Genomic DNA, 144,179 nt, shown 5'->3' with positions numbered 1-144,179 from the left:
ATTTGTAAAAATTTTTGCTATTGATTTTTAAGTTTTTGATTCTTAATTTCATAATTTTACTCAATTTTAGGTATTTTTCTATATTAAAAGAAAATTTTTATTAATATATTAAAAAAATACTTTTAAATAGTTGCGATTTGTCACAAAAGTTGCCACACAACCTAATTTATTTAGGATGAAAAGCAAAAGGTTTGCCTTATTAAATTTATATTTTTGAGTTAAACTCTGATTTTTGAATATTTCTTAAATTATTAGGACACTAAGAGATTTATATGATTTATTGCTTAAGTTTCAGTTTAGTGCATCAAGTAAGTAAGTTGACGTCCTTCAATTTTTGTGTCCCAAAAAGTCGACCTTAAATCATTTCATATTAAATATGCTATGAATGCTATTTTGTCATTTATTTTGTTAAATCAGGCATGAAAGTATATATATTTGTCTAGGTTATGGAAATTATCTTAGTAAATAATTATGCCTATCTCCATATTATGATTTTATCATGTAATTTACTTTTGCAAGGACTATATATATGCTTTTAATTTTGAAAACATTGTTGGAGTTATGAAAATGAAATTATTGTTCATATTAGGTAATCAAATATTCTTTGTTTTAAAGTGTCTTCTAGTACACTATGTTTTGACCCATTTAATGGAGGTTAAATGTTAACCATGTTGACATGTATTCTGTGATTAGAAATTGATTTCAAACTATGATATAGGTTGAGAATAATGGATTTTGTTCACTGTACCATCAGTAATATACTTCTATCTTATTACACTAAAGGGTTATTGTGATTTTTGTTTTGTCTTATTGCACTAATTGGTTAATTATGATTGTTCAGTGCAATTAGCTGGTTGCTTCTGATATACTTCTGTCTTATTGCACTAAAAGGTTAATCATAAATTTAGTTCTAATTTAGGCTTATACCATTGCAGTTAAAGGTGGCCATAGCTTGTAAAATGAGATAGATTTATAAAACTAAAATTTGTAATTTTTTTTAGTTTGTTAGTCTAGCATATGATTTTAGAACCAGCTATTTTGTAAATGCATGATTACTTTAAAATTTAAAATTAGTCTTTAATTCTTTTATTTTGGTCTAAATGTTTTAACCATGCTTAACCTAACTGAAAGGATGTTGATTGCTTACTAAGTAGTTGTACTCATTCATTTCTTTAACATTTTATGGGTTTTGATTTTGATTATGCACATAGGAATCACGAGGAATGATGTTTCAAAACTTTAGTGGCTGTTCCAAGACTTTTAGTGTTGTCTTAGATATTTAGACATTGACACTTTTATAAATTAGCTATTTATGACTTTAAATGAATATTTTGGATTTCATAAATTTCTAAGTTTTTCATCTTTATGTCAATAGATATTAAAAGCTATGAACTTTTCATTTTCAAGCACGCTTGTCTCATTTAGATTTTTTTAAAAGTCATTGTATGAATCTTACCTTGTATATCTGTAGGATCATATTTTGCAGGTGTATGGCATTTGTTATGCCTAGGTTCGGGGTATCACAGATTTAGTGATATAAGAGCCTAGGTTTTTTTTTTTTTTTTTTTTTTTTTTTTTTTTTATCTTAGTTTTGCATAAGTAATAATTTTAACGGTTTAGACATATTTGTGAATAATAAGTGTGGGATAGAAAACTTAAGTTTAGGACATTTCCTTTTTCTTAGTTCTTTTGTTAGGATTGTTTTATTTTTGGTTGGTGAAAATACATTTTTGTAATATGTTTGCTATTGTGATTAAATTAGTATGCCTTCTCTTCATCACAATCTTGAACTTAATCTTACTGAGATCGTAGCTAACACTAAGGTTGGTGGTTCTTAGAGTTATCATCCTGAAGACACTATAGTTCACAGGGTTAAAACCAAGATTAGGGTGATGCTGTTGCACCAAATGCTTAAGGAGGTGCTGGCATTAGCTAGTTTCCTATTAATCAGACTGTGAAAGCCCAAAGTGCTATGGCTGGGTATAATGATAGGGTCTTGGATTTGATTGAAAAGGTTGTCAGTTTAGTAAGGGATTAATGGCAACACTAGTCGTTGATACAACATAATGATAATTCTGTAAAGTGAAAAGCTTTGGGCGAGTTTAAGAAGATAGAACCTCTTACTTTTAAGGGTTATACAATCCCTGATGATGTTGAGTTATGAATTGAACAAATGGAAAAAGCTTTTTGATGCTATGCTTACCCAGAAGCAAGATAAGATTAGATTTATTGCCTACTTGCTGTAAGGTAGTGCAAATAATTGGTGGAAAGATGTTACTTGCACACATGAGAGAGATCATAAATTCATCACTTGGAATAACTTTCAGATTGCTTTTTATACAAAGTATTTTTCTTGAAGTAAGATGTTGTAATTGGAAAGAGTTTGTTTTAATCTAGTTCAGGGCAATATGACTATGGGTGACTATGAGACTAAGTTTGATTGATTATTAAAGTTCACTACTTCTCTTGTTATTGATGATGAGAGTAGAGCTAAAAGGTTTGAAAATAGCCCACATTAGAACTAGCCTTGCTCCATTGCATTTAACTAGCTATAATAAAGTGATTGGTAAAAAAAAGTTCCTTAATTTGATTTGGAAAGCGACTCATGAGGTGACGAAAGATTTTTCAAAAATAAGTAGTAGAGATTCAAATTTTAATAGTAAGAGGGCTTTTAGTGGTCCTTCCAATTTTTAAGTCATTCAAAGGTTACAAGCTTCTTTTACCTCTAAAGGTAAGTTTCTTTTAAGAGGAATTCAATCTAACCATGGTAAGGTGTATCAACAAAGGCCTAAGCGTTTAGTTTGTGGTGGTGGACATCAAGCTACTAAGTGTAGGCAAATAAATGGTACATGCTTTGATGTGACTAACAGGGTCATCGTATTGCTAATTGCCCTTTGAATCCTCAAAAGTTATAATCAGTACAGAAGTTTCAAAACTTTTGAACTTTTAACCCACCTATAGTCCATGAGATACCTCCAAATTAGGCTACTCAGATTGCATAAGCATCCTTTATTGGATCGTTGAGAAAGGGTGACCTCATGCTCAAGGTTGTGTTTATGTTTTAACTAAATAGGATGTAGAAGCATCAAATACTATTATATCATATATTCCACCAATTGCTTCGATTTATGCTAATGTATTATTTAATATTAGTGTTTTGTATTTTTTGTTTCATTTTTTTTGTTTAAAAGTCTATCATGTGTAGTGTGCTTGGAATATGATTTATGTTTAAATATTTTTGTTAAGGAACAATTTCTATATGATCAAATTTGTAAAATGTGCTTAGTAAAAATTAAGGGTAGAGACTTATTTGCCAATTTGCATGTTTTAGACATGCATGATTTTGATGTGATTTTTCGAATGGATTAGTTGTCTATTCATTATGATAAAGTCGATTGTCAGGAGAAGATGGTAGTTTTTTAAATTTTCAGTGAACCACTTTTCAGTTTTCGTAGTAGTGTCCACTCATTATGCTAAAGTCGATCAACTTCTAGAATGCATTTATGCTCTTTTATCGGTTATTTCTGCTTTGCAAGCTAAACGATTAATCAGAAGTGGTTATAAGGGGTATTTAGCAACTGTGATTGATACTAAAACTGAAAAGTTAGCATTAAAGGACTTTCTTATTGTAAGGAAATTTTTAGATGTCTTTCTTAATGATCTTTTAAAGTTGCCTCTTGATCAAGAAATTGACTTTTCTATTAATTTCATTTCGAGTACTCATTATACTAAAGTCGATTGTCAGGAAAGAAAGGTAGATTTTTACTGGTGAATCACTTTTTAATTTTCATAGTAGTGTCTAGTTGTTATGCTGAAGTCAATCAACTTTTGGAGTGGATTTATGCTTCTTTGTGGGTTATTTCTACTTTACAAGCTAAACGATCAATCAGAAGTGGTTGTAAGGGGTATCTAACAACAACGATTGATACTAGAACTGTAGAGTTGGCATTAAAAAACATTTTTATTGTAAAAGACCTTCTAAATGTCTTTCTTAATGATCTTTTTGGGTTGCCTCTTGATTGAGAAATAAACTTTTCTATTGCTTTGGTTCGAGTACTGGTCCTATTTCCAAGACTCCTTATAGAATGGCTCTTGTAAAGTTAAAAGAATTAAAAGAACAGTTACAAGAGCTTTTTAATAATGGTTTCATTAGACCTAGTGTATCTTCGTGGAGAGCCTATTGTTATTTGTAAAGAAGAAATATGGTAGTATGATGTTGTGTATTGATTATCACGAGTTAAACATGGTGACCGTGAAAAATCAGTATCATTTTCCCCATATTATGACTTATTTGATTGATTAAATGGTGCTCTAGTATTCTTTAAAATAGATCTTCGATCTATGTATGATCAATTAAAGGTCAAAACTAAAAATGTGCCTAGACATTTCTAATGGTATGTGTGGCATTTCATTTGGTTGACTAATTTAGGAGAATTGAATGTTAGAAGTTTATGATTTTTGAGTTTTTGACAATTATAAACACCCAACTTTGGATTGTCGAAACTCCCTATTCTAGTAGCTAATTTAGTCAAATTTTAGATGCTTTTGATAGTACAAAATGTGATCATTCTAGTGGTATAATTGGTTTGTTCAGATGATCTATAGGCTAAGAGAATCAATACCCCAAAATAGGCTTCATGAATATGGAATTAAAAAAAAATCTAAGTTGTTTTGATAGTACAAGAACTACTTGATGTCTCTTCAGTTTTTATGTCCTTAAAAGTCAATCTTAAATCATTTCATATTAAGTATGCTATGAATGCTATTTTATACCTTATTTTGTTAAATTAGGTTAAACATGAAAGTATATATCTTTGTCTAAGTTATGGAAATTATCTTGGAAAATAATTATGCTTATCTCTATATAATGATTTTGTCATGTAATTTAGTTTTGCAAGAACTATATATATATATATATATATATATATATGTCTTTGATTTTGAAAGCCTTGTTGGAGTTATGAAAATGAAATTATTGTTCATGTTGGGTAATCAAAGATTTTTTGTTTTAAATTGTTTCCTGATACACTATGTTTTGACCCTGTTAATGGGGGATAAATGTTGGTCATATCGATATATATTCTATGATTAAAAATTAGTTTTGAATTGTACCATTGATTGAAAATAGTAAATTTTTGTTCATTGTACCATTGGTGATATACTTATGTACTATTGCACTAAAAGGTTACTATAATTTTTATTCTGACCCATTTCACTAATGGGTTAATTATAATTGTTTAGTGCAACCACCCGATTATTTCTGATATACTGCTGTCCCATTGCACTAAAAGGTTAATCATGATTGTGGTTCTCATTTTGACCTATGCTGTCAAGGTTAAAGGTGGCCATAGCTTATGAAGAGAGATAGATTTATAAAACTAAAATTTGTAATATTTGTTGAGTTTTATTATTCTGGCATATGATTTTGGAACAAGCTATTTTGTAAATGCATTATTAGTCAAAAATTTGAAATTGATCTTTAATTCTTTTGTTTTGGCCTGAATGTTTTAACCATGGTTAACATAGTTAAGCAGATATCTATTGCTTATTGAGTGATTGTACTCATTCTTTTTTTTTTAATGTTTTATAGGTTTTTTTTTTATCATGAATGTAGGAATCTTAAGGAGTGATGTTTTGAAATTTTAGTGGCGATTTCAAGACTTTTAGAATTGTCTTAGACACTTAGACATTCAAGTTTTTATAAATTAACTATTTATGACTTTAAATGAATATTTCAGGTTTCATGAATTTTTAAGTATTTCATCTTTGTGTTAATAGATATTAAAAACTATGAACTTTTGTTTTTAGACAATCTTGTCTTATTTAGATTTTGTTTATATGTCTTAGTATGAATCTTGCCTTAGGTGATGAACTGCTTCACGTGTGTTATGTGATTGTAATATGTATTTCAGGTTTCATGAAATTTTAAGTATTTCATCTTTGTGTTAATAGTTATTAAAAACTATGAACTTTTGTTTTAGACAATCTTGTCTCATTTAGATTTTTTTTATATGTCTTAGTATGAATCTTGCCTTAGGTGACGAAATGCTTCAAGTGTGTTATGTGATTGTAATATGCCTTTAAAGTTAAAGGCTAAGTTGTAAAAAAACAACTGTAAGGCTTGTGTTGTTAAATAGAACTAAGTCTTGGGCTGTTGAGAAATAGCATAAGAATAGAATTAATGTAATTGAGATGAAGAAGCTTAGATGGATGTGTGGTAAGATTAGAAGAGATAAAATAAATAATAAAGAGATTGAAGGAAAATTAGGGTAGTTCGAAATCAGGAAAAAATGAGAAAAAGTTGTTTAAGATGGTTTGAACATGTAAAATATAGGTCTATCGTGCACCAATTAGGATTTGTGCACCAGTTAAAAGAAATGAGCTTTTAGATTTATTAGAGATAAAAAATCTAGAAGTTAGACCACGAAAAATCTGGATACAATTAATAAGAAATGATATAAGATTTAATGAAGTAAATGAAAATGTTATTTTTGATAAAAATAAGTGACATAAGAAAATTTAAAACTATGAGCTAACATGATTTTTTTTTTTGTCGTTTCATACAGTTGATCTCAGAGTTATGGGATATAAGACTTAATTTGTTGTTGTTGGTGTCGATAGGATATAAGATTTTAGTTTGTTGTTATTGCAGTATGAATATTTCCTTGTATATCTATTTGTAAGATCATATCTTGCAAGTGTCCAACATTTGTTATCTTTGGTTTAGGGCATGACCCATACCTAACTTGCAAAATATTAATCATTTTGACTCAAAAGTTTCATGATTTTGTCACTTAAAATCATCTCAAAAATATAGATTTAGATCTCTAAATATATCATAACATATCCTTATAATCTCTCAATGTAGGATTGGGGTATCACAAAAACAACATACCAGAACTCATTCTTTTTTGTTTTCAGTGGATTCTAATATAATTAATTCCTAACTCTTGTCATGTGAGCAAATCTTGGTAGCTTTTATGATTGAAATTGGCATATGTATAGACAACAAAGACTTTCTATAACCTAGCTGCTAGTTAAATGTGAAAACTTTTGGTAAAACAGTGTCTTATGAGTTTATTCATCCATATGTTTACAATTCAGCTCCAAAGATGCTATTAATAATGAACAGTTCTCGGAGAATCGGGATGATGAAGCAAGTGGCTCCGAGGAAGAGATATACGATTCTAACGGTAAGTGATTTTTTAATAAATATCAGCATTCATTTGGGGGTTCAGGTTTCCTTCTGCAAAGGGACAAAGAAACAGAAGGCAATACAAAACTTTTTGGTTACCTTACTCGTTTAATCTCTTAAATTTCCAGATGGATTTGAGGTTACGAAGAGCATATACAGATCCAAATTTTCAAAAAAAAAAAAAGGGATAAATGAGAAGATTGAGTTCCTGCAGCGTGCAGAAGAGAACTTTTATCTTAACAAAGCTCCTGATAAACAGTTTTGATCGGCGTGCATTATGTCCATTCGTATGAACAATCAATATGGTTTTGGTTAGAAACTTAACTGCACCTTCGTTGAGCATGCATGAATCTATATATATTCATTGACTTCAATTGAGGCCATGTCCTTGCAAATCAAAATTTGAGACTGAATTACATAATTTGATTCTTAAAGATGTTTGATTTTTTTTGTGCCTGGTAGGTTTTGAAATTAACTAACTTGGAATTCCTTTTCCCTCAACGTCTTCACTCTGAACAAGCCAATAAACCTGTCAAAAATGCCATATCTGGAACACTGAGAGAATCAAGCCAACCAAGATTATTAGATGCCTTGAAGCATATTCATCATCAGCTTGGTGATTTAAAGTATGCAAGGATTTAAATTGCGGTTGTAACATTTTTTTGTCATATAATATTCATCAAGATTGCAGAAGATCATAAACGTAAAAAATTAAATAACAGTTGTAACAATAGTCAAGATTATGATTTTTCTGTTTGCACATTTTATTATAAAATTAATAATTATAATTATACAAATTTTTATTTATAAATTTAAAATAGTATATGATATTTTAATTCATTTACTTATATAATTAAATAGATTATTCACATTTTTGTAAAAAAAAAAAAAACCTCTATATAGTTAAATGTGCATATTTAAAAATTATTCATTAACATATGAATGAATTGATATAGTTATAAATATTATAAGTATTATGATGATAAATTTTATTTGTTAGTTAAAAAAAATTCAACTAGCAACCTAATTATAATTAAACATAGACAAAAACAACATATTAATAACTTCAAAATATTAATCATTGACATTAATTACTTTCTAAATAATAATACATAAAAAACACTCACACACACCTCTCATTCCCTCTCAAATTTTCATCAAAAGATTTTAATTTATAAAACATTCTCAACCTTTTTCAAACAACCATTCACTTTCCCTCTCAATTTTTTATCTAAAAATAAATAAATAATAATATTTAACTTCAAAGCATACATGACATAATCACTTTACCCATCCACCCACCCATCCACCAATCGTGTGGCCTTTCTCTTGTTTTTCATCTCTGCTCTACTCTTCCAAACCTCTGTTCTTTTCCTCCCCCATCCCACAACAGACCGCCTCTCTTCATCTCTCTGCTCATGGCTCAACTCTCAAGAATTTGTTAATTCTCCAATCTCATCTCATCTCTATCATGACCAGGGAGAAGAGAAACCCTAGTGCATCACGACACCAAGCTAAAACTCAAATTTTGAAGAAAAAATGGGTAATGCTTATGCCAATACTTGTTACTTACTTCGTATTAAAGTTCAAAACTTTGATTAATTCATTCTTTTGGCTTGATTGAGGCTTTAATTTGTTGAATTGGTTTAGACATAAGATTCTCGGTTCTGGAATTTGGAAAGGTTATATTGCATGATATAATGCTTTCTTTCTTTCCTTTTTTTTTTGTAAAAACGGAAACAATAGGGAGCAATAGCGACTATAACGTTCTGCTCAACCCGTTATTTCCCGCAATTACGTTATTTTGTGGATGCAACAGACCCCTGAGTATGTGAATGAAATTCACATCCCATTTACAGTGGATATCAGTGTCATGAAGAGCGGAAACCGCAAAATAGCGACCATTACGCCACATAGCAGTCGCCATTTAAATTCCCAGCAGTATGTGTTACGTTTTTACTTAAATCTGAGATTTTCCTTTAAGGGTCTAAAACACAATGTAGCAAATAATACTAGTTGAGATTCTCTTAGAATCGCCACTTCTTCTTTAGAAGGAAATCAACATGGGAAATGCTGATAAGTCTCGTACTTGAATTCTCCTTTGCAGGGTTGATTTTGAAGCATCATCCACTTTCAACGAGAGCTTTAAGAAAAACGGGAAGAGTGGGAAATCATTTTATTATTTACAAGTGGCAAGCACTGTGATGTGGCTATCAACAACAAGCTCTGCTGAGATAACAAATCGAATTAGTATCATTACCACTTCCCCTTCGGAGAACATTACATGAAAGGAAGAAGCTCCTCTACCAGGGTCAACCATGTTCCATCAGAAAGAAGAAGAAATTATTGGTGAAGAACATTGTGGCAACATTGAGTCAGAAACTTCAATAAGCGCTTTGCCTCAGCAAAGTGCTTCCCAGGCGCTATGCTGCCCCCAATTACTTCTTTCTCACAGTTTGTCAACAGCAGTGAGTCGAAAGAGACTCAACCAAATGCATCCGAGGAACATTCACACAAAAAACTTGAGGAAAATATGAAGAAGAGAATGAGGTTGCAGTTGGTTGAGCGACCACGAACGTGTGTTACTTTGATTTCATTTTGTTCACTGTGGATACTATTGCAAGCCCCACATTGCCAATGCTTCTTGAATGGAGGGCAGCGTAAAAGGTTTCAAGCCCACAGGCTATGGTGATCATGTTGTTTAAGAATTATGATCGTAGGTGGCACATCTGCTCATCTGCTCACCTGCTTCTGCTTAAGGTTAATTTAGATGAAGTTAGTGCAAAGGTACGGAGGAAACTAGGCCGTATGCCTTCCACAACATACCGGATGTGGACCCTAAAACCATAAAAAGAGCTGGACCCGACTGCAGACATAAGGACTTGAAAAGAACATAGGAAGCTTTCCTTCCACTTCCTTGTATACTCATTAATCTCCTGTTTCTTTCAGGTAGGTTGGTATGAATTAAAAAGAATTAAATTCATCCAGTCATAGGGATTTGAAAAATTCACACCATAGATTTCGTCCCCTAACCATTTTCATTTTCTCCTCTTTGCATTGTTCACAGAAGAAAACCACAAAAATTAGAACATTTTCATCAGAGTTTCTACTCGATTTAACATTGTTGAACGGATAAAAATGCATGTGAAATTAAAATTGGGAGATTATATTGTTAACTAAAATACAATCATTGAAGGAAAAACCACAATCTCTCCAATTTTTTTCTTCTCTTTAGCACTAAAACAGCTGCTTATAGGTTTAATACCACAAATTTTTTCACAAATATTCACAAATCTCAACGCTAAGATCAATCCGAAAACAAAGAAGAAAGAGAATTAACAGTAGTAGTATCTAATATATCTATGAGATGCACCTCATGGAGTAGATGGAGACAGAAGGAGAATCAAGGGCAGGTGCACCGTAGACCCTTGGCTGATCACTCTCCAAACCATAGTCCATCATCGGACGGTACTCCAAATCTTCATCATGATCATATACAAAATCAGGAATCTCAATCTCGTTCCTTCTCACGTGCTCCCATAGATAATCCAGCCTGTTCACATATCTCAATTTCCCGTACAACCTACCACACACAGGCTCACGTTAGCAGCCCAAACGCTAAACAGACATACGTAGAAATCAATATAACTGTTTGGTTTTGTTTTGTTTTACCCTCCGCTGAAGACAAGGCGTCCAAAGGTAGCCAGAAAGAGCCGAGCCTGGAGGCCAGGGTGCATAAAGTAAACGGCTTGGAGATTATCCTTGACGTTGATTGGGATCGCCTCGTAGATTGATCGTAGGGCTGAGATACCTGGAAAGTTCTCGCTCCTTTGAACCCCGGTGTGCACGTACAACACCGAAAACGGCTTCTTTCCTAGCCTTGGAAATATGTACTCGTCCAAATACTTGTTCAAAACGTCGACGCTCAAAAACCGAGCTGATCAAAGTCGAAAACATCAGAAACCCAAATCTTTAAACAGCAAAAAGATCAAGAAAAAGAGAAAAAAAAAGGCGGTGGGGTGGGATTAATCAATTACCAGGGAAGAATTTTCCGATGATGCGAAGAATCTTGTGGCCGCGTTTATCTTTTCCTTGGATCTTGAAAATGTTGAGTTTGTGTAGGAGTTCTTCTTGATCAGACTCGGAAATCTGTGATGACATCATCGCTTGTTCTTTTTGTAAAAACTTCGAAGAAACGTAAAAAAATAAAAATGCGAGGAAAACGAAATTCGGATGGAAGGAGTTTTGGTATAGGATGAGAAGAAAAGAGTGGAGCTACATAAAGGGCAGGAATTAATACACGCCAAGACAAAATGTATCTATTTGGATGGGATTGAGTTTTGAGGAACCTGAAAGGAGATAAAATAGAAGAAGTCATTGCATTATGTGGAAAACGGGGGGAAAAATAAAGGATATTCCAAAGCATCTTCCATGGTAGAGGGCAGGGGAATTGAAGTGACTCCTCAACCCCTGATTTTCTTATCATGCCTGCTGGGTCCCTCTTTGATGTTTGGTGCCATTTTTGTTTTATGATGGATGATCAACCGTTCACTTGTTTCTTTTCGGAAGGCAAGAAGATCTAGACCGTTCATTTTAAACCATTCTTCTCATGCTGAGTTGGATGAGTTGTTTTTCTTTTTTGGGGGAAGTTCATTTTTGCGTTTCTATTTTTGGTTAAAAAAGGAAGATTAGATTCGTAAAAAGGTCTAAACTAAAGCTTTAACGTTCGAGGAAAAAGAGAGAAAGAGATTCTACTCTTACTCTTACACAGTTACAAAAGATTTAGATTTGTATTGTTAGTTTATTTAATCACGATTAAAATATTAAAATTATTATATAATAATTCGTATTTATATATTAAATAAAAATATAAAATATTTTTATTTTTATTAAAATTATATATTATTTTTTTTGAAAAATTTATTAAAACTTTAAATTATATTTTTTATTTTTAATATTATATTACTCGTATTTAAAGATATAATAACTAATTAGATTGAACCAAAGTCTATCGCGAATCTATGAAACAAGGCGACAAATTTTTGCAGCGGAGCTTGCAAGAAAAATTCCAGATATATTTAAAATATAAATAAAAAATAATCGATTATTGTTTTATTTCTTTTCTTTTTTTTTGGTAAAAGAAATTCTTTAAAAAATGTATATGAGTGTCTTTTCGAATATGGATTTAGCGTTAAGACGGTGAGTTTTTTCTCATACCGAGGCTCTTATAAATCTTTATTCCCAATATATCCCGAAACAAAATATTTTTACTAAAAATTGTCATTGCATCAGTATTCAATCATCTCGTTCTTCCATCTTCCTCTTTTATTTCTTTTTTCTCATATGAAATTTCAACAAAATCTCATTCATAAATCATTTCAAAAAAATTGAAATTAAAAAAAAAAATCATTAATTGGTAAATCATTTCAAAAAACATTGAAGACTACAATCAAAAAACAAATCAACCTTGAGAAAAAATAATCCAAAAATAAATCAATCCTAAGAAAAAAGAACTTGAGCAACATTTTTCAAAAAAAAATAAATGAAAGAAAAATAAATATTTTTTTATAAAACCCTCATTGAAATTCAAAAGAGTTACAATTTACCGAGTTTTTTAAAGGGAGTACAATCCATTTCCAAGATTTGAATAAAACTAAAAGGAGGATAACAAAATTTGTTAAAAATTAAAGAATTTATTTTTGCACACTTTGCAATGAGGGTAAACCTTTTGAGAGCTATTTGTTGAAGATATGAAATAAAATGTGAAAAAGGAATTTGAAGAAAGCTGAGTTGAGTGGCTAACTTTACTGATTGAATTGTTTGTGGCTTGTTTGCTTTCCTCTTTCACGGACATTGGTGGAAGACTAGCAGAAGATTTGTTTGCCAGCTATGAGTTATTACTTGTGATCCATCTTCGAGATTACGGAGAAAAAGGCTCACTTCCTCCATGAATCTCACCAAAAGTAAACCTAAATTGTAGATGGGATGATGGATCAAATGTTATCGGGAAAAAGAGAAAGCATAAAATAAAAATAAAATGAAATGTAGATGCAAATCTGACAAGTTTTGTCCATCTAGATGATGACATGGCTTTAAAATACTCCTGTTTGAGAATAAAAATTTTAATTTACCGTATCTTACGAAAAAAAAAAAAAAAAAAAAACTCCAAAAGACGATTTCATTGATTTTTTAATATTAAAATATAATTTATAAGATATTTTAAGGAGAATTTTATGGATTCTTATCTCATATTAGTAGTATTTTTACTATGTGGGATAAGGTATTTTTGTTTAATTCATTTCAGTCCTGATTTTAATAATCCTTGGTTTGGCATTTTGATATTTTTTGTTTAAGCGCTTCCAAGCTAGGCGGGATTTTCCTTATTAACGTGGATGTATGAGGCACCCCGATAAGATTTTTTAAACCTAATAATTTGTGCATCGTGTTTATTTTATAAAAATTTATTTAATACACTATTAAAAGAGATTCAGAGTATGTTACAAGTTTTTTTTTTAATTATTTTTTAATTTTTTTAATATACCCTAAAAAAATATGTAACCATATTAATCTAGGAATTAAAAAAATACATTAATAATATATTTGATAATTTTTTATTTTATTATATAAAATACAAATTATTGTATCACAGTTTATATTAACATCCAAAATATAAATATATGTTTTTTTTATTTTTAACAAGCCCATATAAAATTTTTATCAATTTTAAATTATATCATTTTTATATATTTTTATTATATCCACAATTACCATGTCTTAAATTTTCCTCCTTCCTGCCTATGAGTCCGCGTACACTCGAGACATCTTAAATTGGCGAGCCCATATTGACGAAATATGCATTAAATAAAAGGCCCACATCCATATCAGCTACCTTAGTAAATGCCTGGTGGTTTACATGTCCCATAATAAATAAATAAAAGATATCCCAGCCACTATAATACCAAGACCCAAATTGGTTTAATTTAAACATTAATGCTATGTGAGAAAAACGGCTTATGGTAACTCCCAATAACATTCTAGCAGTTATCCTTGAGCTTGAGCCTTGGTTTTCCGCCCAGGCCACAAAGAATTTCGTGGGGAGCTCCTTTCATAGTTCAAAGTTTTTCATACATGATTTTTAAGGAGGGGCAAACACCTACTATCATATTTTTTGTGCCTCCAAAATTTGTCATAAAGTTCTACAGATATATTAGCGTCTAATAGAATGAATTTAAAGTTCTTAGTCTCACATAGAACCTCTCATTTGTTCTGTGAGAAACAAACTTCAAAATCTTAGCCAGGGCAAATCTTCTGTAAGCTGTACAAGTGCCAGTTTCACCCCAATATATAGTCCACCTATTCATTGAAATTGAACCCCGATAACTTTGCAAGTTCTTTCAATTCTACCTCTCCACTCAAAACCTGGGAAAAGGTACACCTTAGGTGCTTATATAAGAACAAAGACAATCTATGAAAGATGAGATATTATGGTACTTGCACAAAAGATTACGGTCCACTACATGATAGGCGCACCGGTTAAGTCTTATGACGGATTAGATATAATAGAGATAAGGAAACCACTTAAATTTTTTTGGAATGAAAATATACCCATATTTAGAAAATATAAGGTCTAAAGAGGAGTAGATTTACAAAAGGGAAAGGTGTCCTCACCTCACCATTAATAACCCAGGTTGGGAATCCTTCTAATTTTGCATCTGCACATGCCTTGAACATTTTAGTTCCTGTCTTAAATCCATCAGGAAAGCATTCCACATAGTCCAACAACTTTGATGCCTCACGCCCAAACATCTGCATCAAATAAGGATCAAAGCTGATGAAGCTCATACTTACAACGGATTCAAGGCACAAGTGTTTAATTAAAATAAGTAAAAGGAAAAGATGATCAGTTCAAAAATCAGGTGATTATATATCTAACACTCCTGTTCTTCAAGAAAAGAAGCATTAGATTTGTCTTTCTAATAAATTCTAATATGAGAAGCCAAGTATTGCAGAAAGACCAATACTAGGCTGCAGCCAGCTAAGCATACTAATTCTAGATGCTGCAAAAGAGTAACTTTATTCCAGGGGGGTTGACGAAGCCAGGTGAACTGATTATACATAAATCAGATCTAAATACACCATAATTGTTCAGCTATTGACTGAAAAAAAAATTGTATTAAAAAACAAACATTATGGAATTGGACAAGGATTTCAAAGATACTCAATGACATCACATTGCTTAATACATTTAAGGAGAGACCACTTTCTATTTTTGAAGTCACAACACAAACACTATATATTACTCAAACCCGGGATTATCACACAAGCAAATCCAATGGTCCTTTTCTTTTGGGTCAAATCCTTATTAACTCTAGAAATAACAATAATAATCAGTGAATGTATCTTGAAAAGTGCATTATTTCTTCACTATTCATTGTGAGAATCAACTCAAGGCTCAACAAACAACAATCACTTGCATGAAAACTTTATTAAGTACATCCTATTTTCATTGGCAAATTTGAAAGCAGTACCTTACAGTTACAATACAACTGCTAAGAGAGAATTAAATGCAAGAAGCACCTGTTTTTGTTCTAAACAGTGAGAACACCAAAAAGCCCCATACATCTTAGCTCCTATTGAGTGTAGATGCCTTGCAAGTGAAAGAGCAAAGGGACTTGATTTTGTTGTTATCTCAGTTGTAAAATATGGAAGATCAACATTAGCCAGGCTGTCAAGCGAAAATAAAATGGAGATATAAATATAGTGACGATATCTACAGAGAGATGATATATAGAAGGCAGCTAAAAATAGATATCTATCCAAATCATAAAAGAGATGCCTTGAGCCAAGCACATAATCACCTTGAAGGAACAGATGATGAGGTGCTATATGAGGCACTTAGTGTGGCAATCACCAAGCTTGCTATGCAAACCTGTAGACCCACCACTTTCTGTATCTCCTGCAACCCAACATCCTACAATGGAAACGCAGAAGACACCTAGTTATTATCATAAATCCAGCAAAAGCGATATCATGTAACCAATAAATACTGGCAACTCAAAAAAGAATATATAAAGCAGACCTTTATGCTGATGAAAAATAAACTAAATGATAACAGAGCTGACATCAGACAGTACGAGCAAGATGTTCCTGCAAATTTTGTGCTCAGTATGTACAAAAAATATGCACTAGCAGCAGCCATGGAGGTGGTGCTCCCAAGCAATAGCAAACGGCCATTTGTTTCACTGATCCCGAAAGGTAAGCTCTTTGCACTCAACTGCAAGCTGAGAGTCGTAACAATACCATACGCAACCAATCCAACTAAAGGAAGAGGAACACCTGAAAAATGCAAAAGCACTATCATTTCTAAAGCCATATATGTGGTTTTCCCAGTCAAATTGAAATTTTATTTGTAGGATAATATTATGACATTACCACGAACAAAAAATGGCAAAGCATGTAATACCACAAATGAAATTTTTGGTACCCCATTGAATGTTTCTTTTGAATTTGATCAAACTATGAATAAACCACTAAAGATATATAATTTTCCACATTCTTTAACCTAAAAAAAAAGCATGAAGCCAACCAATTTACATATAGATAAATGACAAATCTTGAAAAAACAATGAAATACCAAAAACTACGGCGTAATCACTGTTGAGAACATCTCCGCAACCGCCACCACCAAGAGGGCAAAAGGCATCGGAATCGGATAGCTTGAGGTAAGTCAAGTAGGCAGTTTCAACAAGCCCAATGGCACTAAGACCCGCACGCCAATTATTCGAGGAATTGCTCGAAGCCAATGAAATAGAAGAAGAAGAAGAAGAAGGGGACGATGGCGTTTCAGCTTCTGACTCGTTGTCTGGACTCGGCCCAGAAGATAAACACTTAAGAGGAAGCACAAGCAGTCTCCAAACCGGCGCTTGCCCCTTCAATAAAGAAAAACCAAATAAGCGATGATAGAGTGAAGGAGATAGAAAGAGAGAGATAGGGGAAGTAGCAGTGTACCCGGAAATGAGCTGAATACGAAATGAAGGCTGGAGGAGAGCAGCGATACAAGATTTGACTTTGAGAAGCTGATAAACCAAGGAAACTGGCCATTTCTTTTCCACAAGAGAAACAAAAGGGTCAAGGGTTCATCCGTTATAAGAACTGAAAAGCCTTCTGAGTCGTGGTGCTAATTGCTTGAACCTCAAATGTTGACGACCCAGACCCAGAAGAGAAAAGGGAGAGAACCTTGAATTAAAAAAAGAAATCAAAGCCCACCCCCAATCACTGTATTGATAGATTGGGTCATTTGGCTTTTTGAGATTAGAGAATGGATTTTCCCAATCAACCCTCACTGACATCTGTTTTTCTTCCACCTAGGAGTCCCAATTCCTGTTTGGGCCAACCCTATTGTAACTCTTATACGAAAATTGTATTAGGAATTTTTAGCTTACAAAGGAAAAGAAAAAAATAAACTAATGAGTTCTTTTTAGGGAAAGTTTGGGAAAGTGACGAGAGGGAGGTTCGGATTAGAATTGGGAATGGATTCTGATAGGGCCCCTGTCCCTGGGGTCTGACCCGTTCACTCTGTCCACCATTTGTGTGAGCCTAAGAGATTGAAAATCGGTTATGGAATTTGGGTTCGTTTCCCACGTGTACAAGGGAGTTGCCAGACATTAAGAAGTGTGCAGATATGATAAGAAAACCACCTCTGCCAGTTTCAAAGGTTCAAACTTATCCATGCAAATGTCAGTGAGCCAGTGCCAACATGTCAACCTCTTCTGATTCCTTTGTGTTTATCTAAACCTTTCAACTGATCACTCAACCTGTTCAGCTTGCGTGGCGTTGATGCTCCTCTTCTACGACAATTTTCATTACATAATCACCTTTAACTACTCATAACCATCATCACTATACAAAGCAAATACCTCTTCTACAGACTGGAACATCTTCGTTCTTGAAAATTAATCTTTCAAAAAGTTTTAACTACACCAAAAAATATGGAAGCAGCATCGCTTCTTTCTTCTTCTTGCTTCACTGCCTCTTCCCTTCCTTCATCTCTTTGTCCTCAAAATCTCCACCACAGGTCAGCTGATACTGATCACTTCCCAATTCTGTTCTTTCTCTGTTTTCGTTCTTTTTTCCTTCTAAACTTCTTATAGAGTCCAAATTCAACAGTGCTTTCTTTTTCTTTTCTCAGGGACCTGTTTCCATTAACTGTAAATCCTCAGAGATGTCGAATAGCTGTTGTCTGTAAAAAGTTGAGCTTCTGGTACGGACGCTCAAAGAAACTAGTATATGTTTGTTCTTTCCTTACTTTTTTGGCAACTAATTGAATATTTTGGTTATATATCTGAAGCACAAAGGCAGCAGTTAGAGGAAATGTGCAGTCAACAGGAGTTCCAACTTCTGTTCCAGTAAGAGTAGCACATGAGCTTCATCAAGCTGGGCATCGATATTTGGATGTTAGGTATTCTTTCTGTTTTACTTGAATGTTAAAAACTCCAATTATTAGAAAGCAAGGGCTTCAAGGAGCAACATTTGAATGTTTGTAAGAAGTTGTGTTCTTTTCTTTCTTTCTTCGTGATTGTTTCGCTTCTGTGCAAATTTGTGTAGGACTCCTGAAGAGTTCAATGCAGGGCATGCCCCTGGGGCTATTAACATCCCTTACATGTACAAAGTTGGATCAGGTTACTACCTTCTTTTCTTTTTCAGCTGATTTATCTCTCAAGTTTAGACTCGGCTATTCTTATATCCTCTATTTCCTGTGTAACACTAATAAAACAGGATTGTGAAAATTGCTATGTCACACTAAATAAAAAATATATTTTTTTTCAAAACTCATGTACTGTTTTTGTTAAAAATTTGAATCAAGTTATTTTGATGTCTTTCTTTTATATTATTTTCGTATGATATTATAGTATTATGTTTAAAATAAATTACGAGATCTACTCTAGTTACTTTCTTTCTAGCAAATGAGGACATCGACCGATTCCTGGGGTCTCAAATAGTGGCTTTACTTATAGTCTAAGGTTGGTTGCTGTTCGGTAGGCACTTGCTTATTGCGGTGGCAAGCATGACTGGATGAATTGTCTTTTCCTGCAACTGAATTAGCAATTTTCAAGTTGCTCTCTCGCCATGTTTTTTATTTTAAAATTTTGTTTCTGCTTGCAGGAATGATAAAGAACCCCAATTTTCTGACGGAAGTATCATCACATTTTGGAAAATATGATGAAATTATTGTTGTAGGTTCCTGTTCCTAGTATCCGATTTCCAATTGAACTTGAACCTTTTCTTTTAGAACACCCCACTACCTTCCCCTCCCTCTTTTTCTATGCTCCATTTTAATGTTAGTTAAAATTGCCTGGTTATGCAGGGGTGTCAGCTTGGGAAAAGGTCTCTAATGGCAGCCAGCGATCTTTTAGCTGATGTAAGCACATCAATTTATCATCCTTCAATCTTTCTGACTGAGTTTTAAATCAACCATCATTTCTATATATTGAAGTAGAAAACAAGAATGTTGGTTTGGTCGGGCATCACATTTTAGGAACTAAATTTTGAATCTTTGCACATATAGGCTAATATTTGAGTTACAAAAGTAATGGTTCATATTTAATTTCTCTAGAGTTAAAACTAGTTGGAGATTTTCCTTTTCCGGGCCTTTAACCTTTATAATAACGAACTTGGTTTCAAACTTATTCACTCTTCTCCGGTGAAAAGATTTAGATGAAGTTTTTTTTATGTGAAGTTCATGAAATTTTTTATTAAAAATGATTAAACAAAAATTAAAATTAAAAATTAGAATTTATAAATTAAAATATCTCGTACATAAATCATGTATAAAATTTAAAAAATTTTAAAAAATTATTTGATACAATTATTTTTAATAAAAGTATTAAAAAAATTTTACCGTTAAATAAATATTGATCAAATTAAATTGAAAATAATATTTTTAATAATTTTTTAACATATTATTGATTTTTATATTAAATTTTGTTAATTTATTGGTTTGAATTTTTTATTAAATCATTTTCGATAAAAAAAATTTACAAACTTCACTTAATAAACTTTACGTAAGTTTTGTCCCGTCTCCAGGACCGTCAACAAATTAATTTTGCTACTTATAGCCTTGGTTAATCGACATGTTCAAGACTGATAAAGTTAATTACAACTTCATCATTAATTCTTTCCAGGGCTTCACCGCCGTTACGGACATTGCTGGAGGGTATGCGGCCTGGACTCAGAATGGGCTTCCAACAGAATGATGATGCAGCAGGCTTGCGGAGAATGGGTTGCTGATAGACACAATAAAGTTGGCAGACAAAAACTATATGCCAAGTAAGGAAAAGATCTCACAAAGTACTGTAGTAGCCACTGAATAACCAGAAAGCAGTAAATATTACATTTACCGAATGTATGTGAACGTGAATGTCTGGAGAAAATCGTTCCTGTTGTTCTGTACGGAAAGGAAACAAACAAAGAATAGACGATTGGAACTTGTGGACTTTGTACATGTAAACCTCTACTTTTTCTCTTGATATAAATATCGCTTCTTGCCTACATGAATTGCATAATGATTGCTAAGGCAAGCACGTCCACGTTTAATAGATTGTTTTGAACCTAGGATTAGAGGATTCTTGCTTTCAATGTCACTGTTGGAGTTATTTGCCTCCCTGTCACAGATTCTAGCTCGTTTTATTTAGTTAGAAAAAAATGAGATGTCGTCAATGTCAAATTATCAATATCACTCGTGTTATTGTAACAAAATAAAATGAGCATTCGAAATTTTCATTATAGATGTTCTCATTTATTATATGTATTAGATCATTTTTTACATTTTTTTATTGAATATTTTTAATAAAAAAATTCACAGTTTGAAAATAAAATAAAAAATTATAAATATTAAAATTTAAATTCGAATTTATTGAACGTTACTTTTATATTAAAAGATGACAGAAAAGCTAAGAGAAACATGCTAACTTTGATTTGAGTAGGCAAAAGCTTGCACCTCAGCATTTAGAAGACAACCATAGCACAGGAACCATTGAAATTAGGTAGCAGCAAGTAAATTAATACTATTAATTAACAAGAAAGACGCGTTTGGAACTCTTAATTGACCATCTGTTTAATATAACTTAACACAAGAAAAATAAAATAGAATTCGCATTTTGAATTCCTTCTCAACCGGGGAATTGAAACTAAAAGTTGGTTGGGCTATAGACGCGTGGTAGAATAGAATGCTTCAAAGCTACACAGACTGGTGGGCATAGATATTCATCCCACCACGTTCTTATTCTGACAAGCATTATGCAAGAAAAAATTATGGAAAACTATATATACTCTTCTAAAAAAAATTGGTGCGCACAGCACGACTCCTTCCTTTAAAGCGACCTCTTCCTGCAGTGAAGATCAGGACATTAAATCAGATAGGAAACCTAGCTCAAGCAAGAAAGAAAAACGACAGACTTGGAAAGATGGGCACTGCTAGAAACTGGTTCAACACAGTCCGAAAGAAGTTTATCAAGTCATCTCAAAGAGATATCACCATTCTCCACAGCGGAAATCTCAGTGACCACTCAATGATTAGAGAAGCTAGAGACTTCCCCAACATCTCAGTTTCATCAACATCATTTCAAAGAGAACATTTAACCAGAGAAGACCTTGCAGCAATTAAAATCCAATCAATTTTCAGGGGTCATCTCGTAATTACGTCTTAACTGGGTCACATTTCTTTTTCAAAGATTTTTTTCTCAGAGTTGAGTTAAACTACTAATACTTTCGTTTGCTGGTTTTGATAATTGAAAATTATAATGGTAACAATTTTAAACAGGCAAGACGAGCATATGGAGCTTTGAGAAGCCTAGTTAAGCTGCAAGCAGTGGCCCGCGGGGCGTATGTCAGGAAACAAGCACAAATAGCACTGCAGTGCATGCATGCACTTGTCCGTTTACAGGTCAGGGTTCGAGCCCGGCAACTCCTTGGCATGTATAATGATCACTAGTGATGCAAGGTGCCTAATTCTCATTTACAAGCCATCGGGCATTGGCCATCCTTTTTGGTCATAAATTTCAGCTCAAAGTTTCCGATACACAATAAATCCTATATTCTCTCGTCTCAAAATTTCAAGTAACATGAGAAACATGTCAGAGGAGGGAATGAGATTCTGATGAATTAATTACTCAGATTTTGTTTAATCCTCATCCTTAGTCTGTTATTTATTCATTTTGCTTTGCCTTTCCTGCCTATGTTTTCTCTTCTTTGTCGGGGGGCAAAATTCTTTATCTAATTACTAAATGGTTGACCAGACCAAACTGTAGACAATAGGAAAAAGCATAGACGAGCAGGTGAGGGTTCTTTTCACCAATCATCCACTTCCTGCTCTTTACATATCAAGCCCATAAGAAGTTCTTACTGCTGTTTTCAGATTACACACGGTAGATATTGCAAAAAGACAAAAATGAAAAGGCAAGTATTAGTGTTTTACGTAACAGCTAAGATAGGAAAGAAAAATATGAAACAGAGAGCAATTGTAACTTAAACCGCCAAAAACTGAATCGCTGCCATCATGCACACCTCTGTACGGCATAGCTCATCATGCATAATGGTAGACAATGGAAAAAGCATATGATAAGATACAGAACATGCAGTCAAGTAATACCTTTGGTTTACAGCATCCTCTTTTGTCTTGGGTTAAATGGTGTCCCCTTATCATAGCTGAGAAAAAACCGCCATATGATTTGTTCTTGCGGGCGATCTTCCCCTTCATCTGCAACATGTTTCAAAATTACCATGCTTAGAATTGTTTAATACGACAGAAGGAAAGTTCTATGGATACTCACCTCTTTAGCTATTTGTTGAAGGATATCTATAATTTCAGAGAAGTTAGGTCTTTGAGTTGGGTCCTGCTCAAGCAGTTGTCCTAGTCTTGGGTGAGAATGCTTTGGATTGTAAGGCGTGGGCGTAAAGGATCCATATAAACAAAATATCCTCATTAGCACAAAATGAAAAATTCATAGTTTCATATTTATACTAAAAAACAAGTACCTTTTGCACCACACTTACTGCTGCTTGTAATGGAGTTCAGAGAGCATATGGGTGCTGGCATTTTGAATGTAAGAATAAATCAGTTGTAAAGATGTATAATCTCAAACTACCATACTTGTAGATGAAAGAAAGTTTGCCATAGACAAGCATGCACGATCAAAACCATACTTTGTCCTTTCAAAACAGTGTCTTCTCCTGTCAGCAGCTCCCAGAGAACTATTCCAAAGCTAAAAGCATCTGCCTTGTGTGATCATATGTTTTTTGCTCAACAACCTACATTAATTAAAGATTGGTGAAAGAAATATTAGAGTGTAAGCATTTTCTAGACATGTTTGAAGTGTAAAGCACAAGGTGGATCAAATGACTGGAAATTAGAAATGATTCTTTAGTCTTGATATGGAAGGAAATTAGAGAGACTGAACACCATAATCACATGTTTCGTTGACCATGAAGCAACATGAAAAACAAAAGTATAATGCAAGATTATCTGAGTAGCTAATTACTATCATGTAAAGAATGCAAAAGAGAAAACATACTGTCCAAGAAAAATGAATACCTCAGGAGCCATCCAGCGCTATGTTCCAGTTTCAGCTGTCACTCTAAAATCTCCAAAATCAGCAACTTTAACAACCTGTCGAGGATGGACCAACAATTTTAGGACAAATATCAGCAATTAATATGTTATAGTATTTACAGCATACTATAATTCGAAAACAACCATACATATCCAATTCCAATGTAAAGTCAAATCTCCATCTACTAACAAAATCATCTTACTTGATTTTCATCCATCAGAAGATTGGCAGTTTTCAGGTGCCTGTGGATGATGTTATTTTGATGCAAATAATTCATTCCCTTGGAAATATCAATGGTTGTTTTGAGTAGAGATGGCAACTTAAAAATGCCCCTTTACTTATGCAGATAGTCATATAAGCTACCTCAGGCCATGAACTCTGATAAAGAACAAATATCACTGTCAAATCTGACTATCTGTAAAAGGAAACAAAATGTGTCTGTTTTTTAATAAAGCCACAGAGTTTATCATCAAAGATTTAAAAGGGATGAAAAAGCATATGCATCCGAAAATTTAAATTTTGGTATACAAATAGGAATTCACAGACTATAAATTCGTAATGGTAGGTTTTCTGTCAATCTCTCAGTTTGGACTCCAAAGCCAGAATTGTTCCCTTCTAGCAACATAATTATAGACTATATCCGGTAAAGATGAAAAACAGCAACTCTTAACAGCACCATTGTTGAAGAAAAGTTTCAAAATTTTATGCATCACAGAAGAAATTATAAAGCATATTAAAGCATAGCTGGAAAATTTCGTTAGATTATACCAGTTACAATGCACAGGTTTGGAGCTCTTGTATATGCACCCATGAATTGAAAAAGATTCTTATGCCGAACTTTCCTGCAAAGAGGAAAAGAAAAAGGTTGATATTCCACTGCATGTGAGTCGGCCTTGAAGATAAGTACCAAGCAGTCTTACCCTCCAGGAACCAACTCTATGATTAGCACATTAATACATTCAATAACTTGGGAAGTTCTTAAATTCAACTATAATTTGTGAGAAACAGTGAGATGTCTGGATGAACCCTGCCACAATTTTCTGGTAATATTCACACCCAACATATATACAGACTGACAAATGGCATCATTTTTAGTTCTATAGAAGGCTATTAGGAAAATGATGGAATTCAGACTTCATTAGAACTGACTAGTAATACAACAAAAAATAGAATAAATGGAAAGTGTTTTTTGAGGGAACTGAAATGGCAACGTGCACCGAAAATAGATATCCTGCGACTGCAAGCTAAATATAGCCTATTTAAGAGCTCTGTCCTTCCGAAACATTCCAACCTCCTTTTAGTGCTAACTGTCCAATATTTAAGAATAAAGCAGCAGCAACAGTTATCCCTTTTCGGTTTTTTAGTACCAGACACCCAATTTTTGCCAGCATTTTATTCATTTGAAAATTAACCATATGCTTAGAACTTGAAGCAACTACTATTTCAGACCAACTACAGAGGGATAGGAAGAGAATGGGTGGAGAATGTGTGTTTTGCGAGGCATGTGAAGAATGGAGGGAAACATTCAAGAAAGCAAAATTGTGCCCAATAAATTGGATGGCCATGGAAATAAACATGACATTTGAATGATCTCATCTTACAAGAGAAACTATGAATGGAAGACTATACCCTCCAGGAAGCCAAACATTGCCTCAACATCCTTGGATATGACAATGGAAGGTGAATAAATTAATATTCTCCCCTTGAAAATGTCAAGAACTCAAAATAAAGCCTCTTGTAAAGAATTTGAATTTGAATAATAGCCCCAATAACTCATAGGAGACTTCAAGATGATGATTTCCTTCTTCCCTAATCATAACTTCAAATCTACTCAGGTGTCTATTATAACACTAAACATCAGTGCCAGCCAGTCAATCAAAATTTGGTCAAGATTGAACTACACATATTTATCCTACAAATTAAAAGATCCCTCAGAAGAAAAATTCAAGACATAATCCTGTAAACTTAAACTTAGAGAAAGAATAATCCCTTTTTATTTAATAAGAAACATCTAATTACAGGAAAATTAATAAAATCCAAGAGTGTAGAGAATGCTTATCAGAGATGTGACAGGTTCTCTTCGCAACAATTAACATATACTTGTACTTCAACAAACCTCATATTATAAACTTCTTGAGAAAACTCTCTCAGCATTTCTCCTGTAACCCACTTGAGGACTTTAATAGCCACTTCTTGACTGCAATGGACTTTAATAGCTGCTTCTTGACAACAATATGTGCCTCTGTATCTGAAGATGTTAAATGAGATGATGAGTTAGAACTTGTAATCTCCCAAAACAAAAAGAGAAAGAAGAAGGCTTGTAACTGACGAAACTTACATATCACCATATGACCCAGATGTGATCTTGGTTTCAATTTTGAGCTGCCTGGCATCAATTACACATACATCAGTTCCATCGGTAGGGATTTCAACATAATTGAGTAAGGAAATTACCCCGTCTTTGATATGCTCAGTAATAGCACATATTGAACTCTTTCTAGAATAAGATTGCTCCTGTAGCTAATTATAAACCATCAGAAAAATAGGTTGGCTCTAACAATCCATAAAAAAAAATGATTGTTAGTATGATTTTACAAGTCAAGAAGTACAGGAAGTTAGGTTGATCTACTAAAAAGCAGTCGGTATGCATCTGTTTGAAGGACAATTGCTAAAAAGCTAAGAACCTTATAGCTGAAAAGTGAAAATCGAAATTAACCTTTTCACCTTCTGATAAGTTATATTTAGCATTTAACCTTTCGAATTAAAAAGAGGAGTTAAAGCTTCAATTTAATATCCTTGAGCATTAACTTTTTCAACCGCATGGCTCATAAATACAGAAATGATATATAAAAAAAAAAAAATTCAGTTCCAAGATTAATAGCCATATTTGGCTCATATGGCTTGACTCAGCACTAATAGCAAAAGATATATGTGATGCCATTCATGAGCATCAAAAAGAATTAGTGAATTGTGAATAACGTGGCAGAAAAGGTACCTTAAACTTTAAAATTTCCTTCTGCAATGCATTTTTGAGCTCCTTGATTTCCTAAAATATTAATGAGTGAATCATTGCTCTCCAGCCTTAGCATTAGGCATTTCATCCAATTATTAGAATGAAGATATATAGGAGCATACCTCAAAAGGCCAACCATCAACAACAAAAACATCCAAAGAATACCCATCGGCAGTGGAAAAATGAGCTTCTTGAATGTTCAATCCAATCTCTGCAAGTAAAGAAGTCAACTGCAAAAATAATCATCAATATCAATCATTCATTGCAAGAGAAAGTTCATCAAAAACATTCCAGATGGGATCTTCCCGGAACAAGAACATAGTCAACTATAAATACCAAATAAAGTGTTCAAATTCTTTTCTTTTTATATGAAATTCAGCGATTAACATTACCAAGACAGCTTTATTGAATAAGCAATCAAATTACACCATTTGTCATGTTAAGAAACAATAAAAGTACACCAATATCTGTCTGAAATTTGCTATAACACATAATGCTGCACTTCAACAAGGCAAGAGAAGAGAAAGCATTAAACTACTTAAGGACTTTTGGCTGGTCAACTGTTGAAAAGGTAATCTCGTGCACAGGCCTACAAGATTCCACATTACAGAATAATATTTATATCAAATTTCATTGTGCAACTATTAGCAAAATGCAATGGATTAGACTTTGTTTAAATGAAAAAAGCAAGCAAAATAGAAATTGAATAGGCTCATGAGCTTCAAAGCCACATAATATGCAGATGAGAAAGGAGAAAGCCAATTTGCACCATAAGACTAAGAAGAGATAGTGATCAACTCATCAAAATCCTTACTGCAAAAGTCGTGATGTTGAATTCACAGCACTTTCTCCATCTTCAACATGATATCTACTTGCTTGAAGAGCAAGAGCTTCAAGATTAGGCAATGAACCAAACGTAGGCGGAGGGTGGATGCCGAAGAAAGACAGAAACAGCACAGCATGAATCCCCAAAAAGAAAACCACGGTTAAGTTTGGATCTAGAAGTAACAGAGAAGAAGACCCGAAAGTTAATCCATGTAGATACAACTTTAACCATGATTAGCCTTAACCCTATCTATTTGAATGATAAGCACTTTATGCATCTTCTTTCATAGAAGAAACAGAACAAACAGGGTCAATAGAATGCGCGGAGGCGACAGGAAAGACCTACAGAAGATTCCAGAATCACACAAAATTGCAACTTGACAGACATCAGTCACTAATCATGTCAAAGCTAAATAACATTGATCTCCAGGATATCATGATGCTAATAAGGTATTCCACATTAAAATTGAAGTCGTAAATAGAAATCCCTTCTTACTAAGTTACAAAGAATAGAATTGGAAGACATGCAGAGATGTTTAGCTGCACAATTCGAACTTCAAAACAGGACAATTAGCAGGGTCCTCAGCCAAATAAACTAATCTTTTATGTGTTAGCACATCTTCTGCCCACTTCACATTCACATCCAATGCATATCTATCAACAGTAACAGAAATCTCAAAACATCAAGGGAGAAAAACTCATAGTTCAGTTTAAGCTCAAGTATTAAATATTTCAAAAAAAGAAATAATACCAATAACTTCGAACTTCATTAACTAGACTAATGTGAAGGATAATGAAAAAGATGGGAAAAGACAAACAAAAGTCTCACCTTTACACGACTTTTTTGCTGGTTTAATTTGGGCTTTTTTTTTTTGTTAAACGACAAAATGATTTTTTTTTTTTGAAGGGGAGGATAACTATGAATCTTGCACCAATTGTAAGATTCATGAATCTTATCTCAAACTTTTCATTTCAATCATTAGCAGTCAAACCCTAATCAATACCAATTCCAAACATAAATATTTGTGATGGACAAAGCAAAAAACTTGCATTATGAAATAATAAAATCCGAATATCCTCATGTCTCTACTTTAACCGACGTAAAATCTTTATTCAAATATCCTACGAAGAAAGATTGCCACCAACTATAAAAAATAGAAGACATAGACCATCCTCAACATTTATTATTCCAATACCAAGAAGGATGAAACATGTGGAATAAAACCAAGTGTGATGAACTTGATGGAAAAGAGCAATAGCGGCATGAGTAAGACTATGGCAGAAGATGGCTATGTCAATTATTAATATATTGGGGTTGGGGTCAGTTATTACTCTATTGGCTAGTAATACTATGCAAATTTGTATTTTTTACAGTTTGCACCACAGTTCCACAATAGCTTTATTTAAATAATTTATGGCTATAACTGATTTTCAGGAATGGAAAGATAATTTCTCCTCTGAATCCCTCTCTATTCTCTTCTTCGTCTCCTCAATCATTCTCTGTTCTCTCTTTAGTCTTTTCAATTCTCCTCTATTCTCTTCTTAATCTCTAAACCCCTAACCAAGTCACAACTGAGTCATGACAAATTGGTATCAGTGCCTTTTGCGATCTCATATCAATGTTGGGAAAGAGTAGGAAACAACTCTCCATGGTTGAAGGCACTCGGTTGAATAGCTTACATGAACAAGTCCAAAGTATCTTGACGAAATTGAAGGACATAAAGGTAACATAGACCTCCATGTCAAAACTATGGGAAGATAAAAAAAAGGAGTCCGAAATCAAGATGGCTAAGAATCACAATAGTTTGACCAAGATGTTAGAATCTTTACTGTAGAAAAAGGAATCTACATCTACAACCCAGCCAAATCTAGGAGGAAAGGAGCATGTTGGTAGTTCTCATTTGGCTTCGTTGGTGCAAACCAAAAAGAAGGGTAAGAATAGATAACTGTTATTGATGAATATAATAAGTTTAGCTATAAGCCTGATGATTAGGCTTACTACCAAAACTTCAGCAGGATAGTAACCTTAATAATATACACAATAACGTGATGGCAGGCAAACATATTGAAGCTTCATCTGGGACCAACTACCCTTTAAGCTTAAATGCTTTTACCCTTGGCCAAAAATCGAACTTCCATTATTCAAAGGTGAGAATCCTAAAGTATGGTTAAGAAAATGTTAGAGGTATTTTACCATTTTTGGAGTGTCAGATCATCAGAAAATAGAGATAGCTGCCATGTATTTAGCTGGTAGAGTAAAAATCTGGTTTGATGGATACTTGATGCAAAAACCAAGATTTACATGGTAGGAATTTTCTAATGATCTCTGCTAGAGATTTTGTGACAAGACCTGTTCAAATGTGATTAAGGAGTTCAACAAGCTAACTCAAAGAGCACAATGGAAGAATATCAAGAGCAATTTGAAGAGCTCAAGCCATTCATGCTTCAGAATAACCCCATTTGGATGAGTTATATTGCGTACCCAGTTTTATAAGTGGCCTAAAGGAAGATCTCAAAACAAGAGTTAAGGCTAGCGAGCCTCGGACTTTGGCAGCAGCCTATAGGCAAGCTAAGTTACATTAGCTAGCTTTGGAAGTTGAATAAAAAAGAAACAAATCTCCTACTAAACCCAGTTCCACCAATAACACCTATACCCCTTTCAAGAACCCTTATAACCCCTGGTCCCAACCATATAAAGTCAACCCCAACACAATATCAACTGCACAAAAGCAAACTCTCTTGAAGCAAAGAAGATTGCAGAACCTATGCTTTAGATGTGGTGAAAAATTCTTTCCAAGCCACATTTGCAAGAACAAACAGTTGAACTCCATCATGGTGGAGGAATTTTTAGAAAAAAAAGAAGGATGATACGGAACTAGTTGACAATAGTTAGGATATCCACAATGAAGTAGACCAAGCGGATGGTAATTTGGAAATCTCTATTAATGCTCTAACAGGTCACATTGGATACAACACGCTAAGAATACAAGGGAATGTGAAGGGGAAACCTTTGAATACACTTATCGATAGTTGAAGTACTCACAATTTTGTGACTCCTAGATTGGCTAAGGATGGGGTGGAGTTAACGTGTACTAATCCTTTGGCTATAACTGTAGCTAATGGTGAGAGGTTGTATAGTACAGCCAAATGTAAACAGCTTGAATGGATAATGCAAGGGCATAAATTTACTCATAATCTAAGAGTTTTGGTGCTTGGAGTTGATTGGATGAGGAAATATAGTCCTCTTGTATTTGATTTCAATGACATGTCAATGAGTTTCAAAAAAGAACAAAAAGTTACATTAAAAGGTGATCCAATAAAGCTAGCCTGAAGCTTATTTCTGGAGATAAATTGCAGAAGCTAGCCTACAAGGATCCTGAGATGAGGGGGAAATGTTCATAATTAATGGGGAATGTGATCATGTGGAAAAATCAATTGTGCTTGAGCCAATAATAGCTTCCTATGAGGACATATTCAGGGAGCCTACAGGATTACCACCAGAGAGAGTGCAAGATCATAGCATACCCTTGAAACCATGCTCTTAACCTGTTAACCTAAGACCCTATAGATTCAACCATTATTAGAAGAATGAGATTGAAAGGCAAATAGTAGAAATCTTGTCTTCCTCTCTCACACAAACCAGCAAAAGCCCCTTTGTTTCTCCTTGTTTGTTAGTTAAGAACAAGGATGGCACTTGGAGGATGTGTATTGACTACAGACAATTAAATGCAATGATAGTGAAAAATAAATTATGTATACAGAGGGTGAATTAGATCACTCTAAATTTTTTTCCAATAATAGATTTCAATATAATTGAATGAAAATTAAAATCAGTATCAAAATATGATGCAAATAACAATAAATTGATGAACTATAAGCAAATATAAACTATAATTAAAATAAAGAGATAAGGATAAAGAAATCAAACACAAGGATTTATAGAGGTTCAATCCTTCTCCATAAGGCACCTACGTCCTCTCTCTTGGTTGTCCACACCAAGACCTCAATCCACTAATTGAAAAAAAGCTCTTAAAAGATACAAACCTATCTTATACTAAATCTCTCTCTTTTTCTTAAAGCTTAGATAGCAACCTCTACCTTTACAATATCAAAAGGATACCTCACCTCTTACTTACAAGATAACCCAAATGATTTTTGCAAACAAAAAATACCTCTCAAGGTTGAGTGTTTGCCCAATGAAGGACAAAGAAATTTGATGAATGAACAACAACAATGATTTTGATACAACAAATACAAAAGATATGAATTTTAAGCTCTAACTCTTAATTCTTTGAGAAAATGAAAATATAACTTGTTGGCTCTTGCTCTCTTGGTTCATCAATCTTCTTGGTGTGTTGGAGTGCCCAATTTATAGAGGAATTGAATAACTAGCCATTGGGGATGATATGTTATTAGGTATAATTATTTACCTTTCTGTTTAAATAACAATAATATTGTTTTTACTATAGATAAAGAATCTATAGAAATACCTTTAGTAAAAAATCATTAACATATATGTGATTCTAATTTTTGACCTAAAACCAATAAAATTAAAATTAAATCAATTAGTGAAACACATTGGTTATATAAAATTTTCTTTGACAATTTTAGTGAGGAAGCATTAAAATTATGCTCTACAAGTCTTCATTTTTGTAGTCTAAAAGTTATTGATTCAAAGAAAATAATTAGAGTAAAACCAATGATCTACACTAAACAAGATAGAGATGAATTTGATATACAAATCAATGAACTTTTACAAAAAGGACTTATAGAACCCACTACTAGTCCACATTCAAGTCTAGCATTTATGATTAGAAATTATGCTGAACAAAAAGGAGAAAAAGCCAAAATGGTAATCAACTATAAAAGGCTTAATCAAAATTTAATATTTGATGGATATTTTATTCCTAGAAAAGATGTGTTAATAAACTTAGCAAAAAATCCTAAATATTTTAGTAAATTTGATTGTAAATTAGGATTTTGGCAAATAATGCTAACTAAAGAGTCAAACCCATTGACAGCCTTCAATGCACTAAAAGGCCATTATCAGTGGACAGTCATGCCCTTTGGACTTTGTAATGCTCCACAAATTTTTCAAAGATGGACAACACCATTTTTGGGAAATATAAAGATTTTTTTATGGTATATATTAATGATATACTTATATTTTCTGAAATATTAAATAAGCACAGGAAACACCTAAATCTTATAGTTCAAGAATTTATAAAACATGGTATAATATTAAGCCCTAAAAAGATAGAGCTTGTAAAAACTAATATAGAATTTCTAGGATTAAATTTATCTTCATATGCTCTTACTTTACAAAATCATATTATAGTAAAAATCAAAGAATTTCCAAAACAATTGGAAGATAAAAAACAACTTCAAAGTTTTCTAGGTTTTCTCAATTATGGAAAACAATTCATTAAAACTCTCTCTAATAAAGAGAGAGTTTTACAAGAGAAACTAAGAAATGATATACCTTTTTCTTGGACAAAAGACGATTCTGATATTATTAAACAAATAAACTCAGATCTTAAATTTATACCTAAAGTATATCTTCTTAAACCAAAAGAATTACTCATTCTTGAAACAGATGCTTCAGAGGATGTGTAATTAAATCAAAAGTATATACTCAAGAATTAATTTGTAGATATAATTCAAGAAAATTTAAACCTAATGAGATAAAATATATTATTTTTGCAAAAGAGTTGCTAGTAATAAAAAATGCAATAACAAGATTTCATATTTGTTTAGCACCTAAAAATTTTATTATTAGAACTGATAATCAAGTAGTTAAAGACTTCTAAAAAAATAAAAAATTAGAAACTAATACTAGAAGGATTAGATTGTTAATTTTTTATGCCAATATAATTTTTCTATTGAATTTATTAAAGGATCTAATAATGTTCCTGCTGATTTTTTAAGTAGACCAGATAGATAGCAACAAAAAACCTCTTAAGCAACAAGGACAATGGATCATCATTCAAAAGAAGCAATCTAAACAAAAGATTTCTTCTCAAAATCCTAATCCAGGATTATCGTATCCTACTCCTTTTAGACCACCTATCCCTTATCCTAATCCAAAATATCTTTAGTCTCCTCAAACATATTTTTCTTTCTCACAACTTTCATTACAATCAGTAATGGAACCTATTCAAGTTGCCAACAATTCTCAATTTTCGCAGGATCCAAACCAATGGACACCTATTTTGTATTCTGAAATTCTTCAAAGAACTAAGAAATTACTTAAGCCAATGCAACCTCCTCTTGAAATAAAAGATTTTTATAATCCAGACTTACCCCCTGAATTATATAATCTACTTAATAATGTATGAAACCCCTGTATATCTAAAAGCAAAACTAATTTTAGAAGAAATATGACAAAATTAGCACAAGTTTTAGCTAATCAAGTTGAACAACAAGCTTGATTTCAAAAAATTGTATTCAAAACAATGTATACAAGTAACTTGCTAAAGGAGCAAGATCCAGAATTTTTTGCTATTGATGAAAATTAATACTCCCTTGAAGAGATAAACAATCTCATAGAACTGTGTGAATTTTTTGAAAAACAAAAATTTTCTTCTAAAATATTAAAATTAAAGAAAATTTTAATGTTTGAAAAAGCTGCAATTTTCTTACCCAAAGAGATATTTCAAAGAATAAATATCACTATTCTTCTTGAAATAGAAAAACTATTACAAGAACAATTTGCAGATTATAATTTTCAAAAAGACAAATTCTATGATATATCTTGAAAATACTGGAATAGGAAAGCCCTTTTCAAAAAATAAAATTTAGACTCATCCATATTGATAGATAGAACTTCTATTTATTTGCTGAATAGACAGATCGACCGAAAAAATCATAACTATACTTAACAATAAAATATTGGGAAAAGCCCACATACGACGAAGATTTTTTGTTGCCGTCGGAAAAAGTAGGAGTCCCATTCCTATTAAAATAGGAATTGGAAGTGGCACAAAAGGTATGATCCATGAATATTGATATGTATGCTCCATAAAAACTTTTTTCTTATTCTTTCTTAATTAATCGTTTCTGATTCACCGGCTCTTATCTCTTTTGATGGAAAGGGAGCAATAATACAATCAAGATATTACAAAGTTAACTGGAATTTTCTATTATTAATCTTTTAATCTTTCTCAAATATTTCAAAAATATTCAAATTTCGAAGTTAGAAGTAATCAAATGATATCACCGAGTTACTAATGGAAAAAAAAAAATATTCTTTTTTTCATGAACCATTCGATATAACAAGCATCAAAATTGGATTAGGAGGCCAAATAATTGTACAAAATTTTTCTTTCCACTTGATAAAACAATTCCCTGCTTTTATTAAATCAAAATTTATTGATTTCATAAAAAATGATAAATATATTTCCTATATTCATTTCAGCATTACCAGCCTACCAGGGATTTGTCAAAAAGAAAGGTTTATCCTACCCTATCAAAAATGGAAAATTTCAAAATTGAAGGAAGGACCTCTTCTTGAAAAAATCAATGAGAATTATGAACAGCTTAATCAAGCTTTAAGGAAGTTCTCATCATCTAATCAATACCAATTCCAAACAAAAATATCTATGATGGAAAGCAAAATACTTGTATTGTGTAATAATAAAATCTCAATATCCTCAGATCTCTGTTTCAACCGACGGCCGTAAAATCTTTATTCAAAGATCCTACAACGAAAAAAGACTACTACCAACTGAACCACAAGTAGTGTATCTTTTGAAACATTTATAAAAAATGGAAGACATAGACCATCCTCAACATTTATTATTTCAATACGAAGAAGGATAGAACATCTAGAATAAAATCAAGACCAGTTCTCCACAATCATTCAACCCGAATGATGAAAAATTAATAAATCTTGATATTATCCAAGAAGTATAGAATAGCCTGTAAAATTAGCATCAACAAGATGAATAAAGAAAACAATAAGTTAACAATTGCTCTTAAAAATGTAAATATATTCATTATAGTATAAATTATTGTAATCTTTTGTAAAGTCAAAAGTTGCTTTTATTATTATTAAAAATAGGTATTGACAGTTAGTTACATACTCTATAGATATTAATAATTTGTTACCTACTCTAATTAATAAGAGGAAACATTTGTATTATAAAGACTGAGGGGATAAGAAGGAAAGATAAAGACTCCCTTCTCCACTTTTCTTCTTCTTCTATCAACTTTTTGTTGATTAAGTTCCATAGGTGTAAGCTTAGTATCTATTTCTTCATCTACTTCTTCAAAGGGTGAATATTCTATACCACTAGTTTTATCTTTTACTACTGGATTAGTAGTTAAAATTTGATCTTTTCCTTTATCTTTTTCATCTAACCTATTTTCATCACTAGTATTATAATTAAGCATAAAATGATAAATAAACTTTTTAAAAAGTTCTATGTGTTTTTCATATAGTTCTTCTATCATATTCAAATAATCAATCCTCTCTTTTGGATCAATGGTTTTTTTCATTTTATACTTAAGGTGTTCTATAAAACTCTTATAAGATTTAAAGTTTAATTTTTCTGCTTTAGAAAAATCACGTGGTTGAAAAAATGATGGTTTATCATCATTGAGAGTAAGAATAACATTACCATAATATAAGGGTCCAAAGTCATTTGACTTTTATCAGTTTCTAATAATTCTAATTTTTTATTAATATTTATTAATAACTGTTTAAAATCTAAATTAGTCACTTGTCCTAAATTCTCTATTTTTGATTCTGATATATCAACTTTATTAAACAATTTTTTAAAAAAAGTAGTAGATAAATCTACTAATCATTATGGCTAATTATCAATATATGATTTTCTAATTAAGAATCCACATACAAACTATGATTATAAGGTTTTTTTGAACAAACACAGTTTTAAATATCTTGCTCCACGTTCTCGGTACCTAAGATCATTTGTATACCTTTCAAAGATCTCTAAAGGTAGATTTAAAGGCCACAACGAAGCCACAACACCAGCACAGAGATAGTAAATAGATATATGGGTTTTAAAACATAAAGCTTAAAATTAAAAGCTATGAAAGTAAAAAAATACTTACAATGATAACTGGGATTTGGAGATCTCAAATAGAAAGTATATATATCTAAATACTGATTTGTACAGTCTATGATATGCAAGAGTCTTTACAAACTTTTTTACAGGGCTTTGATACCAATTACAAATGAGAGATAATTTATGGGTGAGAAAGGTGAGAGAAAGATGTATAGGAGAGAAAGAAAGAGTAGAAAAAGAAGAAAAGTGGAGAAATGAGTCCCTATCTTTCCTTTTTATCCCCTCGACCTTTATACTACAAATGTTTCCCTCATTAGTTAGAGTAGGTAACAAATTATTAATACTTATAGAGTAAGTAACTAATTGTTAATACCTATTTTTAACAATAATGAAAGTAACTTTTGACTTTTACAAAAAGATGACAATAATTTATACTGAAATGAATATATCTACCTTTTTAGCAGTAATTGTTGACTTGTTGTTTTCTTTATTGTTGATGCTGATTTTGCAAGCTGTCCTATCTTTCTTGGATATTATCAAGATTTATTAATTCATCATCATCCGAGTTAAATGATTGTGGAGAATTGGTCCTGATTTTATTCCAGATGTTCCATTCTTCTTTGTTAACCTTGAATTGATTTTTATTTTAAAATGATAAAACATTAAGCTAAATAAGCTTGATCAAGATTTCGAAAAAGATTTATTTAATACATTTTCTTAATATTAATAATTTGGTACTAAATAAATAATATGATTTTTAAAGTTTAAACAAACATTTCTTTATCTTTTCTTATTTCTCAAATCAAAAGTATCTTTAAACATTTTTTTATTTGAGCTTAAATGAATGTCCAATTGTTATCTTTAAAGTGAACAAAGTTTTCCAACATTGAACTTGTTTTATTTTTCTGTACTAATTCACAAAGCTTTAATATTTGAATTTTATAGGATTTGAAAGCTCTTTGAGTCTACTTTCTAATGGATTAAACAAAATCAATATCTAAATTTTTTAAAAAACGATTTTGAATTTTTACTATACACTTTGCAGTTGTTTAAAAATTGCACAAGGGATGATTTTGAAAATTCACTATATTTCATACACAATGAATTAAGTGATGAATTTTATATGGATAGAAAACCCTTTAAATCTAGTTTCTAAATCTTTAAACGGTTTTTGATTTGGATTTCTATAACTCAAGATATGATCAAATTTGTAAGTAGAGTACAAAACAGGAGACAACCACCCAGTTTTGACAGGATCGATCCTCTCAAAGAAAGGATCGATTGATTTTTTACCTAGAATGCATCTTTGTGCTCCAGGTTGAAGAAGGGATCAATCACCTTATGTAGGGGATCGATCACCCTATGTAGGGGGTCGATCACCCCTTTGACAGGATCGATCCCTTACATAAAGGGATCGATCAGGCCATATATTTTCAAACGTGAAATGGCTTCCAAAACATGAACCAATTGATCCCCTTAGAGAAGGGATCGATTGAGTCGTGTTTTTCAAGTAGAAAATGGCATCAAAACTTGAACCAATCGATCCCCTCATAGATGGGATCGATTGGGTAGGCCCTGAAACAACTCCAACGGCTAGTTTATCAAGCTCCAACGGCTAGTTTATCAAGCTTCAACGGCTATTTTCCTCTCCCAAGCATTTACAACAGCTATTTCCCCAATTTCTCTATATATTAAGCATTCTAACACACCAAGAAGATTGATGACTCAAAAGAGCAAGAACCAACAAGCTATATTTTCATTCTCTCAAAGAAATCAAAAGTTTTAGAGCTTTAAAGTCTATATCTTTGTATTTATTGTATCCAAATCATATTTGTTGTTCATTCATCATTTTCTTGTACTTAAACTTAGCAAACACTTAGCCTCAGAGAGGTTGTTCTATTGTTTGCAAAATTACCTTTCATATACAAGGTTGGAAGAGAATAAGAGGTGAGGTATCCTCTTGAGAGCTATGCAATGAGATTGGGTAAAATACTCTAGAAAGTAGAGGTTTCTATCTTAAGCCTTAGAAAGAAAAAGATAGGATTGTATTTTCAATTCAAGATTAGTGAATTGAAGTCTTGGTGTGGACAACCAAGAAGAGAAGACCTAGGTACCTTATGGAGAAAGACCGAACCTTTATAAATTTTTGTGTTTGATTTCTCTATCCCTATCTCTTTATTTTCATTGTTGATTATATATACTCCTAGATATATCAATTTATTGTTATTTGCATCATATTTTGATATTGGTTTTAATTTCCATTCAATTATTTTGAAATTATTGTTTGGAAAAAATTTGGAAAAATCCAATTCACCCACCCTCTTGGATTACCATCTCACCTAAAAAGCTAACATTCTCGGTATTGGAATAATTTTTATAATATTTTTATAATCCAGGCTTACTCTTGAATTATATAATCTACTTAATAATGTATGAAAGCCCATATATCTAAAAGCAAAACTAATTTTAGAAGAAACATAACAAAATTAGCACAAGTTTTAGCTAATCAAGCTGAATAACAAGCTCGATTTCAAGAACTTATATTCAAAACACTATGTACAAGTAACTTGCTAAAAGAATAAGATCCAAACTTTTTTGCTATTGATGAAAATCAATTCTCCCTTAAAGAGATAAACAATCTCTTAGAACTTTGTGAATTCTTTGAGAAGCAAAATTTTTCTTCTAAAATATTAAAATTAAAGAAAATTTTAAAGTTTGAAAAAGCTGCAATTCTCTTACCCAAAGAGATATTTCAAAGAATAAATAGCACTATTCTTCTTGAAAAATAAAAACTACTACAAGAAAATTTTGTAAATTATAATTTTCAAGAAGACAATTATATGATATATCTTGAAAATACTAGAATAGAAGAACCATTTTCAAAAATAAAATTCAGATTTGATCATGAACCATTCGATATAACAAGTATGAAAATTGGATTAGTAGGCCAAATAGTTGTACAAAATTTTTTTCCACTTCATAAAATAATTCCCTGCTTCTATTAAATTAAAATTTATTGATTTTATAAAAAAAAATCAATATTTTTACTATATTCATTTTAGTATTAGCAGTTTATTAGGGATTTATTAAAGAGAAAGATTTATCTAAATATGAGAAATTCAAAAATTGATGGGTGAACCTCTTCTTGAAAAAATAAATGAAAATTTTGAACAGCTTAATAAAAAGTTTTCATCCCCTAATTAATATCAATTTCAAATAGGAATATGGACAAAACAAAAATCTTACATTATGAAATAATAAAATCTCAATATCTTCATATCTCTACTTCAACCGACCGACAGTTGTAGAATCTTTATTCAAAGATCCTACAACGAAGAAATCAGAAATAAAGTGTTAGAGTTAGTACCGAGCAGGTAGTCGATTGAAATGAAGCCAGAGCTGATCATCAAAGCCAGGCAGATTAGCTTCCTCATAATTAGATCCTGGATACGCTTAAGCACCTCGTTGTAAGCGTCCAGCTTTTGCCTGTGATGCCGAGGATTTACATGGGCCAGCAAGTCCACAGCTCTACTCCTGCAGTTCTCAGTGTCCTCTTAAATCGCCATGGGAGTCTCACAGCAACCACTCTCACTAACCAAAACAGGTTAACAGAGAAATCGAGGAATTATAGATTCATCGAAGAAATTCGAAAAACAAAATGAAAACGAAACGGAGAAGGTTGTTATTATATTTGATCGAATTGAGAAAATTTGGAGAGGAAAAGGAAGAGAGAGTTGAGATGAGGCAAAAGCTCCAACTAGAAAAGCCAGAGAGAGAGAGAGATGCCGTGGTGTTGATGTGTGTTACTGCGGGAGGGTACTGAACGTATTCTGTGATCATACATAGTTCTCCACGTCAGCATTGGGACCACCAGCTGGTGCGTCAAAGATTGCCCGCTTATATTATACGTTTATTGCTTGGACAATTTTAATTTTTTTATAATTTTATAATTCTTGGGTTGGGTTGGGCCTATCAAATAACTGGGTTAGCAACTCTTCATTTAACATTGCTTAATAATTTTTATCCTTTTTTTTTTTTTTTAAATGCTCAGTCCACCCTTCGTGCTCTGGGCTCCCACTCGGAGAGAGCATATTTAGATTACAATGAAAAAATTGGATCCTAACCGATTTAACTAGATAAAATCAGTTTAATTATTTCAATTTTGATTTAAATTTCGTTTATATTTTGATTTAAACGGATTATTCGATTAGTTGTCGGTACGTGTAAATGATAATCAATTTGAATAAGAAAATCGATAAAAATTAAATATTTAAAATAATTCATATATCTTAATGATTTTTAATCTTAAGTTATACGCACTCTTTTTTTACCACGTTAAAACCCTAACCCCCCAAATTTTTTTTTCTTCCTTTCCTCATTGCTTCTAGTACCTCTCATCTTTTTTCTTCAATTTCTAATTTGCGATTGATTCTACCCTTCTTCTCTTGTTTCTTCATGAATCCCTTTTAATTTCTTCTCTACTACAATCCCATAGAAACAAAGATAGAATATGAAAAATCTTAAAAGGTAAGTGAAGAAAAAGAGCGTCTTTCTGAAGGTGTGGCATTCAATTGAGAACAAAAGTTATGAGCAGCTTGGGAGGAAGCCATGTCATTGAGACCCAAGGTTTCATAAAGGATTAAAGGGCGGCCGGGGGGGGGGGGAGTTCGGACTGGGAGTCATGGAGCCACTGGTGGCAATGACATCTTCATTGCTTTTTTTTTTTTAATTTTTATGGGAGGTCAAGCAATGGTCTTGCGACTCTCTTCATTTCCTGCATCAGTTCCAGTAGAATCTTGTTATTTGGTATCCCGAAGCAACTCTGACATAATTGAAAAAACTAATAATTAATTAAATTAAATGATTTGATTAATTTCAATTACTTATATCTTGATTGGTAAATTTTACTATTCTCAAATTAAATCAATTAAATTAATTTTTAAAAATTAATTGATTGAAAAAAATTGACTAGACTGTATGATCAGCTCTAGCTTTTTTTTTTTTTTGGGGGGGGGGGGTTTAATTAACTTTTCATAAATTTAAAAAATTTTAATTTTTATCATTTCCCTAAAAATAATGAATTCTAACTCCTTATTTTTATTAAAACAAAAAAATATAAGTGCATGAAATCAGACTAATTAAAATTTTAATAAAATCCCAAAATAAAAAGTCCGTAGAAGCATGCATTCAACATAGATTACTTTTGTTGTGAATAAATCATGACTATAGGTAATTGATGTGATGAAGTGTGAAAATTAATAAGCATGATTTATAGTGTAATAATAATAAAATACACATCCAAGGACAGTGAACCCGTACCACATACTATCTGATTAAATATTCAAATGATTGGGTCAGAGACTAAAGACAAAGGAAAGGAGTTATCCCCGCTAATAGCCCAGGCCAAGGCTCAATATAAATGAATCGATAAAAGCATGATATAAAAGTAGGTGTAGATATTGGGTTTTAAATCAAATATGTCATTTCAACAAAATTAAATGTAAATGGATCGATAAAAGCATAATAAATTATTAGTTTAATTAATTATATTTTTTTATATATATAAAATTTTAGATTCGAATCTTATCAATAATTATTTGTTAGAGTTATATCGAATGTGTGATCTGTAATCATCTGTCTTAAATTATTAGATATGACATATTTTACTTTGATTTAAAAAATTATATAATTTATCTATTTAAAAAAAAAAGATAAAAGCATAAGAGAGAAGTAGCTACTGTCATAGATCGAGACTTAAGCTCTGACTCGTGCGGCTCTAGAACCTAAACATCCACTCATCCGACGTCTCATATCAACCTACCTATCACAATTCATACCCTTGTGAGGTATTGTCCGCTCTGACTTCCTGGTCTCAAGATTTTGTCCTACAAAAGGTGACTCACAAAAAAAAAATGGTGTAAATCATTTTATACCTCAATGACCCTCTTTTTATATTCGATGTGAGATTCATGACTCATCCTTAAGTCTGTGACAATTACACTTAAGATTAGCTATAAATATGAGTTTTTAAATATAGTTTAGGTAGTTGGAAAATGAAGTTTGGGGTAAAAATTTTAAATTTTAAGTTTGAACCCTTTGCATCCTCTTCTTCGATGGATGAATTTATTACAGATGATGCAATTTTGTATGTGGTCTCCTTCGTACATACAAGTTCAAAAATATATAAGTTTTAGAATTTACCGGTAAGTATCTATCGCTCTGCGTTGCGAAAAATTTCAAGAAGAACTAAAATTTTATTTTTTTTGTCTTTTGTAATTTAATAAAATTTAATAATTAAATTATTTAATCATTTGAATACTAAATATATATATCAAATCTATGTCACTTACAAATTTTTTGTTAAATATTATAATATATGTAACTCATTCTAAGATTTAAATTTAAAATTTTTAATTAAAAATCAATTGATTGACAGCATACTTATATCCTATCCAAAAAAAAATTTTAATTATTTGAAATCATAATTTTTTAAATATAAGAAAATTGAAAAGTGTTCTCTTAAAAAAAAATTGAATGCCACTCTGAATTTTCTTGAAATTCATTTTACATTTTATTTTGACATAAATAAAAAGAATGTGAGAAGTTTTGTGAGTTAAAAAAAAAAAAAAAAAAAGAAGAATTCTTATTTTATTTTAATTTTTATATTTATCCATTATTACTTTTCACTTGAAAATTTATGCAAAAATTGTCATTTTTAATCAAAATTTCATCATTGGAATTTTAAATTGTACATTTTTAATCTATTTTTTATGAATGTAATTTTTCATAAAATACTTAAATAAGTTAATGAAACAATAAAATAAAAATACATAATTAAAGAACGCAAAAAATGGAAGTAAATATACTTAAAAAAATTAAAAATTCTTTTTCTTAGTTGAATTTGAGCTTGGTCTTGGACTTATTGTTTTTAGTTAAATAACACCCAAATTGGAAGCAAGAAGGCTCACTTCCCTTTTCTTTTCTTTTTTTAATTTTCTTTCCTTAAAATACATGTTTTTGGTTCTATTTAAATTTTAAAAAAATCCTAATTTTTTTTAGTTAGTTAGATTAAAGGGGGATAAGGGATGGCAAGGTTAAAACCCACACCCACTTATGTTCCTTAAGATTTCTTCATTTACTCCTCTTATTTTCTCTATTAGATGATCATACCATCAACTTGTCAACTACCATCATCGATCGTCATTGCCGATGTTTTTCCTTTTTTTTGTTGTTATTTGTCTATTTGTCTTTTTTTTTTTTTAAGAAATCTCTCTTATTTCTAGATATTATTCTCTCTCACAATTGTCTTCCTTCCACCGTCACCATTATTGCCACCAGAAATGACTTTCTTTATTCTCTTAAAAGTATGAAACTCCCTTATTCATTTGTTCCATTTTTTTATTTTTCACTTTTATTGAATTTTTCTTAAGAAATTTTTTTTTTTTAACTTTTATGGTTTATTTAAGTTTTTTTGTGATTTTGTAGTTTTTTGGGTTTTTTAATTGATTTTTTTTTTTTTGTGATTTTGGAATTGTGTTTGATGGTTTGAAAATGTTGGTTATGCTTAGAATTTGTAAATGATGTTTGTGTTGATAATGGCTGCTTGTGTGGATTTTATAGATTTTTTTATTATGCTCTTATACAAATTTAATTTGTTTTTAGTAAAATTTTTAAATTCCTACTTGGTGGATAATTTAATATGATATAGACCTAGCTTTGTGTTTTTTAGGTTATAAAGGTTGTTTTTTCCTTCAAGTATTTTTCATCCAAATATATTTGAATTTATTTTTTTATGTTTTTTTTAGTTTTAATTTTCTTGTTATTTTTGAATAAATTTTGTAATTTTATTTTATTTTATCTTTTAATTTAAAAGAATTGAAAATATGAATTTCAAATACAAAAAAAAATCATGAAAAAAGATAAAAATATCATCAACAAACAAAAAAGCCATTTATGTCCATTTTAATAGGTGTTTACGCAAATATAAGCTAGACATAGATCTAACAAATTAAAACATGACATGACATAGTGACACGACATAAAATGATGCAAAAAAAGACACGAAACTAATATGGTTTAACATTTTAGCAAAAATTATTTATGGATTTAACAAAACCAAAAATGTATTTCATGTTTTCATGTTGACAAAAATTATAACACATAATTTTTGTGTAAAACATAGTAGAATAAATGAATTGTTAATATTTTATATGACACGAGTACACTAATTGCCTAGTCTAGCCAAACAATAATATATATGTAAGATTGTAGTTTCTATTGCACTTTTCTTTGCATGTACGAGTGAGGTTTATAAGCCCAAACCTTATTGTAACTCTAGGATGACGTGAATTAAATTTTTTATCCCATTTTGCACCATATTATGCATTTAGGTGACAAGATATTAGTGCATTTACATCCATTAATACGAGAAGTTGAATAAAAATAAGCTTTAGTGGAGATCGCCCTCTCACCATACCTTTTTTTCCATTTTTGATTTCACATTCTTTTTTGACTTTCACTACAAGAAAATAGAGAATCAATAACATTTTTAATGATCCATTTTTTTATCGCTAATAACTTCTAATAGAGATAAATTTTGTGAAAAAAAAAAGCTTTTATTGATGAAATTACCAACAAATTTCCATTAATGAAAGCCAAATTTAGCAACAAAAATTGAATCCATCACTATTCTTTGGTGCCAAAAAGTCTGATAAACCCATCAAATTTAGGAACAAAATTAGCAATGGAATTTCATCATTAAATGTCACAATACCAATGAAATTTGTAAAGAAAAAATTTTATCGTTAAACATTAAATTTCCCAAAAAAATTATTTTTAATTAAAAAATTAATTTTATAATTTTATAATTAATTTTATTTAATTATTCTATTTTTTGAATTAATTGGAATTAACAACAAAATTTCATCGCTAGTGGCTTGCAGTTAAAGTCCCTTAAATAATAAAACCCCTCACTTTCTTCTCTTTCATACCTCATCTCTTTTTTTTTGTTTCTTCTCTCTCCTCCCTCTTTTCTTTTTTCTATATCTTTTTTTCCCGACCCTCTTTCCCTCTAATGAACCAACAATGCCCCAACCAACTCCAACAATGGCCCAAGCCTCCAACTGCTAAAAAGCTTCCTTGTCACCCCCATGCCAGATCCTACTAGTAGTTGTAACTGTTAATGTCCTTTGCCATAAATTTTTCCCTTAAAAAAACTTTCTTTTCTCCTCTCTTTTTAGCGAAACCATTAGCCCCACTGCCAATCTCTTTCACTAGAATATTTTCTTTCAACCTTCTCTAGCTATTTATAACTCCTAAACACTAGTATAACCCATAATGTGCTTGATACGTATATGTGAATTGTTTAAATTTAGGGATTTAGGTTAGATTTTTTGTTTTATTTTAGCTAATTTTTTTTCTAGATTTTTTAAAAATTAATATTTTATTTTAAATTTTGGAGGTTAATGTTTGTAAAAGATATTGGTTTCGGTTCAACATCACTTAGGTAACAATTTTTTCTATTAAATTTTAAATTTTTAAAAATAGTAGGGTTTAGGGTTTATAGGGTAATTTTTTAATATTATGAAATTGATGTGAAATTATTATGAAAATTATGAAATCAGTGCTAAATTTGTGAAATTGGTGCAAAATTGTAGAATTTTTTAAATTGATACCGATTTTGTGAAATTGATACTAAATTTTTGAAATTGGTATGTGGCTTTATTATGGATATTGTGTGATTATGTTGAATTTGAGGAATTGTGGAACTTGTGAATTTATGAAATTATTATAAAAATTAGGAAATTATTATGAAAATTGAAAATTTGTTGTATTTAGTTGAATTTATGGAATTTTAAGAATTAATGTTTAATTTAATTAGGTTATATATTTAATTATGTGCTTATGAACTTTTTGAAATTCAATTAGATTTAAAAGTGGATAAGGATAGAAGTTAGATGTATAATTGGTTAGCTACAAATGAGTTTTTACTACTAAGATCTTGGAATGAGTTGAAGAGTTTATTAATTTTGCATTTTCTCAAATGAATTTTGTTAGTAGAAATAAAATTCAGTGACCTTGTAACAAATGTCAAACTAAACGTTCTAGTGAGTAGATGATGTGCATAAGGACCTTTATTGGTTACACGAATTGGTACCTTAACGGAGAAGTTGAACATTAATTATCAAGAAGTAGAGATTAAGAATTTGATTTAATGTCTCAAGTAGAAATAGAAAATCCATATGCTAGAATGGTTATAGAAGCTCACCTAGATGTTTAGTGCTTATTCCTTTCTTAGAGCCAATCTTCTAGAGTCGAACCTTTGGGATAATATAGATAGGGAGGTAGTCCTTAGTGACATTAACTTTTATTGTTGGATGTTATTATTTAAGGATGATGGATTTATTTGGATGATACTGAATTTATTGTTGAATGTTTATGAATCTCATAGATATTTATGGAGCATTATAATAAATTTGATGCAAACTATGAATTTCTTATTTGTGTATATAGGCATTATTAGTAGATTTTATCAAAATGAATTAAATATTGAATTATGGTATAATATAGGTGTATTTTGATCTATATGGATGATTTCAATAAGTTTTGAAATGTAAAATTAGGCCAAAAACCTTGAAGGATTGATCATTTAGAGGGAATGATCGATCATTTATGATAGGTTTTGTCTTTTGAAATAGGGCTTAATGTGGAAATTATTAAATTTTGCCTTTTAGCAATAAAATTTGCATCATTAAAAGTCTTTAGCGATAGAAATTTATCTAAAATTTTCTACTAAAATTTATTAAAAAATAATTAACAATGAAAAATTCTGTCATGAAAAAGTTTTAGCGACACAATTTAAAAATATAAAATTAAAAAAACCTTAGCAAAGTAAAATTCATTGCTAATGCCTTTTATTGACAAAATATACAAATTATTACTGACAAAGAATTTGTCATTAATACCCATTATCGACAGAATATTTTTATTTTTTGAAAATAAAAAAAATAATTTTGTTGCAAATAAAATTTTAGCGACAAAACTTTTCATCATTAAAAATAATAGTATTATTGTATTAGGGACAAAATACTATCAACAATTACAAACCTTTTTATCATTTTTAATGATGGATATTTTGTCTTAAAAATATTTCATCGCTAATACCACTATTAGCGATGTAAAGTTTCATCACTAATAGTGTTATTTCTTGTAGATTTTAGCATTATAATAGGGATGAAAATGTTTATGAAACTTAACTTTAGTTTCTTTTTATTTTGATTTTGATTTTAAAATTAAATATAATAAATAAATTTGTATAATTATATAATTAATTAATTAATTAATAACTAAAAATTAAATAAATACATATGAAAATTATTTATTTGATATATTAGTAAATAACATGATTGAATCGCGTCTCTCTTTGTACATTTTTTGTGAAACAGAAATTGCGCAAAGACGTAGACACCCATTCAAGACTCAACTCGACCTTTTTTTTTCATTTTTTTGTGTTTAAAATTTGATCAAAACTCTTATAAGCAGAGGCTCAACAACTTTGAAAAACATAAACAAATGCTCCTCTAATCAGAGGCTCAACGACTTTGAAAGATAAATAAAGCTCCTCTAATCAGAGGCTCAACGACTTTGAAAAGATAAAAAAAGCTCCTCTAATCGAATGCTCAACGACTTTGGAAATATAAACAAAGCTCCTCTAATCAAAGGCTCAACGACTTTGAAAAGCTAAACAAAGCTCCTCTAATCAGAAGCTCAACGACTTTGAAAGATAAACGGCTCCTCTAATCAGAGGCTCAACGACTTTGAAAAATAAACGATTCCTTTAATCAAAGGCTCAACGACTTTGAAAAATAAACAGCTCCTCTAATCAGAGGATCAATGACTTTGAAAAATAAACAAAGCTCATCTAATTAGAGGCTCAACGACTTTGGAAAAATAAATAAGACTCTTCTAATCAGAGGCTCAACGACTTTGAAAAATAAACAAGGCTCATCTAATCAGAAGCTCGATGACTTTTGAAAAATAAATGGCTCCTCTAATCAGAGGCTCAACGACTTTAAAAAATAAACAACGCTCCTCTAATCAGAGGCTCAACGACTTTGGAAAAATAAACAAAGCTTCTCTAATCAGAGGCTCAATGACTTTGAAAAATAAACAAGGCTCCTCTAATCAAAGGCTCAACGACTTTGAAAAGTAAATGACTCCTTGACAATCATGTCCAAAGGAGTGGAAAATCGGGTTTGAAGGAATTTTAGGGGATTATGCCCAAAGGTCTTATAAATCAACCCTGATGCCGAGAGACATCATATTTCAAGGATTAGAAACTCACCTGACAGGCTTTTTCTCAAATTTGAAAATGTCTTCACATCTGTCTTCTCTATGTGAGATTTTGGAATACTCCTGCTTCTTGAATTTATATAGTATATGCTATGCAATGCATATGAAATTCAATGTATGTTATGCAAATGTCGGCTAATTAACTCCTATTCAATTGTGGTACTCAAGTTTCTCAAACTCTTTTCCTGGGCATCAAACCCTTTAATTCTTTAAAAACTAGATTATGTTGCTCTTCTAAGATCGAGCCAGTGTAGCTCTTAATTGTCTCTTCCACTCACATTCTTTCTGTAAGAAATCTCTTTCCAAATTCAATATCCTTATCTAGAACTGAACATCTCGATTATGCCTTTATCACTCTTGACTTATTCAATGTAATGCAAAAATCTTTCATGCTGTTATTCATTTATCAATCATTATTTCAAACTCAAAAAGTAATAATGCATTTGTACATTTCTTTCATTGTAGGGTATTAGGAAGAAAAGAATATGAATGGTTGAGAAATAGTCACAAAAAAAAAGACATAAAGAGTGAAATAAAATATATTTTATTAGCAAAATGCTAGCAAACTTTGGCCAAGAAAGAATTACAAGGATAAGTGTAGGGACAAAGCCCAAAAATAACCAATTGGATAATAATGATAACATATCTCAAGGTTTTTCTGAAAACCCAACCCTCTGATATATTTAACAACTTGGAGCTCTTCCGAATTTGCTAGTCTCCATGCCAATGAATTTTTAAATTTGATGCTATATTCTCTTTATCTAAGCTGCCTTTTCAGATTTTCAACTTAGACAAATCTCCTATGACTCAAACCGCCCTTTTAGGGTTTTTGCCTTGAGTCCTCCTTTTTCATTCACTTTTTTTTCTTTTTTTCTTTTTTTTCTTTTCATTTTTTCATTTTTTTATTTCAAGCATAGTATTTTTTCACAGCATTAGAATTTATAGGATGTGGTAAATTATTTTCATCCATCTTAGTCAGTATTAGCGCTTCACCCGAAAAAGTCTGTCTCACTACATACGGTCCTTCTCAATTCGGAGTCTATTTTTCTCTACTATCGTCCTGAATTGAAAGGATTCTCTTCAAGACCAACTCTTCTTCTCGAAAGCAACGGGATCGAATCTTCTTATCATGAGCCCTCATCATTCTTTTTTGATATAACTGACCATGGCATAGTGCAATCAATCTCTTTTTTTATATGAAATTTAACTGTTCATAGCGTTCTCAAATCCATTTAGCTTTTTCCAACTCAACTTCTTTTAAAACCTTTAAAGAGGGGATCTCCACTTCCACTGGTAGTACAGCTTCTATCCCATAAACTAAAAAAAATAAGGTTGCTCTAGTAGAGGTGCGCATTGATGTTCGATATGCATACAGTGCAAATGGTAACTTCTCATGCCAATCTTTATAAGTCTTGGTCATCTTCTTCAGAATCTTTTTTATGTTCTTGTTGGCTGCCTCAATTGCCCCATTTATTTTCGGACGGTATAGTGTCAAGTTATGATACTTGATCTTATATTGAGCACATATTTTTTGCATCATTTTACTATTTAGATTCTTGGTATTGTCTGAAATAATTCTCTCCAAAAGTTCATATCTATAGATGATCTCTCTCTCTTTATGAACTTGTAAATCATAACTCGTGTTACACTTGCATACGATGCTGCCTCTACCCATTTTATGAAGTAATCTATCATCACAAAAATGAATATGTGCCCATTAGAAGCTTTTGGGTTGATATAACCAATGACATCCATGTCTCACATTGAGAATGGTCAGGGTGGTACCATAACATGTAAAACAGATGGTGGAGCATGGATCTTATCAGCATATATCTAGCATTTACGAGCATAATCAATACAATCACTCTTCATTGTCAACTAGTAATACCTTGCTCTCATGATCTATCTCACCATCATATGTTCACTGGTATGTGCCCCACATATTCCATCATGCACCTCTTCAATGATTTTTTTTGCTTCAGCTTTACTTACACACCTTAGTAATACTTGATCCTGACTTCTTTTGTACAAAACATTCCCATTCAAAAAAAAGCTCATAACTAATCTTTGGATGACCCTTTTTTTCATTTTTTGTTACTTAAACTGGATACTACTAATCTTTAATATACTATAGGATATCATAATACCAAGGTTTTCCATTTTTTTTCTCTTCTACATTAGAGCAATAAGCTGGCATATCTTTAACATCTAGCTTGATGGGTTGAATGTCAGTATTGTCATTAATTCAAATCATTACAGCTAAAGTAGCCAATGCATCAGCAATCAGATTCTTTTCTCGAGGTAAATGATCAAACTGGACATCTTTAAATTATTTTATCAATTATAAAATATACTTATGATATAGAATGAGTTTTGAATCTCTCGTCTCCCATTCCCCTTTCAATTGATAAATAACTAGAGCTGAGTCTCCGAACACTTTTAATGCTCTCACTCTTCTATCTATAGCAGCTTGCAAGCCCATGACACATGCCTCATATTCAACAATGTTATTTGTGCAATTGAAATTTAACATTGCTGTTACAGGGCAATATTATTCTTTTGAAGAAATCAGAATTACCTCAATTCCATGCCTCAAGGCATTGATAGCTCCATCAAAGTACATTCTTCAACATTTTTCTCCATGCTCCTCTTTCTCCAGTTGAAAAATAGTCATTAGGTCTTTATCAGGGAATTTTCACTTCATTCGCTCATATTTTTCAGTAGCACGATCTGCAAGAAACTCCGTTATAGCGCCTCCTTTTATTACTTTTTGGCTCACGTATATAATATCATATTTCGAGAGCATTACTTACCATCTAGCAATTCTTTCAGACAAAAAAGGCTTCTCGAAGATATATTTAATTGGATCCAATTTTGCTATGAGCCATGTGGTATGATAGAGCATGTATTGTCTGAGTGTTTTGACAGCCCACGCTAATGCATAATAAATTTTTTCCAATGAAGAATACTTGGATTCGTACTCTATGAACTTTTTACTCAGATAGTAAATAGCTCTCTCTTTTCAGCTAAACTCATCTTGTTACCCCAGCACACATCTCATTAAATTTTCACATACTGTTAAGTATAGAATTAAAGGTTTCCCTAGAATAAGTGGCATCAACACTGGAGGGTTCGACAAGTATTGCTTAATTTTATCAAACGCCTCTTGACATTCTTCATTCCATTTTCCAAGATTATTCTCGTGAAGAAGCTTAAATATAGGATCACATTTATAAGTAAGCTGCGAGATAAATCGAGAAATATATTTCAATCTCCTTAGAAAACCTCGAACTTTCTTTGGTGTGCTAGGAGGTGACAAATTTTGAATGGCCCGTATCTTATCTGGATCGACTTCAATTCCTCTTTCACTGACCGTAAAGCCTAGTAACTTCCCTGACTTTATCTCAAATGTGCACTTGGCTGGGTTTAATTTGAGCTGAAATATTCTCAATCTCTCAAATAACTTTATGAGGCTGGTGACATGAACTTCATCCTCACACAATTTTACAATCATATCATCTACATATATCTCGATCTCTTTGTGCATTATATCATGGAAGAGTGTTACCATGGCCCTTTGATATGTTACCCTAGCATTCTTTAACCTAAAAGGTATGACCTTGTAGCAAAAAGTTTCCTACATAGTCACGAAAATAGTCTTTTTCATATCATCTGCAGCCATTTTTATTTGATTATACCCTGAAAAACCATCCATAAAGGAGAAAAATTGAATGCCTAGCCATATTATCTACCAGTGTGTCGATATGAGGTAAAAAAAGTTATCATTTGGACTAGCCTTATTCAAATCACGATAGTCTACACACATTCATACCTTTCCATCTTTCTTACAAACGGGTACTATATTGGCTACCCACTCTGGATACTTGACCACTTATAGAAAACCTACATCAAATTATTTTTTCACCTCTTCTTTGATCTTTAGTAGCATTTCAGGCTTCATTCGTCTCAGCTTCTATTGAACTGACTTACATTCCAGCTTTAAGGGCAATCTGTGCTCCACTATCTCCGTGCTCAGCCCTGACATATTCTGGTAAGACCAAGCAAATACATTTACGAATTTTAGAAGTAGGTCTGCCAAACGTTGTCTATCTTCTGATGAAAGTGAAATGTCAATTCTGACATCCTTCTTATTCTCTTCATTTCCTAGATTCACTAAGTTAACTATCTCCTGATGAGGTTCAATTGGCTTGTTTTCTTGTTCAATCAATCTCATTAGGTCCGGAGACATAACATATTCCTCAGAATTCTCTTCATTGTCAAGTTCATCAGTGTTAATTGAATTTTCAAAACTAACCTTTTGATTGTTATCATAATTATCTTCATGTTCATTTAAAGACCTGAAATTGAATGAAATGAGATATGTTGGCAAGATGTGTTTGGAAAGATGAAAATAATGAAGACATAAGAAGAAATGAATGAAAATGCATCTTTCTTAATTTTTATTAAAAATAATAAAAGATAAATGGCCCAAACAAAAAAGATCACCCCAATGCCTTGGGCAATAGCTATTGGGATATTATAATTACATTGTATTAGTTTCAAAAGTCATAAGTATCTCGATTGCACTCTAATTATTCAGCTCATAATCTAGAGGACAAAGGCAAACCCATCATTCTTGATTAATCTCTCATTCATCTTCAATAGCATCAATAGTTAACTGGGCAAAAATGTTTTCCATATTTTTTCTTGTATCTGGATACATGAATCTTTCAGGTCTAAAAGTCTCATACAAGTGTAGGATAACCATTAGTCTTATTGTCTTTCCTGCTGGCCTTCTCTTGATCTCCCATTCTACCATCTCATAGCTTAGGCCTAACCTGTCGCTATTGTCTATCATCGTTGGGGGTTCCTTTATTCCCTGCAAGTTCTTGCCCAGCCTTAATCCTGGATGCCAGCCCTTGTTGATGACTTGGCTCACACTATCCTTAAAAAGGTTGATTTTTAAATATTTTACCTATAAAATTAACCAATTCAAAAGATCGATAGGAGCATTCTAATGCTTCTTCGGTAGCCTCTATATATGGAGTATTCAATGATCGGGTCACTAGCATGTCTTCCTTTCCAACTACCACCACTAATTGGCCTTCTACATTAAACTTGATCTTTTGGTGCAAAGTAGAGGGCACAGCTCCTGTCATGTGAATCCATGACCTTTTCAATAGACAACTATAGGATGAAAAAAATATCCATCACTTAAAATTTCACATTAAAAGTGCATGGCCCAATTTCTAAAGGCATCTTAATATTCTTCAGAACTTCTCTTCTGGTCCTATTAAAAGCTCTCACAATAATCTGACTGTCCTTCATATAAGAGTAATCAATGGGTAGCCTCACCAAAGTTGACATAGGCATGACATTGATAGTAGAGCCATTATTGATAAGGATCTTAGCTATGATATGGTTCTTGCATTTAATCGTGATATGCAGAGCCTTGGCATTTCTCTTTTCCTCTAAGAGAATTTCATCATCGCTGAACGAAATATGATTCAGCATAACTAGATTTCCAGCCAAGTGATTTACATATTCAACAGATACATTATGTGCCTCGTATGCCTGATTCAACACTTTCAGCAGGACGTTTTGGTGTGGCTCTGAGTTTAATAGCAGTGATAGTAATGAGATTTGAGCTGGCATTTTATTCAACTATTTAACAACTAAATACTCACTATGTTTTACCAGCTTCAGGAATTCACAAACCTTTCTTTCTGACACCGACTTCGAGTGATTTTTTTTAGGCTCTACTTTAGGGTTATTCCACCATTCTCCTTTTTTTATCTTCTCTCTTTGAGTCTTCTACAATATTTTTAAAGTACAGCACCTTCCACTTCAAGTAATACCTTCTACACCAGTTATATTAGAAGCGTCAGCTTTAAAAACATCCCCTTCTTACCCCTGAACTACTGTATCACAACCATATCTCTAGGAGACAATTTTATCATCTTTGTATAGAAAAAGAGTCAGAACTTTAAAAGTTATTGGCCTGGGAATGAGTTTGTCTATGATTGACTTTGGCTTGTTCCCACAATGGATTGTCACCGACTTTGGAAACAGCTTTACAAGCTTATCAGTCATGGACACCTCAACACTTCTTAAGTCTTATCTTCTTTCATAGACCTCCATCTGGTATAAATCTAAGAGTTTTTGTACCTCTTGGTGAAACTGCTCACAGGTTTCAATAGAGTGACTTATTGCCCCACTATGATATTTACAACTAGTGCTGGCTACATATACCCCATGATAACTGTGTGGACTCACTAGTTGTATCATGTCAGCTTTTTATAAAATATCAAACATCTGACTAAAAGACGTCTTAATCTCTGCCACTTCTTTCTTCATATGGCACTCATATTCTTCACTTATAGCATTCACATTATGATTCGACAAGGGATTGCTACTAACATTCGGTGCAGTCACCCCTCCCGTATCAAAGTAAATCATTCCATCATTGATCAACCATTGCACTTTGTGTTTCAAGGTAGTGTAATTTTTGGTAGAGTGACCAGTAATCCCATAATAATAGTCACAATGGTCTGTGAGATCGTACCATTTGGGGTAAAGTGGCTTGAGGGATTCTAACTTACTAGGAGCAATCAAATGACTATTGTAAAGCTTCCTATATAGTTCTGTATAAGTCATTAGAATTGGGTTAAATACAGATTTTTCACGGGTAGTTCGTTGCTCCTGTGAACCACCCATGAGGTTAGTTGGGTGATTTTGAGGTCTTGGGGTAGGCTGAGTGTTAGGATTGTATATAGTATTTTGAGGCCTAGGAGGAGTTTGATATGTTTAGGGGTAAGATGACTGTACAAATGGTTGGTATTGGTAAGAGAAAGTGTTGTTTATAGTAGGGTAATATGGCAGGTATTCTGGTGGTGAGTAGGGTTGATAACCCTCAAATTACTGTCTATCAAAGCTCACAGCCTGAGCTTCAGCCTTTTTCTTCTTTGGGACCCTCTTGCTAGATGCTTCACGTTCTTTCAGCTTGCCATTCTTGATGGCACTCTCGATAATTTCTCTCGAAATTATCATATCAGTAAAATTTTTTGTGGCATTCCCTATCATCTTTTCATAATAGGGAGGTTTCAAAGTGCTAACAAATGGCACTGTAGTCTCTTTCTCGATCAGAGAAGGTTGTACTTGAGAAGCTACATCCCTCAATCTCTGGGCATATTCTTTAAAAGACTCATTTACCTTTTTCTTTAGGTTCTGCAAAGACAAACGATCAGGAGCCAAATCGATAATATGTCGATATTTTCTGATTAAGTCATGAGCCATATCGCTCCAAGAGCGAATGCGGGTTCTATCCAGCTAAACATATCACCTAGCAGTTGAGCTTGTAAAGCTATCCTGAAAGACATGCATCAAGAGTTTTTTATCATGAGCATGGGCTGCCATCTTCCGGCAATACATGGTGATGTGGGTTTTGGGGCATTTCGTACCATCATATTTTTCAAATTCTGCTACTTTGAACTTAGGAGGAATGACCACATCGGGGACTAAGCAAAGTCCAGTAGCATCAACTGAACCATAGAAACCAATTTTTTTCACAGATCGTAGCCTTTGTTCCAATATACTAATCTTTAAATCTCCCTGAGACTCTACCACTTTTGCTTTTTCTTTCTCTTTTTCTTTCAAATCATCTAGATCAAGAATCGATTCTACTATTATTTCAGTAAAGATAAGATTTACATAACTATGGCAATGTCTTGGGTTGGAGGCTGATGGCATTCCAGGATATGTTGGATATGTGAAATGTTGTGGTAGAACCTCTTGTGCAGACTGAGCTTGAGGTGGGCCAAAACCTGAAGGATACAAAAGGTCAGCCACTTCTTGCAATAGGGAAACTTGTTGGCTTGTATTTTTTTCAACTCTTTTTTCCTTATTCAGCTTATTGATAGCATTCAAAATCTTGCTCAACTCATTTTCAATCTTTTCTTGTGCTTTTTCTCGCTTTTCAAATCTGTGAGAATTTTTTTGCTCTATTTGTCTGGCCCTGGATCTGGTGTTGTATCGATGGACAGGGTTTTCACTAGATGGAGCTATCATTGAACCTTGAGTACCACAATTATGATTAAAAGTGCTATGCTATGCTTTATGCATGATACGTTGATAGACGAATTAAATGTACTTTTTCATGAATGAAATCTAATATGAAATGGATGCAAATGATAATGTTAAAACATGATCATGAAAATAATACAGATGCATAAAATCAGACAAACAACATAGTTAGTTTCACAAATGAACTGAAAGTGATACCGATGCATAATGTTACATATGATAATGAAAATGATGCATAAAGTCAGACTATCAAAATGACTAGATAAACACCCTTTTTGTGCCCTAGTTTCAAGGTATACCTATCATTGGGTAAAAATGGCTCTATCTTAGGTTTAGATATTTCTAAGGTTCACTATATGTGGTTCAAGGTTAAAGTCTAAAGGTTTCCAAATTGCTCCTTACATCATTGTCCATCACAGACTAGTAAGGCACCCTAATCCTCACCCATTACAGGCTACAAGCGAAAAATATTCAATTTGAATGTGAGTATTTCGCTAGCCACTGCAGAGACATTAAATCTCATGAAAGCAATATGTACTTTACTCCCTCTTAGAAGGACGAAGCTCGGGTATAGAGCTCATGTTATGCATATGCATATGAATGACATAATTAATAAAGTAAATAAACATGAATGAATAAAAAATCTATACAAAAATGTTTAATTTTATTAGGCTTTTGGATAACACAAATTTATTTGCTGGCCTGACTCTCAGAGGTCCCCAGTGGAGTCGTCAAGCTATCATAACGTCTAAATCCGGGGATCTATCGCTAGACATTGACTTAAGGAGTCGCCACCAATCTTTTTTATCTAGGTGCGATTGGCCACCTAAGGAATCTATCTTTTTCGGAAACATCTAAGTTTAAAGGTTCCTAAAATAATAGGTTTGGGTCTACTAACTAAAACAGGGTTCGAGAGTTCGATTACGTGTGAGAAAGGTTATAGCACCCTCACAACACCCATCAAAAGATGGTACCAGCTTAATTTTATGTTATCCAATAAGCCTTAAAAATTTACCAACTAATTAACTATTGAAAATTATTCTCAATTGACTTTAATACTTTTAGCAAAAAATTGAGAAAATTTTCTCACCTCAAGAGTATGCAAAAAAACTATTGTTTCACTTGCAGAGGCTCCATCGTCGGATTATTTAACATTAAAGAAAATCCAAAGAAATAAAAAAAAAAAGAAAAATGATTGCTTTTGTACAGAAAAAATTGATACTTTCAACTTCTCCCCAAAATATTTTTTAGAAACTTTAATTTCGAGAAAAATTGATACTTTTAACTTTTTCTCAAATCTCTTTTTTAAAAATTTATTTTTAAGAAAAATTGATACTTTCAACTTTTCCTCAAAACTTTTTTTTTTGAAAATTTATTTTTAAGAAAAATTGATACTTTCAACTTTTCCTCAAAAATATTTTTTTTGAATTTTATTTAAAGAAAATAAAATAATAAAATAAAAATAAAAATAAAAATATTAAACAATCCTAATAATAATAATAATAATAAATAAAATAAAAAGAAAAAAAACTTGAGAACGGCTCGGCTAACGGCTAAGCTTGGCTCGACTTGAGAAAGAAAAACGGCTCGGAGGCACGGCTCAGGGGTGTCAGCTTGGCTCGACTAACGGCTCGGAGACGCGGGTCGTACATGGGTCGAAAGCGGGTCGACATTCGGGTCGAGTCGGATCTTGACAAAATACGCAGATCTTTTGAATTACTTAATGCAGAAACGATGTTATTTTGGGAGGGTATATAAAGCTGATTCCTTTGATTTTTTAGCAGAATCCTCTTTCCCTCTCTCTCTCTTCCTTTCTCTTTTCTCCCTTCCTTCTAAAAACTCGAAGAACTCCGGTTGAATGCCCGTCGAATTCTGAAAATTTTCGTCGAAATCTGGGTTTTTCGTCAGAAGTTCGTCGAAAAATTGATTAGTTTCTGGAAATGGTTATCGAAAACTGGAAAGTTGACCGAAAAATTCAAACTTGACCGAAATAGTCACCGAAAAATTCAATCTTCGTCGAAAAATTCAACTGGAATCTAAAAATTTTCCAAAAATTTCTAAAAAAAAAATTTTTAAAAGTTGTCCAAAAATTCTTATCGATTCTTAAAGCTATTCTAAACGCATCAAAACCCTTTTAACTTTTAAATCTTCTCTATGTCTGCCTTTTCTCTCAACCAATAACTCTTTTTCTCTATCTTTTTCCTTTGATCCGTAGGTCGTTTTATAGGGATTGATAAGAAGAGTTTCTGATCAATCTCAACTCCTCTTTGGATTGGGATTCAATCATTGAATCCAATATGGACTCTGATTAAATCCCAATTCACGGTGGGATTCCTCCAAAACCAATCTAATTTTCAACCAAAAAAAATCAAAAAAATAAAAATCAAATAAAAAATATTAATAGATAGTTAAATGAAAATAATCAGATAAACCAAAAAATTAACAGATAAATTAAAAATAATAATAGATAAATTATAATATATAAATAGATAAATAATAATAAATATATAACTAGATAAATAAATATATATATATAAATATTAATAGAAAAGAAAGAAAAAGAAAAGAAGAAAAAAAGTAATAAAGATATATATATATTAATAAATAGTAATAATAAATAAATAATAAATACATAAGATACAAAGGAAAATATATATATATAATATAAAATAAAAATAAAGATAAAAAAATATAAAATACAAAATACAAAATAAAAGCAAAATTGGGCCTACCCATTTAGACCAAGCCTAATTGATCCGGACCTGGATCAAATTAGGTGTCTACATAACAAATAATTTAAAATTTTTTATCATATACAAATTTTAATTTATGTGTTTAATGATCATTTTCTCTTTTCACTATGCTTTATCTCATTATCACCATTGTATTTGCATCTAAACACATATTTCACCGTTAATTTTAATATCATTTTTACAATAATTGATTTTACCTTTATTATTGTTTTCAATTTCAACGAAATTAATCTCATTGTCCATCTAAACATACATTTAATCAATAACCATTAGACAATAGCAATGTCTTCGATCAATCGAACTTGAGCCTGGTTAGCCAAGACGGATGGACAATGATAATGATGAACCATACAAGACATGAAACGGTCGAAGACATGGGATGAGGCTCTTAAACTAGAATTACAAACTATGCTTAATTCTTATAATATATGTGTTGTTGCTAAACTTCGACCCTGGGGCTCTCTTGAAAAGACAAAGGAGAAAGACCTTTAGAGGTAAAGACAAGATGTGTTCCCTGCGTTTGCACTTCGAGCACAAGTCAAAAAGATTCAGGTCAGAAAAGAATTAGAAATGAGAGAAATAGAATAGGTTCAACTTACCTTAATGGTGCCTGAACCTTAATATTTATAGATAAATTGTGGGGGACCATCAGAGGATAATAAAGATAGTGACGAGCTGATGTGACACTAAACATGTCAAATTGATCAGATATATTAGGTCGATACAAATAATAGAAACACTCTTGATTGTCTGCTAAAAACTTCAAAGAGAAAAAAAGACTGTTATACTTTTTTGATTCTCAAATGCCCATTGCCCCTAACAATATGCCTTATGCATCAACAATATTTAAAATACACACAACTATGGAAAAATTTGGCTGAGTAACAGTACCACAAATATTAATTGAGAAGCAGTTACAGTCATGGTAATTCTCATGGACACCCTCGAGGTTGATATATGTGGATTGAAGGATAACTCCCACCATCCTTTTGTTATTTCGTAAGCCATAAACTATGCAATTAATGATGATAAAATATTCATATCCAATGGATTTTAATCTATCATATTTCAATAAAAATGGTTTTTAAAAATGGAATTGGATAAAAATGAATGTCAAAGTTCTTTATCTCACTTATCTCAGGATATATAAAATATATATTTTAATATTTATTTAATTTTATATTTATATTAATAAAATTATTATTTAATATTTTAATTTAAAAATTAATTTAATAAAAATAATATATTTATATATAATTAAGATATAATTTATATTAAAAATAATACTTTTATTAATATAATATTAAATTAATTTCAAACTTGATGTAGGTTAAATGAGAATATATATATATATATATATCGAATTAAAATCAAAATCAAATAATAATAATAATAATCTTGTATCGAATTGAATCAAAATTGAATAAAAATTTTAAGTCACGTTAAAATCAAAAAGCTCGTAATCTTAACTCAGAATAAATTCGCCATGATTCAAACCATTGCCATCATTATATGCAACAAATTAAGGGTTGAAATTATGGGTGACATGACTTTCAGCTCCTTCCTAGTTTCTAACCTCCTTCTAACAAACCATTTTAATTTGAATCACCGGATCATGAAACTTCCTATAACCCATACCAACACCTTGGAACAAGAACAGTACCAAATATTTACTCGATTAAGGAAAAACCATGTTTTGCCCGACCATGAATTAATTAATCATGTGTTTTGATAAGGTGTGGCATTAAAAAAGGTATTAGTACTAAAAAACCTAATGTTCCCGAGTCCCAAATTCGGTGCAGAGACAGGTGGAGCCGCACCCACAGTTCTTTTATCATGTTTTTCTTTTCCTCATGATATTTGTTTCAGTTTATGTTTCATTTTTATCTTAATTGACAGCCAGAATAAAAGCCTCAATGCATGTGGTAAGAGCGTATATTAAACCCAGAGCAACAATAGCTAGCAGACCGTTTCAAAATCTGTTCATGGACGAGAACAAACCTTTGTGCTAGCTCCATCTTGCGCTTTTAAAAGTATGAAAGTTTGGAGATACGAAAGAGCACTAAGATATTGACACGGCTCAATCAGACCAAAACCACAGTTGCTTTAACTCTTGAGAGAAAGTGCTTTGTTTCATGTCTGAGTGAACCAGGCCAATATCACAGTTACTATTTCATCATGTAGTTTTAGAGCATAAAAGCGAGTCTTTTCGGTGCCTTACATGTAGTTGTCCCAACAAGATCCCTAAATAAACAATAAGGAGTGAAAAATCATTCATCGCTGAGGATCAAACAGAGAAGACTGAAGAATATTGGGAGGACAGATGGGTTAAACAAAGAGCAAATAAACAGAGAGAAAGAGAGAGAGAGAGAGCGAGGAGTAAAGAAGTTTGAAGGAGAAGTTGTTGTGAGGAGGGGTAAGAATGTCTGAATGGGGATTTAAGAGAGTGAGAGGGTCTGCATGAGCATTTAAAACCCCTACTACCAAAGCAGAAAGTTGGGCCAGTGCATTTAAATCCATTATTCTCCCTCCCCACTACAGTCCCATCCATGTTTCTGATCTCTAATTTCTTTTTCTCTGAATCATGAACTCAGCCTTAAATTTTATGGACTTCTTTTTCATGGGCACCCTCTTCTAAAACTAACCTTTTGCTTGAGTAATCAAAACATATACTATAACATCATCACTAGCTGCATGGACCTCTAAAAGTTTTGTTCTATCAAATTAACCTGAGTTGCTACTCAAATTAACTTGTGCTAAATATCGAACATATGTTAATAGAATGCATCTAATATAGGTACAGATACAGTCAATTTTTCCCAAATTTTTTCTCTATATTGGAAAGATCATAATCTCAAATAATATGTTTTGCGTGAGATTCAATTCTTTACACAAATGGCTAAACCATAAACCCAAGTAAGAAAATATACTTGATTGGGGTTGGGGGGGGGGGGGGGGTGAATTGTCCTTTGAGGTGAGCACATGGGTGGTTGTCGTTAAAGCGAGCGTGAAGCAAGAATTCAGAGGGGTGCCCCAACAAAGAGAGATAGCCCATGCCATGATCGTGATACTCTCTGCATTACCGGACCAGAAAGACCACCATCATTAATGAGGGAATCTCTATCTGTGACGGACAGGCCGCAACATTAATAGGCAAGGCGCCCAGTCAGACAATTTTTAGAATTTGGAAGTGTAGTTCAATCCAATTTGGCTGTATTTGCTCGGAAAGTAATTTAATTGACTTTCAAATTAGACAAATCAGAGAAGAGATTTGTAAACTTGCTTTTAATTCATTTTGCTTTACATGGCAACCAAATGTGAAATTGTTCCTCTAGTTTTGATATTGTCTGCTTAATTTGTTAAAATTTTTTAGTAAGTGGGTTATTACTAATTTGTGATTTTATAATTTAACAAATTAGGTTATTAAATTTAGTTTTAATATAAAATAAGTATGAAAATTTAAATAATTAATTATAATAGTTGATGTGTGAGCTTTGCATATCTTATTGAATTAGCAAAATTTGACAGTTATATAGGTCGGTAAACCTTTGATGGGAGGTTCTTAGGATTTTAATAGAAATTGGTCAAGATTCTCTTTTCACTTCTAAGTAATGGTATTTATCATATTAAGAGCCATCAGTAAGAGAAAAGTGAAAATGAAAGCCTAGTCTTTTCAGTAATTAATATTGTTTTTACTTATCATCTATGATTGCCTAAATAGGTATGCAATATAGTGAAATTTGATATTCTAATATCCCTACATAGTTCTTGGGATTTAAGGTTATACTTACATAAGCTTAATTATGTGACATTATGATCTAAAATTATGTTTTTTAAATTTTAATTTTGCATGAGATTAAATTTTAGGTGAAATCTTATGATTGCTACAATCGAACTTTCTAATCTTCTTTTCCCAAAATTGATATGGGGCTTTTGTTCCTCTGTAAACAAGGATGAAAACTATACCGACAATTTCTAGTAATTTGTTTTGTAGAAAAAGAAATCAATGTTTAAAGTTTAGGAACAAGATTTGAACAAAATTTAAAATTTAATTAAAACCTTGATATTTTATGTGTTTTAATTCAAATTAACCCTTAAACATTATTACTCATGTCTTATAGAGATGAAATAAAGTATTTAATTTCATAAAAATTTGAAGAAAGTTGAATTGGGCTATACATTGGTCTTTTGAATTGAGAATTTTTCTTTAATTCTGGGAGATTTATGCATTTTTTATGCAATTTATTACATGGGTTTTACAAACAAATATGTTAATTGAAGGATGGAAATTTTAATTGCATAAAAAATCAAAGAAAACCATGAATATTTGAAAAACGCTTAAAACATGTTAGATATGGGTTTAACAATCAAGTTTTTTTTGATCAATTGATCTTTTTTCTGTAGCTTTTGATACGGTATTTTATATGGGTTTGATAAAACAATGGCTTAATTAAGTTTTAGAAACTTCAATTTCATGAAAACCATAAGAAAAAGCATCAAAATTTGGCTTAAAACAAAAAACAGACTTGAACGAGTTAGAAAACCTATAGTCAGGTCGGGGTCGACCTAGCTTAAGGTTGAAGAAGGCTGGTCTGTTGACCAATTTTGACCTACTCTCGATGGTGGAGTGTGGAGGTGTGTGAGAGCTCCTCTGAGCTTCATGTTTCATGTTTTTTTTTTTCTTGTTAGTCTCTTTATAGTGTGAATAATTTATTTATTAGTTTTCATAATTTTTTTAAATTGCATAAATAATTTTAATTAATATTTATGCATATTTATTTTATTATTATATATTATGTACATGTTTTTTTACAAATTATTTCATGATTAAACATTTTGACATGCTAGGAGTCTAATGGAGGTATGTACTTTCCCCATATGTTGTTTAAATTTTTCGTACTCTTAACCTGAAGTTATGTGCATAATTGAATAATTAAGTAAAATTTATTTTAGTAATTGTTGGACTTTTGTTTGAATGCAACATAGATTGTTATGACAATTTGGATTTAAATTCCATGAGGTTTTGATACCATTAGTATCATATTGGTATTTTTATTTCATAATTAAATAATACTAAATAATATTTATTTGAAATAACTAGAGTTTAAAATTGTTATATTGATTTGATTTTCCCGTGACAAATTTAAAGTTCGGTATCATAATTAATTTGTTAAATTTATATTGTGATAGATGATACATAAGCATAAATTATAGATTTAATATTGATTTATTCATACATTTTTAAAACACTTGGATTTTGGATGCAAAATTATTTGTTGATCCAAATAAACATATATGATTTAATTATCTCACAAGGAATTATCATATCTACAATGATCTATGAGATTCGCATTGATTATTGATGTTTCACATGAAGTGATCAACTATTTAATGATCCAAAGAGCTACATTATGGTTAAGTATCTAGTAAGAAGTGATCAAAATGCATGCACTTAGTTAAGTATGCAAAATTATAGTCATAAGCAATTTAAATTTCTTAATGTGAGAATATAAAATTACTTAATATGGGTGTTTCATTGCCAAAGTGGCTTACTCATTTAGAATTGCAAGAATTTCTCATGTGCAGGAATAAGAATATTTTCAAATTATCTTATCCAATTGCCTACCTAAAATGGGTTATTGTGTTTAGTAATTTGGAATGCATATGAAGCATCATGGTTGAAAGCATACTAGTTTAGAAGGTTTGTTTGTCCAAAGCGGATAGACTTTTTGAAAACTAAAATATTTTCATATTAGCTTCATATAAAAAGTGTTTAATCGCATGTCACATTCTTTGCCTAAAAATGAGTTTGTGACGATGTACTTAAACTTTTCAATTTAATTACAAATAACATATTATGGACTAGTGTTATTTATAAGGATTATTACTCATTTATGAAATGTTGCATTCTTTTGTCTTAAATATTACAGTTGATTTTGGTAATAAAGATTATGTAGCTCTAATTAAAAAAATGATAAAAAGAGATTTAGACCTTAATTAAGTCATGAGTGTTTTCGTAGCATTATATATAATGCAATAATAATATAATCATGCAATAATATAATATATCATGCAATTACTATAAATTATGCAATAATATCATGCAATTAATACAAATTATCATGTAATTAAGATAAAATATCATGCAATTAATTAATAATCATGCAAAAAAAATAGAAACATCATAAATAATCTTACCAAAATTTTTTTCTTCTTTACTTCTTTCTTTAATTCAATCATTCAATTAGAATAACAAACAAAAAATGAAAATAATATAAAAGAAGAAAAAAAAATCAAATCAAATCAAATGAAATTTGAAAATTGAAAATTGAAAATTGAAAATAAAAATAAAAATAAAAAGAAAAAGGAAAAGAAAAACCTGCACATGGGTTGGATCTTGGACGAGTTGACGCACAGGTCCAACATGTTGGGACGCAGATCCCACCCTCTTCAAAACAACATTGTATAGGATTGTTATAAAAGCAAAAAAAAATTCAATTTTCTTAGAATGCCTTAGTTCTTTCTCTCTCTAGTTGATGTTGCTCTTACCTCTCTCTAAATTCAACTGAAAAACTTAACCAGCCTACCTAAAAATCTAGAATTTGACTTGAAAAATTCAATTGACCGTTGGGAAACTAAAAAAAAAAACCTAAAAAATCCTAGATCCCAACAAATTTCAAAATTTGATCACCACAAATTCCTCTAGCCACTTTGATATTTGTTGAAAAATTCAAACTTCAATCGAAAAATTCTTACAAAACCTAAAAATTACCTAGAAATTCAAACAAATTCAACCTAATCCCAACAAACTCCAAAAATTAAACAAATTCTAGAAATCTCAAATAGAGTTCAAAAATTCAACACAAAATCCAAACCTAAAAATCCTACCCAAAAACTTAGAAATTACAAGGATCAAAACAATTTTCAAAACCTATTCAATTCCCAAAACCAAGGATTAAAAAAAAAAAAAAAAAACCTAGAAAACTTTAACACTCTAATTACTTTGAATTGCTAAAATTGCTCCTTTGAATGTGCTTATTGTTTGTGTCCTCATCCTTTGCAGATTAACTTTAAATAGGGATTTAATCCCTTTCAATTTGGAATTAATTCCACCAAATCTGTGATTTTTCTGTAATTTTGTAATCTTTCCTTTTTGCATGAAAATTGGGATCCAAATATTTTCATGATCAAATCAACCATTAAACCACAAAATTGGATCTTTAATTCCCACAATTGAGATCTTCAACTATTAAACCACAAAATCATATCTTTGATTCCAAGAACTAAGATATTCAAATTCTCACTTTTTTTTCTATTTTTGACATTTTTTTTACTTTTCTTTTGATCAAAAACAAAATTAAAATTAAAATTAAATCAAAACCCAAAAAATTTGTTTGGGCTTTCAATCATAGGATCCAAAATTTTACATTAAGGTACAATTGACAATAGAAACTCATTTTAATTTCAAAATTTTTTTTTGAACAAAATAGGGTGTTTACACTAATTATTAAGAGAATTTATTTGGTAGTATAGCATGCTAAGTGTTTATACTGATTAAAACCATGATTATGAAATATGCTTTAAAAATTTTTAAGGTGCATAAAATAATAATGAGCATTCCAAATTTAACTTTTAGTGATCTATAAAGGTACATTTAGATCAGTATCTCACTTGGAGTGATAGCATATATAAATGAAAATAAGTAGAACTATAATGATAATGAAATTTTTTATGTTGTTATGGATTGTCCCTAATTTACCACATGTGATTACTTGCCTAAAAAAGGTAATTATATATTTTTAATTTAGAGATAATTGTTAAACATTTTTATGAAGTGAAAAGATACATAGACCTAGGGAGTTTATTTGCCCAAAAGGGATATATTTTCAAAAATCATTGTATTTTTCATTAGTTTAAAGTGTGATTATACAAAAAGATAATATTTTCTTTAAAAGAATGTCCAAGATTAAATTTATGATATGACACCTTGATTGATTTAATAAGACTAGTAAAGATATAACTCGATTAAAGTCTTATCTGCTTAGATCATTTATTGACCTTTGTACTCAATTTCAATATGCTAGAAAAAATGTCATCATAAGTCAATGTTTGCCGTGAGTGATACGTTCTTAGATGTTTTGTTCAACATAGTAAACATGTAAATTATTAGTTACTTTAATTTATCACATCTGGAGATATACATTTATTGTACAATATTTTATGATAGTTGTAGACACCTAATTATGTCCAAGTAAAATATCGACCATCTGTGAAGTACTTAAAATTCAACCCGATTCAAATCCAATATTTTTTCAAGTTTCTAAAATCAAAATTTGGACCAATTTGATTAAAATGTCTCAAAGTCAACTCAAATCAAATCTAGTCAAAATTGGTCAAACAAAGTTAAAATCAGTCAAACTTTATCAAAATTGGTCAAACTTAATAAAAACAGATAGAACCCGAGTTAATCCTTAAATTCACAACCAATTTGAATTCAATGTGTTTAAAATTGAAATTGGTGATTTTTAAAGCACTAAAAAAATTAGATTGTGCTTTGAAAAGTGAAAAATTACCAAAACACCATTAAGAATATTTTGTAATTTGGCTTTCTCAAAATTAAATTTTTGTGAAAACTTTCAGATCATAAATGAATGTTATTTGATGATTTTTTTATGCACTAAAAACCCGTATCACACCTTGAGGATGTGAACTTACGAAAATATACCTTAGTGATATTTTCATAATTTGACCTTTTCAAGGTCAAAATTTTGCAAAAAGCTCTAGATCATGACTTTATAATATTTATACCCTCAAGAGGTGTAAAATTATCAAAAAGCCCTTGAGAGGTAATCTCATAATTTGATCTTTCCTAGGTCAATTTTTTGTAAAATTTTTTAGATCATAATTTTATAATATTTGATGATTTTTTGTACATTCAGAATCATAGCAGTACCCTGAGAGGTGTGAAATTATTAATATGCCCCTTAGGGTTATTTTAGTAAATTTAACTTTCTCGAAGTTAGATTTTCATGAAAATTTTTAGATATCAATTTCATCATATATAATGGTTTTTAGTGCTTGAAAATTTTAAAAATGGACACGAAAACATTGATTTATAAGAAAATGACCTAAATACTGAACATTTTATACCAATGATAAAATGGTCTTTTCATGTGATTTAGGGGCTATAAAAATCTTACCTTTGTAGTGAATAATGTGAACCATTAGATTATATTAGGAAGGTGGATCCAATAGTAAAAATTGGCTCTTTGAAATGAAAATAAAAGAGAAATGTGAGCCATTAGATAGGATTTTATCTTAAGGTTTATATTCAATCTTGAAAGATATTTTGGGTGCTTCTTCTTCATTCAAGAAAAGGGATTGTGCTGCATGAAACCAAAAGCTGAAAACATTGATAAAAAACAAAAAAAAAAGGGAAAAAAACATGAAAAAGAAAAAAAAGAGGAAAAAGTTTTGGTATTTGGCTTGAAGGTGTCCATTCCATTTTCATCCATTACATTTTCTAGCATTTCCATCTCATTTTTTTCATTGCATTCTTCATCATATTTCATTGATTTCTTGTTTAATTTTCAAAAAGTTTTAGTTTACTTGTAAAAACTTTAAACCAATTTTCATCCAACTAATCCATAGTTGGTTTAAAGTTGTAAATCAGGCAAAAACATCAAAATCTACCATTGATACAACCAAGTTAGAGGTTCGGCCATTATGATGTCTTTCTTATTGGTTGAACCTCCTCTTAACTCCTTTAATTGCTTCACTTGTTTCTTAATCTTACTTGTGATGTTTAAATGATTGGTTAGTTTGAATCTTGTATAGATTTTGTTTAGTTAATGAAACATATGGATATTTCATTCATGTTTGATTTTCATATATCTTTTTTAGGTTTTTTAGTTTACTTCATGTTTGATAAATGCTTTGGCACTCCAAATGCTTTGTATGATGGATGAGTAAACAAATGAAGCTTGATTGGATTGAATAGAATCAAAGTATGCTTAAAGAAAATCCAAAGAAGGTTCGATCATTGAAAATTTTCATTTAATTGAATGTGTTTGGCTTGTAGAATGTGTGTTGTTTGATTCATGGATGATAAATGATATTCTAGGTATGAGTTTCAAATTTTCATGTGGCTAGATCATATTTCTAATGAAGATTTTATTGTAGTTTGGATAATATATTTGTTTGTGAGATTTTCAAGCTATATTGGTTCGTTATGTGTTTGATGAAATTGTTACTTTGATATTCACATGAATTATACTTGTTTGGATGAAATGAGATAAGGTAAAATGCTTGGAAAATAGATCAAAAGGTTAGGCCTTGGTAATATTTAGTTTGGTCGAACCTTGTTTTCATGCCTTGATGGTTTTTGGTTATTTCATCCATGCTCCATGTTATATTTTTATGGTGTTTAGCAATTTTCTCACATGTTTGATAAAAAATATCATTGAAAACATCTTGTTTAAATGTTGTTTTTTATGATTTTTTTTTTTTTTGTGTTAAAGGATTAACAATAGTGAGAAATTCAAACCAAAATTTAAAGTTTTCCATGTTTAATCTATTTTTGTTTTGAATTTTTATGCACTACATGTTTATGTTATTAAATTTGCAAAATACCTTAGTTTGTAATTATGTTTCTAAGTCATGCATTTGACACATGCATTCATTAATGCCATTTTTGTAATTTTGCATTCATTTCATGTCCATTTCCATAAAATCAAAAAATATATTTGTGAGATGCCAAAATCCCAAATCCAAACCCGAAACTCCAAACCCCAAATTCAAACCCTAAATCCAAATCCCAAATCTAAACCATAAACTCCAAATCAAAATTAAAATCTTAAACCCCAAACTCCAAATCCCAAACCCTAAATTCAAATCCTAACCTAACCTTAAATCTTAAACCCCAAATCCAAAACCTAAATCTCAAACCCTAAATTCTAAACCCTAACCATAAATCCTAAATCGTAAACCTAAACTCTAACCCTAAACCTAAACAAAAAACCTAACCCTAAACCCTAACTCTAAAACCTAACCCTAAACCATAAAAACCGTAACCCTAAGCTAAACCCTAAACCAACCCCCAAGTCTTAAATCATTCATGCATTTACATTTCATATTATTTTGTCATCACATGCATTCTCATATTATCATGCATTTATGCTTTATTCATATACATTGTCATGCATTCACAATTTTATTATGTTTATACCTTTCATACACTTGTTTTTTAAAAAAATTAATTTTCAAAAGAAAAATATTTTTAAAATAAGATAATACCTTAAGTAAATATAATCGTTGAGATCTTACCTAACTATAGAAAGACTCTCGATAATTATTATTTATGAGAGTGTTATCTTTGTTTTATGGGTTAATTTAAAAACTTTTAAATTAGGAATATTTTTGAAACTTTATCTAATTATAAGAGTGTAAAAAAAATGTATTTTGATATTTAAAGTATTTTCTCTTTCATCCAAAAATTAAAAAAAAAGTTGTGTTTTAAATTTTATTTTTTTGTTTAAAAAAAGAAAAAAAGTTTTGTTTTAAATTTGATTTATTTCTTGTTTCAAAAAAAAAGGAAAGAAAAGGAAATAATTTTAAACATTAAGTAAATAAGACCATTTTAATTAAAATTAAAAAATAACATGCAATCAATTAGTACTGTTTTCGATAGGCATTGTAATGGTGTTAATATTTTTTCATGAGTAACCGACTTCTGACTCAACTCTGATTTTGCAAATTGTAAATTTGTTTTTTTTTTTCTAAAACTTTTTAAACTCGTTTTAAAATGTTTTATAAAAAAAGGTAAAAATTTTAGGTTGGCCAATCACGCCCTAAAAAAGAGTAATGGTGATTCCTTTTCTTTTGTTTTATTTTTTTATTCAAAATATTTTTTATCCTTTTATTTTTCAAAATTTCTTCATACGTACGACTTCAGGTCAGGCCACTAGAGCTACATTTAAAGAGTCAGGCAAAATATTGATTGTATGTTATCCTAAATTTTGGTTAAATGGTTCTAATTAGTCTTTAATCTTAATTCCTTAATTTTTATTTTTTTGTTCTCTTAAAATATGAAAATTTAAAACAATTAAAAAAATTAAAAAAAATGAAAAAAAATTGATTTTAATTTTCCTATTTTCCCAAAAAATGAAAATGAAAATTTTTTAAAAAGTTTGTGTGTTTTACATTTAATACATATTTTAATTATGATATTTCATGCATATTTTAATTATGTCATTTCATGTATATTGAAATATGTCATTTCATGCTTATTGCAAATTTGTCATTTCATACATATTTTAATTATGTCATTTCATTCATATTTTAATTATGTCATTTATTATATATTATTGTTCTTTATTTTGTTCTTAATATTTATGGGGCATTTAAGATAGGATTAGTTTAGGAAAATGTTAAAGGATTGATTGTTCCCTTGCATACATTCATATTTACATTTCATACATAAACTCTATACCCAAACTTTAACCCTAATTAAAAGAAAGTAAAGTAGATACGTTCTTGTGAAATGTAAATCTCTGTAATGGCTCATTCAAATTGAACTTTTTTTTACTCGTAGTCTGTAATGGGTGAGGATCAATGTGTCACACTAGTTTGTAATGAACAATAATGTGAGAAGCAATTTGAGAACCTTAGACGTGTCAATTTCTGACCCAGCATATAGTGAACTTTAGGAAGCCAGGCCTAGGTAAAGCCATATCGCACGCGCTCAATAGAAATTACCTGAAATAGGTCATATGAAAGAACACATCCTACCTTTCTCATTTTTATGTTGCTATTAATTTGATAATTCTATATTTGTTGCTCTTAATTAAAGACATAGGAAATCATTAGAAATGAAAAATGAAAAACAAAAACAAAAATAAAAAAATGAAAAACAAAAACTAAAAAAAATGAATGAAAAAAATTGAAAAAATAAAAATCTTTAAATCACTAAAAAAGTGGAATAAAAGAAATTACTTGTTAATTCATTTTTTGCATTGCATTCTTTAAAATTTTGATAGTAATTTTTCTATGTTTTCATGTTTTGTTTGTTTGTTTGTTTATTTGCAACATGCATCATCCTTTAAAAATAAAACATCAGGGATATACATTCTAGATAATTTATTGATAGAAGTTCTCATGGCATTTCAAAAGTTTTGAATAGGATCTTCGACAAGATATTTAGTGAAGTTAAGGATCAATCAAAAAATAAGCAACAGATAAAAAGAGACTGTTTGACAGGTGGTTATGTTTCGACATTGTTAGAGTTGGTTTATTTGGATTTAAAAAGAAATGATATGATGGATTTAGAGAGTATTTGGAATCAATGGAGTCTGGAAAAGAAATCAACCTTCATAACAAAGTACAAAGATATTGCTTTGTTAGTACCATTGAAACCCAATGATTAGATGGTAAAAAACATCATGAGGTTTTGGAATCCAGTGTATTGGTGCTCATATCTAACAAAAAAGACATGACACCTACTATAGAAAAATTTTTTGCCTTGTTAAGCTTAGAGCTTCTGAAGCCTGATAAAATATATTGAAAAGCATAAAAGTTGACTAAGTATAAGAAAAAGTTCACAAAGATAATAGAGGTTGAGGTTCAGGTAACTGAAAAGAAAAAGGGGTCCGACAAAGGGATACTATGGACTTTTTTACGAGATGTCATGCTTCAGAGTTCGAATAAAGATTCAATCATAGATATGTTTGCTTTGGCTATTTACAGTTTGGTAGTTTTCTAAAGAGCTTTAAGATATGTAGATGCATCTGTGGCTAACTTCTTTATACAGTTGGAATAAAAGATTAACCCTTCACTGATAATTTTGCTAGAGACCATTAGATCTTTGAATTATTACCGAAGAAAAAAAGAAGAAAGATTGATTTGTTGTATTCAGCTATTGTAAATATGGATTCAGAGCCATTTTTTGAATACTAATTAAGCGTCGTTGTTGATTTATACAAAAGTCTAAAGTCTTAGCACCATTAGTTGAGTTCAATGTGAATGAGTGGCCTAGGAATCTTTCAAAGGAATAGTAGATGGTTTTCTTTCAAAGTTTAGAAAGAGATAGGGTGACTTGGAAAGCACCATAGATGCCTCGAGTTATTATTCTATACAGTTATGGAGATCAATCTTGAGTTCCATTGCCTAGTATTTATGAAGCCATCAATTATGAACCATTGATGGTTAGACAACAGTATGGGTCTTAATAATTTATCTCAATGACTTGATGATTAGATCAAGTCTAGTTTGACTATGGCATAAAAGGGTGCATGGCTAAAATACATGTAATTACCAAGGCTTAAGGCATACGGTAAGGTTAAAATTGGAAAGAAATATAGATAATGTAACCCTGAGTTACCTAGTTTGGAGAGTCAAGTGTGTCAATGATTTGGTACTACCAGTAGATCAGGAGATACTACACCTAGTATACCCATGGGCTTAGCCATCACCATCAAAATTAGAGATTACTAAGAGGGAGTTTGAGGCCGAAATGGAAAAGTTGAAGAAAGAAAACTAAAGGTTGCAAGAGAAAATTGGCTAGCTCAAGTATGAAGAAGGTGTGCTAAAAGATATGCTTGAAAAGATGACAAATGAGAGAAATTTGGCTTGGAGTGATCTTAAGGATTTACACTTGAAAAACTAACGACTAAGGGCTCACTTAAAAACAAGGTAAAGGAAAACAAAGATCAAGATGAGATAGAGCAACTTCAAAATAAAGTTCATTTCTGAAAGTGTAGGGTTTGGATAATAGTGACAAAATCAATATGCTAGTACAAGAAAAGAAGGATTCATACAAAAACCTCATGCACATAAAAAAAATTAAGTAAAATCTATGGAAAGAATGATGAACTAAAAGAAGAATTGAGATGCAGATGCAAGAAAACAAGGATCACATTTGCTTGCTTAAACAGAGTATGGCAAGAAAAAGGTTGAATGGAAACAAGTCTGTAGTCAAAAGATAGAAACTTATAAGTATTAGAAGACTAAAAGTCAAAGAGACAGATGTATATCGACCATCTTAGTACTCAGATCTGAAAAATAATCAAATCGGCCAAGGTAATGATGGAAAAAATAGAAGGTCATCCATACTAGTAGTCGTAGTTAGCTTTAGACTTTTTGAAAGAAGCAAAGGGATAGTTTGAGTACATTTAACATTTTTATAGCCCTAGTTATATGAAGGTTTATGATGGATAGATCTTAAATTTTTTAAATAAATGAAAACTTCTATTGATTTAAATTATCTAGAAATGAATTTCTCAGTTTACATTTAAAAGTATGCTTAAAGATGCTGATGAAAAAAGAATGATGGTTGTAAATATTGCTTCCATTAGCCTTACCTAATTATAAAAAGAAATTTAAGCACCTTCTCAATAATAATAAAAAATTTGAATTGCATTGCATGTATTATTTATCTGAATTTATGGTCTTTCATGCCAGCTAAGGATAAGGGATGGTGATTGTAAGCATAATTTCATCAAACTTTCAAAGTAAAAAGATACTGTTAAAGATCTTACCAAAATATAATAAGATTTTTAAAATGTCTCTTACAGCTAATAATAAAATTCATATCATTCATTTTTTACTTTAGGAATCAATAAAAGCTTTAAGGATAGCATTTCCAAAGAAACAAGATCGATTGGTTTTGCATACCCACAACATTCAAGTTCGTGCAAGATTCATGAAAGTAAATTTGTCAATCAAGTAGACAAGATGGAAAAAGCCCAAGAAGTGGTTAACGAAACAATTACGGGAATGCAACAAAATATAGATAGACTGATAATAGTGTTGAAATAGATATTGGCTGGTTTGTTTAAAAGAAAAGACATCATTAAAACACAAGAAACTGCTATGGATAAGCCAATATATGTTGAGTTCACATATATCTATATGTTGCTCGTGCATTACCAATCACTCAATGATATGTTGGTATTTCTATTACACCATCATTAGTTTAAGTGAATATCAATCGTAGATCCACTCTATTTAATCCCATCATTATGCCAAATCTTGATCATTTAAAAGAACAAAAAAATATTAAAAAGGGTCTTTAATCTAGTGAAAAGCACTAAAATGAAAAATAAGTATGATCTGTTAGAAAAAAGGTTGAAAGTCGTAGAAGGGCATGATATATATGAAAATGTGGATGCTTGAAAGTTGAGCTTAGTGCCTGATTTGGCGATTTCGTCAAAATTTAACGTTTCAAAATTTGAGAAATATAAGGGATTAAAGTGCCTCTCAACTCATATCAAAATGTTCTACATGAAGATGACCAATCATAACCACAATGAAAAGATGTTGATATATTATTTTTAGGATAGTTTTACCAGATCTATTACGAGGTGTTATGTTCAATTGGACTGTAGCGAGATACATTTTTTAAAGGATCTATGTTAAGGCATTGGAGCTATGTTATGGAATTAGAGCTATGTTGATATCTTTTGAAAGAGAGTACTTCCTAAACATGCATCAAAGAATGATAAAAGAATTTTAAGAAGATTGGCAATGGAATTTGTATTGGATGAGGCAATTTTGTATAAGAAAAGCTAGGATCAGGTCCTGTTGAGATGTGTGAGCATTGCAGAAGTAAGGAAAATACTCAAAAAATACATAAAGAGATATGCGGGACACATGCCAACAATTACATAATGGCTAAGCAAGTAATAAGGGCAAGTTACTACTGGTTGACCTTGAAAAGTGATCATATCAATTATGCAAGAAGATGCCATGAATGTCATATCTATGTAGATAAAATCCATGTTCCTCTTGCACAGTTGTATATTTTGACACCTCTATAGTTTTACTTTATGTGACAAATGGATGTGGTTAGACCCATCACCCTAAAAGCTTCAAATGATCACAAGTTCATCTTTGTTGCAATTGACTTTTTTACAATATGGGTGGAAGCAATTTCATATGCCAATGTAACCAATTAGTAGTGTGCAAATTTGTAAAAAAATAATAATAATTTGTTATTATGGGTTGCCTAAAAAGATCATCAATGATAATGCCAACAATTTGAATAACAAAATAGCGAAAAAAATATCCACTCAATTCAAAATCAGCTATCATAATTTAGCACCCTATTGTCCAAAAATGAATAGGACAGTGAAGGCTACTAATAAGAATATCAAGAAAATTTTAAAAAAAAATGACTGAGACCTATAAAGATTGGTATGAAAAGTTAATGTTTGCTTCGCTTGCATACAGAACATCATTCCATACCTCTAAAAGGGTAACTCATTTTTCTCTAGTATATGGAATGAAGATAGTTTTGCCAACTGAAGTTGAAATTATTTTTTTAAGGGTTCTGATGGAAATATAGCTAGAAGAAGTTGAATTGGTCTGTAACCGTTTCAAACAAATAAGTTTGATTGAAGAAAAAAGGCCAACAGCACTCAGTCATGACCAAATGTACCAAAAGAGAATGACAATGGCTTATGATAAGAAAATGAAACCTAAAATTTTTCAAGAAGAAGAATTAGTCCTAAAAAGGATATTGCCAAACCAACATGACAATAGAGAAAAATGGACACCTAATTGTAAAGGTCTATATATAGTAAAAAAAAGCATTCTCTGGTGGAATCTTGATTCTGGTAGAAATGGATAGAGATGAACTACTAAGTCATATAAACTTAGATGCCGTCAAGAAATACTATGCTTAAAAAAAGAAGAAAAATAAAAAAAAATGAAGGCCTAAGTTGAAAACCTAAAAAAGGTGATCTGGATCACAATGGAAAATATCTAAATTGAAAACTCGAAAAAAGCAACGTAGGTATAAAGAGAGAATATGAGGAAATTGGATTTCAAGCTTGAAATGGAAGGAAAATGGAAGGCAGCACCATTGGTTCAAAGAAGAGAAAATAGAATATAGATAATTGGTAGAAATGTCAAAAGGCAAAATTGCCATTCAATGAGTCAGCATTACTCAAAGCCATTGATGAAATAGGATTTTTGGAAGAAAATTAGGAGTGAACAATCTAGTTTCATCCTAATGTTCAGTATTGGTAGTTCTCAAAATAGCTTTTTGTCACCATTTCATTTGTTTACTTTTCTCTTATGCTTAATTATACCTTCATTCCCTTTTGGCCATACAATTTTTGAATCAAATCTCCATAATTCAACAAACACATTTTTCATCATTTTCATTCAAACCTTTTTATTCATTATTGATTGAAAGAGCATTACATTTAACATGATATTGTTAATATTGAATGATAATTCTCATAATCAAACTTAAAACATGCACATAAAAGGTTTTAGGATAACTAAGATAAATAGATATGGGCACTTTAAAAAAAATCAAAAAAAGAAAAAAAAAGTGAGGGAAAAAAATTGGAAATGATACGAAATGAAAGACATCAATTTGAACAAAAAAAAAAAAGAATGATGTCTAAACAAAGAATAATGTTGGGAGAAACATAAAGGATGACTGAAAAAATGAATAAGGGGAATAAGGGGAAAATAAAAGAAAATACTTTTGGTAGAATTTACAACAAAAAAATTTGAGAAAAGAAAAGAGAAATGTTTGAATTAGAAAAAGACTTCAATCATATGGGTCTCGTTTGATTATTGGAGAACTAGCCAAAGTTACAAATTTGAAGAATATTTATGATCATGAAAATCTTGTTTCCATAAGTCATATCGCTATCCTTACATTCATCACATACATTGTATACAAATTGAGTTTGACTTAAAAGAAACAAATACACTGTAAAAATGAACCCTTTTTGTAAAAATAAAAATCAAAAAATCAAAAACCAAGAACCAAGAACTAAAATCCTTAAAATTAAATATGAGAAATAATCCTCTAAAGAAGATCAGAACCCATTTCAGAGCTTTCTAGCCAATCCATTTTTCCAAACTTAGACTTTTCAAATTTTTTTAGGAAAAATCAACCTTTTTTCATACAAATTTTTTAAAGTTTGAAGCCTATTTTATAGAAGCTTTTTCCAGACAGATTATATAAAGTTTTGTGCCTATTTTATAGGAGCCTTTTTCAGATAGATTTTTTAAAGTTTGATGTCTATTATATAGGAGCTTTTTCCAAACAGATTTTTAAAGTTTGATGCTTATTTTATAGGAGCCTTTTCCAAACAAAATTTTTTAAAAGTTTGATGCTTATTTTGTAGAAGTCCTTTTCTAGATAGATTTTTTAAAGTTTGATTTCATAGGAACCCTTTTTAAATAGGTTCCAAAAAAAAAAAAAAAAAAAAAACCTCCTCAAACATGAAAGTAAGAGACAGCACAAACAAATTTCCCTTTAGCTTTTACTATCGAAAAAAAGTGGTGTCTTTGGTCTTTGTATTATTTTTTATTCTAAAAAAAATACAAAATGGGCAATTGTGAACACCTAATTTTATTCAAACAAAATTTTGACCATCTACGAAATGCTTAAAATTCAACCCATTTTAAATCCAATATTTTTCTAAATTCTAAAATCAAAGTTTGGACCAATTTCACCCAAATATCCCAAAGTCAACTTTAGTCAAATCGAGTCAAAATTGGTCAAACAAAGTCAAAATCAGTTAAATTGGTCAAATTCAATAAAAACTTATAGAACTTGGGTTAATTCTCAAAATTTATAATGAATTCGACGTCAATGTGATTTTAAAATTGAAATTAATGATTTTTAAAGCATTAAAAAGTTAGATTGTACTTTGAGAAGTGTAAAATTACCTAAACACCCTTGGGGTATTTTCGTAATTTATCTTTCTCGAAGTCGAATTTTCATGAAAACTTTTAGATCATAAATGAATATTATTTGATAATTTTTTATACACTAAAAACCCATATTGCACTTTAGGGATATGAAATTTTCAAAACACCTCTTAGGGTTATTTTCATAATTTGACCTTTCTAAGGTTTAAATTTCACAAAAAGCTTTAGATCATAATTTTATAATATTTGATGATTTTTTAAATTTTGAAAACTTTGATTGTACCTCGAGAGGTGTAAATTTACCAAAATCTCCCTTAAGGGTAATTTTACAATTTGACCTTCTCAAGGTTAGTTTTTTGTGAAACTTTTCAAATCATGATTTTATAATATTTAATAATTTTTGGTGCATTCGAAATCACTACAGTAACTAAGAGGTATGAAATTACCAAAATGTCCATTAGACTTATTTTCGTACTTTGACCTTTCCGAGGTAAATTTTTTCGAAAATTTTTAAATCTCAATTTCATAATATTTTATGATTTTTGGTACTTGAAAATCCTGAAAATGAGTATGGGAATATTGATTTCTAAGAAAATACCCTAAATATAAAAAATTTTACACTAAGGGTGAAATGATCTTTTTATGTGATTTAAAGGCTGTAAAAATTTTACCTTTGTAGAGTATATGGACCATTAGATCATATTAAAAAGATGGATCCAATGGTGAAAGTTAGCTCTTTGAAATGAAAAGATGATATTTAATCCTAAGGCCTATATTCAATCTTGAAAGGTATTTTAATGACTTCTTCTTCATTCAAGTGAGAAAATTATGCTGCGTGAAACCAAAATCTAAAAATGTGGGGAAAAAAATAGAGAAAAAGTGAGGGAAAAAGTGAAAAAAAAAAGAGAGAAAAAGTTTTTGGTGCTTGGCTTAAAAGTGTCCATTCATCCTATGCATTTTCTAGCATCTCCATCTCATTTTTTTTATTACATTTTTCATCATATTTAACTGATTTCTTGTTTGATTTTCAAAAAGTTTAGTTTACTTTACTTGCAACAAACTTGAACCAATTTTCATCAAACTAATCTATAATTGGTTTATAGTTGTAAATCAAGCAAAAATATCAAAATCCACCATTGATACAGCCAAGTTGGAGTTCGACCATGATGCCCCCTTTGTTGTCTGAACCTCCTATTGACTTCTTTGATTGCTTCACTTGTTTCTTAATCTTACTTGTGATGTTTAAATGATTGTTTAGTTTGAATCATGTATAGATTTTGTTTAGTGAATGAAATATATGGATATTTAGTTCATGTTTGATTTCCATATATCTTCTTTAGGTTTTTTAGTTTACTTCATGTTTGATAAATGTTTTGGTGCTCCAAATGCTTTGTATGATGGATGAGTAAACAAATGAAGCATGGTTGGATTGAACAGAATCAAAGTATGCTTAAAGAAAATCCAAGGGAGGTTTGGCCATTGAAAATTTTCCTTTAACCAAATGTGTTTGGCTTGTTGAATATGTGTTGTTTGATTCATGGATGATAAATGATATTTTAGTTATGAGTTTCAAGTTTTCATGTGGCTAGATCATATTTTTTATGAAGATTTTGTTGTTATTTGGATAATATATTTGTTCATGAGATTTTCTAGCTATATTATTCATTATGTGTTTGATGAAATTGTTACTTTGATTTTCACATGAATTATGCTTGTTTGGATGAAATGAGATGAAGTAAAATGCTTAGAAAATAGATTATAAGGTTTGACCATGGTAGTGTTTGGTTTGGCCAAACCCTGTTTCATGCCTTGATTGTTTTTGGTTCTTTAATCCATGCTTCATGTTATGTTTTTATGGTGTTTGGCAATTTTCTCACATGTTTGATAAAAAGTTTCATTGAAAAAATATTGTTTGAAGGTTGTTTTTGATGAATTCTTAATGTTGTTTCATTGTGTTAAAGAACGAACAACAATGGCACATTCAAACCAAAATTTAAAGTTTTCCATGTTTGATCCATTTTTGTTTTGAATTTTTATGCACTACATGTTTGTATTATTAAATTTGAAAATACCTTAATTTGTAATTATGTTTTTAGGTCATGCATTTGGCATATGCATTCATTAATGGCATTTTTATAATTTTACATTCATTTCATGTCCATTTCCATAAAACCTAAAAAAAATTTTGTGAGATCCCAAACTGAAACCCCAAATCCAAATCCAAACCCAAACTCCAAAACCCAAATCCAAACCCTAAACCCTAAATTAAAATCCAAACCCTAAACCTTAAACCCTAAATCCAAATTTTAAACCCTAAACCTAAAACAGAACCTTAAACCCTAGCCCTAAATCCTAAACCAAAACCCTAAACCCTAACTGTAAACCCTAAAAACCCTAACCTTAACCTAAACCTGAAATCAACCTCAAAGCCCTAAATCATTAATGCATTTACATTTCATATTATTTTGTCATCACATACATCCTTATTTGATCATGTAGTCATATTTTATTCATATTATACTGTCATACATTTATCATTTTATTATATTCATACATATCATGCATTTATTTTTTAAAAAAATTAATTTTCAAAAGAAAAATATGTTTAAAATAAGATAATACCTTAAGTAAATATAATCATCAAGATCTTGCCTAACTATAAAAGAACTCTCGATAATTATTTTTTATGAGAGGTGTTATCTTTGTTTTATAAGACAATTTGAAAACTTTTAAACTAGGAATATTTTTAAAACTCCATCTAATTATAAGAGAGTAGAAATAGTATTTCAATATTTAAAGTGTTTTCTCTTTAATCCAAAAATTAAAAAAAAAGTTTTGTTTTAAATTTGATTTATTTCTTATTTCGAAAAAAGAAAAAAAAAGTGAAGAAAAAGAATTCATTTTAAAAATTAAGCAAATAAAACCATTTTAATTAAAATTAAAAGATAACATGTAATCATTTGGTATCATTTTCGACACGCCCTGTGAGGGTGCTAATCATTTTAATGCGTAACTGACTCATAAATTCAACTCTGATTTCGCAGATCGTAAATTTGTTATTTTTCTAGAATTTTTTGAACTTGTTTTAAAATATTTTATTAAAAAGGCAAAAATTTTTGGATGGCCAATCACACCCTAACAAAAATTGGTGGTGACTCATTTTATTTTGTTTTGTTTTTTGTTTTGAAAATATTTTTTATCCTACCATTTTCCAAAATTTTTTCATTCATCCAGCTTTTGAGTCAGCCCGCTCCTGGGTCCGACGTCGCAATAATAGCCAATAGGATTAGTTTTCACATAAAAAAGTTTTAGACTTTTTATAATATTTTAATTTGACTTAAGTAAAATTTAGAGTTGTTGAAATATAATTTAATAAATATTTGTTTTAGTTGTTTAACTTTCAATTAAGATATTTGTTTTATTATCTTAGTTACCATTATCAAACCTAGCAGTTATCAATTTCAAATGGCATATTCTTGTCATTTGTTAACGACGTGTTTTAAAAAAAATTTAATATTTTTTTAAGGAACTCAAACATGAGGAAAAGAATATTGTTTTACACTTATTATATGTGTAAAAGTTTTGAGGAATAAAGATCTCACACATGAGGGAGACAATATTGTTTTACACTTATCATACGTGAGAAATTTGAGGAATGAAGTTTTGTAAAAATAAGCAAAATTATTTGTTTTATTTTGTTTTATTAGTTCAATTCATTCCTTGATAATTTTTCCCAGATTTTGTTGATTTACGTTTTGAGAGAAAACAAAAATTTTATAATTTTCTCTCATTTCACTTCCCATGTTATGAATTATATATTAACTAATTTTGAAAATTATTTCAAAGAATGATAATATAAAGATTATTATTATTATTATTATTATTATTATTATTATTATTATTATTATTATTATTATTATTATTATTATTAATGCCAAAACTATTCTTTTAAAAAAAGTGAAAATCAATGGGAGTTCTTCTGCATATGTTTTAAAGTAGTAAGAACTCATAAATGCCCTAAAATTATTGATTTGGAGATATCATGTGTTAAAATTAGTGATAGTTAATAGGTTATTTATTAAATATGTTTTAGATATAAAATATTGGTAATTCAGTTAATTCCAAATTTATTAAAAATGATCTCATGTTAAAATATTGAGAATTTTATGTTGTATGAACATATGAATGTGAAGATTTATTCATAATATGTTAAGAGTTTGTAAGTTGTTTATTAAAGTGATATCATGGAAGTCCAAGAACAATAGTGGTTATCACATTCGGTATAGGAGCAAAAAATACATAATTTTGTTATACTCCTTTTATTGAAGTGCTTATTATTATTTAAGTTTGATTGAAGCATGTTTGTGATTCGTTGGATCAATGGGAGTCATTGTGATTTGATAAAATGATAACATATTTTTTCTATATGAGGATTATGATATTATTAAACTCATAATATGGATATCTACAAGTATGAAAAATAGAACCTATTAAGGTATTCGATTTAGTGTGGCAATAATACATTGTAAATTTGCTTTTGAAAGTGTCACTGTTTTGGGTTTCTTTACTTTGTTAAATGCATCACATGTGATTACTAATTACTTACAAGACATAGTTTGAAATGAATAAGTTCATAAGGTACCATCAAGTTAAGTGAACACAATTATTTTATATATACATCATAGTTGTTATTTGTATATATATTTATTATTGCATGTGCACATCTTATATTGATATGTCATGTTATAAAATCTTAAGACTCAGTATCTATCTTAAGCATAACTTAAATGTCTTTTAGGTATGTTTCATAAATGATACCAGCAAGTAAACTCGATGATAAAAAGGAGATATACAAGCACATCTAGATGTCATGTAGATTTTTCAGCAAGTTTAGAGAAATCAGCAAGAGAACAGACAATTGAGATCACATTTAAGTGTTACTTTCTTGCTACACGCCACACTAAGATCCATTGTCGATAGAGTCACTGTTACTTGTAACCATAAATTGGTTTTATGTAAATAAGGGGCATAACGGTTGCCATGCTTGAGTATTAAATGGTTTTATTGGATAGGATTATTAAGATATTGTCTCAAGGGCTACATTATCTTTTAAAACTATAGTCACATAAAAGTAAAGTTAATCAGCTTGAAATTTTCTTTTCTAAATTATATTTTTTTTAAATTAAACAATCCAATTAATATTTTCGAGTGGGAGAATATTAAAATTTTCAGTAAGTGAACTACTATTAATTGGTGATTTTATAGTTTAACAAAACAAGTTGATAAATTTGGTCCTAAAACGAGACAAACATGATAATTCAAATAATTAATTGTGATCATTTATGTGTGAGCTTTGCATATCTTATTGGATCAGTGTGGTTTGATAGTTGTATAAGTTCTTAACCTAGTAAACTTTTGATGGAGAGATTTTTAGGGTTTTAATATAAATTGACTAAAATCCCCTTTTTATTTCTAAGTAATTATATTTATCTATTGAGAGCCGACACTAAAGGAAAAACAAAAAGGAAAACCTAATCTTTTTAATAATTGATGCTATTTCAACTTATTATTTATGACTACAGTATAATTACTGTATTTTTTTTTAAATAAGCAGAGACAGATTTATATGTTGAAGTAGATTGGAAAATTAAAAATTTTAAGACATCAAATTTGTGTTTGGGCATGCATGCTTCATATATGCACGAGTAAAAAAGATCAGGTGGAATTGAGTCAGACCCTTTAACGCGTACAAGGCAGGAATCCAACCTATTAATCAAGCTTCTGCTTACTACGTACTATTGTATTTATTAAAAAGTTTATAAATCCCCATTTCATTGATAAATATATATATATATATCATCAAATTAATTTTATTTATTTATTTATATTAATTTAACAGAACTACCAAGCATGAAGAGATGCAAGCTGTACGTTGACCTCGCTCTAATATTGCCGCAGCATACTAATTAAATTTTTAATTCCGACCAAAGCTTAATTAGCTTTAATTAATTTGTTTGTCTGTTACAAATCAACAACTTTTTTAACCATTTCAATCTTCTTTTATAATTAGAAAAATATTTAATACAACAAAAAATAATGAGGATCATACAAAATAAATATTGAGAATCTTGTTAATAAATTATGTTACGAGATAGAATATGCCATATACGTGATTATAAAGATAATCAGCCAACTGATAGAAAAAATCTGGTGGCACTTAAAAAAAACTTAGACAAATATAGAAACTAGAAGACTAAAACCAATTATATATATATATATATATCTATTTATATATATATATATATATATTAACAAGTGAATAAATGATTAATTTATTTTTATAATGAAGTTTTCATTTTTATATACCTATAATTTAATTTTTTTAATTTTATTTGTAAAATTTAAAAATTTATTATTGCACAATCCTTAAAGATGTCAATAATTAAGATGATTATTACGAAATCAACACAACCGTACTATATATATACATTTTTTTTTGTGAAAAAAAATTTTAAGATAGATAAATTATTCGATTTTTCGAATTAAAATAAGATATGTCATATTTGATAGTCTAAAATAAGTAACTTCAGAGCATATATTCGATGATCCCAATAAATGATTACCAACAAAATTTAAACCCAAAATTTTTTGATCAAAAAAAAAAAGTTTTAACCAACAAAATTAATCACTTATTAATTATATATATATTTATTTATTTACTAGTTTCATCCAACTCAAAAGGGTCCCAAATTATTGATTCCAGTCTATATGATCCGAGGTTGGGTTACAATTAGAAACAAACAAACGATTATTCTTTTTTGAGTGAAAAGCCTATATAATATTTAACAAAGCCGAAAAAAAAAAGAAAAAACCGTCATTTACAGCATAACGGCAATGTCTCTCACAAGCAATTAAAGCCCAAAACGTGGCCTACAAATGTGCATGAACGGTCGCGATCTGATCAGAGCCGTGCGACGGCGTGTGGACCAACAACGCTTTAGAGGCCTACTAAATTGCTACCAAAACAAAATTTGGCAAGTGAAAGGGAAACCCCACGGTGAAAAATTCCATGTTTTATCACCTATGGAAACCCCAAACTAAAATATATGCAGACACAAGACGGGTAGCTGGCGTAAAGACATCAATCAAACAAATAAATGTCGTCTAGAAATTAGAGTGCAAACTAAAGACGAGAAGACATAGATCTTTTAAGTTGTGATTATAGAGAATAAATTAAATAATCCCATTTTTCCTGGGATTGTTTGTTGTGGAAACTTAAAGCCTTCGATGTAAATGGGTCAATGCGGATCTCGGGCGGCTAAAGAGAGGAAGAATTGGGATGATTGAAGGCTTTCTAGCGTCTCCTCAACAAGGCTGCAGGGGTGTCTGGCCATGGCGAAGGAGCAGCGTTCTAGGTTCTACATCGCCAGGAGGTGTCTTGTGATGCTTCTTTGCTGGCATAAATATGGCAAGTCTTGATTATTTTCCTTTTCCTACTGTTGTGTTTTCTTTTTTTTCTTTTTCTTTCTGCTGTTTTATAAAATTTTCTGGACGTTTAAATGTAAAGAATTTTGAATGATATATATTTAGAATTAAAGCATCGCATGGCTTTCCACGCTTCCCATGAATCATAATCAGTCATGATTGAAACAAAAATGAAAATCCCAAAACTCCCCTTTCCATTTTAGTGTTTTTGGTGTATGATGTTGAATTAATCCTATAAAGGTGGTACTTTTTATAGAAAAGAACAAGGCTATTTAATTTCTTTTATCAAAATGTGGGAATAAATGCATTAAGTATAATTCATGTTTAATTGCTGTAGACACTTGCAAGCTACCGTTTTAAGCATAATTCATGTTTCAATAGAAACTAAAAATATTGACAAAAAGGGGGTTAGCTTCACATATATCTGATTACTTATGACAGAGATCAGACATGTTTTAATAAGAAATGTGGATGCAGTAATTATACTTTTTTTTTGTAATTTCTTGTTGATATATTTAGTTTCTAGACATACAACCTTCTATAATCATGTTGTTCCATGCCCCTTTTATTTACTATTATCAGAACCCCACTAGTACTCCCCGCTTTTCACTTTATTGCCATGCATGCAAAACAGTTCCCATGAAACCATCCAACAGGCACCAAGAAAGCCCCTTGTTAATTATCTAGTTGCAACTTCCAAGTCGGTAATAATATGTTTCTTCTAGTTATTTCAACGACCTTTGATCACTATCAAACAACCCCAAGCTAGTCCAAAATTTAAAAAAAAAAAAAAAATTCTATCTTTCCCGTTACGGCTTGCTCCAGATGAAGTGTCGCCTGGATGGCTTAGCAACGGGACAATGCACTGCGTGGCTACTAACAGCAACGACCTCTACTGGCGTGCAAATCGTTCCAGGGCTTGTAATCCTCCCCGGTCAAGAAGAAATGGGCTGTTAACTTAGCTTTTATGGCCCTCTATGTCTTTGATGCGGCTCAACTTTGCTAGGTTTAATGGGCCCATCTGATGTGCTTCGGAAACTAGAATAGCTCACTGGCGGGATAGCCCGTTAATTCGCTGCCAAACGTGTTGCTTCCGGGACAAAAGGACACTGCTGGTTCGCCAATGGCTGATTATGTATTTTACCAATTTGCTTTTGCTGCCATTACTGTGATTTTCCTCACTGGATCGTTGGTTGGGAGGACGATGTTTGTTCCTTTGTGGTTGACGTTTTCTTATACCGTAGGGGCATATATTATATGGGGATCAGGATTTCTTCGGCACAAAATTATTGATTATGCGGGTGGATATGTCATCCATCTTTCATCTAGGGTGGCTGGTTTTACTGCTGCATATTGGGTAATTGACATGCCCATCTTACTCTCTCATTTGAGGCCGAGCCAGTAGTAGCTCATTAGCCACACTCCACCCCAAAAGGAGGTCTATAACCAATATTTCTTTTCCTGAGAAAAATTAAAACGAAGGCTCCTTTTATTTCGTAAAAACTTATTTTCAAAAATTAATTTTTAAAAAATATTTATATTTTTTGAATTAAAAAAGGATTTTTTGAGTGAATTAATAAAAAATGTTCTTCATTGTTTAATTGCCTTTTGAAAAATTTTTTTTTCATAATATTAATATAACTATTAAAATATTAAAAATTATTTATTATTAAAGAATATTGAAATTATTTATTATTAAAATTATTAATATTCAAAAATAATTATATTTTAATAATAATATTTAATATTAAAATATTATGTTAATATAAAAAATAATTAAAATAAAACTATTTATTATTATTTATATTATTTATTAATATTTTATAATATTATTTATTAATAATATATTATTTGTTAATATATTATTATAATATTTATTAATTAATATATTAATTTTTATTAATATATTATTTCTTAATTTTATTTATTTATTAATAAAATATTATTTATTAACAGATTATAATATGATTTATTAACATATTATATTAATAGTATATTATTTATTAATATATTATAATATTAATATAATATTACTTATAAATAAAATTATACTCAAAAGTATTAAAAAATAATTTTATTCATAAATAATTATTTTCCTAAAAATATTTTCTACTTTTCAAATTCGTAAAAAAAAAAAAAAATTTAATAAATTTATTTTTTATTAATTAATAAATTATTTTTCATTGATCAATTTATTTTTTACTGAACAAATATTTAAAAAAAAATTTTCGACGAAACAAACGAACAGAAATTATTAATTATGGGACAAAAGTATCACTGTTCATCCCAATTCAGCCCATTAACTTTTTAAAGCAAAAAACCGATCATGAAGAGAACCCCACCTGATGGACCCCAAATGCAAAAGATTAAAAACTGTTTGCAGATTATTACGCCATGCAGAAAGATCTAAACAACTCTTCTCTTTTCTTTTTTTTTTATTTATTTATTTGGATGATGACAATATTGAATCTTTTTCTACATAGAAAATGTCATTACAAGCATTTACATTGCTCTTTACCAACTATATATTGTTCCCTATGGTGATTGTGGACGATGATTGTAGGTGACACCTAGGCATTCGCATAACAAACAACAATATAATTTAACTTTTAGGACGTGCAAGATTTCCGTAGATCGGATGGACAGATGGTTTGAGTGGAGGATCTCCACTTTCCGCAGGCCTGATCACATCTCTAGCCATAATAAACACCCATATCTGCTCTGCACCAGCCTCTTCATCTGGCTTGCTCTAGACATTGCTGTGAACAATGAAAGCTCGATCATCCGTGTAGTCCAGGGGATGATCACAGGACTTATTTTTATCACTCCAGAAGCAGGTAAGCCTTCACTCAGCTCAACAAATAAAGTCATTTTCTCGGCATGTTTCTCTTAACTCCCTTTTAAGCGGTTTTGTAGTCATTTTCCGAGGAAAATGTCCCTCTCTATGTTTAAAATAGCATAGCCAAAAAGGAGAAAATTATGTTTCTAGCATTTAGTACATTGACATATGATAAACGCATGGTATAATGGACAGCGCGTTCCCTATATTCAAACGACACAACCGTGTGATACCAAAACTACTTTTAGTTGAGTTCAACTTTTCGCAAGGCCATGTTCCACATGGATAATTCATCCAAGCTCGATTGAATCAAGCATGAAAGCTTTTCAAGGTTTAACCTCACAGAGTTGCTCACAATATTTTCAAACTTGTTGAGGAAGACATCTACTCCCATTGTTAACAGCACGTTTACTCGTACGAGGCCTCAAGCACCCATTCAATGCTAACAAGCACCAAGGTTTCATACATTAACCCTTCAATAACTCATATGGAACACGTTGTCTCGTTTCTCTTTAGGATATCATATTTCGACATGGTGAGAATCCATCATTATGCCTGCATGATTATTTCATAACTCCCGTGCTTAGAACCTTGAGACGTTAGTCGAATACTAGATCGCAGCCAACCCAATAGCCACATTTTGCTCAATGTAATCACTTACGAAGGTCACACTTTAGGCCCACATCCCTTAGCTTCACATTAAGCTGCCCGTACGTATGATGAATACGCAGCATCATGCCCACATCTCATAGAATGCTTGATTATGCTGTCCCAATTGCAACACACTCCAACGCATTTTATCAAATAGCTACAAGGGTCTAGTAGGTTGCTTGTCTACTAGTCTACTCATCCCTTAGGCTCATTGGCTCCTTACCTACGTAAACACTTTCGTATAATCCTTGGTTACTTGCGATCCAACTCTTGGAAGGAAAACCAAGGGACATATCAAATGCTAGCATGTAACCCCACAACTTAATGTAAAGATACGATGCATGGCCCGCCAACCCCAACCATCCTCGAGTTTATAATGTCTCAAAGAGACACTGTGCCACGCTTATCATCTTATGATGCCTGCCCATCTAGACACCACATGTACCTATGAGTAGTTTACCTAAGACTACTAGGCCTTCATTTGCTTACTAGCCAAAGGGTGATGGAAAGTTGACACTGAACATCCCCTATAAAAAGCATAAGAGCTTTTAGAGTTATGCCACCAGGAACTATAAATATACTAAAATAGGGACACTTTTCTCCCCCAGCCAATCCAAGGCCAACTCCAGCCAATTCAAGGTATAATATCTCCATCTTAATCTCATTAATGCTAAAATACTCAACGTTACTCCACCAATCCACTCAAAGGTGCCCATACAAGGTTAACCAATAGCGTCCCACCAAGCTCACAAGCTCCAATGTGACTACACGTTCGTCTGGCTCTAGGGCTCATTATTGCTCACACATTGCTTATGGATACCATTTCATAGACTAGGTCTCATCCGTTACTTTGCATCGGGGTCCTCATGGCAGTACCAAAGCACACCATGGCCTAACCATAACATCTTCCCCCACTTAGTATGTCGATACCCTCATTGACACCAATACCACACCTAAGTTCCCTCATTGTACAGAGTTGACATTTTTTCAACATGTCCCTCTTATGCTTAAAGACTAGGGTCATGATCTCGTCAAATAAGGCATCGTTCATAGCTCAAATTTATTGTCATTGTCACTCATCCTAACTCCACTACACCTTTATACTATTCCTCTCTTGAAGCTTCAAACTCAAACTGATACTTAATTTTGCTACCGTAGTGGCTAACTAATGGTCTCAAAGTTACGATCTCAAGGTACCCTTCTTGGTCATTACCCTCAGTAGAATGAATGGTCTCCCAATACTTTGCCTTAAATGATGCGCTCCGCTGGACGTGACCTATCACACTAACTGCATGCTTACAACACTAACTCTTTGATGTGCCTCTCTAGACGTTGTGCTTAAGTCAACCGTACTCATGCAACATCATCATCACTTGACCCTAGTATGAAAGCATTCAAACACTTTAGCTATCTCCCAACATAGGTATTCTCAGCCCTTCCATGGTCAACTTTTTAGGTATGGCCCTCTAGCGAACCATTATTCATAGCAACATCGTCTCATCACTATCTCGATCTCAATCTCAATCACTAGTCCACTGTTGCTCATACTCAAGTGCTCTCCCACTTTTACTTAATGTTGACTCTGAACACAACCATGTTTACATTATGATTTCATTTTCTCTAATAAAGCTCATGTCTGCTTCTGATCAACTCAACTCGATGTTTGAACAATTCAAGATAAAAGCCATCCCAAGGCTTGCTCAATGCTCATGGCCATTCCCATAAGCCAACAACACAAGATGCCCACATTCTTAGCTTAATCTCAACCTGTATATCTGTACCTTGCTCAAACTCTTCTAGTCAATTGATAAGATCCAATACATAATGCCATGTTTATCCGCTAGCTTAACATATTTGATACACTAACCACATAACTCAACTTAGCACATCCATTACCCTATTCAAACTCACATGGTCCCCTGACCATCTCAAACTTATACGACTTTGCTCACTGGCCAACTCAAACACATTTGGTCCTTTGCCCATCCTAAGCATATCTACTTTTGCAAAATGACTCATCGTCCGAAGCTCAATTACTCATCTCGTGTGTCAATTAAGGCTCTTACAGTACAAAACCAAGTACATTAATTAGTAACTTATCTCAATAAACTCAACTCATGTCCCTTAGAACACTACTTATTTGGCCCATATAACCATGCTCAAACACCATTTCAAGATGTGCCTTATTTCACATTTTGATCTCATAATTCGATCGTTATCCGAAAAGCTTCCAATGCCCACACAAACCAACACCATCCTGGAAGTGTAACTGGACTTCCATGCCTTTTGCTTGGCATCCAAAAGCCCACTCGAAGGTCTACTTTCTATAGGCCATTCACCCACGTATACATCTGAGGCTCATTTTCTAGCCTACAAGCCATAAAATGGAATATTCACCTCAATAGTCCTTTTTAAACTTAAAACCAACTCAATTTCCATATCTATACACTTACTTGGTTTTTCATCTTAGCACAAAGGATGAGACTAATTTCGCTCTAATTCCAACTATCATAGACAATGCATTCCCTATAACAAAACAACGTGACGGTACGACACAAAGACTACTCTTATATGAAATTAGCCTTTCATAAATCTATGTTTCGTATGGATAACTAACCTAAGCTCGATTGCATCACGCATGAAAGCTTTTCAAGGTTTAACCCCATAAGGTCGCTTGAAGGAGAACACCCACTCCAATCATTAACCAGCATGTTTACTCATAGGCTAGGATTCAAATAGTGATTTAATAGCGGAATAACGGCTGCAAAATTGTGGTAGCCCCACCACCTTCCACCGTTATTGGATAAAATGCGGTTGAGAAATTCATTCACAACCAAAACGGTGTGTAACGACCATAAAATAATGATGTAACGGGAAATAACAACAATAATCGTTATTGCCGCTATTCTATTTTCTTACTCACGGATCTAATAGTTCAAGAAAAAAATAATTTTTCAATAGTACAGAATAAAGTAATAAGCCTGCAAAAGTAAAAGTAAAAGTAAAAGAAAAAAATAAAACTCAGAATCTCAAGTCTTTAGCATCAAAATCAATCTAAAAATGAGCCAAAAATAGATGAATTATTTATCAATCATTTAATCGGTACTTCGACACCCAAATTCAAATCAGCTTCAAGTTCTCAATCAACATTTAAGATCAAATAAAATAAGAAAATAAAGTTAAATTACCTTTTTTTTTATAAAATTTTTGTAAAATGATGTCTGTTATGATAGTTTGAAAGAGACGAACAATGTATTCCGTAGGTACTAGGCAAGTGATAATGATGAAAGGATGCGAGAGAAAATAAAAGATGAAAAGAAAAAAAAAGGAGAAAAGAAAATTATGGAAGGCCAAGCTCTGGAAGCACGAAGAAGATGAACAGAAAAGAGTAAGCTGCGTTTCCTAGGTGGGTCTACTAAAATTAAACAAATTGGGGGATATTGGGCACGTTGGTGGATAGGGAATTGGGTGGGGTGGGGTGGGTAGGGCCATTGGACGAGTGGGGGTCGAATTTTTTATTTAATTTTGTAATTAATTTTTGAAATTTTTTAGATAAAATTTAATTAAGGTATTGAAAACTTATAATTAAAAAATAAGAGATTAATAATTTAATATAATATAATAGAGATTTTAGATGAAAATTTTTTATAAATTTTTTTGTAAAAGTTAGATGAAAAATAATTAAAATTAAATATTATATTTTAAATGTGTTATATATTAATTTATAATTTTGTATCTGAATTTTAATAATTTTTTTATTGTTTTGATATTTATATTATTGTCAATTCTTTTGATATTAGATTAATTCTTGTTATTTTTGTGTAATTATTGAAGATTGTATTTACTATATAATTTTTGAAAGTTATTTGTGATAAAAAAAATTTATATCAATTAGTGTATCAAAAATATTAAGTTACTTAATAAATTTAACATTTTATGATCTATTACTCTTATTAAAATTAAAAACTAAAAAATAAAAAATATAGGTTTGAAAATTTTATTAAAATTTAAGTTTGAACATTTTTAATTTTTGAATTTTTTTTAGATAAAATCTAATTAGAGGGATTGAAGATTTATAATTAAAAAATTAAGGGATTAATAATTTAATATGATATATATAGAGATTTTAGATGAAAAATTTTGATAAATTTTTTTGTATAAGTTAGACGAAAATTAATTAAAATTAAATATTATATTTTGATTGTATTATAAATTAATTTATAATTTTGTATATGAAATTTAATAATTTTTTTGTTGTTTTGATTTTATATTGTTGTTAATTCTTTTGATATTAGATTAATTCTTGTTATTTTTATGTAATTATTGAATATTGTATTTATTATATAATTATTGAAAGTTATTTGTGATAAAAAAAAGTTTATTTCAATTAGTATATCAAAAAGATTAAGTTATTTAATAATATTCTTAAGATTAAAAACTAAAAATTAAAAAATTTAGCATAAAATCAATTTTTAATGATGTAATAAGTAATATCAATATTTCTAAATAAAGTTTATTTTGTTTTTATACAAAATAGTAAGTATGCTACCACATAAAGAGTTCTCAAGTAAATGAGTAGAGGGTACGCCAAGTGATGATATAGGTTGGCATTTTGGAACACTTGTGCCAAATACAAGAGAAAATGTTTCATGTAAACTTTGTGATAAAGTTGTAAAATGAGGAATAATACATTTGAAGAAACACATTGCTTATAAAACTGACAATATTGCACTATGCCCCAACGTTACTGGTATGTTATGTTTTTATAATTCCTTAGAAAATATTATTGTTAATTTCTCAATAAAAATTATAAAATTACATAAGCATGTGTAACTAATTTTCTCCTTTTTTTAACTATATTATTAATAGGTATAGTAAGAGAAAGTATGATGAAACTCTTTCAAGAAAGCAAATAAAAAAATTGACAACAAAAAGAAAAAAAATGAATTTTTATCACAATTAAGAGGGAAAGATGATTATGAAAGATTTATTGATGAAGACATCGCTACTAGACAATTCGTGCAAGATAGTATCCAATCACAACATGAGTGGCACAGAAGACAAGAATTCAGACAAAGAACTAGTGGTTGGAGTAATATATATAAAGAGAGACGAAGCTTTCATGGCTCAATTGCTGAATATTTTAAAGAAAGAACAAGGAAATCAACTCCAAATGAGTCTGAATTTTAATTAATGGGAGCTATACCTAAATAGGTTAAAAGTAATAGTTCAAGGCAACCAAAAGTAAGTGATTCATTTTTAAAAACATTAAAAAAAAGATGGGTGAATCAGTATCAAAATTTTTTATATATGATCGACTTCCTTTCAATTAGCAAATTCTCCATGATTGCATAATTTGATTTTTGTGATAGTAGAAGTTGGTCAACATGTAAACTTTCAACACCTTATAAGGTCTCAGATGTGTATTTAGAGTCTGAGTAACAACAAGTTCATGAATGAGTTAATTGATTAAAAGCTCATTGGAATAAATTGGGTGTCACTTTGATGTGTGTGGTTGGACCAATAGTTTGAATCAAATGCATATCATTAATTTTCTTGTTTACTGTAGTAAAAGACCATTTTTTGGAAATCTGTAAATGTCTCAAGTGTTCATAGTAGAGATGCAAATTTTTATTACAGATTATTAAATGAAATTGTAGAAGAAATGAAGAAAATGCATTATTCAAATAGTTACTAATAATGAGATAGCACTTAAGGCCACAGAAAAAATACTAATGGAGAAGAGAAAACATTTGTATTGGACAGCATGTTCAGCTCATTGTTTAAACTTGTGCTTTGAAGATATTGAAAAGAAAAAAAATGTGGCAAAGATTTTGGATGATGCAAAGAAAGTGACTTGTTTTATATACAATCACATTTGGACTGTTAATTTGATGAAGAAATATACACAAGAGAAGCAAATACATCATCTTGCTCTTACCCAATTTATCACTTATTTCATACAGTTAGAAGAAATAATAAGGCAAAAGTAAGGTTTGAAAGAGATGTTCAATTCAAAGGTTAGTACTTAGTAATTGGTACAATAATTTAAATCTAACATCTTTTTATGATATCATTATTTAAAATATTAATTTAAAATATATTACTCTAAAAATTTATTAATGAATATATAGGAATTTAAAGATTCAAAATGAGGACAACAAAAATAAGGACTTATTTTTTAAGCTAAAAAAAATCATTTTGGGAAAAGATTTTTGGAAAAAAGCAAGCGATGTAATAAAAATTTATAAGCCTTTGGTAAAAGTGTTACGCCTTATGGATGGTGATGAAAAACCAACAATAGGCTTTATTTATAAGGCTGTAGATAGAGCTAAACAAGCAATTAAGCAAAATTATCATTATTCTACTGAATATAAAAAGATTATTGACAATAGATGAAGTTTCATGCACTCTGACTTGCATTCAGTTGGTAAGTAAACTAAGAATATAGATGGTACTTAAAAAATATGTTTATTTTTTATACTTAAATTGCTTATATATTTATGTTTTATTACTTTAATATAATATTGTTATGAATTATGTTTAGCTTACTATCTAAATCCACAATTTCAACTTAGAATGGAATGTTCTGCAAATGTATTTAAAGAAATATTAGAAGGTATAAAAGCAGTTATTGAAAGATTAGAGCCTTTGATAAATACTCAAATTAGAATGATTAATCATATTAGTATTTAATACTATTTTATAACTTTAACATTTATTTTATGTATTAAAAATTAAATTATTTTTTATTTATTCATTTATTATTATATTTTCAATCGATGTAGTTGTTATTATTTCGAGACAAGCATAAAATATTTGGTACTTCACAAGCACAAAGAGCTTGGAAGCAAATGAATCCAGGTAAATAGTAAATTAAATAATTATAATTTATTTATATTATTTAATTGTATAGCACATTCAAATTTAATTTAAATAATTTTATACAGCTGAGTGGTGGATGATATATGGCACTTATGTTCCTGAATTATAAAAACTAGCAATCAAAGTGCTTAGTCAAACAACATCTGCATCAAATTGTGAACGTAATTGGAGCACATTTTGCTATATTCACACTAAAGTAAGAAACAGATTGAAGTTTGAAAGACTTCAAAAACTTGTATATACCTATTACAACATGAGGCTGAGGATGAGACATCAGAAAAGAATGAGCATTGATGAGATAAATAATAGTTTTAATCCTATTAACCTTGATCATATTTTTTAAGATGATGATCCACTAACAGAATGGCTACAAGAGAAAGAAAATCCACTATTAGATGGTCAAAACTTTAATTGGTTGCCAGCAGATAATTCTAATAATGAAATAAATGTTGAACAATCATGCCAATCTCAAGAAAAGAATGTGTCTCATTCAAATTCAAGTCCAACACCAAGTCAGAGTGATAATGGTGGGGCTTTAAGTCTAAATGACGATGATGATGATGATGGAGATGGATATGTGATGGTGATGATGCAAATTTTGGTGATAATATGGATGCAAATCGACCTTACAACCCACTTAGAGGAGAATTTGGGCTTACTGCTACTGGTGAACTTTTCATTAATATGTCATAATACGGAGTAAATCCATTTACTAAATCTAGTGAGGGTCAAAGTATACATACAGCTCAATCAAAAGGAAAAGCTAAGAAGCACCACTATAATATTTCTAAAAGTTTTTCATTTTCAGGTGAGAAACCAAATTCTAATAACTTTGAGTATAGTAAATCATCTACTAGTACTCAAGGACATTACTATCCACCAGAACAACCTAATTTTCGACCTCCTTATAGTTATCCACCTCCATATGGTTATTATCCACCTCAAATGTATCATTTACTACAAATGTATCCCCTACCACAAATGTATCATCCTCAAATATATCATCCTCAAATATATCTTTCACCTCAAATGTATCAAAAATAAAGGCCTCGGAGATAGAGATGGAGTCAACTTGGCTCTCAAAGTGAAGATAGAGAATTTAATCCTCCTTGTCATTCTACCATATGGTAAATTTGAAATATATATCAATAATTGTAGTTGATAGAATTTGAAATTATTATATTTTTAAGTTTGTAATTTTATTAAATATAGATGCTTGGTATTTAATATATTATGTTTTGCTAATATTTGATTTGTCTATAATTAATATTGAATATAAACTTGGCGAAAAAAAATTTTATGGATAAACCAAATATGAATGCTTTTTATAATCTAAATAAAATTGTAAATAATTTTTTTAGAAAATAAAAAACATAAAGTGTCATAAACTATTTTTAAAATCATTGAATAAGAGTTTTTATAATTATAATTATAATTATTACATTTTATAATAAATTATGCAAAAAAAAAATTTATGATTGCGATGACTGCAGTGACCGCAATGATCTCCATTATATTTGAAAATACGATAAACGTGAAGTGACCGAAAATATGATCGCGACCGCTATTTAAATCCCTGCTCATATGAGGCCCGAGCACCCATTTAATGCTAGCTAGCACTAGGGCTCTAAGCACCAACCTTTTAATAACTCATATAGAGCGTATTACCCTATTTCTCTTCAAGATATCACATTTCAACATGGTGAGAACCCAACACCATGCTCGCATACTTTGCAGCCAACCAAGAGCCATATCAAACTTGATGTGATCGCCTATGAAGGTCACACTTTGAGGCCACGTCTCTTAGCCTCGCATTAGGCATCCTGCATGCGTGATAGACACACAACATCATACTAGCATCTCATTGAATGCTTGAGTGTGCTGCCCCAGCTGCAACACACCCCCATGCATTCCATCGAGTAGCCACAAAAGTCTAATAGCTTGCCTACTTATTAGTTCGCTCATCCCTCAAGCTCATTGATGCCCATCTTACGCAATTACCCTCATTAATCCTTCGTTATTCATAAGCCGTCTTTTGGAGGGAAAATCAAAGGCATATCGAATGCCAGCAAACAACCCCACAACTTAACGCAAAGATGTGATACGAGGCCTATTAATCTCGATTGTCCCTAGGTTTAACATGTCTTGAAGAGGCACTGTTCCATTCTTGTAACCCTCCGATGGCTACTCACCTAGATATTACATGTGCCTAGGAGTAACTTACTTAAGACTAGCAAAACCCTACCTACTTGCTAGCCAAGGGATTGACAAAAAGCTGATCGAATGTTTCCCTATAAAGAGCGTAAGAGTTTTTAAAGTTATCACCAGTAACAACAAATAAATTTGAAATGAGAACATTTTCTCCCCAAACAAATCCAAGGCCAACTCCAATCAATTCAAGGCACAATGATCTCCTTCTTGATCCTAATGATGCTAGAATATATAGGCAACGTTGCTCCACCAGTCCACTCGAAATTGCCTGCTCAAGGCTCGCCCGAGAGCGTCCCACAAGGCTTACAAGCTCCAGCGTAACTGCACAACCGTCTGGCTCTAGGGCTCACACTGGCCCGCACACTGCTCAAGAATTCCGTCCCATAGTTTAAGTTTCGTCCGTTGTTCGGTAGCAGGGCATTCATGGTAGTAACAAAGCATACCAAGGCCTGACCATGCCACATGGGCTGGGCTTGTGCATACATGGTCAGTAGTCCTAATGGGGATGTTATGGTCCATGCTCCCTCCACAGTTATGGAGAGTTCCACCATGACCGAATGGATTGTCAGTTTCTAGGAGCAATTTTTATCACTGCATGGAATGCTGCTGTTACTGCCTTTTTGCATTGTTAATTTAAGAACGGATAAAGAGGATCTTGAGGTAGGGGATGATGCAGTGCATGGAAAGGAAGATTATGCACAGTGGGGAGATGGTGAAAGAATGCCAAAACCTCGCCGTCTGCGTATACCTCCTATCTGACACCGTCTAGTTTCAACACCTGTATGAACTATAATCAATTTGAGAATGCTGCAACACTTTCGACTGCAGCTTTTGGTTGATGTTGCTCAATACCCATTTACGGATCTGTGAATGTTCATATCTCGGGCTTGAGAATGAGAAAACGGATTTTCTTATTATTGTGATTTGTGCGTGTATCAAAAGACCATTTATTACATGCTTATATTGACCTAGTGGTATTTATCAGTAATTTCAAAGCATCGGAAACAACCAACAAATTTCTTCTGGAGGAAATACAATTGGTGCATTATGTTCATATCATCGTTTTGTCCTCCCCTTGTTGCCTTGTTGCTTTATGCCAAGTCTTTTATTAACCATTTTGGCTTCTTTTCCTACTGTATTTTAATTTATTCACAAGAACTTCCAATAGGAAAATGTTATCAACAGCAGAATTGTTCAGTAGGGAAAAGGAAAAAAGAGAATTGACAGTAGAGCTATCAGCAAAATGACACATTGCATAGCATGATTCACAGCAAAATTTATATTCCATTTTCTTAAAGCTAGGGAGCCAAGTAGACAACCAAAATCATAGGAATATCTGTGAAATTGATGGATATTACATTCGAAGAAAAACATAATAGGTTCTAACATACATCATATAATCGGAAATACAAACAAAATCAATGGCTGCTCCATGTGTAACTTGAATATTTTTATCCTTCATGATCATGGCTATGCACCATCCCAGTTAATCCACAATTACCCATAATCATAGGGGCAACATTTCTAAGTTGAACCTGTACATTACCACCTTTTTGTAAAGCATGATCATGAATTCATTCCAGGAATGTTTCCTCAGGCTTAACTTGAACACTGAAATTCTAGGTTAATGGGGTTAACAGGTTCCAACTTCCAATGGTATGTTTTTAGCCTAGCACCTTCCTGAAGCTCCACAAACTACAGCAATCTGAGCAGGCACTGAAACTCTAAAACCAGAAGGTATATCCTTCCACTTTTAACAATAAAAGCCAAAAAAATGAGCTCACAAACAGGCCAACCACCAATCAACGAGTATACAAACTTGGAAACATTAGAAATAGGTTACTGGCCATGACTTGAGTTGCGTAGCTTCATTAGTTTGTCTCTTAACATTGCTGCAGCAAATTATACAAATATAAATTGATTAGATAGTGTGAGACAACAGGAGATTCAACGTGTGAAAACAAAGTAATGAAAAACAAATAGTACTTTGTAATTCTTTTGTAGATTTATAATTAAATGGGAAAAAAAAAGATTCTGTTATCTTTCTTTTTTTTTCGGGTTAGAAGACTATATTATATTTTTATTACCTGCATCATTGTACCTTTCTTCTTTGACAGCTAAATCCATATTCCTCACCAGATCCAGCTCCTCTGTTAGTAAATCTGGACCATCTGCAGCACTGGAAATATATAACCATGCTTAGAGTTACCATAAGCCAGACAATATGGTAAGAAGACACCAAAAGCAATATAAGCAATATACCTGTCAAGGGATACATCATAAGTAGACTTTGTATCGCGGACTCTGCCCATCCCATAGCCAATTCTAATAGCATCTGCCAAGACAATTTGTTTATTTACATATATTGGAGCCTGCATAGAGGAAACACCAATTAGAAGCTTTGGAGAGGCAATCAAGTAAATACAAAATTGAACCTTGAAAGAAAAAGCAATTTGTCATTGGAACAAGAGAGAGGCAGATTGCAAATTGGAAATACTGGATCATCTAATCACAGTTCTGAAAGCATCAGCGTATGAGTATGCATAACAAATGCAAATGCAAGCACTTACATATATAAAATGCCATATTATTGCTTACCAACCTAATCAAATCAAACCAGGTAGCCTTACTGAACTTTGCACTGATATTTTATACTGGTGTAAGTCAAAGCAAGTACCAATTGCAACAGAGTAAGACTAGAATGCAACCAATTCCCCTTTCATATTGCACAAGATTTGATTTATAAAATAATTTCCGAGTACATACCTTGCATCTATTAGCCACATATATGGCATCTGAGGGTCCTGCATCCACACTTATGACATCATTTTCCCCTGGCTGTAAACATAAAAAACAATAATTGAAACAGGTTCTGTATCATCTGAAGGAAATAGAAATACAACAATCTTTTAATCACCTTGCTAAAATACAATTTTGCAAAGTAAGTACTGACAACCCTTTGTGTAATTCTCACCATTTTAACCTGAAATGAAGATATGTAAAAAAAAAAAAAAATCCATGAAAAGATATATCACACAAAAAAGTGCACAGTTTTCCCAAATTAAAGCTTGTAAGTGTAAGTAGTAACTGGTTGACAATCTAGGGAAGCAACGAAACTATTGGCTCGATTATCTGCATTCTTATTTTAGAAATTTCTTTTACTTATCTCTGCCAAGTTCAAGTATTTACAAGAGTTTTTACTAGACATATGCTGTAAAGAAACAACTAAAGCAAGTAACTGAAAAAAGCTACAAAGATTTCAGCAAGTCTTAAATACATGAGAAAAACCAACTCCATACTTCATATCCAAGCTGCTCCACAACATTTTTAACAAGCTGGAACTGATCAGGACTATCCTGCAAAAAAATCAAGTCAAGAAATTAACACAAGGGCATAACTCTATCTATAAAAAAAAAAGCAACTTTATAATGGTAATGAATTAAGAAGTTACCCCATCATCATCTCCCCAAAATGCAGCCATAAGTTTTTCAACAGCAAACTCCCCTGCAACATCATATTAATTAGAGCTACTAATAAAATCGATCCAACCAACAATTACAATTAAAGAACTGAAAAAAAAATGGAAAAGGGTAGAATTGTTGATTTCATGTATACCTACAATAATGGGTAGTAAGAAGTCTCCATCACAAGAAATCTTAAGAAAAATAGTTGGACTGGGAAAGCGACTAAGAAAGGCTTGTCCAATTGAACTAATTTTAGCCCCTGAAATTGGAAGCTGGCTCCTAGTTGACTTCCATTTTATGTCTTCTTGAAATCCTTGCCTCAACATCCGGTAGTGCAAAATAGTTTCTGCACCATCCATATCTCCAACATCAACAGATTCCCAATTTTTGTCTATAAAAGAAAATTCATTTCCAACCAAATTAGTAATAAAAATTCATGGAGAAACAGAAGCAAACCTGAGACCAGAAGAGAAGCCTCGAGAAACTGGTGATCTTGGTTGTCGTCGTTGCTAAATTGGGGACCAAAGCTACCATGGGAGGAGTGGCAAGAAATGAGGGTCGGTTTAGGAGAAGGACGGCAGCGTTTCGTCGTAAAATGTAAACGGATTGAAGAGTAACAGGTCGAGGAACAAAGCGAAGAAGAAGAAGAAGTGGTCGGATAAGCGACATTCGATTCATCTGAGAAAATCCAAAAAGGCCGAATTGTACGGACGCAAAGTTGAGCACCGAGCATTATCTAAGAGAGGTGGAGAAAGAAGATGTTTGGTTTGGAGTTTGTTTTATGGAGGTAACCAACGAAAGGGAAAACAAAGGCAGTTGAAAATTAAAATGGAGAAACAGCGACCGACCCGATATGTGCATGTACATGTGTTCCAAGATATGAGCTTGATGTAGAAAGGAAAGGAAACCACAGCTTATCGTTCCAGGGACCTAACAATCTACTTAAGTTACCTATGTTTGCCACGAAGGCTGTTAAGAAAGTTAAAACGACGGCGTTTGCACCTTGTTGGTCGATAACCAAATCGCGTCTCCAACAAATATCTAACGCTAGCAATGACGATTAATTACAGAAACTCATTTTCCCAAAATCATTCCCTCGTCTATGCTTCTACTCCCCCTTTTGTCATTTATTTGATTTGTAAATCTAACCCCAAAAAAATAAATAAATAAATAAAAAGAGAAAACTATACATGGTATTAGTACATAAAGAAGAATGAAGAAAGTTACAGAATTACTGATCAGATAATTTCTCATAATTACATGTTCACAAGTTCATCAATTTGTAGCAATTGGGTGTAGAAGCAAACATTCTTCTGATCAGTGAATTGCCGGTTGCCTCTATCATAATCTAGAACATGAACGATGGTAGAAGTATTGCGAGGCTATGCAAGTACTAGGGCAGCCGGGAAATCGATCATCTTGAATACTTACTTAAAGCAGTTACCGACTGTGGCCTGCGAAGCTGCTTCAACAGCTTGATCAGTTCATATGTTCTCGTATCTCGACCAGAGTAAAAGCAAAGGTCAAGTGGGGTTAAACCATCCTGAAACAAGCAAAAGACTCCATCATTGATATAAATTGAGAATTTTAGCTGAGGGAATAGCCATTTATGCTGCTCGTGAAGGCAAAATTAAGAGTAAAAAAGAGCAAAATTATGAATTAATTGCTAGCAGGTTAACAAACCAACCACCAAAAGAATTGTAAAGGAACTGGTTAAAATAACATTAGTTAATGAATCACAATATCCTTACCTTGTTTTTTAGCATCTTATCTGCCCCTCTAATTAATAAAAGCTTCACTATATCTGTTCTTCTACCTTGAACAGCAAGATGTAATGGTGTCCAACCATCCTAGAAAAGGCAAAACTCAAAAAAAATGCATCATCAAATGGAACATAAGTATTGACAACAAATTAGGAAAGCAAAAAACTAGGAAAGGTTAACCATACATTGTCCTGAAGATTTATATCAACATTGTATAACAGAAGTAGTTTAATTGTGGGAGTTGATGCTGCATTGACAGCATAATGCATCAAGGTGGCCCCATCCTGTTTCCAGGGAGACAAAAAGAAAAAGTTAATATTAACCCAAAAATCGAGCTGAATCACTATCGGTAAGAACAAGGAATATCGTCAAAGCATCTCAAGCCCTCTCTCCCTTTCCTTTTCCTTGCATGAACACATCCATGATGAAGCTAAAACATAGAAAATAACAACAATGGCAAATAAGGTTGTGCACTGGGGAAGTATCAGTAATTTGAAGACAAAAACTCCCAATTGAACAGCTGAAATCTAAAAATACCACAAATATCTAGAGACTTAAACATTTGTTTTTATTAAAATTTAATCTTAAGCACAAACTTACTTCATCACGAACAAATGGATTAGCTGATTCTCTAAAAAGATAGTTGGTAATGGCCTGCTTTTTTCCAATAATTGCCTTGTGAATTGCAGTCAAACCATTCTGCAAAAAAATGTTTGAAACTTAAAATCATTAACCAAGATAAAAAGAGAAAGTGAAGAAAGTCCTGTGTATTAGTATGTAATAGTCGAAATGACGTGAGAGATAGAGCAAATGACATAATTTACACAAGAATGAAAATAATACCAGAATTTATCCAGTAGAGGAGATCATTTTAATACCTTGTCCACAGCATTGATGTCAACATTGTGTTTCAATAAAGCATCAACGAGGTAGAACTCTCCTGAAGCCGCAAGAGTGTGAAGGGGTAGCCATTTTCCCTGCAACAAATTTCAGCAATGTGACAAGAAAGATCGCCATTTCTCACACTAAGTACATAATACAAGAAACAGTTAACCACTAAAGATGCTGACTTCACAGCAAATTGGCACTTTCCCAATACCAGAAGGAAGATCCAGGATCCAACAGAAAAATCCAATAAGATGAGTCCAGAAATTGCTTAATGACAGATGATAGAAAACGCAGTTTTAACCAACAATCAAGAGCTCCGGAAACTTACAGAAGTAGCAACTGCTAGATCGGGTACACGCCTATTTAAAATAAGTTTTTCCTCCTTTGTAAACAACTTACGTGGGCCTATATATTCAAGCAGAGATGATTCATCAGCAATTTACAAGTACGAATAAATAAGGATAGATAAACATAACAAAAAACCAAAACTTGATGGCAAAAAAAAAAAAAAAAAAGGTCACATACAGATAATTCCTAAATTTCCTAGACATAAACAAAAACGGTGCTACCTTGGGTTTTGTTCTCGCCCGGCTGGTGGTTCCCACTGTTGAAAAACTCAGCAATATCCTCGAAACCCCTTCCGTAAACTGCACACCTGGGATTCTTAGGCGCTACGCGCTCACTCGAAGATGGCAGATTCATTTCAGCCTCTTTTGACCCTTCCTCATCCTTCTTCTCCTCCTTCACAGGAAAACTCGAAGGATTGTCAAGAACCACGGGGTTCAACTGAGCCAATTTATCCTCTTTATACTTTAAGTATTCTTGCAAATTCACGTTCCTTATAGGGACCAAACCTTGCCTCTTCTTCTCAACTCTGCTCCCAAACTCCAACTGTTGCGCCAGTTTTCGTCTCTCTTTCTTGGTTATATTAATCTCCTCTAGAACATGTCTCCATTTCTCTGGAACCAAATTCTCAGCCTCAATTTCTACTGATTGTTTTTTCTTCTTCTTGCGTTTTGTTTTAGTGATTCCTGAGATCGAATTGGGATGGTCAGAACTGGAGCCAGCTTGGAGATAGGGGTCTTCAAAAGCACCGTCTTCAAAGACGAGGCAATCACCAATAACGTACTCATCATCGTGGACGTCATCGTTTTGGGCAATGTAAGAGGAAAGGAAGGAAGGGGAGACGGAATGCAATTTTCGAGGGAAAAACAAGTTTTGGGGAAGTGAGGGTTTGGGAGGTGTAGAAAGAGAAAGAAGGGTGGAGATTTTTGGGGTTGAGGGGTTAAGCGGAGAGGGGGATGACATTGCTGTTTTCTTGCTCCACCGTAAGCGCAAGCAGCAAAGAAAATATTGATCATTTTATTGGGTCGTTTACTCCTTCTGTCCTTCGATTATGTGGACCTTGATGTGGATCCGGCCTGAGATTCTGGTTGGGGCATGAATTTTACGGGGAACTGCTCTTTAGTTTATCTGCGGGCGGGGAGTGACCTGACAAGCCATAAGCCCAATGAAAGGCATGAGAAACAAAGACCTGTCGCCAAGCCCAGCCTCAGAATAGCCCAGAAACATGTCGACCAGGTAAACGGTACTCCGCTGACAATTGAGATAGGTTCTAACCGGCCATTGTTATGGTGACACAAGCAGTTCATGGGGATTAACTGCAAAGACAACTCCACTATCCAGGGCTGGAAACCTTGATGCTGCTTTCTGGACAAATTACCGTAGAAGTGGTATTAAACAATGTTCAGAAATCACTAACCAAATTATAAATAAATAAAGTTCTGAAATCAGATTCAATGCTTCCATATGAAAGCAGGGTCCGTAATCAAAGATGAGACATTTTATTTACCGTCCAACTAAAGTTCAATACTAACATACAACTACATATTTAATAGAGATGAAAAACTGCTAAAACAACCAGTAACATTAAGCTTGAAGCGCGTCCAAACTAGATATTACATCAACATTTAACAGCATAAGACTTAACAACACTCCAGCTTTCCCCCCTCTTAGAGGTTGACCAAACCAAATGAAAAACTTCACCGTGAACCACGAGAATAAGGTGAATAAGAACGCTCCATCCTTGCTCTTCCACCTCGAGGAGAATATCTTGGAGAGTAATCACGACCTCGGTATGGTGAGCGTCTTGGAGATCGACGATATCCATAGTCATCACGGCCACCACGATACCTGCCACGCTCACCACGACCTTCACACCAATACAAGAACATCAGAATTCAGAAAATATTAGGCATAACATCATAAGACCATAAAGTCCAGTTTTATAACAAACAAAATTATTTAAAATTTCAAACTTACCATAATCCCTGGTATTTTTCAGTCCAAGATAGTGCCCCGGAGTTGGAGTTCTTGGGCGTTTCCTACGTGACTGAAAGGTAGAGAAAACACCTTAATATTCAACCAAGGCAAATATTTGGGTAGTATTATCAAAATAGTTAAGGAGACTACAGCTTCATAACTCAGTTATCAAAATTATAACATTATAAAGCAATGATGTTACTTTGAAAAGGAAAAAACTTCATTTGGATGATCACCTGCAAGGTGAAAAAATTGGCCATTGAAAGGAAGGGAAGAACAAAAAGCATGATACACATCCAGACACAAGTAGTGCCTATTAAATGAATGCCAGATGTGAAATACCATAAAAGCTTGATTATAAAGTTGTTGTATTGGCCATTGATTAGTTGAGAGTTGAAAGTGAATGCTGAGGTTGTATGGTTGTTGGGCAAAATAGTTGCTAATTTAGTTGATCACATGCATTTGAAAAGCTGTTTTAGCTGGCCATTGATCAATCTTGTTTCACTTAAGTTGAGATGGGTGAAGTCATCATCTTTGATTGCTGCCAAAATAGCTGACGCAATATATTCTGAATATAGCCAGAAAACCTTCAAGTTAAGAAGAATGATAACCAGACAAAACTGTTCAACTCTAAGCAACAACAATAGAATCAGATTACCCTCTCCACAGTTATGTATCGACCCTCTAAAATTGATTGGTTGAGATACTTAATACAGCGGTTGGCATCCTCAATATTGTCCATTGTAACAAAAGCAAAACCGCGTGATATGCGAGTACGAGGTTCAACAACGAGAAAACATGATGCAACCTTTAAAACAAAATCATCTCATTAGCAGTACATAGAGATTGGATGATAATAATAAAATAATGAAAGCAAGCAAAAAACCCACAATTTGGAGCCTATAACAATAAACCAACCTTTCCCTCCTTCGAGAAGTGCTCTTCGAGGTCCCTCTCTGTGACCCTTTGAGATAGACCCGTCACATAAAGTGTGTTTCCAGGTTTTCCAGCATCAGCCCTGCCACATCATTCCAAAAGAAATAAATATAAAAGATAAAAATACAATGGAGCATTTGAAACTCCAAAATCAATGTAAGAGAATACAGGATATGATATAAACATAAACATTGCAGTTCATGTCCAAGCTCACAAGGGGAAGTAAAACCACAATTAAAACTAACCTGCCACGACTTCTAGACCTTGACCTGGATAAGAAACAACAAAAGGGAAAAGGATAAGCAATAGCGCCACAGAACTTAGAGTAAATTGAAATCGAGCAGGTGGACAACAAACCTGCCCCGACTATGTGACCTGGACCTATGCCTAGGCCTTAACCAGGAGCAAGACCTAGACCTAGACCTAGACCTGGGTCTAGATCTAGATCTGGATCTGGATCTGGACCGTGACCTGGTCTGCTCTCTCCATGGGGAGTGGGACTGAGAATCCCTGATACAGCCCGCCCATGTATCAGATGAAAATGGAGAATAATGTAACAGCAACTGAATAACAAGCTCCGCAAAATGTTGTGTGCTCCATATAAAACAAATCCTCACAACACATAGTATTACAAAACCAAGATGAAAGAAAGAGATAAAGCAAATTACTTCGCAAATAATTCATGTTGTTTTCACACTCGCCCAAACTATCCCTTTACTAAGATTCTTCCCTTTTCTTCCAGAAACCACAAAGCAAACAATCAACATACAAAAGCCTACTTCAGCTCAACTTTTAAAAATAATAATAATAATAACATATATACATTTTTTAGGAAAAAAACATAATTTTGCAACAACAAAATTGATATTGATTAAATATTCACAGTTCCTTTAGGAAGATAATTCTAAACTCCTCATGTTGAATGCTCATCAAATCCCTAAACCAGCCCAACTTGTTTAATCTAGGGTTTCTCGAACATTCATTTGAAAGAAATAAGCCAAAACAAGCAGTGAACCAGTGATCAAAAGCTACAATACAAGGATGAGAAATGGAGTTTACCTTTTACGAGGAAAATCGGCCTGTACCGTAACAAAATCGGATTTCAAATCGAGGAATTCTTAATCAACTAAAATAAAAGAAAAAGGAAAAAAAAAAAACGAGAGAAGAAATAAGATTAGAGTGAGGGCATACCATTTTGACGAATAGATAGGAACCCTAGATCGCTAGAATGGAAATGTGGGAAATTTAAGATTTTTACGCGCAGTGATGCGTAGGTCGACGAAATATCTGCCTTACAACTTATAAGAAAAGTGCAAAATATGGTAAATTTCATCGTAAGTGACACAACTTATACACAAATCACATTTGGGTCACTGAACTTTAATTTATCCAATTTAGATCACTAAAGTTTATTAAATGTACCAAAATTAATCGCCCTAACAAATTCTATCCAAATTTTGATGGAAAAGTAACTTCACTATCATGTCATTAACCACATCACATTAGCTAAATTAATCCATATAATTTCATAAAAAATTATTAAACCTTCACCCAATTTTTAAATAAGTTATCGAATTTTAATTTATCATTATAAGATCACTAAAATTTGTTAAATATAATAAATTTGATCATTCTAATAATTTTTATCCAAAATAAGAAGTTAAATAAAATCTAAATATAGAACTCAAGCAAACAAAATCCATATTTTTAATATAACCAAAAATCTTCTCATACCCAACAAAAAGTCAAAAACAAAAAAAAAGAGTTAAGTAAACCTAAAGTAGACAGACCTTTAATAAATATTTGTTTTCCTAAAATATTATGACTTTTATTTAAATAAAAAAATCCTTACAATTTAATTAGAGTATTATTTATTAAATATTTATTTCATAAATGTAAAATTTGTAATTGTTAATTAAATATTTACTTTAAATATTTTTAATTAATTGATAAATAATGCTTTAATTAATTTGTAAGGACTTTTTCTTTTATTTAAATATTAATGCTTTTTTAATTTAAATAAAAATAATAATACTTTAGGAAAAACAAATATTTATTGAAGGATGTCTGCTTTAAGTTTACTTAAATTTTTTTCTTTTGAATTTTTTGGAGTGTAAAACGATTTTTTGTTACATAAAAAATCTGAATATTATTTGGTTGAATTCATAATTAGATTTTATCTAACTTTTATTTTGAATGAAATTTATTTATTTATTTATTTATTTTGTTAAATGATGAAATTAATTAAAATGATCAAATTTAATATACTTAACAAATTTAACCTTATAAAGATAAATTAAAATTTAATGACTTATTTAAAATTTTGGTAAAAGTTTAATAATTTTTTATAAAAATATATAAGTTTAGTTAACTAATGTGACAGATGATATGGCAATCATATCATTTTCTGTCAAAAATTTGATGGAATGTATTGTGGGACCAATTTTGGTTTACTTAACAAATTTTATGACTTGGATGGTATAAATTAAAATTCAATGACTCAAATAAGATTTAAGTGCAAGTTGGTGATTATGGTGAAATTTACCAGTGAAATATATGAATCAATTGGATAATGAATAATGATTTTTATTAGAGGAAAGATTCAATGCAGTTGACTTCATAATAACCTCCAAACTAGAAAACCAACTCATCCTAATCCGAATCCCGGCTAACTCGAGTTGATCATAAGAAATTAATAATCCGAGCTCGTGGTAGCTTAAAACTAAAAGTAACCCGAAACTGATATAACTCGAACCTGAAATGAATCAAAATAAAAATAGTTCAATCCTGAAATGGCTTAAAAATTTAATTCAAAGTAATATGAGATTAAATTATTTATAATTTTATTTAAGTAACATAAATAAATATAATAAATATAATACAAATGATAACTCATTGAAATTAATAAAAATATCAAAATAATATATATTTTTAATATCTAACTAATGTAAATTATATATTATATTACTTACAAAATTTCTTATAATTTATAATATGATTTAAAATAAATTATATATTTTTAATTATTATAGATATACATACTTATTAACTTCTCAACTAGAATAAATTATATAATATCATATAATTATATATAGTATCAATTATCATGTAATTTACAATAAAATATAAAAAATAAGTCATTAATTTGTATATATACATTATGTTTATGTTATAATTATAATATTAATTTTTAATCATGTCATTTAGAATAAATTATATAATGAACTACAATTACACTAAAATCCAAAGTAATAAGTTAGCAAATAATTAGCTACAATTATACTAAGATAATTATTTATATTGTAGTGATATTATTAATATAAAAAATAATTGCACGTTAAATGTGTATCATAAATAAAATTCTACAATACTTTTTATATGATTATATTAAATATATAATTGTGTATTATAATTAAAAGTTTAAAATATTTTTTTATATATTTATATTATATTAAAATAAATATAAAAACTTACTAAACGTGTCAAACCTAATAAATATGTTTTTTGTGTTTAATACGTGTACTCGTATGTCATGATCTAATTAAACATACTTTTTGTTTTTTACACATATCAAATTTTATGTTAACATAGCTAAATATGAAATATGTTTCTTTAAAACCCATACAAAATTTTTTTTATCATTTTAGTGTCATATTATTATGTTTATTTAAATTTATCAAATCTAATAAAATTGCATAATTTTTTACTTATATAAAAATTAATTCAATTTAAACTAGATAAATTACAATATTTATATTTATTTTTAAAATATTTTTTTTATTTTTTATCTTTTAATAAAATTATAATAAAATTTGATTTAAACTTGATCAAATAATTTATTTAAATTTAATATAATTTTATTTTAAAAATTAATAAATTAAATCCAAAATAATTCGAACTCAAATAAATCAAATATCAAATCCAAATATTCAAACTAAAATGATCTGAGCTAAAATTGGCTTGAACAAAAAATGATTTAAACTCAAAATAATATGAACCAAAATGATCTTAATCTAAAACAATCCTAAATAAAAATAATTTAAGTTGAAATTAAACCAAATTTTTTAACATCTAAAATGACCCAAATTGAATTAATCCAACTCAAATCAAATCCAATCAACTCAATTAATAGATTTATTGAACCTTTTAACTTCACCACTCTTAAAAAAATGGGTGACATAAATTTTCATATAATATTATTATATGAAATTATTATGCATTTTTTTTATTTTTTTAAGTCTATTACTAAATAATTTCAACTTTTTTAATTAAAAAAAATTTACGATAATATGTAATTTTTTCATTTATATGTACATGGATTTTGATAATGGATGACTTAAATTTTTTTAATTATATGATAATATGCATTTTTTATTTTGCTTGCATAATCATCTCAAAATTTTTTTAATTAATGCTAAATGAAAATTCCATCAAAAAACTAATCAATCACATAAATTTTATTCATAATTAACTGCCCTTTGCTTTTTAAAGTGAAATAGATATAACTTTGTTAAATTCATGATCTGACTATTTAATTAACAAAAAATTAAAATATTATTTTTTATTATTTATTAAATTTAATAGACAAATATAAATAAATAAAAACCAGATTTATTCATAAATTGTTTATCTAACGTTTTATTGGTTTTTAAATGATAAAAACATGAATATATTTTACTATATTTATGATTTATTAATTTAATTAACAAATTAAAAAATATTATCTTGATTTAATCATTTGTTAAATTTAATAAATAAATATAAACAAATAAAAACTAACCCCGATTATGAATTATTCGTAAAAAATTTTGTCCATTTACAACCCCTAAATTAGATTTAGAACTAAAATTACCTAAAAAGAAAAAAGGGATTAGAACTAAAATCGAACAGCATATGAAAATCACACTAAACAAGAACTAGCACACAACAGGAAAATGGATGACAAGGCGAAACCAAAATTTTCCATTTCTTGTTTTCACTACGGTACTGTTCCAGATATAACACTCACATGATCCAAAGTAGCCGATTAAACAACGGATGCACACTGCTTCAGATATATGCCACAATGCAAATCTTTTTACAAACTAATACTTCCCCAAAGAAATAACAATAGAAGAAATCATCAAGCGCTGCTATCATGATCGCATTTTACAAGGTCCAGTCCAGTGTCATGCCACTATTACATCTCTAGCAGTCTTGTATGATCACAAAATCTGGGGGAAGATTATTATTATGTTGTAAGAATATCTGGAAGTTGAATCGAGTGAGCTCCAACTACTTTACCACCAACGTCTGGGAAATTTTCATGTCCAGGGAGTGGGTTTACTTTTCCATCGACGTCTACTTGCACAGGATACATCAGAAGGTGGCCCTGCAATGCTGAATAATCAGTAGCTGTGAATTTCTTCCAGTTCTCTTCAGCAATCCCATTCACTGTCTTCACGCATTCCAGACTTTCTGGCTCCTTGAAGCACTTATTTAGCTCACCAAGATGCTCCGCCCATAGTGACATTCTATACCCATATACCTGTCAAACGCAGAGAGGCATCACTAAGTAAGTACGCTGAAACATTCGAATTCAGATTAAGAACTTCCTTGCAATGCAGCCTTGGGGCAGTGTTTTTGTTTCATGTGCCATTATAAATGTAAGGGGAACGACTTAAAGCATTTTCTCATTCAATAATATATGCCATATCAAAAAAGGAACAGAAATGTGAAGAATATTTTTCATATTGCAAAACACAATTTTGACACAATGTTCACTAAATGTCACACAATGATTAATTTTGGACATCAAGTATAATACATGATTAGTTTCCAGTTTCCAGTTTCCACCCCCGAGAAAAAGAAATGAATGAAAGACATCTTCCATGAACAACATTTGGGCTAATTCGATGCCTTTTTCTTACCATCCCTGAACAGCAGTCAAAAAATTGGTCCAAAAATCAACAGTTTGCTCGGAAGAAACAATAAGCAAAAAAATATACAAACCTGACCACGTGGAGGTTTTTTCTTCTCAGCCCATGTATAATGTGGTTGATAGGCACCCATAGCTATCTCAGTGTCTTTTGTACCAGCCATGGATCTTTGGTTAATATTAGCTGATCCCACTATCACATACTCATCATCTATTATCATTCCTTTTGCATGCACGTAAATCATGAACCGACCGAATTTTGCAGAGTCAGAGACCTAAGCAAAATATAAATATATTAATGTAATGATAAGCAACTCCCCACTTCAATGTGAATTATCAATACAGCTATTATTCAATAGTAAAGAAACTCTCCACAGTTTATCAAAATCTAAAACTAGAACTTATCAGCACAAAAACAAAATAAAACAAAAGAGTAAAATAATCAAAAAATCTAAATGTTGAATCTAGAGTTATGTAGGATCAGTCCTGTTCCAATTTCAATAGACATTAATCTACAACAAGAATCTAAAAAAGAAGAAAAGGGATATATCTCTCAAGCAATTACCAAATTATCATTACCACCGAGCATTGCCTGGGAGACCTCTTCCCGCTTACCAAGACAATAGAAATTGAGGTAATCTTGAGGATGTGAGTCCTTAATTTGATTGGATTTGAGTTCTTGTGCAACAACATCATACATCATTAGCATTGTTTGACTCTGGAAACAAAAAATGGGTGAATAAAGTTAGAATAGCTTCTCATCCCGAATTTCTCTAATAAGAACAAACAGAGAATTCCACCTTCATATATGGATAACAATAAAGGTGATGTAAAAAAAAGTAAACCCTAAACCAAAATCGAACTAAAATAATAAAACAACTCCAAATAAGCCCAAGTAATCGAAAACATATTTTCTTAAACTACGTTAGCATGGGCATGCTTCCAGAATTTGGAAGGTCTCCCATCAGTTATCAGGTCTAAGTTTAGAATCACCTATGGACGAGCAACAAGCATGATATATTTTGATTTTTCTTCAAGAAATTAAAGGTATATAATGGAACAAGCATACAATTGCACTGTTGCTTCATGTTTTTATCATAATGAACAGACATAAGATGCTTACAGCTAAAAAGGCTCAAGAAATAGATACCAACCTGCCAATATAGAATTTCCTGTACAGTAGCAGATTTTGGATCACCCTCAGGCCACAGAGGAATGATGATATATACCGCGAATCTCTCCCTTGCTCTGATTTTACTAGCAACCTTTAGTGCCAGCTCCATTGGGATCAGATTATCAGCCCCTGCTTATACCATAAAAGAAAACAACATATGAAAAATTAAAAGAAACAAAATAATGAAAGTGTACATTTTAGCTTCTTTAACACTACCAAAAGATCAATAGAAACATATCTCAGACAAATTTGTATACTGAGGATAACTCCACTGACCTGCATTTTTATATGATAGCCATGCATAAGAAGATCCAAGAAAATACTGATTTTCAATATATATGTAATGCTGGGCAGATCTGATTGCCTGTATATAAGCAGCTTGAATGCTTTTATCTATGACCACATTTTTTGAACAGAAAAGATTCTGCAAAAAAAAATAAAAAGAAAAAGGTCATCAGACACTAAGAACCATGATATAATATAATACAGATAGATAATAGTTGCAAGTAGAAATTGGGATCTGGTGAAAATCTAGAACATGGCCAATGTAATACAGATTAGGTTTCTTCCCATCTAAAAATCAGATGAAAAGCAGTTTCATGGAGAGACCTGGTTCTGAGCTTCTTTGATATATTTTGGAAATCCTTTCAATGATCCTGAGTCAATGGAACGGAAAATCTGTGGAAGAAAAATAAATTATAAAAAGATCGCTATTTCTTTTTTGGAAAATGAGGAAAAAGAACAAAATCGAACACGTAGTTATCAGCAGTAAAATTTTACACAACCTGAACATTCCAGTTTTCTGGATTATCTTTACTAGTAACATGTACTTTGGGATCATCTTCTGGAACTATTGTAGTACCATTGTCTTTAACAGTTAAGGGAGGGCTTTGTATCCATGAGATTCGTTCTATCTTAATCAAAGAATCATCACTCCAGTGAGATTTTCCTCTAAAGAGTAAACTGAATTCTTTCCACTTGGTTGATTTCCTCCACCGCTGCTCAAAGTTGATAAGAACATCATATGCAGCAGGCCCATCGATTTTGCTGTGTAAATCATGCCATGGTTGCCTTGGAGCCTTGGTTCCAACCTAAAATATATAGAGAAAAGTGGAAACAAGATAAGGAAAAATAAAGTGCCACCATTAGAACTACTGGTACCATACCCAGAATGTTTGTTGATATAATTGATATTTAACTGAACAAAATGCCAGTCTTATTCATTAGCAGCTTGTTTCAAATTACAACTAAAGCAAACAAGCCCTAATCCCAATCTAACTGGATGGAGTTATATGAATGATGAATCTCTTCCTCAACTTATGCTGTTTAAGACCATGCTCCTTGTAAGTGATAGGCACCGAGTCACTATAACTATTCTTCCATGTCATATCTGTGACATAGGTCCTAGCTTCTTGGTACTTTTAGCGGGAGCTTCAGAGAGTTTAGTCACTCAGAAGCAATGCTAAGAAATTACAGTTGTCATTATGAAACTTAAGCAACCATAGTTTGAAACTATAAAAAGATAACATGATAAGCACATGTTCCACAGTAGCAAACAAGAACATAACTAGTTGGATTTGGGACCAATCTGAATTTTTCATCATCCCCTCTATCCAGTGTCATATACCACATGAGATGCTTTATTGGAAACTGGTGCATGACTTTAGTAAGCGCCATTAAAATACACAATAGAACATCTTAACAGAGAAAAGCATTAAGATAAAATCAGGCAATCACTTACAGAAAAAGTAGGATTATGAAAATCATCCTTAAAAATAGTCTCAAGATCACGAAGTATTCGATGTTCAGGTGTATCATAGCGACCATCGCAGAGATCAATACCTCCAACAAATGCAGTTATCTTTCGATTATTGCCAGCTGCCTGTGTGTCAACAAGAACACATTTTTGATGATGCGTAAACATGGTTCCAACGACCTGATCAAAATCATTGCAGAAGCAACCTCAGTAAAGTATTTTAGTTGAAAAAAGAAAAGCTGACAATTTTCAAAATCAAATAAAATTTGTCAAATCTATAAAATAGTTTGATGAAAAAATCTACTAAGCAAAACCAGACATAGCATGTTAAATACATTCACCCGGCTTAATCAGCAAAAATTAAGCACGTGTGATCCCATCAGAAGTCATCAACCTTCAAATAACACTATTACATTGCTTTTGTCAAAGATCCAGATGCCTGAATATGAAAGATTGAGTTCTTCAAAGTAACAGGGCTCTAACTTTCACATACAGCAAATAAGAAAACAACACAATCTAAAACATCCTTATGAAGCGCATTAAGTAAATGCTAGCACAGGCTGGTGGGTGAAAAGTTAACAAAGAAACCACATTTACTTAACTGGATTGGGCAAGTGAAAAATCAACATGATCTACGAGCACTAATGACACATAATTAGAAACACATTATGTTAGCTACTTGCACACAAAGATAAACAAGTTAACTCATTACAGACAACAATACAATTTTTTTTGGGCCAGGAACAGTGAACAATACTTCACAAGAAAAAAACCTTGCCTGTTGTTTGAAATAACCAAGCTTACTGCTAGCATAGCGTGAAGCCAGTACACAAGTAACAGACGAATGCTTAAAAAACTTGAACGTTTCTTCATCGTGCGTCTGCATCACTCCCGCCTGCAGCACCCATTAACACTCACATTACAATCTCATAATTCGAATAATCATTTGATAAAACAACACAAAATTTGCTGGAACTTCTTTACCGTACTGATACCAAATTTATCATGAGAAGTTTTATCATCCCAAACCAACAACAGAACTCTAACTCCTTCTTCAGATTTATACTTAAGCAATTCACCAAGAGTTAAATCCCCGCCTCGCGGCAATGGCCGACTAGGCTCTCTAACAAGCTTAACCTTATGGAAAACGGACCAACCAACAATGTAAATCAAATGATGAGCCTCAGATATAGCATAACAAATATCCTCCCAACACTTTGCTTGGTTATAAATTTTACCGTCGTCTAATTCTATTTTAGGCAAGATATTCTCCGGCACGTGAGCATCTTGGTAAAGGGTCACCTGGCTCCCCTTCCTCAACGGGAAATACGTGTGCCTAACGCCGGCTTGTTCCGGATCGCTAGCGATGCTCTGCTTATACAACGGGTTTTTCTCGCATGGCGTGAAATTCATATTCAGGTGGATCGCCGTGTCGGGCTTCGGACGCTTTCCCGAGGGGCCAATGAGCGGGAACCAGCCGGTGATACGCTCCCCCGTAGCGATTTTTGAAGCGGGGATTTTAGCAGTGCCGATTACTTCAGCGCCGAAGAGGTCATTGTCTTTGACGTTAATTTCGAGCTCAGTGACGGGATGAGCCAAGGGGATGATGAACCTCTCGTTCCAGTTGGGGTTCTGGGCGTTCTTCAAAACGCGTGTGCGAGCCAAGGTGGCTTGGGGGACTGAAACGGTGACGTAAGGGTCGCTGGTGATAATTTTAGGGTGCTGGCGGACTTTAGTGTCCCCTTCTTCTTTAGCGGTTGACTGTGATGGGGTTTTGCAAGTCTCAAAGGTTAGGCAACTCCTAAGATGAGTGGACAGCAAATCCATGTTGGGCAATCTCCTGGCTTCAACAATGGTTAAATCTAAGTCACCGTGAAGGTAAGCCAGCTGCTTCGGTCCTTCCTCCTCCATTTTCACAGTACAAAAATTGCAGAAAATTGACAGAAACAAAAACAAGAGGAAGTGCTTATGTTTTGGGTTTGGAGGTGGGGATTAGGTTGAGGAAGTGTCTCTGTTTTGGGTTTGGTGGTGGGGATTTGGTTTTGTAAGCAAAGCTAAAAATTTGTTGCTGTTTATCCGATAAAAAGTGGGTGGGGACGTGGATTTTGCCGAGATGGATTTGGAAAGGTGGCGGTGAAAATGGGAGAGAGAGAGAGAGAGAGAGAGAGAGAGAGAGCGCAATCTTATTATGAATACATATATATATATATATATATATATATATGAAAATGGCTGCCGCAGTGGCTGATGCAATCGCGTATCGGCAGTTACAGATGTATTATCTTCTTATTTTTAAGGTAAATGATCATGTAGTTGGCTGATGATATTCACACAGATTTTGAATTTAAATTTAGGCATGTAACTCGAAAATGAAATAGATATTACCAAAATGAAAAACCTTAATAAAGAAAGTAATTGTAAGATTGAAATTACAATTGTTGAATTATTCAACGTGGTATTAAAAATTATATGATATTTAAAATTTAAATAATATTAAATATATGATATTAAATAAATTATTTATATATTTTTTATTAATATTTAAAATTAATCACATTAAATTTAATGTCAAATAATTAATAAATTTATAAATGATTTATCACATTAAAAATTTTTTAAATTTAAATATTATATTAAAGTTTTACTTTATTTTAAAAGTAAGTTATAACAAAAAAATTATCATATATATTATCAATGTAAATTTTTTAATTTTAAAAATAAAATTAATAAAATAATATATATTTTTTAAAATATGTTTAAAAATAATTAAAAACAATATTAATTTCATTTATGAAATTACATAATATATTAATAATTTCTCCTCGTAAAACTAACCCCAAAAAAAAAAAAGATTGTGCTCAAGGCCTGATGTGATTGGTTACCTTTTTTATGTTTTATTTTACTTTTAACCTTCTTTTCTAGGCGAGGGGAAAAAAGAAGGTGAAAGAGGCCGATCCAAAAAGTCCAAACAAGAAAAGATTGCAAATGGAATCTAGATAGACAACTTTGAGGTGTTCTTCCAGTGGACCATAGCCAGCGTGTAAATTTAATGAGTAATGATAAAGATAGATACCCACCACCAATCCATCGCTCAAAATATCCCATCTGTCGGGTCTCACTTACTCCCGCAGGCCATTGCCCACATTATTACTAATTACAATAGCCAATCACTTCTCAAAGAGTAGTAATTACGACACGACTTTATTCAAGTGGAATTCTCAACAATCAAAGCACAGCTGTTTTTGATAAAATTTGTTTCAGCGGCTGCTTCACTTCACATCCTTCGATTCTACATTTTCTTGGAAGAAAATGGGAAAAAAAGGTATATGAAATAAATAGAGTATGATCAAATGTGGTGTGGTGAGCCTTCATTAATTTACAGAAGACAAGGTTCTTGTCTTTCCATAAACGAACTTGTTCAACAACTTCCTTCCGTCACCAACAACCTTCTCTTGTTTTTCACTTCTACTTCTCCAAATACGAAAAGGATTACTCATGTAACCTGGTCCCAAGTGAGTGCCGCACTTGCACCATTAATAGCCCTCATTAGCAGAATTGCTTCATTTGGCCCTGGAAAGGCACTCGTTCAGCAAATTTCTGGCACCAGAATTCATCAGATTTTTCACTACGTTTTGTCCCTCTCAATATCTTCACCATTACTGAAAGTAAATGGTTCATATTCGCTTCTTTTGAAAATAAAAATGGCAAGGGATGCTTCCGGTAGAGGAGATGCTTGCCAAAATTGCCCATGGTTTTCGTTTTCTTTGCTATTGATTTGTGCATATGCATGGAACTTTTGGGTGAAGGTTTGGTTCACGTGCATCAAAGCTTCTACTTTCGGATTTCCTCTGATCTTCTTGGCATACGATTGGAAACTAAAGATTCTTTCCCAACTTGCATGAGCATTAGGCTTATTTTGGGAGGTGACTTTCTGACAGGGATGGTGCTTTAAGCAGAGGCCACAATCTTGTTCTCGATTACAACTAAAATTCGTAAAATATACATTGACCTTGTATGCGAGAGGGCAATAGGAGCATTTTGAAATGCATAGACTTCCTTCGAGCCTCCCTCGGAATCAAGGATACCATCGGACTTGATGATCCTTTACCCACAGGGCTGATTGGTGAGCTTACTTCGGAAGTGACAGCTGATGCAGCTTTTGCCAGAGGGGCCAGGACATTCTTGTTCCTCCGTTCACGACATTCTTGTTCCTCCGTTCACCAGTTTCTCCACCCGAGATCAGACGATCTAGCGAAGCAAGAACAGATAAAATAAATAAATAAATAAAACACATGTATATTAACCTTGTCGTACAAAATCGAAATTATATATGCACGGCCTTGTCGGTAGAAATGGTCAGAATGAATAACTGATGCCTCAAAGCAACTTCGTTGCCGGCCAGAACTTAGCCTGTTGGAATTTTCTGGAGGCTAAAAAAAGAAAACCTGCTGAAGTTTAATATTTTAGTTAGATAAATCTATATATTTTATTATATCCAAATAAATCTTTAATTTTAATTTATGTCTGAATAAACATTTAACTTTTAATTAATACCTAAATTATCCTTTAATATAAATAAAAAAAAATTATTTGAAATAAAAACGTTTTAGATATGAATAAAACATAAAATTTTATTTAAATAAATAAAATTATAAAATGTTTAATTAAAAAATAAAATAATTTAAAAACTTTTTTATGTTTTAACCTTTTTTGAATGATGTAAATTACCGTATTAACAAACTTATGTTAAACCGAATGATGATAAATTCAGTTTTTTTTAAACAAAATCTCAATTTTAAATCTTGTGAATAAAAAAATAAACTTAAAAAAAATTTGACCCTCTCATAAAATCCAATCTGACCCAACTCTGAACTAATCAAAACCTAAAATAACTATCAAACATTGAAAGATCTCAAAAAAAAAAAAAATTTACGTATTGAAATGCAATTATGCAAATAACAATTAAAGATGCTTGGAAGTTGAAATGAATGTCAACTTTATTAATTCAATACAACAATTCAGTGCTACTACAAGCAACAATTTAACCAGAAAAAGCTCGAGAAAAGATTAACGTTCTGTCTTTCGCATTATCTTTCTACTAAAAGATACACCATAAGCGAATTTTGTTTCACAAACTCAGCCATTCCATGTGAACAACGGGAAATGGTTTATAACCCTATTAGCAATCCAGTAGTCTAACAAACTTTATGGGCAACAAAAATCTTATAAAAGATTACCCCATACAAGAAAAGATAACCAATAAAAAAAAAAGGAGCTATCCCAACTACAAGCATTTTTGCCTCATTCCACCCGCAGAATGTTGAAGACCCAACAGGCCAGCAACCTCGTTGGAACTGCAAACTAAACAAAAACTGAGGCCAAGTCAGACATGCGTCCATCATTCACTTGTATCATTACATGCTGAAACCTAAGAATGAATAGAATACTTAGAAATTACATTACAATAAACCTTCTGATCATTTAATTGAAGACGTGGTACATGAATACCCAAACCATGTTTGGTGATAATTCAATATTGCTCATTTAAGGAAAAGGTTCATAGTTACCCTCCCAAAATTTTTAAAAGCCTTTAGAAATTAGAAGAGCAGCCTAATGGAAATTGTTATCATGGAAGGGTCAGTTTACTGCAATTTCAAAATTGCAAATTAAGAGTTTAAGATTAAATCAACCTTGGCTTCCTCTCAAGCTTTTCAGAAAATGGCATGCCTTAACGTTTACTCCTGTCATCTTTACTGCTTCTCTCATCTTTAGTCACCAGATCATCCTTGTTGCTTGGAGTGTACTGACTAGTTGATGACGGAGAATATCCTGGTACACTAGGAGAGTACCCAGCACTTGGACTGCACAGAACATTGGACATATAAAACAACAAAAGAGAGCAAATTTTAAATTCAACACTCGAGTCTGCTTACCTGTACTGTGGCGAACTTGGGCTGTAGTCCGGACTCACTCCAGAATTATATGGGCTGGTTTTGCAGAAATAAAACAAAAAACAGATTATCAAAAGGCATTTAGAACAAATTTGGCATTAGAAAAATCAGTAATAACCATTTGCTTCAGTATGAAAATATAACGAGTGGCAGCTTTAAGACACATCTCACTGACAACATCCTAGATTAACCTATTCAGTTACATAGCAAAATATGAAAAGTTACCTGCTAGGACTGTATGTTGGACTCGAAGGGGAATAAGTAGAAGAAGTTGGTGAATATGATGGTGATGTCGGGCTACAATTCAAAAAAAAAAAAATTAATTCCATCATAAACAAAGTTACAAGCACATTACATAGCATGAATATAAATTCATTAAAACCAAGGAGAATAGGGAATAAACTAAAATAACTGTAACACCACCCAATAGTCATCAGCAACAAACAAAAAAGCGATTTAGTCTCCCATGGCCTACCTATAATTTGGTGATGTTGGACTGTAAGGACTGGAAGGAGACAACCTTGGACTGCTTGGTGAGTATGCCAGAGATGGAGTGTACTTGGCTGACTGTGGGTTATAACTTGGAGAGGTAGGGCTATAGCTTGGTGATGTGGGACTGCAACTTGGTGAGGTTGGACTATAGCCAGGAAGTGGGGCTATAAGCTGGTGAAGTAGGGCTGTATGAGGGAGACGTAGGGCTATAGGAGGGTGAGGTTGGGCTGTAGGAAGGAGATGTCGGGCTGTATGACGGGGATGTTGGGCTGTATGATGGAGAAGTTGGGCTATATGCTGGTGATGTTGAGCTATATACAGGTGAAGTGGGGCTGTAGCTAGGTGAAGTTGGACTCTAGCTGGGAGATGTGGGACTATAACTTGGAGAAGTGGGGCTGTAACTTGGGGAGGTAGGGCTGTAACTTGGAGAGGTAGGGCTATAGCTCGGTGACGTTGGAGAATAAGAGGGACTTGTAGGAGAATAGGCTGGACTTGTCGGACTATAACCTGGTGAACTAGGACTGTAAGTAGGTGATGTGGGGCTGTAACCAGGAGAGGTGGGACTATACCCAGGGGATGTAGGACTGTAACCAGGAGAGGTAGGACTGTAACCGGAAGATGAAGGACTATATCCAGGAGATGACGGACTGTAACCAGGGGATGACGCAGGAGAGAATGCCATCCCGCCAACATAAGGTGAGAACTGAGAATCTGTAATGGGTGAGAGACCGAGATTTGGGCTCAGCAAGTAACTTGGGGACATCATGCCTTCATGATAAGGAGTTCCTGACACTGGAGAACGAGCAGGTGTCATGCCAAATTCCAGTCCTTCCATGTAACTAGGTAGCTGAAGTTCAATGGCGTTCTTCAACATCTCATCATTGAGATACAAGGCACAGTCTCCTGTACCAATTGGTGCAAGCTGACCCAACATTATATTCTCTGTCACACCCCTTAAATAATCTGACTCAGAATAAACAGCTGCATCAAGGAGAATATCTACAGTTTCTTCAAATGAGCACCTCATCATAGGCCCTGTATCATTGCGGTTGATGCCATGACGGGTAATGGCCATCAAGTGGCCACGATATGTCATTGTATCACAGAGGATAGCTAGATGCCGATAATTCACATAAGACCCATCAAATGATATCACAACCCGCAATTCATCCAACAAGGACCGACGAACTGCTTCGATTCCAAGAACTTCAATCACTTCAATCAAGTGATTGCTTGTTGTTCTCTTCGCATCAACATCTTCATGGCACATTACAGCCAAGAGATTGACACCTTCTGTATCCAGCACCCACTCCTCTCTGGTCTTATATCCATCAGCCTCATCAAATTTGCTTGCTTTACTATGTTTAATGAACACCTTGTTGATGTCTGGGATACCTCGAAGTGCCATTTCTGTCAGCATGTTACTCTCAATCTTCTTCAAGAAGACATCATCTTCAGCAGACTCATCATTCAATTCACCCTTTGGGGCTTCATCATTCATGATGCGGATACGTAGGATCAACTTCTCTGCATTATCATCGTTAAATATGCAAGTCAAATCATCATCAAATTCCATGTTGATCTTCTCAGCTATGTCAGCCATACTCAACTTCTTATCAACCATCATCTCACGATTCAACTCTATGCGAAGTAGCCAAGGGGAGATCTTTTCAGGGGTAACCTCTTCATCTGGCATTTCATAGTAGGACTTAACAAAGTCAATATCCTCCTCAATAATTGTGCTCATTGGGTCCGGATCATACCATACTTCAGTAGCATGAGTAACACTCCGAAGAGTAGTGTATTCTAAAGCACATTGGACATTCTTGGCCTTCTCCTTTGTCTTACTAGCTTCAGGAGAAAGGTAGACAGAAAGGGAAGGCGTTTTGATTTTCTTAGCTACATTAATAATTTCCCTCAACCTGGGGACACCAAGGGTAACATTCTTTGCACTCACACCAGCATAGTGGAAGGTGTTAAGAGTCATTTGAGTAGCAGGCTCACCAATTGATTCTGCAGCAACACAACCAATCATTTCACCAGGTGCTACTAAAGACTGCAAGAATCGTGACTCTATTTCACCAATAACCCACTCAAATGCTTCTTTTGTCAGTCTATATTCCTGCAACACCCTTTTACTGGCCAAAGTACTGTGAAGTAAAATGCTGAAGAAGAGGGTGGCATTCTTTTGGGCTTCCACACTCAGAGGATCTGTACCCGGAACAACCTTTAACCTTTCCTGGAGTTTATCAACAGAATCTACAATCTCCACTGGGTGCAAATCTGACACCCTTCTAAAATCAACTTTAAAAGTCTTCTGTGCATTCCAGATAAGTCTCTTCAAGTTAACAGGCAAAGGCCAATTACTATCACCCGTGACTGCAATCTCTGCTCCAAGTTGGTATCTATCAGCTTCAAGTTTATTAACTTCAGCATCAAACACATCACACAATTCTTGGATGGTTCTCAAATCTTCAATATGTTCTGGTAACATATAAGAAGTTGGATTCCAGTTTTCATCATCTATATTATATCTGAAGACCCTATCAAATTCTGATTTCTTCATCTTCAAAGAATCCAGCTTCTGAGATTCTATCCATACAGCATCCATACCATCTTCACCATAGAGGAATTGAATAACATCCCCCAATGAGTTCCTGACAGTTCCATCACATTTAACCATAATATCCTCCATTGCCTTCACAAGTCGCCTCTGTATGTACCCAGTCTCAGAAGTCTTAACCGCAGTATCTATCAGACCTTCTCTACCACCCATGGCATGGAAAAAGAACTCTTGTGGGGTCAACCCACGCAGGTATGAGTTCTCAACAAAACCACGACTTTCAGGGCCATAATCATCCTTGGTAAAATGGGGCAATGTACGATCTATGAACCCAAAAGGGATTCGCTTTCCCTCAACATTCTGCTGACCGACACAAGCTGTCATTTGGGATATGTTAATGAAACTTCCCTTGGATCCTGCAGTAACCATTGCCTTAAGGTTATTGCTTTCCGACAAACTTTTTTGTGCACTGTTTCCTGCATCATCATGAGCTTTATTCAACACCTGAAAAAACAAACTATATTAGCATGCTACAGAAAGATGCCAGAACAAAAGAAAGCCCAAGAAATTTGACCTCAGGTACCTGGTTAACTTTGTTTTCAAAGGATTCCATCATAGTTCTTCCAGGTTCAGGCTCTAAATCCTTGTTTTGGACTTTAGTAATGAGCAATTTCACATCCTCTTTGGCTTTAGAAATCGTTTCACTAATTTTTTCCATTGTTGCTGCATCAGCAATTGTATCTCCAATACCAATACTAAAGGCATTCTGCAGCAGCCAATAATTGACAAGCCATTGTGTTGTCCCAAAAATTTCGGGGCAGCATCCGGACCAACCTCTTCCCTATAAAAAAGGATATTAACAAAAACAATTATTTTAAAATATTAATGGTATGAAGTTCAAAGCTAAATGCACATATTGGAAGAATCCATATTTCACAAGGAGAAGTAAGCACGGACAATTGTAAATTATCCACTCAAGTGGAAAGTAATTGTAAATTTTTCACAATCTCAGTTTATGATTAGGATTCAGCTTCACTTGGAATCGAAAAGATATAAAGAGGAAAATCTAATAGCATATCCATAATCTGTAAGATTTAGAGCTTATCAAACTTCTTCAATGAGATAGCTCTCCTAAAAGTAAAAGTTAGATCAACAAACAACTAAAGACATACCAAATTACATGTATAAGACTTCCAGAAGATGTTCCAAGTGTCTTCTTGCAAAGAGTGCCAGACAGCACCTCCCCCTTTTCTATTCGAACTTGAGTATCCCCAGGGGTGATAAACCCGGTCTCAGTTTCTGAATGCCAGGCAGATGTTCTCAGCAGATTTATCTGCTTTGGTATGATAAGATTAAAAACCTGCTTCCCTGTCCAAAGCGGTCGTGGCTTTAGAATTGCAGGAGCCGGAACCTTTCCATCAAAGTCCTCCCACCACATTAATATATTCATGAAAACACCCTGCAACCCCCCGCCCCCAATAAATTAGATTCACGTCACAACTACCAGAAATGTGTAGCATTTAAGTAGTCATATTAAAAGAATGGGGCTATCATCCCCATCACCTTTTCTATGAAAGTATCCCTCTTGGTGATTTTACGGCATCCTAAAAGTGTATCCTGGACAATCCCCATAACAGGCCTATTTGATTGAGGGGACACAATGCACTTAGGCACCATCATGAGCTCCAATACTTCAGCTCTTGTCTCAAACGATTGAGGAGCATGCATATTCATTTCATCACGATCAAAATCAGCATTGTCTGGTGAAGTAACAGACAAATTTAGACGAAATGTTGAGTATGGCATAATCCTGATTCTGTGGCCCATGATTGACATTTTATGGAGACTAGGTTGACGATTAAAAAGGACAAAATCTCCATCATTTAAATGCCGTTCCACCTGCAGCCATATTGTGATTGTTACAACATGGAAAAATAAACCAATGTCCAATTAAAACCTGTCAGAAATAGAAGCATACCTTATAACCAAGCTCTAGGTGATGATCACTGCTTTTCTTCAGGTAACGAAGATCAAGCCTTTGTCCATCATCTCTTATGATATACTTAGCACCAGTCCTTCCAGGTGGAGGATGAGGCCCATATTCCACAAGTTCTTTCAACCTGTTTCAAAGATAGCTCTGCTACTAATACTTGGCCAAATGTGGAAGAACATTAAAAAATCTAAGAAGCTAATTACCTCTCAATGTTATAAGGAGTCACAGTTTCTGGATATGATAGATTTAAAGCAATACTCCAAGGTACTCAAAGTTCATCAATGTTGATATTTGGATCTGGTGTAATTACTGTTCGAGCTGAAAAGTCAACCCTTTTCCCCATCAAGTTACCCCTAATCCGGCCCTCTTTCGCCTTAAGCCTACTACAAATAGATTTAATAGGTCTCCCAGATCTCTGTGTAGCCTACACAAGAAAGAAAGACATGTTAAGTTTAACAATGCATTCATATGGAGCAGTGGATCTCAACAATACACAACTTTAATATTGCGCAGGTAAGGGCTATACCCTTGGCAGTCCAGGTAACTCATTGTCAAAATATGTAGCCACATGAAACTGCAACAACTGCGCAAATTCGGATATGATATGTGCCGGTGACCCATTTCTCTCCTGTCTCCTCAAGTTCTCATTGTGCCGAATGATCATAGCCAACGCATGTGTTAAGTCATCCTGGTTTCAGAAAACATGAGAATTCAGATTTGATCTAATGCAATCATAAATGGAATTAGCTTCAAAGACCTTAATGTAAAAAGCAACATAAAAGAGACTGCCTCACTCCTAGAGGAAGTGTCCATCATCACAGAGGGTCTCACAGGAGGTGGAGGTATTGGAAGTACTTGAAGAATCATCCAATCTGGACGAGCATACTTAGGATTCAAGCCTAATAGTTGGCAGTCTTCATCACTTATCCTCTTCAAGACACTAAGAACCTAGAAAACGCAACAGAACACAAATGTGATACCTATATAAAAAAAAAAAAAAAGAAGCTATACAGAGCCAAAATAATAATAAACCAACATATATGCACAAATGGCTACCCGTTCAGCAGTAAGAGTCTGTTTTCTTTCCACAGGTTCAGGAAGTTGTTCCTGATCATCATTCCTCTTCCTTTGGGCCTTATACTCAGCAATCATCTTCATACCATCAATACTCAGCTTTGGCTGCTGGGCACCACAGCCACCACGACTCTTTTTTACTGGCTCCTCCGTATCTTGACCCTGGACATCAATTTCATCACCACCCTCACATTTAGTTTTATTCTTGCATGCATCTAAGATCTTTTTCAGCCTGTTCTTTGGATTCTTTATCTTCAATGCCTGCTTAAATTTATGGTCTTCCTGGAAAAGCAATAATTAAATTAGGGAATGGCATCATGTAACCAGGTATATTTGCTCTGGAAGTGGTACAATAAAAAGCAAACAGTAAAACAAAGGGAACATGGATAGAAAGCCAACGCAGGAATATATCAAAACACGAATATCGAAGCATGCCAAAATCCACTTTTAGGTGATACTGTATTCATAATCCAAACAATTGTAATTTAAAAAGGGGAAAATTGATCTGAAGCCAAATATCACTCACTACCTCAACCGTCGATATTGCCTTGCCACTCATAAAATAAACCATTAAAACATGTCTTTCATTTCTTCATGTTCACTTTCTATTACTTCAAAGCCTCATATCAAATAATGCACAAGTTACTCGCACTCCTTCAAACATATTATTGTTCTTTGCAGTACTAATAATCCAAATCCAGAATACTGCTAATATCACGAATCCAACAATTACAAGGAGTCATCAACCCACTAAAATTACTTTTAGGTCAAATTCAAATAAGAAAATGACCTAATCAAGCATATTAGTACCTCATCAGCAAGAATTTTAGAGCAATTGAAGCAGACACATCTCATTATACAGAGTACAGTTTTCATAAACCCAATGTGAAACATCGGCTTCGCAAGCTCCAAGTGCCCAAAATGCCCTGGACACTCTGCCATGTTGGCCGTACACGTCTCGCACTTCATCTTCCTATCAATTGTGCCCAGCCGTGGGTCACTTAAACCGCCTATTTTAGGTTTTCCCCTCTCTGTCGTTTCACTATGCTCAATCTGCACCACCGACATTTGCCGCTGCAAAAACCAAGCACATCAAAATCATGATTTTCCAATTCAACAAGCTCGAGCGGTGAGGTAAAAAAATTGCCGCAACTTCACCTTGCAGGTATAGAAAGAAAACCCGCAAAGTAGTTTCGAGTTCAATACACAGATTCTACAGTTTCCATCTCTTTTCCTTTTCTTTTTTTTTTTCCTATAATTTCTTGGCAACCAAACAGACTGCAAAGAAAAGGAGCAAATAGAATAAAAAATAGAGCTGAAGAATTGAAATTTACGATTTCGTCGGGACTGAGAATGCCAAATTGAACCATGCGGACTTTGGCGACCTCCGCGGGAGAGTAAGGGAATCGCAAATCCATGGCGATCCGATTCGATTATAAAATTCCTAACCCTAGATTCTCACTCAGGTAAAGAATTAAGCTTTTTTTAAGTGAGAAATGATTTTTTTTCCTGTACTCTTTTGGTTCTTTTATGTTCCTTTTCTTTTTTTCGATTTTCTGTTTGAAATTTTCCCGGTTTAATTTGAGAGATCTAGGATTTAGGGACAACAGACGATCTCTCCGCCTAGAGAGACTCTCCTCAACAAACGCAAGTAACGCCCCTAAGGGCTTATTTATAGACAAACTAGAGCAACCACTTTCGAGATGACTAGCGTAGATGGATGCGCTTGGTTAGTTTTGACGCGGGAAGTCGAAGCCCAAGCCCAAACTACCATTTTCATCCCCTTAATTTATTCTACGAATATCTCAAGGCATTAAATAAAACTAATTTTGCTTTTTTCATCTCTACGTATCTTTTTAATAGCTTTTTTTGTTAACCATTTTGGAGATTAATGCAACAAGTTCATTCCTTATCACTACTAAAGGCACATTATGATGTTTTCAAAAAAAAAAAAAGAAGGCTTACCAAAAAGTTATAAAAATGTATATAATATTTTTGATAAAGTGTTATATTTTTCTTTTTATCATAATAGAAACACTTCCATTAACTTATAAAAACATCAATATTACATATTGATTGTGGAAAAGACCTCACCCAAACATATTATTGACCCATCAAGCAATTAATTCTAGCAATATTGTTGGCTAAAGAATTTGCATCTCTTTTAATTTGAACAAATGTAATTTTCTTACCCTAATATGTCTAAAGCTATACCAATATTATCCCAATAACAGACATCAACTCTCTTAATTTCCTTAACTGTTATAGAGAAATCTCTTTCAACAATTAAATAGTCATATCTATAGTCAAACGCCATACCTATTCTAAAGAGAATAGCTTTTATTTCAACATAGAGTGGGCTTTGCACGTATCACACCTTATTCATCGTGCTAAACAAGACTTTTCCCCTTTTGCCTCTTACAACCATTCTCAACCCCACTATATTGCTTTGATCATCAAAAGATGCATCAACATTTTGCTATGCCTTAATCATAAGATGAAGCAAAAAATCTATTGATGATGACCATTCTCAAAAAAAAAAAAAAAAAAAAAGGAAATCTAAAAACACATTGTTGACCAAACAACCCTATTGAAAACATGATAAAAAAAAAAAAAAAAACATGAAAGATACCTCAATTCATCCTACCACAAATGCAACACCTAATATCTATGTGTACCGCTCTAGCTTTAAGTATCTTCTTAATTGGTAATGCACCTCAAAACACTTTTCAAATAAAATATTTTATCTTTGGTAGTGTATGTGCAACCTAAACAAGTTTTCATAATAAAAAACGAAGCTTTATGTCAACTTGTTTTTTCACTATCAAACCTTTTGACATTAAATAAGTCGATTTACTAGTGAATTGTCCCAGTATTGATGCACCCCATATCAACTTTCCTGGAACACTTTGTTGACTTAATGGCACCATAATAATGAAATATATCAATATCTTCTTGACCAAAACAAGTGTTCAACATATCCCTATGCCATCCATGACAATGTTCATCGATTAAATCAATTACTTTAAATAGATTTTCATTATCTCCATAAGGGTTTTCTAGTTTGTAAGTTGATGGTTTATTTAACCATTTATCCTACCAAACATAAATTTGTTTTCTACCTCTAACTCTTTACTAATAAAATATTCTTTCTCGTCATCATATTACATCATACAAAGGATAGATCACTTTTCAACTCAACATTTAACAAAGAAGTATCATGAAAATACTTAGCTTTAAATACTTATTGGCATAATGAAGACTTATCATAAACCAACCACTAGCATTGCTTTACCAAGAGTGCTAAGTTGAAAGTTTCAAAATCTTTAAAACCCAAACCCCCATCTAGTTTAGATAAGCATAATGAATCCCAACTCAACTAATGTATTTGCTTTTGAGTGTTCTTATCTCCCTACTAGAAACTCGTAATGATTATATTTATCGCATATAGCTTGTCTTGAGAAACAAAAAATAACTCATGCAGTATAAGGGAATTACCTACGCAACAACTTGAATTAGAATAGCCTTACCAATATAAAAAAGAAATTGACTCTCCAACATTGCATTCTTTGGCAAAAACTATCTTTTATTTGTTAAAAAATAACCTTATTTGATCTACTTATTATAATCGATATGCCTAGGTAAAGGTCCAATGATATTTCTTTATAGCTTTCAAGACACTTCATAACATCATCCTTCATTCTTGAGTTTGTATTCAAGCTAAACATGATAGTTTATTTAACCACATTTACCAATTGACCTAATGCTCTCTTGTATTGATAAAAAATATCATTATAAAAAAATTTTCATATACTGATGTTTAGTTATACTGATGGTTAAATTACGTCAGTAAAAAAAATTTATATGGATGGATTTTTAATACCATTAAAATATAAAATACTTTTACTAATATTTTATACAACCATCGGTATAAATAATTTTTTCTAACAGAATATGACTATTTGTCAGTATAAGTATATTATATACTAACGGTTATTATTATAATCATTAGTATAGGCTCAAAACAAAAAAGTTATTAGCCTTTATTTGAGGAAAAAATGTTAGGGTTATGAAAGTAAATCCCATGTCTTTTTTCACTCAATTTTTTTATCTTCATTTCTTTATCTCCACTTTCATATTCTATGAACATAAATCTCATCGATGCCTATGGCCTAATCTCCATTGCTAGGTATCCCATTTTCAAATGCCTATTCTTTTTTCATCCTCTATTTTGTTATCGAGCTAAATCAAAATTGAAGCATTAAGACTCTTATAGCTCTCAAAGTTATTTTTTATTTTTTATATTTCAACTTTTTATCATTAAGCATGTTATTTTTTATTTTTTGTATTTTAACTTTTTGTCGTTAAGCATGCCATTGATTCTCACCAGCAATTTCTTTCACTGTCATTGATTTTTACAAAATAGCATGTTTTTAAGTGAGATGTTCTGTTTCATTAAGAGGTGGTTCTGGTTGTCTTTTGATCTCGTTTGTAGCCTATAAGTAGTTATAAGACCTCTTGATTTGTGGATTTACCATTTTTTAATCAAATTTATTTTTTTTTATTTTTTAATTGTTGGAGCTTTTTTGAAAGATTATCGTTAACATTTTTTTTTTGGACACTTTTTAGATTTGGCTAGGTAAAGTTTCTTATGATGATTTGAAGTATTGAATTTATACTTAATATCAAAATCAAAATAAAAAAATAGAAAAAAAGAGTTTATTATAATGAAGACCATTTGTAATTGGCAGAGAAAAGGTAAATCAAGGTTTTGCCAACTATTTAAGACGAAGGGCTAACCTAGTTTATATAACTTAGCCATTGGATTGAAAAGGAAATAGAGGAAAATAAAAGCTTATTCTTATGAAATGTTAAGCCATTAGATAATATCATTGCAAAATTTGACCAATGATCAATGATGCGCTAGTATAATTGGTATGTAGGATAATTAGGATAATTACACATATTTTTTGATTATTTTAATTAATCATTTTTTGTTTATAAAATGCCTTCAATACTGATTTACCTACCTAAAGACTTTATTAAGTTATAGCTAATTGAAACTTGTAATTATAAAACCATACCAAAAAATGAATTCTCTCCTTTTTATCATTATCATTTAATCTTGATTATTACACTGTAAAACTAAAAAAACTTTTTTTTTTTGTTTTGGTATGAAATTTAGAATATTATTCTTTCCTCTTGCTACCATAGGGCAATCTAATGAGGCTCTTGATGGCTTTTATTTGGTTATCATTAATAAAATGGTTTACCTTGTTTTGCTATTATTCTAGGTGACCAGCCAAAGGTTATCGATTTTACATTACTTTTATTTTATATTTTTTGAACCGACATAATTTAAAAAAAAAAAAAATTTTGTCATGACTCATGAGCTTTCATTTTCTTTCTATTTTTATTAATTTATCTAAATTAAATTGAAAATTAAAGTTGTTTTTTTCTTTTTTTTTTTTTGGTATGAAGGGTTAATGATGTTTTTCTCCTACTAGCTAAGTTAGTTTTTATTCACAAACCAGTGCTTTTTGTTTAGTATAACTAGTAACATGATCTATTGCTAGGTAGTTGTAATTTTTCATGACTAGAATCGAATTGTAACAAGATTTTTAGTACTCATTTTTTTGTTCTATCTAAATAATTATTAAGGATGAATTGATTTGGTAATGGATGGTGATTGGATGGCCTTATAATATAAACCTTCAAGAGTCAGTTAATTTTTTTAATAGGTTAGTAGGTTAACTTTTTTTTTTTCTTAATAGGTTAAAGTTCTTATTTCTTAATATGTTAAATTTGTTTTTTCACATTATTGATTGAAGAATAATGATAAGAGGATGGTTTGATTTGCTAGGACTATCTGTTATGATTGTAAAAATTAGTTAATTCAAGTGTCTTACTCTTTTTCAAAATGTAACATTGGTATTTAGCATGTGCCTGCTTATTGTGTTGGTTTTTCAAGCTATATATTTAATAACTCTATCTATTAATCATCAATTTAATATCATTTGATGAATACACTTTTTAATAGAAGAAATTTGAAAAATATATCATGCAGGAACCTAAAACTACAATAAATACTACTATTATCTGATTTTAATTATATATAATTTATAATTTTTTAATAAAAAAATTAGTGCATAATATAAATTTGTTTACCTTTCATTTTTACCTCTTAAATTTTTTTAGCTATGCAATTAGGAAAATCTTATTATCTCTTAATTTTTTTAATGAAAAAATTGGTGCATAATATAATTTTTTCTCTTTCATTTCTATCTCTAATTAAGTACAATTATACAATAATGTAATTACAAGTAGGGGAGGTGAAGAAAGGAAAATATCAAAAAGTTTATAAAAAAAAAGTAGCATAAAAATAATTATGAAAGTTGCAAAAGTTTATAACAGCTTGTTATAAAGCTTTTTGAATCAATTATTAAATTTTAGAAAGGTAAATAATAGAGATAATAGATAGGTTGAGATTTTTGCTTCAGTCATTTAGGTTTTTCTTAAACTTTTTTGTGAAGCATCATTTCACTTATTTTATCTTGGATTAGCTAGAAGTTTGTTTAAACCACATGTTGCTTTAAAGGGTAGAATAGTACATTTATACATGTATCGAATATCTTGTTCTTGTTGCACTTATAGTTTGGGTGTTTATCCAAACAAGTAAAGATAAAATAATTATTACTGTAATAATAATATAATAAAATTTAATTCACTGCATTATGCTTATCATGTGTATATAGAATTTAATTCACTACTTTATGTTTCTTATGTGTTATCATAATGGACTTGGATGGATTCTGAGCAAAATATAAACTATTCCCTTGTTAGATTTTTATACAAATTATTTTTAGAATTACACTAATTATTTTTGCTTTTAACTTAATTTTCTAATTGTGTTTTTTATACTATGTAGATGATTCTCTATAAAAATCTATGATAGGATCATTTGCTTTGAAAAGTTGTTTATCTACTTCAAGCATCATGTTTGTAGACTTGGATCATAGACATTCAATGATGTTCATTTTTATCTAGAATTTGTTCAATGACTTTAATTTTTTACTTATTCTTAATTTATGGATTATAAAACAATTTGCTTGTAGTTTTTATTTCAAATGTTCTTAAATATCTTTTACTTTATATATATTAACTTTATATGAAACCACATCATATTATGATTATAAATAAATTAATATTAATAATTACAAATATAATTTAAAAGAAAAGTTTTTACCAATGCCTTAATATTTATATCGATGTGTTTTACTGTTTGAATATTTCAGGTTATATTGACCACCACCAATCATTTGTAAAATATAGTGTCGGATAGACTATCGGTAAAAGTAAAAACACATTAGGTTATATTAACAAGCAACCCATTGGTATATGTTGAAAAAATTAAAACATATGAGTTTATGCTAACAAAAGATAATCATCAGTAAAAAGTATAATGCGAAACACACAATAATTGCTATACCAACGATTCTACATAAATTGATGGACCAATATTGTTGGTATATCTCTATTACATATTTCGATAATTTAATAACTATTAGTATAAGTCTATACTAACAAGAGATATATTGATAGTTAAAAAATTGTAAGAATATATATTTTGACTATCGATAACTCGGTATAAGGTTTATTATTTTATACAGATGAATTTTTAAGTTTTATCAATGATTTTTTGAATATCAGAATATGGTAGTTTTCTTGCAGCATATCAAGAACAGTGCACCCCTTATTTATACTTGTTTTAAGAAAAATGATGTTATCATCTACAAAAAAAAGGTGGAAAATCTATGGAGCTCTTCTAATAACAACATTACATTGGATTACATCTCTCCTCTTAGTTTATTTTAAAAGATATGACATACATTCAGCATATAAAAGAAATAGTTAAGGTGATAATGGATCCCCTTGTTTAAGTCTTTTAAAAAGAATAATTCTACCATATTGATTACCATTAACAACCATCGAATATGATACATTAAGCGCACATGTCATGATCTGTGAGACCCATTGAGAAACCTATTTTTTGCATCACTTTTTTCTAAGTAGTCATATTCCATCTTATCATATACTTTACTTATATTTAACTTAAGAGCTATTAGACATTTATTACCCTTCCTTTTATTCACAATAGAATTAATTGTTTCATATGCTACCAACGAGTTATGAAAAATCATCCCTCTGAAACAAAAGCACTTTGATTAAGACCAATGATGTAATAAACACAGTTTTTCTACCTGTTCATCAGTATTTTAAAGATGATTTTGTACACTACATTACATAGACTGATAGGTTAAAACTCCACGTAATTTTATCTTTAGTGTGTATTTGGATTGAATGAAGGGGAAGGAAAGGAAAAAAAATAAAGAAAACAAAAAAACCTATCCTAATGTGGATAAATTTTTAATTTAAAGGAAAAAAAAAGATGAAAACCCAATAATTTTTTATTTCTCTTGTAATCTTAACTTTTTTAATACTTCAATTTGATGAAAAAGCTATATAAAGGAAAGTTGAAAATTTTTTATTTTTATGAAAAAACTATTATATCTATATTTTTGTTAATACTACTTAAACCTAGTCACATTAGGATCATCTAACAATTTTTTCCTGTTATTTCTTTTTTCAAGTAAGTTTTACATGCCTGTTTTAATATAAAGATTGTTAGTAGATTAATTATTTTGGTGATTTGACTTTTGATGAATAGTTGAACATGATTGAACATATATACAGGATAACTTTTTTTTAGATGCATGTACTTGTTTCTTGTTATTCACAACTTTATAGTCTTTTGTCTTTTGGATATTTATTTGTTGTCTTTGTTTATGTTGAACCAAATAATGTATCATTATTAGTTATGTAAAATCAATAAAAAAAAATCTAAAGATTCGTGGTTCTTTCTTTTTATGCTAGAAAGCTGTAATTTTTTTAATTAAGAATCAATAACTATTTTTATAGGATGTCAGACTACTACCTCACAATTTTTAGCTCAAGCCTAATGATTTTTATACGTAGGATAAGTACTTGGTGTCTATTTAGGTTGGGGCATGCCTTTAGATATTTAAAAGTAAAATTTATGTTTTTCAATAATTAAATCATTATAATTCTATTTTCTAGATATAATTATTAATTAATTGGTCTTGTTATGATTAATTTATACTAAGAAAGCATGTATATGAATTGAAAATTGTAATAGTTTGTTTTTTTTGACAAATTATGTTTCTAAAGGTGAAAAAATTGGCTATTTTCAGTCTTAGTCTATTAAGCTTTTTGCTCTAGATCATCATAGTATGGATCATAAGCATAAAATGACAATCATTTAAAATGGTAGATTGTTTGTGAATTAAGTATTTGGAGAAAGATTGTAGATTATTTGATATGTGTTTGAATTAAGTATTTACAAAAAGATTGTGGATTATTGTGATAAGTGTTGTATATGTGTTGGATATGGCATGAATATAAAGACTAATAGAATTTAAGTATTAATTCATTGAATGCGGGAGATTATGTTTTATTAAACCAGGAATCTCCATGCCATATTCAATTATACTAACTGTAAACTGAGAGACTTTAGTATTCTTTCTTTCATATAAGCAAAAAATACTCAAATTAAGTCACAAAACAATTTGCAATCTAACTAAAGGTTGTATTCATCATTTTGTAATTGAAATTTTTTTAAAAGGTTAAAATAATATATTATATTTAATTTTAGTTGTAGTAATAAAAATTTAATAATAAAAAATAGATTAAACTAAACAAAGTAGAAATTTAGTTTTAGTTATATTGAATAATGTTATTTTTCTCAAGTACTTATACATATTATTTCATTTTTTATTCGTTATTAGCTATTGAATAAACACATTATTTTCTATGAATGTACACTACTATTAATTTGTTTCACACAAGAATATATATAAGTATAAGTGTATTTATTTTTATATACAAGAATATATATACAAATGTTAGTATATTTATTTTTACAATAATAATAATAATTATTGTTAATATTTTACTGTCATAGATGAATAAACAAAGAAATGAGACAATAATTGAGTATTTGTGGAGAAAAAGTCATCGAAAGGCAGTTGTCTACATTATATGTTTAGCTATTAATTGGTATATATGTAAAAAAAAATCATGAAAAGAAGTTATTGATCATTGTATGAATGAAGAAAAAGATCAGGTTATAGATAAAACAATAAGTCAAATTATTGGTAGTGAAAAAAGTAAAGATATTATAAGAATGAGATATAAAGCTTTTCTAGATTTATGTGCAATACTAAAAAAATATGGTGGTCTAAAACCAACAAGACAAGTTACAGTAGAATAACATGTTGCTAAAACTCTTTATGTATTATCTTCTAATGCAAAAATAGAGAAATAAAATTTTGGTTTAGACATTTGAAAGAAACAACTAGTCACCATTTACACCATATTTTAAGAGCCATAATAAAGTTAAAAGACAAATTCCTTAAACAACCAAATGGCTCACATATTTCAACTGAGATACTTGGAAACGAGATATTCTACGCATATTTTAAGGCATAGAATTATTAGTTACTTTAATTTAATCGCAAATTTGTTTTATATTCAATAAGTATTAATATATAAAATTAATAAAAAAACTATGTAAGAACTATTAATGGAACATATATTAGAGTTAAGGTAATCAAATGTATTAGCAACATGTTCATTTGATTTAAAATTCACTTATGTCGTACTTAAATGAGAAGGTATTATACTTGACTCAAGAATTATGAAAAATGCACTATCAAGAACAAACAAACTTTTAATTCCAAAATGTAATCAATATAATATAATATATTTAATTTAGCTACTTATAATATCAAAATAGTGATACGGTTACAATTTTGAATAGGTAAATATTATCTTATTGATGTTGGAATTATGTTGAAAAGTGAATTGATTGCACTATATAAAGTAGCATAGTATCATTTGAAAGAATATTCAAATCACCGACCAAAAACTTCTTAAGAATCATTCAATTTTAGACATGCATCTTTGTGTAATGCAATTGAAAAAGCATTTGTTGTCCTTAAAAAAAGATTTCCTATTATAACAAGCGTAAATGCACTGACATATAGAGTTAGAACCTAAAAAGTAATAATTTTACCTTGTTATATTTTACATAATTACTTAATAATAGTAGATCCTGATGATGCTGGTATTGATAAGATTAATTGTAAATTAAATATTGGATCCACTAAATAAGAGTATCGTGCTCCTAGAAATAAAAATGAAGGTGTTGTTTGAGAAGAATAATTAAGAGATTTTATAGCTAATGCTATGTGGATAAATTATAGAAATTGAATGATTATTATTATATGTGCATTTCTTGAATTTATATTTGCTTTATTTGAAATAAATGTATTTCTTTGATTAAATAAATGTTATTTCATTTAAACAATTAAAGTACTTATTTCTCAATGATTATATTTAATTGTTATTATAACTTTTTGCATGTTTTTATTTTATTATGTAGATTTAATTATGTTGAGAAAAGAAAAAAGTGATTACAACTAATGAGAGTGACAAAGGGACAAATAAGGATGATGTTTTGACATGGACACCAACAATGGATGATACTTGTTTTATGTATTTTTGAATCACTATAATATGGGAAACATGATAAATTGAACATTTATTAAACATGCCTATAATAATAGTCATTAAGTTGAAAAAAAATTTTGGGAAATGCATAGAGAAGGAAAAAGTGTAAAATTATTGGAAGACTATAAAAATTAATTTTTCAAAGTGTTATGATTAAGGTAAAGAATGAGTGAATTTTCTTGGAATTCAGTTACTAAATTATAGGGTGCTGAACTTAAAGTTTGGCAGAGATTGATTGAAGTAAATTTTATTAAAATCAATTTTAATTATTAATTTATTAACTATTTTACATTTTATTATTTATATTATCATAATATAATATGTATAAATTTTTAGGCACATCCTTATGCCAAAAAATGGATGACTAAACCCGTTCCAATTACGATGAGATGGTAATTTTTTATGGTAATGACCAAATCACTAGGAAGCATGCTGAGATTGCAGTAGAAATGAGACAAAATAAGCAATCTTCTTGAATTAATGATGAGTTAAGAGAGAATATTGATGATATTGATAATTTAATATCTTAGAATGAGGTGACATTGGAGAATCATGATATTTCAAGTAAGAAATACATTGATCTCAGGACATCCCCTAGGGTTCACTCTAAAAATTCTCTTATTCTCTTAAGTAATTTAATGAATAAAAGAACTTAAAAATCAAAAGATGACAAAGATGATGAATTTATTCGAGAAGGGTTTGAAATGGTTGCTAATGCACTTATTGTACGAAATGCTATTTATGAAAAGTTTAACACTTATGTTGATTGAATTTCAAAAAATGAAATATAAAATCTACTAGAAGATATAGGAATTGACTCACAACTAGTCACACTACTTACTTATATTTTATTACTAATCTTGAGAAAGTAAAAACTGTACTTTGAGGCTTATGGGATAAAAGAAAAAAGGTCGTTGAAAGGTTGAAGTTTGGTTCATCTAGTCATTAAAGATGTCAAAAATATCTTTACTATATAAGTTTTTAATCCATTGAAATAATTTTTTCTTAGGATGAAATTATTTATTCTTTATTTTAGTAAAATAAAGTTATGTTGGACAACTATATGGTGATATGCTAATACCTTTTGTCTAGTGCAAAAATGGTATCTAGTTCGATAGTATATAATATTTTTATATGATCGCATCTTTTCTTATTTAATAGCTTTTATATGAATACTAAAGGCTTGATTTACTTTAAAATTCTCAATCTTTTGATACTTGTTGTAACTTTCTAGGTTGCATAAATGTTGACAAGGTCAAATGTATTTCACCTTGTCTATGTGTGCTTAATGGTGAATAAACAAAATGACATTAAGTTCCAAAATTAACCACAAATAGTTTTGACAATATAAAAATGATTAGGTCACTTTAAATTTGGTGGTCAAACCATTAAATTGCTTTAAAATTAATGGTCAAACATAAATAGTTTTGACAAGATCAATCAAGCTGCTTTAGATTTGGTGGTCAAACCATAAATAGTTATAAACGAATGGTCATTACAAGGATCATTTGTTTATATAAGCTAGGTAATATAAAGATATATCCTTAATTATATGTTATATTATAAAAATAAGGTTATAATTGAAAAAAATATTATAATAAATTATTTTCTTTCATTTTCACTCTTTATCCAATCAATAGCTGTTAAGATTTCTTGCATTTCCTTTTATTTATTAATTTTAACCATCTAAACAAGAGGTACATGTATATTTAAAAAAAAAAACTTTTTCTCCTTTATTAATATCTAGCCAAACATAGCATTAGTATTAAATATAATATTAGTATGATTAATATCCAATAAAGATCCACTATGATTGATGAAACCAAGTATAACCTTAATAATATCATCACCCATTATATGCTAATACTTTTGGTAAAAGCACGTCATCATACCATCAAAACAATATTTTAGTAATTATAATTCAAATCCTGACAAGTTTAAGTACAAAAAATATTGAATTAAGAAGGAAATTTGCTATAAGATGATTGAGTCTCATTTAATACATAATTTTTTTCATTATAAAGTAAAAGAATCACATTTATCACTAAAATGTTATAAGATATTAAGATTTCACATAGTCTTTTAAAAATAAGAATTCTAATTTTTTTTGTCAAAACAAAATTTTTTAGTTTTTGGTAGTTGGATTGTAAAATTAGTCAAATCTATAACAATATATAAAAGTTATCCTTTTTTATCAATTGATGCCCAACTCATGTTTGTCTTTAAAAATAATTAAAGAAGGTAATTTTGGAACTATAAAGTAAAGCCTTCTCAAAGAAACTTTCAAAGTTGAAAAAAATGCTGAAGCTTTTAAAGAAAGAAGCTTTTGGAAACTAACATGGATAAAAATAAAAGCAAAAAAAAAAGAAAAGAAAGAGACAATAAAAAAAAAAGGGATGAAAGAATCAACTACCATTATCCATGGGTGACACTTTTTTGAATCGACCAATCAATTAGCCAAACTCCTAAAACTTGACCCCTCTGTTTAGGTAGGTCCGAAAGTTATGCCCATTATGGTGGCAATACAGTAGTCACGCATCATTTTTTAAGGCTAGGTAGATTCATTTTTAGATTAGATTAGATGAAAAAGTAAATAGATAAATGTGAATCGGATCTTTGAGGATCTGA

At 31.4% G+C, this 144,179-nt stretch overlaps 10 protein-coding genes and 1 pseudogene across 18 annotated transcripts; 3 read left to right on the top strand and 8 right to left on the bottom strand.

Moving 5' to 3' along the window:
- Positions 1-10,340: 10,340 nt before the first annotated feature.
- LOC111293200 (uncharacterized) lies at positions 10,341-11,871 on the bottom strand. The gene is made up of 3 exons (XM_022885978.2): positions 11,233-11,871; positions 10,868-11,132; positions 10,341-10,778 (listed from the first exon to the last, which is right to left on the bottom strand). Exons 1-3 carry the CDS (start codon positions 11,357-11,359, stop codon positions 10,556-10,558), a joined length of 615 nt encoding a protein of 204 aa, XP_022741713.2. The 5' UTR covers positions 11,360-11,871; the 3' UTR covers positions 10,341-10,555.
- Positions 11,872-14,148: 2,277 nt separating this feature from the next.
- Positions 14,149-17,956, bottom strand: LTO1 (NAD(P)H dehydrogenase (quinone)s). Its single transcript, XM_022885977.2, has 7 exons — positions 17,204-17,956; positions 16,830-17,124; positions 16,275-16,531; positions 16,054-16,166; positions 15,773-15,920; positions 14,864-15,001; positions 14,149-14,614 (listed from the first exon to the last, which is right to left on the bottom strand). Exons 1-7 carry the CDS (start codon positions 17,294-17,296, stop codon positions 14,549-14,551), a joined length of 1,110 nt encoding a protein of 369 aa, XP_022741712.2. The 5' UTR covers positions 17,297-17,956; the 3' UTR covers positions 14,149-14,548.
- Positions 17,957-18,090: 134 nt separating this feature from the next.
- Positions 18,091-20,743, top strand: LOC111293201 (thiosulfate sulfurtransferase 16, chloroplastic-like). Of its 2 annotated transcripts, XM_022885979.2 has the most exons (7): positions 18,091-18,269; positions 18,384-18,455; positions 18,543-18,653; positions 18,800-18,873; positions 19,358-19,428; positions 19,560-19,613; positions 20,377-20,743. In XM_022885979.2, exons 1-7 carry the CDS (start codon positions 18,184-18,186, stop codon positions 20,446-20,448), a joined length of 540 nt encoding a protein of 179 aa, XP_022741714.1. In that variant the 5' UTR covers positions 18,091-18,183; the 3' UTR covers positions 20,449-20,743. The 2 variants fall into 2 exon arrangements, with proteins under 2 accessions (XP_022741714.1, XP_089622880.1); XM_089766754.1 differs by lacking the exons at positions 19,358-19,428; positions 19,560-19,613.
- A 495-nt stretch (positions 20,744-21,238) lies between these two features.
- Positions 21,239-40,241, bottom strand: LOC111292059 (serine/threonine-protein kinase STY17-like; annotated as a pseudogene). Its single transcript, XR_016345753.1, has 12 exons — positions 40,040-40,241; positions 26,938-27,026; positions 26,798-26,848; positions 26,141-26,322; positions 25,919-26,050; positions 24,571-24,644; positions 24,005-24,180; positions 23,784-23,858; positions 23,343-23,500; positions 23,023-23,121; positions 22,842-22,949; positions 21,239-21,580 (listed from the first exon to the last, which is right to left on the bottom strand). The product of XR_016345753.1 is annotated as a serine/threonine-protein kinase STY17-like (transcript).
- IQD20 (IQ-domain 20) lies at positions 21,565-22,418 on the top strand. Its single transcript, XM_022884247.2, has 2 exons — positions 21,565-21,885; positions 22,014-22,418. Exons 1-2 carry the CDS (start codon positions 21,658-21,660, stop codon positions 22,182-22,184), a joined length of 399 nt encoding a protein of 132 aa, XP_022739982.2. The 5' UTR covers positions 21,565-21,657; the 3' UTR covers positions 22,185-22,418.
- A 15,497-nt stretch (positions 40,242-55,738) lies between the features above and the next one.
- Positions 55,739-87,373, top strand: RTFL6 (ROTUNDIFOLIA like 6). The gene is made up of 2 exons (XM_089766250.1): positions 55,739-55,743; positions 86,909-87,373. The coding sequence occupies exons 1-2, from the start codon at positions 55,739-55,741 to the stop codon at positions 87,012-87,014; spliced, it is 111 nt and encodes a 36-aa protein (XP_089622376.1). The 3' UTR covers positions 87,015-87,373.
- Positions 87,374-100,870: 13,497 nt separating this feature from the next.
- LOC111293209 (bifunctional nuclease 2-like) lies at positions 100,871-103,803 on the bottom strand. Of its 3 annotated transcripts, none has more exons than XM_022886009.2 (9): positions 103,527-103,803; positions 103,222-103,416; positions 103,058-103,110; positions 102,906-102,962; positions 102,524-102,589; positions 102,373-102,444; positions 101,869-101,978; positions 101,694-101,785; positions 100,871-101,498 (listed from the first exon to the last, which is right to left on the bottom strand). In XM_022886009.2, exons 1-9 carry the CDS (start codon positions 103,801-103,803, stop codon positions 101,446-101,448), a joined length of 975 nt encoding a protein of 324 aa, XP_022741744.2. In that variant the 3' UTR covers positions 100,871-101,445. The 3 variants fall into 3 exon arrangements, with proteins under 3 accessions (XP_022741744.2, XP_089622878.1, XP_089622879.1); XM_089766752.1 differs by having other exon boundaries at positions 102,884-102,962; positions 103,226-103,416; XM_089766753.1 differs by having other exon boundaries at positions 102,906-102,957; positions 103,226-103,416.
- LOC149516413 (ankyrin repeat domain-containing protein, chloroplastic-like) lies at positions 103,666-107,431 on the bottom strand. 4 transcript variants are annotated; one of them, XM_022886008.2, is made up of 9 exons: positions 106,291-107,431; positions 106,050-106,126; positions 105,712-105,810; positions 105,434-105,532; positions 105,019-105,117; positions 104,822-104,920; positions 104,502-104,613; positions 103,919-104,039; positions 103,666-103,806 (listed from the first exon to the last, which is right to left on the bottom strand). In XM_022886008.2, exons 1-9 carry the CDS (start codon positions 107,027-107,029, stop codon positions 103,803-103,805), a joined length of 1,449 nt encoding a protein of 482 aa, XP_022741743.2. In that variant the 5' UTR covers positions 107,030-107,431; the 3' UTR covers positions 103,666-103,802. The 4 variants fall into 4 exon arrangements, 3 of the variants coding, with proteins under 3 accessions (XP_022741743.2, XP_022741742.2, XP_089622877.1); XM_022886007.2 differs by lacking the exon at positions 103,666-103,806 and having other exon boundaries at positions 103,813-104,039; XR_016345751.1 differs by lacking the exons at positions 103,666-103,806; positions 103,919-104,039 and having other exon boundaries at positions 104,242-104,613; positions 105,019-105,263; positions 106,291-107,162.
- A 115-nt stretch (positions 107,432-107,546) lies between these two features.
- Positions 107,547-110,256, bottom strand: LOC111293210 (uncharacterized). 2 transcript variants are annotated; one of them, XM_022886010.2, is made up of 8 exons: positions 110,171-110,256; positions 110,039-110,058; positions 109,337-109,489; positions 109,225-109,248; positions 108,962-109,061; positions 108,702-108,851; positions 108,044-108,113; positions 107,547-107,933 (listed from the first exon to the last, which is right to left on the bottom strand). In XM_022886010.2, exons 1-8 carry the CDS (start codon positions 110,171-110,173, stop codon positions 107,764-107,766), a joined length of 690 nt encoding a protein of 229 aa, XP_022741745.2. In that variant the 5' UTR covers positions 110,174-110,256; the 3' UTR covers positions 107,547-107,763. The 2 variants fall into 2 exon arrangements, with proteins under 2 accessions (XP_022741745.2, XP_022741748.2); XM_022886013.2 differs by lacking the exon at positions 108,702-108,851.
- Positions 110,257-113,914: 3,658 nt separating this feature from the next.
- On the bottom strand, positions 113,915-120,005 carry PLDDELTA (phospholipase D delta). Its single transcript, XM_022884159.2, has 10 exons — positions 118,811-120,005; positions 118,605-118,721; positions 117,812-118,006; positions 116,856-117,161; positions 116,680-116,748; positions 116,347-116,494; positions 116,051-116,199; positions 115,462-115,614; positions 114,971-115,171; positions 113,915-114,506 (listed from the first exon to the last, which is right to left on the bottom strand). The coding sequence occupies exons 1-10, from the start codon at positions 119,735-119,737 to the stop codon at positions 114,210-114,212; spliced, it is 2,562 nt and encodes an 853-aa protein (XP_022739894.2). The 5' UTR covers positions 119,738-120,005; the 3' UTR covers positions 113,915-114,209.
- A 2,790-nt stretch (positions 120,006-122,795) lies between these two features.
- On the bottom strand, positions 122,796-131,542 carry LOC111291666 (DNA-directed RNA polymerase II subunit RPB1-like). Its single transcript, XM_089766750.1, is given in 16 exon segments — positions 122,796-123,687; positions 123,760-123,813; positions 124,003-124,074; positions 124,253-124,426; positions 124,428-127,336; positions 127,416-127,633; positions 127,636-127,673; positions 128,005-128,291; positions 128,396-128,731; positions 128,811-128,952; positions 129,029-129,249; positions 129,352-129,513; positions 129,615-129,773; positions 129,882-130,181; positions 130,710-130,973; positions 131,234-131,542. Coding segments are annotated over 16 exon segments (5,553 nt in total). The 5' UTR covers positions 131,318-131,542; the 3' UTR covers positions 122,796-123,554.
- Between the last annotated feature and the right edge of the window lie 12,637 nt (positions 131,543-144,179).

Source organism: Durio zibethinus, chromosome 10 (genome assembly GCF_047325235.1).
Source record: "Durio zibethinus cultivar Kanyao isolate XHJ-2024 chromosome 10, ASM4732523v1, whole genome shotgun sequence".
Classification (NCBI taxonomy): Eukaryota; Viridiplantae; Streptophyta; class Magnoliopsida; order Malvales; family Malvaceae; genus Durio; species Durio zibethinus.
The sequence above is the reverse complement of the archived record's forward strand: the minus strand, read 5'-3'. Positions and strand labels throughout refer to the sequence as shown.

Coding starts and splice junctions, on each gene's coding strand:
- LOC111293200 (XM_022885978.2), bottom strand. CDS start 11,359: ATGATGTCATCACAGATTTCCGAGTCTGATCAAGAAGAACTCCTACAC. Junction 11,133..11,232: donor CATCGGAAAATTCTTCCCTG/GTAATTGATTAA, acceptor GACTTTGATCAG/CTCGGTTTTTGAGCGTCGAC. Junction 10,779..10,867: donor CGCCTTGTCTTCAGCGGAGG/GTAAAACAAAAC, acceptor TGTGTGTGGTAG/GTTGTACGGGAAATTGAGAT.
- LOC111293201 (XM_022885979.2), top strand. CDS start 18,184: ATGGAAGCAGCATCGCTTCTTTCTTCTTCTTGCTTCACTGCCTCTTCC. Junction 18,270..18,383: donor CCTCAAAATCTCCACCACAG/GTCAGCTGATAC, acceptor TTCTTTTCTCAG/GGACCTGTTTCCATTAACTG. Junction 18,874..19,357: donor CATGTACAAAGTTGGATCAG/GTTACTACCTTC, acceptor TTCTGCTTGCAG/GAATGATAAAGAACCCCAAT.
- LOC111293209 (XM_089766752.1), bottom strand. CDS start 103,803: ATGCTCGGTGCTCAACTTTGCGTCCGTACAATTCGGCCTTTTTGGATT. Junction 102,590..102,883: donor ATGGAGTTGGTTTTTCTCAT/GTATTTAAGACT, acceptor TCTTCATTTCAG/GTTAAAATGGTGAGAATTAC. Junction 101,979..102,372: donor ATGTGGCTAATAGATGCAAG/GTATGTACTCGG, acceptor TCCTCTATGCAG/GCTCCAATATATGTAAATAA.
- PLDDELTA (XM_022884159.2), bottom strand. CDS start 119,737: ATGGAGGAGGAAGGACCGAAGCAGCTGGCTTACCTTCACGGTGACTTA. Junction 118,007..118,604: donor TTGGTTATTTCAAACAACAG/GCAAGGTTTTTT, acceptor GATTTTGATCAG/GTCGTTGGAACCATGTTTAC. Junction 115,172..115,461: donor TCGGTGGTAATGATAATTTG/GTAATTGCTTGA, acceptor TATTTTGCTTAG/GTCTCTGACTCTGCAAAATT.
- LOC111293210 (XM_022886010.2), bottom strand. Junction 109,249..109,336: donor AGGTCACATAGTCGGGGCAG/GTTTGTTGTCCA, acceptor TTTCTTATCCAG/GTCAAGGTCTAGAAGTCGTG. Junction 108,852..108,961: donor ACTTCTCGAAGGAGGGAAAG/GTTGGTTTATTG, acceptor TTTGTTTTAAAG/GTTGCATCATGTTTTCTCGT.
- LOC149516413 (XM_022886007.2), bottom strand. CDS start 107,029: ATGTCATCCCCCTCTCCGCTTAACCCCTCAACCCCAAAAATCTCCACC. Junction 105,811..106,049: donor ATCTAGCAGTTGCTACTTCT/GTAAGTTTCCGG, acceptor AATTTGTTGCAG/GGAAAATGGCTACCCCTTCA. Junction 104,921..105,018: donor ATATAAATCTTCAGGACAAT/GTATGGTTAACC, acceptor TGCCTTTTCTAG/GATGGTTGGACACCATTACA.
- IQD20 (XM_022884247.2), top strand. CDS start 21,658: ATGGGCACTGCTAGAAACTGGTTCAACACAGTCCGAAAGAAGTTTATC. Junction 21,886..22,013: donor CAATTTTCAGGGGTCATCTC/GTAATTACGTCT, acceptor AATTTTAAACAG/GCAAGACGAGCATATGGAGC.
- LTO1 (XM_022885977.2), bottom strand. CDS start 17,296: ATGGCCAGTTTCCTTGGTTTATCAGCTTCTCAAAGTCAAATCTTGTAT. Junction 16,532..16,829: donor TGATTACGCCGTAGTTTTTG/GTATTTCATTGT, acceptor TGCATTTTTCAG/GTGTTCCTCTTCCTTTAGTT. Junction 15,921..16,053: donor TCATCATCTGTTCCTTCAAG/GTGATTATGTGC, acceptor TTCGCTTGACAG/CCTGGCTAATGTTGATCTTC.